The following is a 123,968-nucleotide window of genomic DNA, read 5'->3' as shown; positions in this document are numbered from 1 at the left end:
TGGAACTCAGTCAGACGTAAGGGAGAAATCAGCAAGGCTGCAGCCAAGGTGATGACGGTGGCTAATATCTCAGGTGCAAAGGTTTAAGGTGCCCCCAACTTCTGAATTGCATCCAGGGAGAAGGAGACACGTGGAAAGAAGTCTCTGGAATGCTGACCGGCACAGGCTTCCCTTGGATGCAGATGGAGATTGGAACCGAGATGATCTGGAAGCAAATACATGGGCAGGCGAGCCCCGCTGGGAGGGTGACCCTCTGCCTCGGAGTCCTATCTGTTCACAGATTTCTCATTCGGATTTGGAGTCATCATTCCACAAAGCATGAGACTTAATTACATTTGAAACTGCAGGGGAAAGAGGTTTCTACCCTCTTTCCGTGGATGTTCTGTCTTCCCCGCAGAGGGGTGAACATCAGTCTGGTTGGGATTCCAGGATGCTTCTAAGGACGTCTTTAACCACGAGCAGGGTCTCTGTGTGCACCAGGTGCTGCACGCTTGTGGATCTCGTCCCCTCTCCCTCTCTCACTCACTCTCAGGGGTACAAGGACTAGTAAGTTGAGCTACTGTTGGGCACAACTGTCCTCTGCTTCTTGCCTCCATAGGACATGTGGCCCAGACAAGGCCTGACACAGACGACACGACTTTTCTAGCGTCCCCTGTCTCTGTCCCTGGGCAGCAGGCTGACCCAGGCGACCACCGTGCCGGGTGTTGGCATAAACGTGCCAGCTTTTCCGTGGCTCTGCTTAGGGTCGCTGAGATGAGCACTTGGAATAGAGGCCACCGAGCAGCTAGCCAGTGGGGTAGGGAGATCCACAGGTGGCCCTCGTGGGGCTGACAGTGACACCTGGGGCTGGTCCTGGCCTGGAAGGAGGGAAGGGGCTGCCCCCGTGGGGCCAGGGGGAGCTGGACACGCATCACCTCTGTAAGAGCAGCAGTGGTTCCTGAGGAATCTGGAGGCCTCTGTAAAGAAAGCGAAGTTTCTATGATCCAGAAAAAGCCAGACCCGCCAGGTTAGGATAGGGACAGGACCAGCTTGAGGAGCAGATTTCACTCCTGAAAATCCTCCTGGACTCATTTGAAGGAAACAAGGAAGCGCCTGGGGCACTTTCTGCAACTTCAAGGAACACTGACACCAGGGCCACCGTCACTGTTCCGGAAGTAGCACAAGTGCTCGACCTGGAGGCCTGGAAAGCCGGAGAAGCCACACTGAGGAGGAACCACAGGGCAAAGAAGCCACCAAGGGGATGGGCTCAGTAAGTGTCACCAGGAGCAGATTCTGTTCAGACTTTGAAGGTGGGTCCAAGTCTCCAATCTGGGAGACCCCTGTGGGGACCAGAGGTTTGTCACTGGGAACTCAAGGTGGGGAAGAAGGGGTAGAAGGTCAGGAAGAAGGGGCAGCAGCAGGGGCAGTGGCTGCTGGGGCAAGGGGCTCAACACCCTTGGTACCTCTGTGTATGTAGAAATGGAGGGGGAGCCGGTGCCTGGGACCTATGGCCCTACTCCAATGTCCCTGGAAGGGACATCTATCAGCGGGACTCACCCCTGCCCCTCCCTCCTTTCTGGGGTGACTCTCTGGTGGAAGGGGTGAGTCTGCTCCTTGTTGGGTCTCCCCAGGCTCATCATGCCTGGAGAGGCCAGAGCTCTGTTGGCTTTTCCAAAGTCAAGTGCACAGGGACAGGAGCTTGGGGGGCTGTGGGAGGTTGGGGGTGTGTATGATTGATTGGAGCAGCCTGAGGCTGAATATGTGTGGATAAGCTCAATTTGGGGGTTTGGTTTTAGGGACCCCTTTTTTGCTACACACTAAGCCACCACCCCCAGGGTAGCTTTTATCAGGATGAAAGCTGGTATTTTGAACCCCATCTGCTTCGCTTTTGTATCTATCTGTTGGTTTGGAATGCAGGTGAGGGAAAGGGATGCACTTTGGAGGGGCCCACTAACACCCTAAATTTGGGTCCAGCATATGGGTATACATCTCTTTCCATGAGTTCTTGTCTACCTGTGCCCGGGATGGGTAGAGAGGCTGGGAGTCCTACCCCCTTGCAATTGCATGGTCACGACACGGTTATCACATGTGGGTTCGGTGGGCATTTGGTGACAGTATTACAGTTTTGAGGGACCAGGGTGGGGTGGTGCCCCTTCTCCTTCTAAGCAGAATCTCAGCGACCGGGCAGGCGTTGGTTGCCCTGTGGACTCCTGAAGCTGCAAAGTTGATACAAAGCCAGAGGGATTGCTGGGGGTGGAAATGTGAGGATTTCTATAGGGAAGAGAGTAAATCCTTGGAGGAGGGGCTGGGAAGGAAATGGTTAAGGGGTGAGTGGAGGGAGGGCGAGAACCATTGGGCAATTTGGGAAAATCCATCCGGGCCACTTTCTGGAGGTCTGCACTCCCCTCTAGCGGTCACGCTTGGTATCACAGCCTCCTGAGAACTGGCTTCTGTTGCCGGTTCAGAGAAACTGAAACCGAAAATCCCTCTGGTAACTATCGAAACCCCTGGAAATTAGTCGTAGCAGCTCCATCATTTCTTTCCAAATAAAGGCTAACTAATTTAAGGATGGGATTCTGAGATCATTTTGATATTTGGCAGTTCAAACACACACAAACAAGCTTATAGCCTGGACGGAGAGGTCTAGGGCACATCTGCTTACCATTATTTGGAGGTGAAGGGAAGGGAGCCTGCCTTACCAACAGGAGCTCTTGTTAGAGATTGTTGTGGCTGGGGAGACCTTGGGCATTCCCGGGGCACCTGTGCCCAGGGCTGAGAAAGTCCTGCACAAAGGATAAGGTTGTCCTTCTCAGACCGTCAGCTGTAACAGTCCTGGCCCAGGAGAAACCCAAATAGAGTCTAATGAGCTCTCCCCTGGATCAAGTCCTGTGCTTTTTCCCTGCCTGGGGCATGTGCTTCCTCACATGTACAAGTGCTGTGCCCGTGAAACGGGCTGGCATCCTGGCGGGTCCAGCACTAGTACACAAGGACCACGTGGCTCCGGCCAAGTCCTAAAGTGGCCCCGGGAACACATTGGCGCGGCCCTGAAGTTCCACCAGCCTCTGCTGGGCATCGTATGTCTCACCTTAGAATGAGGTTTGCGGGTGGGTTGCAAAGCTGCACAGTTTTTTCAGGAGCAGGTGGCCGCCAGGGTCTCCTGGTACAATGGTTTATAGGCAAGACCACAATCAGCATAGTCGTACCGATTTCTCAAGACAATGACACTGAAGCTGAAAACATACCTCTCTCATTGGGCTCTGGTCCGTTATCCTGGGGCATAATGGGTATACGGGGAAAGTTCCCGGGAGATCGGATGCCATTTCTGCAGCTTCTTCCACCATTTGAGAATGGCCAGTGTCAGTCTACAAGGTGACACCCTCCCCTCCATAGAGAAAGGAGACCTCTCTGCCCTTTCATCAATATGGGGGCCCCATAGGCATTCCACCAAAAGCCTATGGGATCCCCTCCCCTGAATAATTCTAGGGAGCAGGGGTGGGGGTGAGGGGGGCAGGGAGGGGACTTCAGCCTCCTAAACGTGGAGCCATGGTGAGTGAGGGGCTCACATATATATCCAAGAGCCTGGATTGTGTCCTCACTGCACAGCGTGCTTGAACAGGTTGGGCCTGGAGTTCCCACTTGCCATCAGACAAAGGTACAACGTAGGAAACCAGGGCCCGTCTGTATTTCCTGAACAGACACAAAATAAAGACATCAGCTCCTCCTGTAGGGCACTTCAGGCCACAGGCAGTGACACAAGATTTTGCAAAAACTTCTAAGAGCAGGCATGTGCAAAGGCGTACAGAGTGCATATGCCATGGGCTCTATCACTATTCCCAGGGACCCCGAGGAGAGGTCACCGACACCAGACAAGCCAGGGGCCACGTCATTTAAAACAATTTTCATGTTTATTTATTTTTGAGAGAGACAGACAGAGCATGAGCAGGGGAGGGGCAGAGAGAAGGGGAGACACAGTATCCGAAGCAGGCTCCAGGCTCTGAGCTGTCAGCACAGGGCCCAATGCGGGGCTCGAACCCACGAACCACAAGACAATGACCTGAACCGAAGTCAGCCGCTTAACCGACTGAGCCACCCAGGTGCCCCAGGCCATGTCATTTGATAGCTAAGACTTGTGCTCCTGAGATCTCAAGGCCGGGGTCCTGCCTCTCCCACTCCCCTCCCCCATCCAGACACAGACAGCTGTAGATGGGCCGTTGGAGGTGGCGGGATGGCACGTGGTCCTCCCTACCTCCCCAGCAGCTCTGCCAGAATGCGGTGGAAGATGCAAGACAAGTGTCTCAGCTCCCTGAACGCTCCCCACTCTTGTTTCCAGTAAAGATGTAGGTGAGATTACCACGATGGGGATCGAGAATGCATTGTTGGGTATGAACCAGTGTAGACTCTTTCCATCCCCCACACCATGGGTTCCGGGGGCAAACCTGAGTGAAGATTGGTGGGGGAGAAAAGTCCCAGACTTGATGGCATGTAGGAATCAGTCGTTTCAGGTCAGATGAAAACAATCTCAGGCCTATCGGTCTGAGGAGCAGTACCAGCTGAAGGTTTGATAAGTACCTGATGGATATGGTTCCGCACAACCTCCTGTGTCCAGGCTGGGTCTAGATTTACTAAACGGGCCGCTAACTGGCACCTCTCGCTGGGATCAGAATGTGCTCAGCTCGTCTTAGCAGGCCACTCATGTGGCCAGGCTCAGACTGCACACCCTGCCTCCTCTTTGGGCACAGCTCAGACTAGTTCAGACTGGTTTCACTCAGTCCCGGGCATCAACCAGTGGTTTGGGGAGGTCTAGACACAGAAATTTGGGGTTCCTCTCTGTGACTTTCTCTTTTCCAGCCTTTCCCCCTCACCACCCAGAAAACTTAGTGGCCCTGGGCTTCTTCCCTGGCTTTGCTACCCAGAGGGAAGGTGTGAGCTTTCTACCAAAGTTTTGCCCTCCCCCCCTCCATGCAAGACTGGCCTGGCTACTCTCAGGGCCCCGTGCTAATAAACGGTAAACATCTCGTATTGGCTGTTTCCTCTCGAGTTTCCAATTCGCTCCAAAGTTGGTCTGCTTTGGCTTACTTTTCAGTTTTTTAGATGTTGTCCAGAGCGTCTAGCAGTTTTCTAGAAGAGGCTGGTTGGTTAGGAGCTCTCGTCCTTGGTCCTAAGCAGTAGACCAGCCCTGCCCACCCCCGGGGCCCAGCCCTGCTTCTGGGGACATCAGTGGTTTCAGTGCCCGCTAAGCCCCCTGCTCACCCTAGGGGACAAGATCCTATGCTCAGTACATCGAACAGAAAGCACCCCTCTGTCAGGTAAGGCACAGTCAGATCTATGCAATCGTGCACTTCTGTGCCCGCGGGAACACGAATGCTCACCCACTTAGGGCGGGCTTGTTCACTAAACAAAATGACAGAGCAAACGATGTGCCTGGGAGGACAAACATGGATTATTCTAGAATTTCAGTTGGAGTTAATACTTACAAACCTATACAGATAAGGCCTACAACTTGTTGCCCAGAAGCCCAAGACTCTTTTTCCTTTGTTAAAAGAGGAGACGGAGCCATCTGTATCGAGCCTGGTTTTTGTTTCAAGGTCTTACTTTTATGCAGCCCTGTCTTTCCAAGGAATCGGGTCCACAGCCCGCCCTCTGCCTCCCTCCCGCACAAACTCCCCATGCACAAACTAGGGAAGGAAGAGCCCCCGACTGGGTGTGTGTGAGTGAGCGTTTGGCCTGATAGGAAACCCGGCCAGGTCGTTCGGTCCCCGGGCTCTGATCTCGAGCCTTGTGAAACCTCCCCACACGGTTTTACGCGGAGAGAGCTGGAGAACGCCCTAGAGCTGATGCCCAGAGGAGCTGCCCTGGGAAGCTCAGGCTGAGAGGTCCTTACCAAGAGCCCCAGGTCCTCCTGTAGCTCCCAGGGACACAGGCACACAGCCCTCCCCCTGGAAGGTCACAGCCGAGCTCCCTAGGATCTCGGCAAACAGCCCCCAACTGAGTTCAAGTAAACCAGACTGATGGGATGATAGGCTTAGTGCCCTTCGTTGCCCTTGGCTGTCCTGAGGGTGGGGTGGACACCTTCCCTTCAAGCATGAAGACCAACTCAGCCTTTCTCTGCACAGCACAGGGCAGCGGGAACTCAGTCAACCTGCTCCCTTTGGTTCCGGGACCTCGGCCCTTCTGACTGACCTTGCACTGCCCCATCCACTGTTAGATACCAGGGCCTACCTCGGAGGGTCTGTTGGTCAGGCCTGATTTCCTTGGCCATCCGGCCTGTTCCCCCACCTTCCTAACAGCACCCAGTTTCCTCTGGGGAGACGACCTCTCCCCTTCGTGTGCGGGAGCAGAGGGACTGCTGTTCAATAGCTGGCCCCCGAGCAAGCCGGGCCAGCCAGGAGCTTTGGGGAGTCAGAGTCTCGAGAGAAGTTTGCTAAGGAGTTTAAAAAAAAAAAAAAAGACGGAAAACATTCATTCCATGGTGGCTCCTTGACAAGACGGCTGAGTTGTTCCTGGTGCACAATTCCTGGATCTGCTCTGCTATACTGCCCTGGTTCTGGGCCATTGGTGAGCTCCGCACCCAGCCTTCCCGCCCTTGCGCGAGCCACTGGGCATCTGTTCAAACAGGGTCTTTTTGTCTCACCGAGGTAAAGCCAGTCTCACTGGCAAGGAGCCCCAGCTGACACAAGGACGTTTGTAGGTGACTTACTTACTGTTCTCAGGATCAGGCCATTCCTAGGAGCACAGTAACTATTAACTCATTCATCCTCAAGACCCAGCGAGCTAGGTACTAGCTTCTCCATTTCACACAAGGCGCTAGTGCACAGGGGAGGTAGGTCGCGTGCCCAGGGACGCACCGCCGCTCGTGAGGAGCTCGGATTCCACCTCCTATGCTGGCTTCGTGGTCGGTGTTCTCAAACGCTAAGCTCTGGTAGAAGGGCCAACTGCGACTGAGGCTTGATGAAAAATAACAGCTGGGATAGGGATGACACAGAACTGTATTTACCAACATGTAGCAATGCTCATTATATACTATGAAGTGAAATACATTGATTAGAACACATTTTATTGTCAAGATGGTGTAAGCACTGTTACCCTCCCAGCTTGCACTCTGCTCCTCTGCATTACAAAGCCTAGAATAATCATCAAATTGGCAACCATGGGTATTCTTCTTCCCCGGAGAGGTCTACCAAGCATTGTGCTTCTTAGTGGTAGAAGACGGCTTGGAGCTTTGGAGGGGATATCCTGATATGCCCCTGACCGTTGAACCCCTGAGAGCTTACCTGTATGTCATGTCTCTGAATTCTTAGTAGGGTTTCTCTCTCACCATCTGGGACACATGTGACTCGACAAGGCTTTCGGAACACCCAACACTTCTTGCTGTTCAGGTCCAGTTAGCATACTGTCACTGTGATGGTTAATTTTGTGTCCACTTGACTGGACCATGGGGGTCCCTGATTAAACATTATTTCTGGGTACTTTACTGAGGATGTTTCTGGATAAGATCAGCATTAAAAAAATTTTTTTTTAAGGTTTATTTAGTTTTGAGAGAGAGACAGAGTGTGAGTGAGGGAGGGGCAGAGAGAGGGAGACACAGAATCCGAAACAGGCTCCAGGCTCTGAGCGGTCGCACAGAACCCGACGCGGGCTCGAACTCAATGAACCGTGCCATCATGACCTGAGCTGGAGTCGGACACTTAACCAGCTGAGCTACCCAGGCACCCCGAGACCAGCATTTTAATCAGTGGACTCAGCAACGTAGATTGCCCTCCCTAGCATGGGTGGACACCATCCATGCTGTTAAGGGCCTGGATAGTGGGAGAAAAGGGGAGAAACGGAAATTCATTCTCTTCCTGCCTGCTTAGTTGAGCTTTCCTCTTGGATTTCTGACTCTCTTGGACTGAGATTTACACTCTCTACTCCCCTGGTTCTTGGGCCTTCAGACTTGGGCTAGAATGACACCTCATCTTTACTGGTTCTCTGGCTCACAGATGGCATATCGTGGAGATTGTCTGCATCCATAAGTATGTAAGCCAATTCCGCATAATAAATCCCTGTATATATAAATGTATGGTTCTGTTTCCAAAACTATTGGTTCTGTTTCTCTACAGAGCCCTGATTAATACAGTCAACAATATAGCGGATTGATGTACTGTATTGTGGTGTCAGGATAGACTAGGTTCCTTCAGACTATATTGTAACAGAGGACAGGAGAATTCACACCGTCCTGGGGCAGGACAGTAAATGTGTACACCTGTCCAGTCCATGGGAACATGAACTGCTTCCGATCCTATTTCCTACTAGATATTTTAAAAGCACATTTTCCATATTAACAGTTGCACAGCACATACCATAGGCCATGCTACTCTGCTCTAAAAGAACACGTCTAGCACAGCAGCTAGTTGTTTCTAGTAGCCATGAACCAAGTAGCTTCTGCGGAGACCAGCCCAAATATAGTGGTAATGAGGACCCAATAGCTGCCTCCTTTAAATCTTTGCAGGTGGCACTAATCTCTGTCATTCTCCGGCCCAGGAATATGACATTGCTTTTGACTATTTTCACCATAGGGAATTTCAGTTTCAGGGCCTTCCACTGGGCTTTTCTTAAGACAGGGATTATTATTTCACGGGATGCTTTGTAGGTTAAAGAACCGGTTCATCCAACTTCCATGTGTATCCTGATTATACCCTCAGGAAGTGGGGCGGCTTCATGGATTGAGTGGACCCATTGTGACATGGATATTACCTGACTTCCATACACTTTACTCAACAGGGACCATGATGGTGCTTTACGAGCCTAGAGTAGCATCGAATTCAGATGCTATATTCAACAACCTTTGAAACGCCTATATATTTTCCTTTATGGGACATATGGTTTCTAGAATAAAAGACCGTTGGTCCTTTTGGTGAAGAACTGAAGAAATCACTATGTGTACATTTGCAAAGTTCTTTTTTTATAAAACCTGCCTTCATTTCCCTCAGCATGTTTGGGGTCCAAGAATTGACTCAGGTCTGGAAACTGGGCAAGGGATCTTGACTTTTCATTGAGTCAGCTGAACTCAGTTCTCTGATCATCTATTTTTAATCTCTAATCTTTTTTGAAGGTACACATGAAGCAATATCCTTGTCGGCTGCCCATTTGTCTTGCCTATAAGAACACCACGTCTTGTAAGCTATCTCCAGAGACATCCACGGACCAGGCCCCACGGCTGTCATTCTAACCTTGCTGCGCATTACAGAAGTTGTGTTGTTGTGCTCTGACAGTTAAATGCTACCCCTGATTTTGTTATCCAATCATTTCTGTTGCTGGAATACAGTTCTGTGCAACATTCCCACATCATTCTGACCTACAGAGGACAGCCCCTGCTGAGCATCTCAAGGATGCTGTTGCCCCCTTAGCAGTATGTTCTTTATCACCTTGGTAAGTCAGTGTCTCTGAGGCCTCCTGAGGAACAGTTACCTGTAGGTGGTTTTTCCAGCTGGAGAGAATAAAGCCATGCCAATTTCATTAGGCTTTTGAAGTTCCCTTTTCCATAATCTGCCCTACCAAGCCCGGTATCTCTACTTCTGTTTCATCCAGCGTGTACCCTGGCTTATAGCAAGCCTCTGCGAGCCACCCAGGAGCATATTAGAATCATCACCTCTGGCCCTTGCCAGGCTAATTAAGTTCTGTGGCACGGGAGAGGGTGACTGCATCAACACTTCTCCTCTTTCCAGTTTCCTATTCCCTTTCTTCATTCAGGACCCACTCCCACACACAATCCCCTGGCACCTGCTGGTATATGTTGGCCCAGTCCTCCAGCTGCACTGGAGTAGAACCCTCTCTTCATCTCGCAGGCACACTCAGCATACTCCCAGTTAGGTCATGCTGAGGCTACTCTGCATAGCCTTCATTCAGGCAAGAGGGGGGCTGGTAAGGGTCTGTTTCCAAAGCAGGGGCAGGAGTTCTCTTCTGCAGGCCCTGCGGGCTCAGGGGGATCTGGAGTTCAGAGCTCTTCTGTACATCTACCTAGAGTTTTGGGGCTTCACTCCTTCTTCATTGGTGCCCTAACTTTGGCATAGGAGGCCACCCTGAGCTAGAATTCAGGCTTCTCTGAAATTCCGCCCTTCTGAAAATCAGGGCCAGGCCTTCCTTACTGTCTACTTTCCAGCTGCAGGGATGGGGGTGATTTTGGTTTAGGTGATTAATAGCTTTAAGCCTGTCTTTTACTCTTGTCAACATATTAGTGGCACTTACCAACAGCCTTCAAAACCCCACACTTGTTTCAGTTACTATCTCTCCTTCTGTAAATGTCAGATAATTGTTCCAGCGAATATGCCTCTCCCCCTATAGCCCATCCAGTTTCTTACAGGTGAAAGTTTTGGCAATGGCACAGTTGTAACACCTCAGGCACTGTCAACATTCCACTTGTCACCATCTGACTAGACAGTGATCTAACATCAGAACCCCATCCTCAAGTCCTGCTTGCTAGGACCAATACCTTAAGTTGGGTTCCTTGGGAGCAGAGCCCGAGATAAAGTCTCTTGAGTAAGTGATTTATTATGAGAATTTTCTCAGAAGAAGAGGGGTGAGCGAAGCAGGATAGCATGGTAGGAAAAGCCAAGCATGGATTGGTACCAGCTGGAGACTAGCTCCAGCCTGATCTCGTGGGAAGTGAAGGGATACGGATCACTACAGGTTGGTTCCACCTTGGGGCTGGAAGCCGGCCCCCACGCCCAAGAGGTGTAATCTCCAGGTGAAGTTGGCATTGGCAGAGGATGGTACTTTGGGGAAGAGTGTCATCAGCAGCCAACCTCACAGCAGCTGGGACATGAAAGTTCTGCCCAAAAAGGAGATTTTCCAGGGTGTCAACAGCCTCCACTACACCAGTGAACTCCTCTCATTTGCTTCCTCAATAGAAAACACTTCCTTGAATTTCTTCTCGAACTCTGCCTCCAGTCTAAGTCCCATTAGGCCAAAGTCATTGTACTGAAAAATAAATCATAAAGACAAAAATAACAATACTCATTATCAGTGTTATTAGACACCTTGCAATCAAAAACGTTTAGGACCTTGTTTTAAACACCTAAGTTACATTAACCAGGTGAAGCTTAAAAATTCAAGCAGCCAAGAACAACTTGTTTCCTATGTGCATGATTATTTCTGATTAAATAGACAGAAGTGAGAAATCACTGCCATACTTGGGACTCTGACGTATGTGGTTTGGGTTGTTTATTTCAGTGAGACTTAGGAAAGCCATCTATGTCCTTTGAAACCATCAAAGAGCACAGTCTAAGTACAATGAGCCATCCTGCTTCCCTGAAACTTCTAGTCCTCTCTGGTAACCCCTGTAAACTACACGCTCCATTCACATGCAAGAAGTCTAGAATTGGGGTTTCTAAGAGGTTGAGTTGATCTGGGGAGAGATAAGAAGGGTGATATAACTTTAAGATGCCATTCTCTCCTCCTTGGATTTGGAGCAGGTGGGACTCCACTGCTCTCTATGGGCAGCTGTCACCTTTGAGGAGGGGAATGAGCTCTCAGGGGCCTGGAGTTCTGGTTGCAGAAATACCTTCTGACTCACTACTACTCTGCCGTGGTGAGCTTAAGTCCTGAAATGGAAAAGTCACTCATGTCCAGAGCCCTTTCTTGTGCAGGCTTGTCATAGGGTGAGGGAAATGTAAAATTTTCCAGGCACCAGAAAATGAGGGCAGAGTGAGTCAGTGGAAAGAAAATGAAATGGAGGCAGAGAGAGCGCCTCTTACCTTGTAAGATGCCCTGTGGTTCCGAAAGATGAGGCGCATGTCCTGCACAAACTCCTCTACTCTAGGGTAGCCTTGTTTATTTAGCTTCTTCTTGATTTTGTCCAACCACATGGGTTCCTTTAGGTTTTGAGACACCTCTTTAATCTGGTGGGGGAAAAAATATCAATGGGAGAGTTATTGGCATTGTTCAATGTCTGTCTCCAGTGGATTTCCTGTACTCCAGCAGAGATGCAAGACAAAGAAAATGGCGGCTCATGCTCTCCCTCTCATGGGATTCAGATCACAGATCCCCCCTGTGTGAAAGTCACTGAACGTCACAGTGGCCTGTAATCATAGTTGGTTGCTGTTACTTACATAATAATAGTATGGAATCTTCGAAAAAAAGGAGCTCTCTGAATGGCAATAGACCTTCAAGAGGAGGAACTCACATTTCTGCAAAAGAAGGCGGCTGTGAATTCACAGCAGTGTGGAGACATTGAGCCCATTCACATGCCCAGGCAAAGGCATGACTTAACACTGTCTTCTGGAACTTTCCCCAAACACGTTTGGCTTTCAGAAACAGACATGTAATAGGTGAGTTATATATTCTGCAATCCAGTTCTGGTATGATTTCAGCATGATCAAGACATGGCTTGGAAGAGAAGGCTCCCTCAGGCGCCCTTCCCCTCCCTCTAGACCTGTTGGACTTCTCGGTGTCAGGGAGAAGGAGAAGCCTTGGGCTTTGCACCCAGCTCACCAACTGCTCCTCTGGCTGCATCTGCCTCTCCAGGACCTCAGATTCCCCGTGACACTGCTGCCTTTCCAAAAACTCCATCCTGCAGAAGGTGCAACTCCATGGGTTCCTGAGAGGTCAGGCAAAAGTAAGCAAGGGCAAGGCCCCTGGAAACAGCCGCTGTGTCTACGGCTGCCATTGTCTTCCTTTTAGACATGGTTGATGGACACAGCTAGGAGATGAAGGGAATCCCTCTCAGAGCCTCCAGGACCCCCGTGTGGAGCCTGAACCCATGAGGATGGCAAAAGGGTGCCCATGACCCTTCTCCCATTGAGGGTGGCAATAGGGGGCTCTGTGCATGGAGGGTGGGGTTAGGGTGAGTGGTGGGCCCTCCTTTCCCTATCTGAGCTGCTGGGAGCCCTGCCTGCTTCGTCTGAGTGTCAAAACTGAGCCTTAAGCCCTGGGGCCCAGGCTTCTATCAGCCTGTGGAGCCCATGGTAAAATGCACAAACCAGGCCATGTTTCCTGCCTTTCTGAAAAAGTGCAGAACACAAACAGCTGGTGTTCCCACCTCTATGAACAGGGCTCAGGGGTAGAAAATCTTCCCAAAGGGACAGTAACACTAGGTAGGCAAGGGACACAGCCACCAGCCTCAGCATCCCAGAGGGCAGCAAAGAACAGTATTCCCTCCTGCTGCCAGAGTCTTTAAACAGCTGGATCATGCTGCTGGATGCCATACCTACAGCCCTGCTCCTTCTCTCTGCAGGGGGATTTCCTCCTATGGCAGGAGGAGGGGTTCCTAATCCAAGTGAGGGGACTTCATCTCACAAACCTCTCAGTTTCCACTGGTGGGATGTGACAGTCCTCATGAAAAGATCTTGAACAGGTGTCACAACAGAACAGCTTTCCTCCATCCCGGCACATCTCACACACATCAGAGTTTCCCGGCTAGAAGGAGAATCAATGTCGGCATCCCTAGTGAAACCCCGGCAGGCCACCACTATGGGAATCTAGAACTCACTGCCTTTGTGTGAACCTGCATGAACATATCTATGCTTCTCCCTGAGGTGTGAAGGAGGAGTGGCATGGAGTGTAGACTTCAGAAGAAATCATGGTCTGCAGTGATGCCCAGGATGAGGGGCCTGTGTATCAGACCAGAAAAAATTCTCCCTATAAAACCAGAGATTCTAACACAGGAAGACTAGTAGCAAAACAAGATGATTTTATAGGAATTGGAATGATATTGTTACCTTGCTGATAAAACAAGTTCCTGAAATAAAGTATTAAATGCATTTGCCTATACTGCAATGAAGAAATAGAATCATGGAAGGGCAAAATATTGAGAATGTAATAAGATGGAGTAAGCTCCTTAGTGTGGAAAGTGAAAAAAAGATGAAAAGACACTCATTAACCATTATTGGGTCTTGTTTTTGGCTCATATTGGGTAAACAGGGTTCTAGCTATTTCTTTTGTTTTTTAAAATGACCCTATATGAAGAAGTGCTAGTCCCAATAAATGTCTAACCAAAAACTCCCATTCTGTGTCCCAGGGAATCCTCAAAGACACCTCCATCTGGGGTTGAGCCTGCTCTGGCATGGAGACATGGGGCCATTTTACTTCTCATCAGTGCAGACACTCATAGATTACAATCATCAACCCCGAGGAAGCAATGACCCTCTTTCCAGAAGAACAAGGAAATAACAAATACAACAACGCTTAAGAATCTCCCACATATATACTTTTTAACAGATACAGCTCTTTGTTTCTTAGTCCAGCTGCACATTAAAATCATCTGGGCATTAAAATACTAATGTCCTGGTCCCAACGCCAGAGATACTGGGTGGGCATAGCCATTGGTAGTCTTTAATTATAAAACAGGTGATTTTGTGTATCAGAATCATTTGGGACTTTCAAACAATCCTAATGCCCAAGACGTAGCCCAGACTTATTAAGTCAGAATTTCCTACAGAGTGGAATCCAGGTAATATTATTTTTCAAAGGTCCTCGGGTGACTCAGTATGCAGCCCAAGGTGAGATTTAGCCTGAGCAAAGTCTGGTTATTGGGCATAGGGATATCATAAGTCAATGTTGAGTTGTCTCACAATATCTACCCCTGGAAAGATTATGAACAGGGATGAGGGTCTCCATCCATCCCAAACAAGCCACCCAAACGCTGGACTCGAGAGCTGTTTAGATGATTGAAGACCCTCTCTGTTGGCCTAGGGTCAAAATCAGTGTGGATAAGATCTAAATCTTGTTAGGGGATTGCTTTGGAGGTAAAGTACATACAGAACTATTTGACTATCCCTCCTCTGTTGGATGGCCTGTGTCAGTATTACGACTTATGGAAACCCTCTGTGAGTGCTGCCCCTGGAGTCGTGCAAAGGTGACTCTGCCTCAAATGTCTATTTCATTGCAATGAAAGGAATCAAAGCATGATTTAGCATAGAGAGTGTAGTCACCCACAATCCTGATAGACATTATAGCTGGCAGCCCTGTGGGACCACACTGTGATTGGTTGCATGGTGATGGTTTCAGTCCTAACCAGTTCAGCACCCTGGTGGCCCCCTTGAGACTGGATACATGGTCTCCATAAAGGGCCCACCTGCCTTGCATGCATTTCTCTGCAGGACTCACAACAAAGGTCTACCCCCTGGACTCACCAGCTTGGCCCAGTCTGTTCCTTCTGGCTGATCTCAGCTCTGCTGCACCTTGGAGTGGCTGTTTGGGATTTTCCATCTCCTTCACTATTGCCTTCTTTAAAATGCTGCTATTTTTTCAAATTTGCTCCTTACCCCTAATCTGCAGGTCAGCTCTGGCTCTTTCCACTTCAGCCCAGGTTCTAGAGGCCCCAGGGGACTAGAGCTCTGTCCTCTGAGCTCCCATACTCACTTTCAAAGGGAAATGAGGAAACAGGAAGGTTTTACTAAACAAACGGGAAAAGATGTTTTCATGCAGAGACACCAAGTCCAGAATCATCTCCCTGGTGTGGGTGATACACCTTCTGTTCTCTGCTCATCACACAGCGACATGCCCCAACTGAGTGTGAGCACGCTTTAGTCAAATGCAGCAATGGCACAGATAGTGCACGGAGGGACAAGGCCTGGATTATTCTGGGGTTAGAGGCATAGTACTTACATAAGGGTTAACTAAGGTATTGTTGTGAGACTTTGGTATTATCTGTTGAAAAGAAAGAAAGATTGAATGACAATATTGAATGTGAGGATTGCATCCATCCCTTATTTAACAGCCATTTGTTGAGGAATTAAGCCACAGTCTACCCATTATTTCATACCTGGTTTTATGGACCTAGATATCTACTTGGAGAATAAAAAGTACCAAAATACCACTGTTGGGCCCAATGCAAGTTCAATTTCCTGGATTTCCTACCCAAGGTAGGCCTTTGTGAAGTCATGCAGGGAGTCTGGTCTTGGTTCCCACAGATGGAGTTGGAGAGACTCCACTGGTTCTCCTAATTTGAGGATCTCTCAGGCATTTTTCTCTACCTTAGAAAGTATCATCCCACTGGGAGGAGGTGTAATGAGAGAATCAGGCCGATAACTCATCACTAACAGCCCCCAGTGACCACAGGACCTAGAGTCCTGGAATCCATGGGAACGTCCCAGAGAATCCCACTGCCTTTCATAGTCCTCCTAGAGCACAGCCCTAAAGACGAAATGTGCCCAAGGTCCCCAGTGCTGCAGCTTTTCTTCCAGAAGGTCACCCTCCTCTCTCCTCCTAAAAAGATGTCAGCTGGGTGACTTTTCAGAGGTAATTGACTATCACTCACTAGACTTACAATTCTTTTGCATATTCAGTAGAATGACCTGGCTTTCTTCCCTCTGGAATGCTTTTATCTCCACCCAGGACAGAGTAGTCATAGACAAATGATCCATGGGACAGTGACCTGAGAAGTGGCCATGTCATTGCCCCTTTCTCTGTGTAACCTAAAATTTCCGTCCCCCTCCCCCTTGGTTAATCTTCCATGTTAGAATTTGAGGTTGAAACAATCCTCAAGGTCAGGAATATTATTTCAATCATCTCTAATGGCCATTGGGCATTTAGTATGGGTTTGATGATTATATGTTGAATGACTAAATAAACTGAATATTGCTTAACTTAAGAAAAGAGATTACTATCTCTTAAGAAATATTAGAATATGATATACTGGAGAAATATATTATTTTACAACACAGCAGCTGTCACCAAAGGGTATTAGTGACCCTTGTCAAGAGCCAATAAGCTATCACATGGTTTCAAGAGTAATACTTAAGTTTCCAGAAGCCAAGGGGCTCTATCAGCAAAAGTGGTTCTGAGACTCACAGAGGACTCATGGGAGTAATATTGGATCCTGAGATTTGCCACTTTGGGGAGTTCATGGGGAGACAAAATATACAGGCTTGTTGCTAAATAGTGCTGCACCCATGCATAAGGGTAGAACCTGTTGATAAGAAGTTGCAAGCTCACAGGGGTAATCTAATTGAGTAACTATTTTATGTTATTTTTTAAATTTTATTTTTATTTTACTTTTTAAGTAAGCTCTATGACCAACATGGGGCTTGAACTCACAATCCTGAGATCAAGAGTTGCATGCTCTACCAACTGAGCCAGCCAGACACCCCTAACTAAGTCTTCACACCTGGGGAATGATATAGATGCTGGTCTTTAAAATACCAAAGAGATCAAATAATAGTTTCCCTTTAGGAAATCCAGGGGATTAAATATCCCAAGGACCGAAAGTTCAAACAATCCAGAACATCAGATAATCACGTTCCCAGTGGAAGATGAAGACCCATTGCCCAGCTATGCTTGACCTACCTCAGAAGTCTGTGAAAGTCCCAGATGGCCACTCCTACCTGAAGTATGTAAGAATAACATGTCTCGGGGCGCCTGGGTGGCGCAGTCGGTTAAGCGTCCGACTTCAGCCAGGTCACGATCTCGCGGTCCAGGAGTTCGAGCCCCGCGTCAGGCTCTGGGCTGATGGCTCAGAGCCTGGAGCCTGTTTCCGATTCTGTGTCTCCCTCTCTCTCTGCCCCTCCCCCGTTCATGCTCTGTCTCTCTCTGTCCCAAAAATAAATAAACGTTGAAAAAAAAAAAAAAAGAATAACATGTCTCACCTCCCGCTCCTCACTAAGCTCTTATTCATACCCAATCTTGAAAAACCTTGTCTTGAATCTACACTGCACTTAACCTGTTTATTTGTTGTCTACATAGATTTCTTCCACTGAGAGAGAAGTCATTTTCTCAGATAGAAAGGAGATCTGTAGCTGAAAGGGTAGCATCAAAGTAAAAAATTTTCCAGATTGGTCCCTCCCATATGATACATCAATCTCCCAAAAACTTCCTTCCCAACAGCACTGTCTTCAAAAACGGCAAATAATTTCCCCTGAAAAGAATTGCATATGTATGTGTGTAAATTTAAATGGAAGGTGAAAGGGTATGAAATGGGTCAGAAAAGAAATATGCCTTTTGTTACCTGTCACGTGGAATAATACAGTTTCATATATGTCCCAAAGTAGACTGTCTACCAGAGAGGGGTCGTCTGAATCACCATGAACAAACTTGCTCCATCAGATTTCATTTAAGTTAGACAATAGTAACAATGATTTTTTTAGAATATGGGTTTGAGGGGCACCTGGGTGGTCTAGTCTGTTGAATGTCTGACTCTGGATTTCTACTTAAGTCATGATACCAGGGTCGTGGGATCAAGCCCCACATCAGGCTCCACACTGAGCGTGGAGACTGCTTGAGATTCTCTCCCTCTCTCCTTCTGCCTCTCTCCCCATCTCATGTTGTCTCTCTCTCTGTCTCTCTGTCTCTCTGTCTCTCTAAAAATAAAATAAATAAATAAAAGAGGTGCCTGGTGGCTCAGGTAGTTTAAGCGACCAACTCTTGATTTCAGCTCAGGTCATGATCTCATGGTTCATGGGATTGAGCCCCGCATTGGGCTTCACGCTGACAGCACAGAGCCTGCTTGGGATTCTTTCTCTCCCTCTCTCTCTGCCCCTCCTCTCTCTCTCTTTCTCTCTGTCCAAGTAAGTAAATAAACATTAAAAAAGCAGCAACTCTGAAGTCACATGCTCAAAAAGAAGGGTGGGAAGATGGAGGAAACCTAAGTATAATAAGTCAACTGAGAACAGTATATAATTGTGCATAATAACAGCAGTTATGTGATGAGAACTTATAAAAAGTGACATAATAATCACCTTTCTTTTCCTGAAATATTTTCTTAGAGGATTATGTAGAAATCCTTTCTGAAAGATAAAAAGATCCAAGTATGTGGTTACATGTGATTCTGCTTTGTGAGTCTGGCATTTTCAGCCTCTTCCCATATATTTCTACCTGACTGTCCCACTGTCAACTCAAAGCCAGGGTGGCTAAATGACAAACCATCTCCCTCTCTTCACCTGTACTTCTTCTAGAATTCTATCAATGGTAGAATTTCAAGCAATGGAAATATCATCTTTAGAACTTTTTTTTCTCATGTGCTTTTTCCCCCCAAATTTTAAGAGGTTTTCCTTCACAATCTCTTTGACACCTCCCATTTCCTTTCCATTCCTGCCAATGCCACCCATGCTGAGTCCATTGACCAGAGCAATTCAATCAACACACACTTATCCCATGCGTACTGGATATCAGATACTCTGGACAATCTTGGGAACACAAAGATGGGCAAACCCTAGAGGTGTCTAGAGAGAAAAAGGAAATACATGGAAAGATAATTATGAAACAGTGTAATAATGGTCTAGGTAGTGGGCTCATGGATCCCAGAGAGGGGATGGAAATCACTTCAAGGCACCATTGTTGTCTAAAATACTGCTAAATATGTCATCTCACATCTCAGAAGAATTCACTGATTTTTCATTGTCTATATTATGAATTTAAACTCCTTAGGCTGATATTAAATCCCTCCATAAACAACTCTAATTCATGCATCATGCCTGTCATACACAACCTGTCTACCCCAACCCACAGAGCCACTTTAGTTGTAGTTCTTGTTTTCATGCCATTCTTTCTCTGGAGTAGCCTCTTTCCATTTGTATGACTGTACACTGTCTTATTTCAGTGTATTACATGAAGTTGTCTTCGTGCACCTGAGTCACAGTAACCTCTCCCTCCTCTAAGCTCCAGCCCCTATCCAGGCAAAGCCCCCTTTCTGGCATTTGATGTGGCATTTTACAGAGGTTATGAATGTGGGGCATCTCTTCCTGGGTAAGTGGATAAACTCAGGGGCATCAGGTTTTATCTATAACTCAACAAAAACATGGTGAGCAAATAATGACCATACAACATGGAAAGTCCATCTGCTCCAGTCCCTGGAATACCTCCATCAGCCATCGTAGAGGCCTCCTACCACAGCGCACACTCAGCTTCCAGTTCTTTGATCTTGCGTAGCCTCCTCTGATTTCAAACTCCCTGGGGGTGAACCATTTTCCATCCTCACTCTGTATAGATCTCACCAAGGATCCTCCTGTAAGACCAGGGTAAGTTGATTCTGAGCCCTCTATGTCTTCAGAACTCTGATGATGGGATCCTACCACAATGCATCTGGAGCCACCCAATTTGGGCTCCAGATGTGTAGCAGGAGAGTGTAACCTTCCTTTTCAGCCTTCAGACTCCCAAAATCTAGCCTGTAAGTCCCCTCAAAGGAGATTTCCTGCGTTGGGGCAATATTTTTTAAACCTCGTGCAACAAGGTGATGATTACCATCAAAATCAATCTTTTATAAGTATTTCAAAATCATCTACAAAGGAAAAGCAAGTGAACCTGAAGGGTGAGAGGATCTCAATTTGCTGGGGAAAGAGAACAGACCAGAGTCTCCAACAGCTCTTGGGGGCAATGTGGAAGCAGAACCTCAAGTTGAGACTGAGCTCAGAATGGTACCACCCAATATCTGTAGCCTTTGTTACATTTTTTATCCAATGTAATGGCATTATTGAGCAGATATTTTCCCATCCCCCAAATCATAGATAGCTGATAATAAAAATAATTAGGGAGGCACCTAGGTGGCTCAGTTGGTTGAGCATCTGACTCTTGATCTTTGCTTAGGTCATGATCTCATAATTCATGGGTTTGAGCCCCACATTGGGCTCTGCACTGATGGTGTGGAGCCTGCTTGGATTTCTGTCTCTTGTTCTCTCTGCCCCTCCCCTGCTTGTGCTCTCTCTCTAAATACATAAATACATAAATAAATAAATAAATAAAGTTAAAAAAAATAATTGTGAAGTGTTACCCAGTGGAAAATTAAGCTATGCATAAAAGATAATCATATGAGGGGCGCCTGGGTGGCGCAGTCGGTTAAGCGTCCGACTTCAGCCAGGTCACAATCTCGCCGTCCACGAGTTCGAGCCCCGCGTCGGGCTCTGGGCTGATGGCTCAGAGCCTGGAGCCTGTTTCCGATTCTGTGTCTCCCTCTCTCTCTGCCCCTCGCCCGTTCATGCTCTGTCTCTCTCTGTCCCAAAAATAAATAAACGTTGAAAAAAAAAAAAAGATAATCATATGCTAAACAGTCATTTCTCAGTCATTAGAAAAACACACATCAAAATCACAATGAGATACCACTCCACACCCACTGGGATGGTCGTAATAATAAAAAAGTCAGACACTAACAAGTGGTGACAAGGAAGTAGAAAAATTGGTGCCCTCATACATCGCTGGTGGGAATATAAAATAGTGCAGTCACTGTGGAAGACATTTTGGTGCTTTCTCAATAAATTAAATATAGATTTACCCTATGAACTAGTGGTTGTACTCCTGGTCTAGAACCAAAAGAACTGAAAACACTTGTTGACACAAAACTTTATACATGAATATTCAAAACAGCATTGGTCATAATAGCTAAAGAGTGGAAACAACCCAAAGTGATGAATGAATGATGTGTATGGTGTATTCACACCATGAAATGTATTATTTGGCAAAAAAAAAAAAAGAATACATGCTGTTACACAGATGAACCTTGAAAACATCATGCTAAAGTGAAAGAGCTCAGACAGAAAAGGGCACATGTTAAATAATTCTGTTTATATGAAATACCCAGAATAGGCCAATTTATTAAGCAGAAAATAGATCAGTGGCCGCTTAGGGCTTGACAGTGGGATGAACTGGGAACGTGTACTGACTGCAAATAGATATGACATTTGCTTTAGTCGGGGACAGACACAAATGTTCTGAGATTGGGTTGTGGTGATGGCTGAACAATCCTGGGAAAATGCAAACAAAGTTCAACACTGAATTGTATACTCTGGGTGGGAAACTGTACTATATGGGATTGTATCTCAGTCAAGCTATTTAAGTATTTTACATCAATTACATAAATTAATTCCTCAGAGCTACACTGTGAGGTAGGTTTTGAATTATTATCCCCCTTTTTAGATGAGAAACATTTCATCTAAAGCTCAGAAAGGTCCCACTCTCTACTCAGATAAATCAGGCCCTCCTGGTATAGGTGTGGCTGGGGTTCAGGCTTCCAATTCTAAATTCTGTGCTCTTTTCACCACATCAACACCTCGCCCTGGTGGTGATCATCCAGAAGGGAGAGAGGATATGAAGGTTGAGGTTGAGGGCTTCTTCCTTTTAATGCTGATTTACTTCTTTTTGGTTCTTTGGGCACCCCCATGGACACTTCGATGTGGGAGTGAGCACTTAATATGTATGATTTCTGAAGGTGTAAACAGCATCTTAGGGATCCCTTCCTCTTTCCCTTGAGCCAAACTTCAGCCTCAATACCTCGACCTGTGCAATTGACATGGGTAATTCACATACTGCAAATCAAAGTAGACCTGGAACCCACCTTGTTTCAGTTTCTTCTTATATAACATCCCCTTCACCTCACCACAGGTCACAGGAAGTATTTGAGAGCGAAAATCCACCATACAATCTGTGTGACTTCTTGACCCTGAAAGAGAAGATTTCTTCATTCTACTTCATTGTGCAAATCAATCTTGTTGATTTTGTTCCTATAAAGATATAGAGGTGCTTGGAGAAATCTATTCCACAAATGTCTAGAGTCAAAGTCTTTCTTCTATGTGACATTTTTGATACATAACGACAAAATGTCTACCTTTATCTTACCCCTCAAATGCCACACAAAACAGAATGCTTTTTCAGAGAAATCAGGCTTCAGGAAAACTGCCTTATTCTCAATCATTTCAACCTTGTTGGTTCTTCTATGACATTGAAACACACAACAGCTGCCATGTTCTGAAGGGAGCTGTCCAGCCACACTATTTTACTGCAGTTAGGTAACCGGAGACAAAGCAGACTGCACTAATGTCTTCTTGATTGAGATCTGACTGACTGAGCAGAGAGAGGGTAATGAATGACAAGTTAACCTAATGGAGATGACGTCTGCCTTCTAGTCTTGTTCTCTGCTTTGCTTCATTTCTCTCTCACATCAGCTTTCTCCATAGCTAAAAGAGGAGCTCAGGAAACTCTAGAATAATCTGCACGCTGCATGAGGAAAGGCAGCTGGAGACCTGACACCACAAAATCAGGAGTGAAAAGTCTTCAAATGAACTAACTCAAGGAGGATGTGTAGCTGATGCTGTCCTTCCAGCCAATGTTTTAGAGCCAAGATGGGAGGTGGCGGCCTGTCCACGGTCCAGTTTTGAGCCAGGTAGACTATCAGAACTGCAAGGAACTGAGAGGGTTGGCCTAATTCACTCTCTTGCTTTACAGATGAAGAAACTGAGGCGAAAGAAGTCAAGTGACAGGCCCAAGCCCACACAGTCAAAAGTAGAGAAAGACACAGACTACTACTGACCGCTACTCTTGGCTGGTGTGCAACCTGTGACTCTTGATGTAGCAAGAGAAGGATCAGCTAAATAGTTTGTGGGTTGTATGGCAACAGACAATTTCCAGCTTGGAAGTTGTCAGTTCAGTGGGGACAGCATTCCTGTAGTGGCCCCTGGACCTGCAAGTCCTGGTCACCAAGTTACTTGTTTATGGGATTATCCTCTTTCTCTCCCTGACATAGTTTGAAAATGACTCAAATGGTATACATCTCTCAACAGCTACTAAAGCTGCAAAGTAGTTAGGGAAGTGGGTTTATTGCTAAAATCACAGAGCACAGGAAAATAGCTGTTTAGTTACTGAAGTTATTCCCCTTTTCTTCTTTACCTTTTGGCCGGACTCTTTTCCGTGAGGCTCTGTCACCATGAGTTGAGTAAACAGGAGGTCTGCCTCTCTTTTTCCCTGAGAAAATAGAAAAATATAATCACTGAATGTATTAGTGCTTTCCAAAATTTCCATTTAAATATAACTTCCCCAAAGTCAGTCTAATGGATAAAGAAAAATACACAATCCCTAGTTTTAAGATACCAAGAATTAGATAGGTCATCTTATGTTCATCTTGTATTTTATTTGTCATATCTCACATTAGTAAAACAAACAAGTGAAATCAGCATTTCATTTATATCTCAAGCAACTATGTGTTAAGTACTTAATAGATGCCAATTGTACACCTACTAATTGACTTAGTCTTCTCAACAAACATATGAAATCAAGATGATGATCACTGCCATTAAAGAAACTAAAATATTCAGGGAAAATTGAGACAAAAATTACAAAATTAAATGAAGGCATTTCAGGTTTCTTCTTGCAGAGAAATAGAAATGGAAGTTCTGTGAAGGAAACTCTACGGTGAGCTTCACAGGTGAGACACATGTTACACATCACCTTGAATTAAGTTATTTATACATCTGTGCTGAAAGCAATAGTAAATAGTAAACCAAAGGCTTTGTCCACCTGGGTTTTGGCAAAGATATTAGAATCTAAGAAACTAACCAGAAGAAGGCTAACCTAAGAAGATTGGGTAGAATTGAGTCTTCTAAAATCTTAATTTCAAGCAGTTATTAAGGATTGACCTGGTAGATGTTGCAGCGAGGAATGTTCTTCCTTTTGAAAGTTTTGGCTATGGATATGAATCTCAGTGTTTTCTATCATGCAAATGTGGTTTATTTTCTCAGACAGAAGGATAAATTCCTTTTCTCCTCTCTGTGTTCAATGCCCTATCACCTGGTGGTACTGGGTTAGGTTATTTAGACCCCACAAGGAAATATTTTCTAGACTACCCTGTCCTAAGTGCTGTAAAATGTCAGCAGGTTACAAGCATATTAGACCAGCAAAGTAAAAAGAATCTTTCTTTCAATCAAACCTAAAATGGACCAATTGCTTGGTTAGTAATTCCACCTTCTGGTCTTTAGCCTAAACAACTACTGAGAGGGTTTTCATCTCTTCAAGACCAAAATGGCCCCATGTACAAATATTGATAATTAGACCTTATCACAACATCAAACAAGCTACAGACTTGCAAGTTGGCTCTCTGTTTTAACTTCACCAAGATAATAGCAGTTCAAATGAGGGTCTACAAAGATTTATGAACTCAATCTATAAGAATCTTCTATAAGAAGGTGGAAGACTTAGCCATGGGGTAAGGATAACTACTAAAAAAAAAGGTGGAAATATGGTTCTCAAAAAGGCATATTAATCTCTTTGCCCCATCTTGCTTCCTCTCTCCAGAAAGCGGGGTCACCAGGTGATAGAAGGTCATCGACCCAGGTATGGTTCTCTAAGGGGCCCTCCTCGCCTCCTCTCCACCCAAGATGCCAAAGCAGTTATGGACTCTCTCTGCTGCTCTCCCTCATCCCTTTCCTGAAGGCCCATGCTCACAACCCAGTAAGAAGAGATCCAGACAGCTTATTCTTGCCTCTCCTAACTGCAAGTCAGGCTTGACACTCAAACTCTAATCACAGCCTTGAACAATCCAACAAATAAAAAGTTCTTTCTTGCTCTCTGTCTCTCTCTGGTTACATCTTTCCTGGAACAAGTGGCTTTGTTAGATTTACCTTTCATCAAACCTGTAAGGCCTAATATTTTTAGGGAGAAAAAGGAAATACATTGAAGTCCATTCTAGTCTGCGGAGCTTTTGGCATAAGGAGATTTGGATCTTAAAACCAACTAATTCATAATACAGCAGCACTATTGTGTTTCACTTTGAAAACAGACTGACTAAGCAAGACAGGATGTAACTATTTTTTGTGTTCCCAGTTTGTAATACCCATTTAATAATAAAATCCCCCACCACAAACTCTAATATGGCAGTCAGAATATAATTTAAGGTTATTTTTTTTAATTGTTATGCTTGGTATTAGTTAATCTCTAATAGTAAGTGGGACAGAATTTTAAATTTTTTCCTGCTTTCCCAAAGTTTTAGAAGAAGTTTCAATAGCTGGGAACAATTCACTAAGTGCTAACGGGGGTAACTAACTGTCCCAGTCTACCCAGGACTAAGGGGTATCCAGGATTCAGGATTTTCAGTGGCAAAACTGGGACTCTCCTGGGCAAACCAGGGTGAGTTGATGGTCTTAGTTTCAAGCTATTCACAGAGGCAATGCACCAAACCACCTATGTGACCATACAAAGTATTGGGGGAACAGGTTACCCCAGCTCTGGCTCTTCACTCACATCCAGGCAGCAGAAGAAGGCCTACATTTCTCTCCAAAGAAGTCAAGCAGTGGCACCAGACCACACTGAGAAGCTGGTGAAAGAATCTTGTGGAGGAAAGAGCTAGTGACTGTGTACCCTGCATTCCCAATGTTATCTCAGAGCTGCCTCTGTCACGTGAGACACTTCCATATTCTTATCTCTCTTCTCTCATCCGTCCCCCCTAATCATGGTGGGGCCCAAACCAGCAGCTCTTGACTGGGGGGGGGGCAGAGCCAAGAGAGAATGTGAGAAGAATCTGACCATGCCACTTCTGCACTGCAGGTGCCCCAGACCAACGTTTGCTCAGGCTGAAGGAGGGGAAGCACTTTGACATGGAGAAAACACTGACGTTTTAATGTAGTACAGAAAGGATTCTCAACTAATGGAAAGAGAATTTCACTCTTGGGACAAGGAGAAAGAATGCCATCAGGCATGCCCAAGACAAGAAAAACTCATCCAGAAGGTAGACTTGAAAGAACAGTGAGAAAATGAACTTGCTTTCCATTTGTAATTTACCAAGTCTGGCCATTTTCATAAGCCAATGATGTAAGGTAAAGAAGTTTCCATGAAAAGCAGATAAAACTCAAGAAAAGGATTTTAGGTCCTGGGCAAATAAAAACTATAATATAAATGCAAGCAATTTATAACCTTGGCTCCAAATGGGTTTGTTTGCTTTCTAGATTTCATAGCTTCCAATTTGACTGGTAATGTTGGCTAGTAAAAAATTAAGGAGGATCTATGTTCCTCAAAACCTTAGCAAAATTCGCATTTGCCCCCGAGGCCAAGTGTAAGTGGCACAAACTTTATCTTACCCTTGATCTTGGCAGGTTCTCGCAGATGCATTTTCCCCCTTTTCCCACTGGAGACCAACTGGCCAGGAGTGTTGCTGCTCTCTAGGGGATAAGCAGGGGAAGATACAGAGTTGGACAAAACAGCAGTTGACATGAGAGACCAAAAGCAAGTGAGTGAACACCAGACTCAATTCTGAACCCCCTTTCACTGTTCACTCAGACAAGAAAGCACATTAATGGTAAGGGATCTCAAAGAGAAGTCTAGTACATGCTCCACTTTTAGGAGGACTTATAAATGACATATAAGATTTCATTGTATTTTGGAAAGAAATGGTTTAGAATTTATCTATATACACAGAGACCTAAATGAAAATGTATGATAATTAAATCCAAAAATTTGGTATTCGGAAAATAAGTGTTCTTAAAATGGATGCAACCACTTTTGTTTTTCTTGCCCAACAAAATTGTACACATTCGCCAACAGGGAAACTGTGTAAATTGAGAAGAACATCGGATATAGAGATTGGTGAAAATTAATAACTTTCAGTTGGACTCTGAAATCTTACTCTATGGATCTGGTTCAAAATTGGCCATCATATGGAAAATGAGGTCTAGCTCTCATTGTCTAAAAGAAAAGAGTTCTTTAAACCACTACTGAAACAAAAGATTTCAGGGGTCCAATTAGAAGTAGCACATATAGGGGTGCCTGAGTGACTCAGTTGAGTGTCTGTTGGTTTCAACTTGGGTTGTGATCCTGGGGTACTGGGATCGAGCCCTGCATTGGGTTCCATGTTGAGTGCAGAGCCTGCTTGGGATTCTCTCACTTTCTGTTTCTCTCTCTCTCTCTCCCCCCACCCCACATGTATGCTCTCTTTCTCTCAAATAAAACTACAATAAAATTCAAAAAAGAAGTAATACATATATACTACTGGAAATTTAGAAAATGAAAATTGTATGAAACATCACCATTCTAGAGAGAGCCATAATTAACTTATTGAACAATATTCCCCTAAGCTTTTGTCTTTGTATATTTTACTATTTATTTGCTTTTAAATGTTTATTTATTTTGAGAGAGAGAGAGCATGTGTGCACATGTGTGCACATGAGCAGGGAAATGGCAGAGAGAGAGAGAGAGAGAGAGAGAGAGAGAGAATCCCAAGCAGGCTCTATGCTGGCAGTGCAGAGCCCAATGTAGGCTCTGAACTGAAATCGAGAGCTGGATGCTTAACTGACTGAGCCACCAAGGCTGTCCCTTTACTATTCAAATACTTTTTCATTACAAAATTTGAACGTGTTTAATATTTCCAAAGTAAACACGTGCATTTAAAAACCACAAATAAAAACACACCTCTACTCCAATGACCATATATATGCAACTACTGCTTATATTTTTATTGATGAACATCTACTGATTTTTCCCCTATATCTATGTCTCTCTCCATACAAATAAATATGTACAAATAAGAATTTGTAGACAGATAAAAACACATTTGTATAGTTACATGATTTTGCTTTTTACCACGTGCACACATGCGCACACACCTACACAGTCTGCTTTTGCATTTGTCTTTCTGTGGAACATCTTACCAAGTTAATACAAGTTTCTCGAGCCAGCAGAGAAGCCACATATTGAGGATGGCAGTGTCTCCCTGAATCATTTAGCTCTGGGTGATTACATGTTAGAGAACTAAACGATTTTGTGGAAGCCACTGTGTTTTCAGGCCTCTGTTAATAGTGGCTTAACTTAGGTCCTAAGGACACCACTGCTAGGAAGCAGCTCAAGTGCTTACCTTTTTGGGGTAAGTTTCTCTGAAATTTCCTTTTATGTCTTGTCCAGCAATGGCCTTTCTTTTTTCCTTCGAACAAAAGAGAATAAAGTTCATCATTCAGAGCTGTAAATATAATTCTCAAAGCCATATGTGTTGATAGTTTTCATGTACTTTTACAGGCCACAGAACAGGGCAAAATTCTTAACTACAACCACAACAGTGTGAGGCTGATTGCAGAGTTCTGCTTTATTCTGCACGGACTTGGGAGACTATAGGAGATGACCTTCCTTTGAAAATTAAAAAAAAAAAAAACCCACTAAAATTGGAAAATAAATTCCTGCTGGTGCCTTCACCTGAATGATCATTGTTGTGGGTATATAGCAGTATGTTTCCTCTTCAAGCGTCTTTCTGGTGCATTCAAACGTGCAATAAAGGAGGCACACTCCTCACAGCTGGATCGTGTCACGGATAATCGGCCGTGCTGGGGATTCGGAGGCATTCTCAGCTTTGACGTGGAGACTTAAGCAGTCTCCGTACGTGCAGTTGTGACCCAAATCCTCCCACTTACATGCCATCTAATGCTCGAAGTTCCGGGAGAGTGTAAAGAAACCGCAGCGGGTTATGTGTTGTGTTTTGCATTCTTGTGAATGATGTGAAAATACAGGCGCGTGAGAAGACCATTGGCACTGGGTAAACAGAGCTCGTACCTTGTTACTATTCTGAAATAACAGTAGCCAACTACTAGATTTTTACTGCTAAGGGTGAAGACCCAATCCATGGAGGAGGCCTTCCAACTCCCACTTGAGATTTCCATTCGTAGGTGGGTCAACTCACACTCTGGGACTTAAAGGCAGGAAGGGCCTTGCTCATCCAAGGAAATGGTATGTTCAAGAATTCAGGGGTCTTGCGCCATTGGCACCTCAACTTTTCATGACCCTTTACAGCCCTCTGTAGGGGCTACAGCTGCATGCCAGGCTTGTGACTCCTCCCAGAAACTGCCCAGTTTGTCTCTTGGTGGGGAGAGCCACATCCCAAGGGGCTTTGCCCCTAACTGCTCCCAGCACACTAATCAGGCCTTGAGGCCTTTTGGGCCCATGGGTGGTGCCTCAACACCGTCCATGCCTCAGCTTACAGACCAGTTGACTCTGGCCACACCATGGTGACTCTAGAAACTCACAGGTGTCATGAGAGTGACATGAATCATTTTTAGTCTGGCAATGGTGTGCCCTTATCCAAAAAGCTACTTCCAATACACAGATTGTCTGACTCTATGTCCCTCAGCTTTTCCTGTCCATGCACTTCTGGAAGGCTCTTTGGTCACTGAAGGCAGCTGTCCCCAGAAAGGATCGGCTTCATTCCTGCATCATGATCAGGATCAAAGCAGTGGAGGACTAATGGTGTTAGATAGACCAATTCTGAAAATTCAGGATTCTGTTCTGCCTGTTCCTGGAGACGATGCCTCATAGTTTCCCCTACCAGCCTAGAGGGCACAGCGTTCAGAGAGCCCAGGGGATTCAGATTTAATTCTGATTACATTTTATGCAAATGCCTTTACTCCACTTGTTTCTGGCCATCTGGATAAAAGGTCTGAGTGGGAATAGGAGATGATTTGGAAAGGAAGATGAAGTTCCAGCCACCTGAATGGTACACACAGATTTTGTGGCAGTAAAGGAAGAGCAAAAATCCAGGCATCTGAAGAGGGAAACTGGGAGGCTACAAATTTAGTGGCTTTAAACAACACAAAACTATTATTTCACAGTTATGTCAATTAGAAGCCTGGCAAGAGTCTCTCTGGGCTAAAATCAAGGTTCCAGTAGACCTTCATTCCTTTCTGGAGGCTTTAGAGTAGAATACATTTCCTTGACTTTCCTAGTGTCCAGAGGTCATCCATATTCTTGGCTCCTTTCCTCCATCTTCCTCCTCCTCCAGCCAGCAATGTGACATCTCTCTGTGACTATCTTCCATAGCCACCCTTCTACCCCAACAGCCAGGAATAACCTTCCATGTTTCAAAGCCTATTCCATTATATTGAGTGTACCCAGATAATCCAGAATAATCTCACCTTTCAAGGTCCTTCGCTTAATTATATCTGTAAAATCTCTTTTGCCAGGTCAGATAACAGATTACAAATTTCAGCAATTAAGATATGGACATCTTTAAACAGACATCTTATTGTTATCTCTTATTATTGTAAGTAATAATGATGTTAGCATGAAAAAACTCATTTCTAACGTCAAAAGCAACTAAAATCTTATGCACGCTTACTTCTTTTCCTCTTGAGTTTTCCCGAAGTAGAGTTGTTTCTAAGATCCACAGTATCTAGAATCACAGGTGAGGGTGAGGAAACAGAAATTAGTCAATAAAAGTTACCAATGTTAGGATTACTCAAACTGCAGAAGGTTTGAATTTACAAAGACGTTTGGGTTTATCATTTCTCTCTTCCTTCTAAAGGGACTAAAAACCTACTGACTTTAGAAGGAGTCCAGAATGAGCCTTCCTTTATTTCTCAATAGTAATTGGAAAAACACTCTTAAATACCTATGTACTTCAGTCTACTCAGAGATGTTTGTCTAGGTCTCAAGATTTTTGTGAGGATTAAATAAAATCTTATGTCCAAACACGTATAGGAAATCACTCTGTAAACCAGTGACATGCTAGAGGGCATCCATCAAAAATATATGCTAGGTCAAGAATAGTCTTTCCTCATGACAATTAAGTGGCACGATCAGTTGTCTTTTGAGAGTTTTCTAAGGTTGTGACAAAATGACACTATTATCTACTAGCAGAAGTATGGTTGGCTTTCTTGGGCTCCACAGGAGATTGGCTGTGACAGGGTGGAAATCACTGTATAAATACAAGCCTTTATGATTAAGACTAATGTAGTCAATGAGATACTGCCATCTTTAAGAGCATATTTCCACCACATCATTCATGCATAATCAGCAGGGACCATCCTGTTAAACATGACTCTATAATAATCTCTTGCCTCTCTATTATTGCCAAAGGGGTCAGGTCAAGCAAAGCAGGGAACAAGATACTGGGATGGGCCAGAACACCTGATACCATCCTACTTGGGTCTGTGGTGCCCATAGAGTCATGCCCATCCCACACCCACAGGTGGCTTTACCTATCATGGCACATGCTTCGCTGTCTGCAATGCTTGCTTCTGGACCTCCTGGCACATCTTTTGAGAAGCACATAACACAGGTACACTTCTCATTTCCACGTGCTGGTGGCTCTGCTCCTGGGCCAAAATTGTGATGTATGAAGACTTTTATTTACCCCAGTGATCCCCTTTTCTGTACCTTTCTGGATCTCTACTTCTCTACTTCTTCCTCTGAAACCTTTCATTGGCCCTACCCATCTCTGGCCCTTCCTGTAAGTCTTGCTTTTCCCTTCCTTGTCTTTTTCTCTTTGTCAGCTTCTGTTTCTGGTTTTATTATTCTTTAAGTCATAATTACCTTGTCCATCAGAGGGTAGTAGGCTGGAAGTAAGCTCTTCTAATTCTTCCTCACTATTTATTTGGACAGCTTCTAGTTCACCATATGCTAAAGAGAAGCAAGAAAATTACAGTTTGTGGATCCTGAGACAGTGATTAGGGAAGAGTTCTTGGTGCTTTCATGTTGCACCCTGATATTTTGAGTTAGAATGAGCTGCTTTCTGGGAAAAGACTATTCCTGCTCCAATAATCACAACCAAGAGCTGCCAAAGTCATGTTTTTCCTATCTTTTGTACCTCATTCTGCTTTCTCTACTCTTACATTTCTATCTGTAGCTCTAAGAATAAAATACAAAGATCCTATCCTTCCAGGAAAAAAACCCAACTGTTCTTTGAAAATTGTAAAAAGTAATTACCAGAATGAGTTTTAAACTCATCCCATTTGGCCAATCACTATTTACATCACAAGCCACATTTAAAGCCAGGCAATTAGTGACAGCTTTACACTTCTGAAAATCAGCCAATCATCAACAACAGCCACTCTCCAAAGCCCGTGTCTATGACTAAATGATAACCTAGTTGTAAACTCTCCCTGGTTTTAAAAGCCTGTAGCCCCTGAACTACAGCCTTCCCAAAACTCTAATAAAAGCAATTTTCTTTTTTAAAAAAATGTGTCCTGTAAGTACAGTACCTGCTTCCACCATGTGCCTTGCTCAGCAAACAATAAATCCCTCTTTTAACTTGAGATGTTGTATGATGGTCTATCCCTTCAAAAATGGAGTTCCCGGGGCGCCTGTGTGGCGCAGTCGGTTGAGCGTCCGACTTCAGCCAGGTCACGATCTCGCAGTCCGTGAGTTCCAGCCCCGCGTCAGGCTCTGGGCTGATGGCTCGGAGCCTGGAGCCTGTTTCTGATTCTGTGTCTCCCTCTCTCTCTGCCCCTCCCCCGTTCATGCTCTGTCTCTCTCTGTCCCAAAAATAAATAAAAAATGTTGAAAAAAAAAAAATGGAGTTCCCACCAAGACCATCCTGAAGAGTCTTGTTTAGGGATCTCCTGTGGGACCCGTGGATCAGTAGGTGTAAATCCACAGCCTCTTGTGGCCAACTCAGATGGTCTTCCTCATCAATCCATCTCAACAGTTACTTGAGCTCTGACTTGTTTCACTGAGTTCTTACTTCTGAATTAATTTTATTGTTTAAAGATGTGTATGCAATTAGATGCAAAGTAGTTAGACATTTTGGTTTGGAGGTACAGCAGTTAGCAAATATTCTGGTAATGTTTTTATTCTTCCACTGTTTCACTTACTCTCACTTTTGTCTATTTTTCAAAAGTCTTATCTTATGTGTGTTTGCTCCTGATTTTCTTGTGCTTCTTGAATGTTAGAAGAAAGTGATCCAAAGCAAACAGATGGAGGCATAGACCTGATAAGTCCCCTATCCAAAGCTAATTAACGGATGTGGGTCTATTAGACAGTAGCCAATTTGTGCAAATATATTTGGTCACTCTTGGTCTTGAGTCCCCCACCAAAACCTCTTGTCAATTTTTGAAAGTAAGTCATAATCTGAGGTCAACTATTATCATGTAATCGACCCTATGTCCCCATTGTAGTCTTTGCTCTCTGGATGAACCCAATACCACATTCACCTGCAGGACACCATTTGCATTAATGACTGCATATAGTGTCTTTGTTGCTATTTGTCATAGGTGTATCTTGGCCAAAGCCACAGTCTTCCACTGACAGAACTGTACTTCTTCATTGTACCTGCAGAATGATTCTTGCACTTATCTTAGTAAATGGCAAAATTTCACAAAAGATGACTTTATGTTTCATTGGGAACTTTGGGCATGTCAAGAGTAAACAGTGCATTTGATAGTATTTTTTTAATGTTTATTTATTTATTGAGATAGAGAGAGAGTGCTAGTGGGGGATGAGCAGAGACAGATGGAGAGAATCCCAAGCAGACTCAGCACTGTCAGCACAGAGCCAGATGGGGGGCTTGACTCACGAATCGGGAGATCATGACCTGAGCCAAGATCAAGAGTCTGATGCTTAACTGACTGGGCCACCCAGGCGCCCCTGATAGTATTTCTACAAAAGAGAGAGAGATGACCGAAAGTTCCCATGTCCCAACCACTTACTGCTACTTTCAGACCATCATCTAATAGTTTCTTCCTTTTCTTAAAAGAAAAATCCCTATAAATTTAATAGGTAGAGATATATTCTGCAAATCAAACTACCAGATTAAGTGTACTAAAGAAAGAATAACTTTAGAATTCCTAGAAAATTTTCCTAAGCATTATCAATTTATGGTTTTTTTAATTTTTTTAATGTTTATTTATTTTTGAGAGACAGAGTGTGAGCAGGGGAGGGGCAGAGAGAGAGGGAGACACAGAATCAGAAACAGGCTCCAGGCTCTGAGCTGTCAGCACGGAGCCCAACACAGGGCTTGAACTCACGAACTGTGAGATCATGACCTGAGTCAAAGTCAGAAGCTCAACTGACTGAACCACCCAGGTGCCTCTACACATAATCAGTTTATAATTGATGTGAACATTAGTACATCTACACTATGCATAACTCAAGATTTGCAAGCAATCAGCAAAGTAGGTATATCTCACTTCTCTGTAGTGCCTAATGCAATTACTATAATCTTTTCTGAAGCCATATTCTTTTCTTTAATACATTTATGCTTAGCTTTTTTTGATGTACGATTTGATAACAATAGCTTACATTATTTACTTGGGTAAGTCAATGACTTGTCTGGACAGTTATTTTCCAGAAATGTACTTAAGTCTCATTGTGGTAGGCATAATTCTCAATGTCCCCTTGGCTCCACTTCCCTGATCACAGGAACTGTGAATATCATGAGATATTACCCCTATTATTAGATTATGCTATATGGAGGAGTCGATATTAAGAAAAAGACATTATCAAGACATGAGATCATCAATGCTGGTGAGGATATGGAAATAAGGAAGCTTGGTGCACTGTTGGTAGGACTGTAATGTGGTACAGCCAATATGAAGGACAGTATGAGAGCCTCAAAACATTAAAAGTAGAACCACCATTATCATCCAGCCATTTCACTTCTGGGTATATATCCAAAGGAAACAAAATAACTATGTCAAGGAGATATCTGTGCCCTCATGTTCATTGCATTATTGTTTACAATAACCAAGACATGGAAACAACCTAAGTGTCCATCAACAGATGAATGGATAAAGAAAATCACACACACACACACACACACACACACACACACACAGAGGAATATTATTCAGCCATTAAAAAAGGTGGGGGGGGGGAATCCTGCCATTTGCCCTTCCTTACATGATTCGCTTTCTGGTGGTGAGCTCCAGTCTTCCTGGGGGTCTTCTTCATAATACATCTCTAAACAGTCACTGCTACTGTCTGTTGAATAGAATAAAATCCATTAGCGAATCCAGCATATGACCAATGGAAACCATAGTAGAAAAACTCATCCTGAGAAAAAAGACCACCAAGGAGGCTCAAGTATCTTCCAGGTGGGAATCTCCCTGCCCTTATACCCTCCTGCCTTTGAGTTCACCTGAGCTGGGAGTTGACATAGCTCATGCCACTATCACCAGAGGCTGAGAATGATCACCCATCTCCCTCCCATCCCATACACCTAATTCTCTATTTTTGATCCTTTTCACTTGGCTCTACACATTCCTTCTGTATGGGTAAGTGAAGGGGAACAGTGGAGGTGGGGAGAAGTAAGGGGAGATTTTCCTACTTGCAGACAGAGAAACAAAGATTCAGTGAAATGGGAGTTGAAATTATAATCACCTTCCCCATCATATAGTACTTGGCTGGGCACCTTCTCTGGTGCTTCTTCACTGGTCATTTGAGGAGATTCAGAATCACAGGACCCTGAAGGGAAACAAGGAAAGGAAGCAAGCCAAGATTTTCAGAGCACAGGTGAACTGCCCTTTGGGAAAAGGGACATCTGCTTCAAGGACCCCATCTGAGATCCAACAGAGCCCTGCTCTGCCTCTGTTTCCATCTCCATCACCTAACTCTCCTGCTCTCTGCTTCTCTGTTTCCTTCCCATAGATCTGCCTCCAAATATTTCTGCTTCTGCACTAGGAGAATATTTGTGCATCTTTGATTTTGGGGGCTCCATTCCCCTGACTTCTATCTCTTTACTTTTCCATCATTTTTTCCTCAATAGTGACCTTGATCTTTTCTTTTCTGCTTATTCCTCCTAGCTCTGCTCTTCTAGGTCTCTCTAATCCCTATAGCAGGACCCATTCCTTCTGTCACTGTCTCTCTTGACTTCTTCCCCTCCCTAGTGGCATTCTTTATTAGTGAAGTGGAAGTCTCTCTCTCTGCATTAGGCCTTGTTCTGGTCCCCTTAGGAGCCACAGGTATCCCTTTGGACTCTTATGTGTGTCCACCACATTGACCCTTGCTAGCCTCACACAGCCACTACCTGCAATGAGATGCTCAGGGCACAGGTCTTTGCTCTTCCTCCTACTTGATCTTTGGGGGAAAGAACAAGTATCCTTTGTCTGTGCTTCCATGTCTTATCTCTAAGGAAGAATAGCCACAGTTTCCCTAGCTAAGTCCTAAAGTTTTCTGAGGAAATCTCACTTGCCCAAGTCCTTTGAAAAGAAAAAAGTGCAACATAATCCAAAATCTGATGACAGATATGTGACAAAAACTGTAATTTGGGCTGGAGAGCCCTTGGTCTTTCCTCCTGGAAAGATCTCAGAACCACATTTTTCTGAGGCCTACCCAAGATTATGACAATATAATAATAATATTAAGCACTAGATAAATACATAGTTTTAATTCTTTATAGAAAATAAGGGGTGGGCAGGGGTTAAAATCACAATATTGAGTCTTTTGTATAAATAGACATAAAGAGTATGAAGGAAAAAGATGCTGTCTTCCCAGTATTTATCTACTATAACATTAAGAGGGAATGCATCTATTCCAACAATAAAGGCCATGTTGCTCAGCTCTGAATGCAGCCACCTGATACCCTACAGCCCAGAGCTGACCATCCCTTTCTTACCTGGCCCACATGTTGATGGGGAGCTCAAGACTTCCTGAGGCTCTTCTTCATCACTGATGTCCCAGATGGCATGGCCATGCTCTGCAGGAAGGAATGAAACCCGCCAGCCATTTCAGTACACAACCAGGGGAGATCACGGTGAGAAAACTCATAATGAAGACATGGACACTCAGGTATCTGCTAGGCAGAACTGTCCCCATCCCAAACCATCTGGTCCACCTCTGGGCTCACCTGGCCTGCAGGCTAACTTGATCTTGTCACTATCATCAGAGCCTGAGGACCATCTACCATCTTCCTTTGTGTACATCTAATTCTCTCTTACTTCTTCCCCTTTCCCATTGCCCCTGCTCACTACTTCTGTCTCTGCCCTTGTCTCCTGCTACCAGTGTCTCCACGTGCTTCTCTGTGTTTGGATGTGTTTGTGTCTCTTCTGCTTCCGTCTTTGTCTCTTGTGTCCCTGATACTCATTAGTGTCTTTATGTCACTCATTCTCTTCTTGCTCCCTTCCTTGTGCTGGCCATCATGAGAGGCATCCCTAACATAGTGCAATAGGACCCGATCACGGGATGGGTTATGGAGCAGACTAGGCCAAGACAACACCACCAAACACCCGGAAAAGTTGCTCAAAGGCCCACATATAAAAGAAAGATCAGAATATCACAATCGCTAAAAATATTTACACTATCATTAGCGATGAGGCAGAAGAAATAGGGTGGCGCCCTACAGTGAATGGGAGACACAGGAAATCACAGGAAGGACAACTGATTTAATTCTAAGGCAACAAATCTCACTGTGTTTATATGGGAAAATAATATGATCTGACTGACATCTTGCAAATAACAATCATGCTAAAGTGGAGGAAATGGGTGGGATGGGAGCAAGAGGAAATGGGACATTCATGTTCCCTTGAATGAGGGAGCAAACCCTAGAGAAGGAGTTTCTAGTTTCACAAAAGAAGCTGTTGGTTTCAATTTGGGAAGTGTCAGTTCCTGAAAGTCATCCAGATGGAGAAGATCCTGTGATAAATGCCTTCAGGTACAGATATGGATGACCTTGGGAGTCAGGTGTGCCTAGCAGGCATGCATTTGAGACTCATTCTGGTACCTGAGAGTAGCTGAGACTGACAGGGAGAGGGATATTGCTCTCCCAGTGTGCCGGGCACTACTCTCTTACTAGGGAGATTAAATCTGAAGACTCACTATTGAGATAGACCCCATTTGCTGGAAGATGCTCCTGTCTAGACTCAAACATCAGTGTTACAAGATCCCAGCTTCTTCCCTCCCTATACAGCAATTTTCACTCCTTATTGACTTTTAAATTATTTTGATATAACTCTCTACATAGTTCCTGTTGTGCTTCCGTCCGCATTATTATTATTTTGGTATTTACTTGCCAGATGATTATATAATCTCTCTAATTTTCATCTCCGTATCTCATCTCTTAGTGAGCTTATATCCTTTCCATGTTGCCTTTCGCTTTCTCCTTTTCTATCTCTGTTTCTCTGAGTATTATCTTTCTGGATGCCTGTAAAATTTCCATCATTTTATCTATTTTCCTCAGTCTCACAGATGCTTCCCCCCAAATTGACAAAAGTTCTTCCCTCTTGACATGGACCACAGCACCATATGGCTTTCTCTTAACAGCTCTATCCTAACAGTCTCCCAACAGACCTTCTACAGTGCAAACCTTGCAATCACTCACAAAACTTATTTCCATGTTCCTGGTACTTCCAGAAGTAGGCTGAAAATGATCTCATTGCCTCAGCTGCCAGAGCCTGCTGGTATTTGGATTTTCATGGGCGTTTAATAAAATCACCCAGGTCCTTCTGTTCTGGTACTGTAGCCTACCTTTGCTATATCCTGTCTCCCTTTGTTCTCCAGGCAGGAATATCCTCTCCACTCAAGAGCTCTGCTCACTGTTATCCTTAGTCTCTCTCCCAGTTTTGAAAAAAGCAAAACAGAAAATGGACACAGGGCCATCTGTATGTATGTGAATATGAAGAAGAGAATGGTAGGATGGGCGAAAGGCAAGATTTTTCTTTGTGCTGATTAGAAAATAAAGATTTATTGAGGTGGTTGGGAATTTAAATCAGAATTACCTTCTCCCTCTTCTCCAGGTAGGCTGTGAGAGGCCTGAGAAAATTGAAACTTAAAAGCTTAAGTTACGGGAAACTGAAACCTAACCAAGCTTAACCAGCTTGTTCCGCTTCTGTACAATTGCTTGGCGCGCCCATGTATTCCTGATCAATCATTATTGCCTGGCACATCCGTATATTCTTGATCAACCATTGTTACTTGGCACATCCGTGTACTCCTGATCAGTCATTGTTGCTTGGCACATCCGTGTATTCCTGATCAATCATTGTGATACCCGTACCCCCGGTTGTGGTCTGACCTGAAGGCAGGAACCAATCGAATACTGTTAAGTGTCCAACTTTAAACACCAACCAATCGCAGCTCTGTAACTGTGGAAAATTCCTGATTTCCCCATGACTTGTTTGTACCTGTCTATAAAAGGGGTGTAAAAACCTCTCTCAGGGCCTCTTGGCGTCACCGGCAACGGGGGCGCAGAGGTCCAGGTTCGAACCTGCAATAAATGACCCTTGCTGCTTAGCTTTGACTCTGGACTCTGGTGGTTCGTTTTGGGGGTCTCTTAGACTCTGGGCATTTCAGCTGGGCATCTCCTCTGGTTTTCTTTCATTAGTCATTTGCAGAGCTCTAGAATCATAGGCCACTGTGGAGAAACAGGGACATGATGGACCATGGAGGGCAATGGGAGCAAACCTCAGCATGTCCGTGCCCACCAGGATGGGACAGTGAGCGCCTGCTCCATGCCACCCCTGGGAGGCTGTCTTGTTCTACTTTCTGCCATCTTGTTGCACTTCCTCTGTCCACTTCTCAGGGTCCTACCTGCATTTCTGTTACCTAGTAGTGTATCTCTTCCATTGTCTGGACTTCTCCCCCATCTCTTGTTTTTCGCTCTTGTTTTTGTTTTTGTCTTTCAGTAATAATGCATCTCTTTTCTCCTATTACCCTTTTGAGCTTTCTTACTCTATATGTCTTCAAGTCCAAGTGGTTGAGTCCATTCCCACGCTTTCTCTCCCCACCAATGTTAGTTTTTTCCTTAATGAAGGTAATGAGGGTCTTATGTTGGACCCAGTTTCACTCCTTTGGGGCTCACCTGTTAGGGCTCCTGGGGCTTCCTCTTCATGTTCCCTTTGTGCCCCCACCCTGACTTCCAGGTGGTTTCCCTATCACTGTCACCCTCAGTGGCACACCCACTCCTGCCCACTCTTCCTTTTCTGTTTTGCCCTTGCAAAAACAACCAGTGTGCCTTTCTGTGCTTTCTTTCCTTGTCCACAAAACAGAGGTTACAACAGTTTGCCTGCCTGTGTCATAAGGTTTTACAAAGGTAAAAGGAAGCCTCACACAGCCCAGTACTGTGACAGAGACTGTCAGAAACCTTGCACACTTTGTCTCCCACACTTTGTTTTCTCTCTCATTTTCACCCTTCCTGCATGTGTCTGCCTCTTGCATTTCTACTTCTGTATCTCACTCCTGGGATGTCTTGGCATTCCTCTTTGTCTTGGTTTGTTTCTTTCCCCAAGTCTATTCCCACCTCCCTTTTTTCTCTTCATGCCTTCCTGATGCTGTGCTTTATGTCTTCTCCCCATCTCTCATCTTGTTGCTTTCTAAGGATCAGAAAAGCCCTCTCTGAGACAGTATCTAATTTCCACATGATTTCACCAAATTAGTGAACAAGAAAACTGTCCAGAATAGTTCCGGTGTCCAAACACAGGGCCAAACATGTGCCAAAGCTCAGATGAGCAAGCGTTATCAGAAAATTAAAATCACTGAAAAAGCATTATGCAAATTTTTGAAGTAATTGCAGGGCAGGAGGAGTCATGGGAAGGAAAATTGACTTAATCTTTCTGACAACAAGAAGTTATTGGCTTAATGTAAGAAAGTAGGATAAATCAACCTGCATTTTCAGAGTCCTCTGGTTCACCTGGAGAGATTGGGTGTGATGGGAATATGACTGGGGCAAAGATTTGAGACTAAAGGCTGTTGCTCTGTCTCCAGAGAGAAGAGACATCTGACCGGAGCATTTGTGTTGGGTGTGGAGAGGAATGGATGGGCAAGAGACAAGTTTGAGGTAGAGCTGACTAACCTGGATGACTGATAGGCTGTGTGAGTTGAGGGAAGGGGATCAGTCACTGATGATCCCTAAGTTTCTGTCTGAAGAATGAAACAATGGTATTCCGTACTGAGATAGGGAACACTGGAAAAGAAGCAGATCTGGTGTCAAGAGAGAGGGCACGTGCAATTGTGGGTGTCTTGTATTGAGGTTCTTTGTAAAACTTCCAAATGGAGATGTCCTTCAGACATCATAAGACAAGCCTGGGCAAGACATAGGTGTTTGGGGATCATACGTTGTAGATGGGAGCAGACAAGGCTTCCTAGGGGGAGGTTCACTCTCTCTGAGAATATTACAGGTGCCATACTGGTAACTAGGGACATCATAACCTCAAAACACATTGCTAACAAGTTCCACCCCTAGTTCCAGACTTGTTTCTGATCAGCTACTCTTCTCTCAATTCCTACAATGTCCCAAACTGTCTTCTATATCCCTTGTAAACAGTATTCACCTCTGCTGAATTTTCACTCATCTCCTGTAGCTTTTTCTCAATATATAATTTCTATGCCCCTCCTCACCTTTCTATTTCTTAGTGTTCCCTCCTGCCTCTGCATCTTTCTGTCTTAACATCATGTTCTCTACCTGTTTAAGATTATTGAGCTTCTCTCCTTTCTTCCATGGTGCTCATTTCCCTGCTTCTATCTGTTCTCTCTAGTTATTTTTTTTTAATTTTTTTTTCAACGTTTATTTATTTTTGGGACAGAGAGAGACAGAGCATGAACGGGGGAGGGGCAGAGAGAGAGGGAGACACAGAATCGGAAACAGGCTCCAGGCTCTGAGCCATCAGCCCAGAGCCCGACGCGACGCGGGGCTCGAACTCACGGACCGCGAGATCGTGACCTGGCTGAAGTCGGACGCTTAACCGACTGCGCCACCCAGGCGCCCCTGTTCTCTCTAGTTATTAACTCTGTTTCTAATTTTTCAACCTAAGAATTGAAATTGAAAACTTAAATTTCAGACTTTCTGCATATTTTGTCCACGTCATATTCCTTCTCCCACATTATCAATGTTCTGGACTGTGGCCATTGGCAAACAAGCAGAGATCCTTAATTTTGCCAGGTCCATTTCAAAACTCTTTCACATGAGTTCTCTGTATTGCAATTATACTCATTATGCCCATGTTCCTGGCACAACCTCAGGGAAAATAGGTTGAAAATGATCTCCCCTCACGATAGCACATTCCAGCTTAGTTATATTTATACTTCATGTCTATTTAGGTAGAATTGTCAATCACCCTGGTCTGTCTTCATTTCACGATTCCATCTATATTTTTCACTCTCCGTCTCTTTGTCTATGTTCTACACCCAAGGAAACAGCAACCAATCTGAGATCATTCTTCATTGCTTGTATCTCTCAAAGGAAGCAACCAGAAGCTGGCCATAGTCTATGTTTATGTGAGTGTGGATGGATGGATGGGTGGATGGATGGATGGATGGATGGATGAACAGGGAAGGGGATGAAAGAATAGGTGTTCCTCTGTATTGACAGGAAAATAAAGTTTTGCTTAGACAATAACTTATCTAAATCCTAATTACCTTCTTCATCATAAGGTAGTAATCTGGGCATTTCTTCTGATTCTCCTCCTTCATCCCTTTGTAGAGCCACAAGTTCACAGGACGCTGAAGAGAGAAACAGGAACATGATAGACAGTTGGCCTGGACTCTGCCTGACATGGCCAATGCTTAGAGAGCATCGGAGCTCTGATGCTCAGAGTGCAGGAGAATGGCTCCTCATGAAGAAAACTATGTATGTACCGACCGAACTTGCTCTGCCTTTTTTTTAACACCTTGTTAGGCTCCTTCTCCTTCTCTATCCTTCCCTCTTCTCCCTCTAACTCTGTCCCCACATGTTGCTGCACCATGAAGCAATGGATCTCTTTGACTATCATTTGCTCTCCCTGACTTCTGCCAACTGTTTGCATTTCTGTCCTTTTGTTCCTCCGTGATGTTCTGTATCTCTTTGCTCCAATATCTCCTTATTTATTCCCTTAACTCACTTCCTCTATCTCTGCTATACATAGTTTTCATTAATCATACACAATGCCTAGGAAGTAAGTTTAAGATTATCTCTCCCCTCCCAAATCCCAACCTGGAAGTATTTAGATTCCATGCACATTTAGATTAAATTGGGCCCACTTAGACAACTTCATTAGTGCCCCCAGTCTGCATTTTTATTATTCTATACGTATTATTGTTATATTATATTATTATTCTACCTATATTTATCTATATCCATATATATCCCCCTTACCTCTCACACACCTGAGAAAAAAAACTGGGGCAGTAAAAGTGTGTATTTGTGTTTGGGAGAAGGAAAGGAAGTGTCCCTTGCATACAGACTGACAAACAAATTTAATGAAGTAATTGGCCATTTAAGTCATAATTACCTCCCCCATCACCTGGTAGCAGTTTGGGAATCTCTTCAAAATGGCCACCATTTGTCCACTGGAGAGTGCCATGCTCATAGGAAACTGAAGGGAAACACAGAAATGACCAACCACATATGATGATGAGGGAACAGATCTTAGCACACTGAATTCTGGTGTCAGGGCTCAGGTGAGCTTCTCCTTGGGAAAATAAAACCTCACCTAAGACGATCCACAGCCCTGGTCTGCCTCTTCTTCTGTTATCCTTCACATACCTTCTTTCTGCTTCTTGTCATTCAGTCACCACACACTATTGCTTCTATACCATGGATTGGCCATCTCCGTGAATCCCTAGACTGCCCTTTTGGTCTTTTTTCTTCTTCATGGCTCTTCATTGCTCTCTGTAAGTTTCTTTTGTGGCTCAGTTTTTCTTTTAATATCTCTTGCATCCCACATGGTAAGCCTCAATCCTACCAGCCCCTTCTCTTTTTCCCTGCTCCTATCACTGAAATATATTTGTTGGATGAGGATCTTCTTGCACTGGGTCCTGATCCACTCACCTGGGTAGCTGAACATCTCCTGCGTTCTCTGGTGCGAACTCTGCACTGGTGATGCTGGCCACCCTGACCCTCTGCCAGCCCCACATGACCATCACCACGGTCCCTCCACTTGCGTAACAAATTTGACCTGGTAAAAGACCCTCACACACTGCAGTGCTTCTATTTATTTATCTATAAAATAGGAAGAAGCAACAGTGTGTCTAAATGCACAAGTTTGTGGAGGTGAAATGACACGTTGTTTGCCAAATTTCTTTGAAAAATCACAGTAACATAATAAAAACTATTTGTCAAAAATTATAATTTAGAGTTGAGAGCAGTTGATCTGAAGGACCATGTTTCTCCTGGGGTTTTCTCTAAACTTAGGCACAAAATACTGTTATCAATAAACAGAATAATACATAGTTTTTATTCTCTAGAGAAGCTAAATGCTCAGTTGCTATCAATTCAAGCCTCTACTATGAATAGGTATGAAAGAAATTGCCCTTTCTTCAGCATATTTTTCCTAGAATGTGCACTTGGAAACATTTATGTGACTCATGGGATTCTAGAACACACTGGATCTTTTGACTGTGGCATGTGCTCAGAGTAAAACACAGCAGGAAACACCAGCTCAAAATCCAGCCCCCTGACACCCTGCAGCCCAGCACTGGCAACCCCCTGCCCCCACCTTGCTCACTGGGCCCACATCTTGATGGGGAGCTCAAGGCTTCCTATGGCTTTTCTTCATCACTGGTCTTCCAACAGTGATGTGGCGTAGACTCTGGGTCTAAAGTTCTCTCTTGTCCAGCAAGAGAGTGGGACGCAGGATTAAAAGCTAGAGATGGCTAATGTCCAGGAAAAGACAAGAGCCCCGAATAAGGGTCCTTGCCCTGTTTTTATTAGAATCAGAAGGCTTACAAACATGGTGATGGACGTGCACAAAGAGACTATGAATCTGTGAACATTAACTTGAGGATGTGAGGGAAGTGGGGTCTTGAAGATATTTAGGGTTAGGGGTTTGGGTTAATACAAAACAAAATCTGGGTGCCAGGCAATTGGGTGGAAGGTTGTTTATAGGTGACATGAGGCACCACTTCTGTTTATCTTAGCTAGCCTAGGGGATGAAACAGGTAGGACACATGACTTCAGGGTTGACAAGTCACCTTTCTTTTGTTAATCATCTCTGCTCTGGGCAACTTCACCCTGCAGCGCAAAGCAACAATCTATACCCCAATTTACCTGTTTACCTAACTTGATCTTTCCTGTGAAAGCGGTTTTCTGCTATAGTACTAAATTGGGGGTGCTTCCAACCTGAATACCTAATCTTGTTTATTTCATATACCTATGTTCTATGTTGAAGCCTTTGTCCCTCCCTCTCTATACTGGGGCTTCTGCCCCACCTTCTCTATACTTATTCACCTAATCTTGTTTACCCAAACTTGGGTGTGAGCATCCTATGACTTTATAATTCTTTATGCCTTGTTAACCCATTGGTGTAAGCCTAGGGGATTCCTAAGCTTATTCCCAACAGCTTTGTTGTCCTCAGCAGAAAGGAATGAAATCTCACAGACATCTCAATTTATGACCAAAGAGAACTCACAGCAAGAAAATAACAAAAACCAAGTATGTTCCACTCCACAAAACAACAGCCCAGACCTGAGGTTGCCTTCCCTTCAGTAGTTTTCCCTGGAAACAGAGAATAATTCACTCATCATGGGAAAATCTTCCATTTCTTACACATCGTTCTTTTTCTACTTCTCTTTTCCATGTGATTCTGTCAATCTTACCAATCTCTGCCTCTGTTCTGCTGCCATCTCTTGGAGCTTCTCTTTCTCTCATTGTGCTGCTCTCTCGTTCTCTGTTTCTGCGAATTTTTCCCTTGTTTTCTCTGAAACTTCTATTCCTTTTCTACCCTTTGTCTCTTGGTTGCTCCTCTTGGTAGTCTAGCTTTCTCTAAAGAAAATCTTCCCTAGGGTGGTATGTTTTAAATAGGATTTACCCAGAGTGGAGAAGGGTAAATAGAGGACAGCAGAACATAAAGACCATCCTAAGTAAGGCATATGAAAAGGCTTAGATATGAAAGAAATATTTAACATTTAAAATTATTAGGGAAGAAAGTTTATTCTATCTTGAAGTAGTAATGTAGGAGGCAGGTGATGAGGATGGAGAAACAGGCAGGTGGCTCACTGTAGGTGACCTTGGGCCCCATTGAAAGAAACATTTATTTAATCCTTGGGGTATTTAAAAGTAAGAAATACTTCTTATTATTCCTTAGAAGGAAAGTAATACAATTTAATTTTTATTTTCAAATGCCCCATTTAGTTGAAGTGCAAATAATACGTTAAATGGGCATAAGTTTGGAGGAAGGAGGTAGGCAGAAGTCTGCCTCTGAGAACAACAACAGTGACAGAGACATAGATTAGAGACTCTGCCCTGGGAATGTGATAGATGGACAGTGGACAGGTGGGAGATATTCTGAAGAAGAAATGACCATGTTGGAGCAGTAACAGGCATGTCATTGAGGGCAAGAGGAGTCTGGGGCAAACTGCTAGGTTTCCAACTTGAAAAAACACGGGTCAGCAGTGATCTATCATGAGGGAAAGAATGCTGAGGAATTGGCTCTAGCTTGAACAATGAAGAGCAAACAATGCTTTCAGTTCTAGAAGTGCCAAGTTTCAGGTTCTTGAGCGAATATCAGTGTAGGGATCTATCATGCCCCTGGTCTTCAGGTCCACAGATAAATGAGCTCTGAAGATAAGCTAGGGTGGAGGTTTGGTCTTGGGAATCACTGGAATGTTCAGGGAGAGGCTTATTGCAGTGTGACATTTTGTAAGTGTCACTTTGATAATTAGGGACAGTTTCATCTGGAAACTCGCAGCTAATGTTGTCAGCCCTTGTGTCCAAAGGTATTTCTATCCAGTGCTCTGGCCTCAAACCTGCAGCATCCCAACCTGTTCCTCTTCCCCCTTATCCTCTGTTTACGTTTCACCTAGTTTCCATCCACTCTCTTTCTCTGCATAAGTGCCTTTGCTTTTCCCTGGCTTTCTCCACTTCCTAGTACTTACTTTCCTCTCCATATTTCTCTTTCCTTATGTTTTCTCTCACTTTTTACCTCTGATCCTTGAGCCATATTTCAGTTTCTCTCTTTTCTACTATGTCTCTGCTTCCTCCCTGTCATTGCTGTTTCTTCCACTTTACCTTGACCTTCAGTCTATCTGTGCACTGGCATCCTCCAGGCTCCCCACTCTTGCCATCTCAACCACTCCACTCTAGGACTTTGACTACAGTATGGGGTCTACTCGACTGGCCAGCCCCAGGGGGGAGTTTTCCCACGTGGACTGGACATGGCATGCTACCTCCAAATTCCTCTCAGTTGGTCTCTTGAAGTTAACTGAAAATTATCCCCCTTCCCCACCCTGGAGTTTATGTTCGTTTTGGAAAATTGGATCTCTTTATGTAATTTGTTTTCTATTACCCCTAGCTACCTTTTCCACTTTCTCTTTCTATAATCTCCATCACCAAATACTGTATCTACTGAGGAGCTTAGATTTCTCTGCCCATAGTCTCTGTCACATCTGTGGGCAGGTAAGGGCCAGTAGAAGCAGACACTAGAAGAGACCTGGGGTAGGAGACAAAATGCAGCCTTTGCTCCCATGAAGACAAGAAAATAAAGATTTAATACCAAATTGTAACATGAATAATAGTTACCTTGTCCCACGTATGACAGTAAGTTGAGTCTCTCTTCTGGCACACTGAAATTATTCATTCGGAGAAGTGAATGTTCACAGAACTCTGAAGAAGAGGACAAGAAAATGGCAGAATTTAGACAGTGACCGGAGAAGAGACCTCTGTGTGCTCAAGCTGAACTCTGATATTCAAGCTCCAAGGACCCCACCTGGGACTCAACAAAATCTTGCTTGCCTCTTTTTCATGCAGATGCACCTAACTTAAGTAAGTGTAAAAGAGCTGTGTAACCAACACCACAGTCAACATCGGGAACATTTCCACCATGCCAGAGAGTTCCCTTATGCTGATTTCAAGTCAGTTTCCACCCACTGTAAGCAGCCATTGTTCTGATTTTTATCACCGTTAAGAAGAACTTCCTTTCTGGAACTGTACTTATCTGTCCTGATGCTCATATAAAAAGGGTTACACAGTATGTATGCTTGTGACTGGCTTCTTTTGCTCAATGTACATTGGACTCATGAACAACATGGGTCTGAACTCCGTGGGTCCACTTGTATTTTCTTTCTTACGAATTGTAAATAAATTTTTTCTCTAGCTTACTTTATTATAAGAATACAGTATAGAATGCTTATAACATAAAAATGTGTGTTAATAGACCACTTATTTAGTGGAAAGGCATCCAGTCGACAGTAGCCTATTAGTAATTAAGTTTCTGAAGAGTCAAAAGTTATATGTGGATTTTCAACTGTGCAGGGGGTTGGAGCCCCTGCCCCCTGAGATGTTAAGGAGTCAACTATAATGTTTTAGGGATTCATCCAGGTTGTTTCATATACTAGTAGCTCATTCCTTTTTTTTAAGAAAAATGTTTATTTATTTTTGAGAGAGACAAGAGACAGAGTGTAAGCAGGGGAGGGGCAGAGAGAGAGAGGGAGAGACACAGAATCTGAAGCAGGTTCCAGGCTCTGAGCTGTCAGCACAGAGCCCAAAGTGAGGCTTGAACTCATGGACTGCAAGATCATGACCTAAGCTGACGTCGGATGCTTAACCGACTGAGCCACCCAGGTGCCCCTAGTTCATTTCTTTTTATTGCTAAATAGTATTCCACTCTGTAAATGTATCATAGTTAGTTTATTTATGGATGTTTCCATATTTTAGCTAGTAGGAATAAAGCTACTATAGGCATCCTTGTACAAATCTGTGTGTGAACATAAGTTTTCATTTCTCATGAGTAAGATACCTAGGAGTCAAATGACTGAGTCACAGGTTAGATTTAACTTTATAAGGGACTGACAAATAGTTTTCCAACGTGATCATATCGCCTTACATTCCTACCAAAAATATACATATGGAGTTCTAATCACTCCGCTCTCTCACCAACGTGTTGTCAGTCTTTTTCATTTCAGCAATTTTAGGGAGTAAATGGTAACTTGTGTGTTCAAATTTGCATTTCCCTGATGATTAATGACATTGAACACTTTGTTTATATACTTACTGGCCATTTTCTATTGTTTGTAGTGAAGTTATCAGGTCAAATCTTCTGTCCATTTTTTGAATTAGTAGGTGTCTTATTATTTGTTCATAGGACTTCTTTATTCTGGGTACAATCTTTTGTCAGGTGTGTGTATTGCAAATACTTTCTCCCTCTCTCTGACTTGCTTCTGCCTTTTCTTAATGGTGTCATTAGAAAAGCACAAGTTTTTAATTTTGACGAAGTCTAGTTTGCCAAGTTTTTCTTTTGTAATCCATGTGTTTTGTGTTCTATATAATTCATTTTTGCCTACCGTAAGCTTGCAAAGGTACTTTCCTGTTTTTTCCTCTAGAAGTTTTATAGTTTTAGCCTTAACTTGTAAATTTGTGATCCAAGGTGAATTACTTTTTGTGGGTGGTGTGAAGTAGGAGTGGAGGTTTCTTTTTTTCCATGGAACATCTCTAGATTTTCTCTTTTAGCTCTCTCTGCCTATGCTATTCCAGCATCCTACCCTCCCTGTCTCTCTGTGGTCTTTTCTTTCTTTGCTTTGCCACAGGAACCAGACACCCTTTTTTGGTAAATAAATGTCTCTTTGCCTCAGGCTCTGGTCTATGCCTCTGACCCACGCATGGCTCCTTGGAGCCTTCTTTCTAAACTATGAGCACATGCCACAGCTTGTACCTCTGCCTGTATGTGCCATAGTTCACAGTCACCCGGGAAAATATTGGACTGCCAGTCAACCTTACCTGTTTGTTCAAATTCTTGGGCACATTTATTTTCCATTTCCTCAGTTCTTATGGTGTCGTTTGGGTCATGAGATGAATCTCCTTCCATTATGTTCATCTGTTGTCCATCACTGAGCTGCTCTGGGATTCCAGCTACAAGCAGGGCATCACCAAGATGACATCAGGAATGTTCAAGAATTTGTTTCCCTCCCCTCCATGATGAGCCTCTTTTACTCTTTTCTAACAACTATCACTGACCCTTCTACCATCCCATTCTCATTCCTACTAGCCTCAGTAGATGAATCTCTGGAATTATTTTTGACATGCTTTGTACTTTTTAATGTACTTTTTAGGCTTTTAGCAATTTTATTTCATTCAAAAGAATAACTGTATGTGGGGAAATAGGTTCTACTTACATAAATGGGTTAGAAAAAAACTTAGGGCGGAAAGCCACCACCACGGGGCAAAAACGCCTGAGGTTAGCTAGAGAGATATTGTAATGGGATCACAAGTACTTTCCATCTGATGCCAATACACTATTGTACTTTGATCACAAACTCCCCTTGCCTCCCAAACCCTTTGCTTCTTACATAGACAAGTTAACAATTACTGTCTGATTGTTTTCTCCTTGTTCATGTGTGTAACGTCTTGTTTTCTTCTCGTTCACCACGTGGATAATATCTTGTGAGCTCAATAAATACGGAGACAAAACCTCTGCTCTGGGGTCTTGTCTCCTCCCAGACATTAGCCTCTCTTGTATTCAATTCTGCATCTGCTCTCTTGTTGGACAAGCGAGAACTGCAGACCCATAGTTTGTGACAACTGTGATTATTAAAATAGATACAAGTTTTATATAAATGAATTAATACGTTGAAAAAATATATACTGAAATAGAAATACTAATGAAAGGATATATATTAATGGTATTCTATAAGTCTGGTTATAGTCTGTGGTTTTTCTTACATTGATCATTTGCAAGGGGGGAAAATCAACATTTAACAAATAAATAATTCTTTGTAGGCACTTGGCTTGAGGATAGAGACCTTTTCTTGGTCTTAAACACTGTTTCACTTACTGCTACTCTAGTCTGAGAAATAACTTTCTCTTCAGTGGGCATCTGAGGAGAAAAGTCTTCAAATTTGGAGCATTGTTAAATGTCCAGGTGTTGGAATCAGAAACACATTATAATAAAAGTAGTAAGCATATAACAATTGCTTTGTGCCACAAATTATTATAGGTGCTTCATATCAATTAAATCATTAAATTCTCCAACAACCTTATTTTAGAATAGATTTATATACACACAGATTTATAGCTCCAATTTATACATTGGAACACAGAAATTAAGTAACTCGCCCAAGTAAGCAAGAGGTAGAGCCAGAGGTGAAGCCCAGCAGCAAAGCCTCAGCATGTTTGCCCTTGGCTGGCACGTAGGAGAGGGTTCGAGTCCTAGATCAGTCAGGTGAACTTGCACAAATCACTAACCATCCTCATGCCTCAGCTTCTTCTGGAAAATGGGAATAACAAAACCCTATGATAGGGTTGTTATGAGGAGTACTTGTAAAGGGAAAACAGAGTTATAGTAACTTAGCAAGAAATCATAATTTTCAGTATTAATGGTGTATATGTTATAATTTAACAATTAATTATTGTTAAGAATAGGAACAAAAGAATGATTGAAAAGGTGGAAACAGTGGCTATTGTTTACAAAAGTACATAGTTCAGGGACACCTGGGTGGCTCAGTTGGTTAAGTGTCTGACTTTGGCTCAGGTCATGATTTCATGATTCATGAGTTCAAGCCCCACATTGGGCTCTCTGTTGTCAGTGAACAGCCTACTTCAGATCCTCTGTCTTTTTCTCTCTCTGCTACCCCCTGCTCTCTCAATCTCAATCAAAAATAAACAAACATTAAAAAAAATTTTAAGTATATAGTTCATATGTGAGAGATATTTTGCCTCATGGGAAGGGCTGACCTTATGCCTAGCGGTCTGAGAAAGGTCTGTATCACTACTGTTGTCACTGTTAAAGTGATTACTGCCTTTAATTCTCTTTTCCCCTTTACACTATTTTCCATTTTCCTCTCTTTTCTACACAGTACCACTCCTTCCATGTTCTCTTCTGCACATAATTACAACCCTCCCTCTCCCTCTTTTCTTTTATTAGCAGAAGCATTTATAGCAGTTCCTTCTTGCCTTTCTCTTTGGACCTGTTACCTGGTGGCAAACCTTACCACTTCCCAGATCTACTGAATGTCTAACTCACAGTTAACCACTGTCAGCTCCTCCCCTTAATTCTGCCTCATGGTCACAGTAAGACCTGCTCTTGTGCGTTCCCGTTCCATATTCTGAGTGGTCTTATCTGCCTGGCAAAATTTTTGGATTCCACCCCTGGTGGGTTAGTTGGGATCCCATATCGCCATCAGTGGTCTGGCTCCCCATCTCTTTCTGTGCCCCTCCCCACGGTGCACTGTCCACCCAGAATCTCGGCCCCCTGATCTCTGCTCGCCTTTCTGCTCAGCAGATGAAAGAACAAGTCTCTATTGAGTCACAAGTACCTAGCTTATGGTGTACTTGGAAGTGGAGCATCTCCTTTGTCTCTTCTTCATCAATGGCTTCATAATGGAAGTTGTCATAAATCACTGGGAAGAGTAAGGAAAGGCAGTTAGAGCCCTCCGGTGGTGACCAGGTGCTTCCTCTCACAACTACACACCTGGCACAGCCCTGACTCTGGCAGTTCAGCAGGAGCCTCCCAGCCCTCAGGGAACCCTGGGCTTCAGTGGGTCTCACAGGACCAGAGACTGATGCTGCTCCTGGAATCCTACATCTGCTCTACATCAAGATGTGCCTCACAGAACTTAAAGGATGGATGATGGAAAAGTTGTAAATAGTTTAGACTGACCAGAGACGAATGAAAGCTCATTAAAAATAAATAATATATATGGACTGTGTTTTGTAAGTTCTACGTGCAACTAGGAAGAGAGAAGAAGCAGAGGCATTTCAGCCAGAGAAAAGTAGTTTATAGAGAAATAGACCTATATAAAAAAAGAAAGCCCCAGCATCTTTTAAGGATGGAGGTTTTAAAGAAAAGAAACAACAAAGCAAAGAAATGAGAGAAGAAAGAGAGAGAGAAAGAGAGAAATAAAGAGACAGAGAGAGAGAAAGAGAAAGAAGGAAAGAAAGAAAGAAAGAAAGAAAGAAAGAAAGAAAGAAAGAAAGAATAAATGAAGGAAAGGGAAGGGAAGAAGGGAGGGAGGAAGGGGATCTTAGATCAGGGAAGGAAGATGAGCTGGTTACAAAGAAACACAACAGTGAAGAGGAGCTAGCATTTTCCTGGGGTGGGATGGGTGGGGAGAGATACAGGTAACAACGAGACACTCTGTAAGGCACGAACAAGAAGTGCATATTGTTTGAAAGGCACAACAGAAAGTGAATATCACAGCTGTACCAGTGACCCAGAAAGTGATCACACGACATGCAGAAAACCAGCTCAGGGCACCCCCGCTTCACAGCTGCATTTCAAGGTACCTCAGCAAAGACAGATGGAAAAGGAAGACTGACAAAACATGAGGGAAAAAGTCCAAGAAATAGAGAAAGATGCTGGCCAAGAAAGACAGCTGTCCAGAACACACCTCCTGGAGGCAATACCCACTGCAGGGTCGGGGCAGTAGGGTGGGGGTGAAGGTAGAAAGGTTTTATTGGAACAACAGATGCTTCTGCCATCCCCAGGACATGTTGACTCCTTGTCCAGGCAAACTTCCTGGGTCACCTACTGGTACAGCTGCCATATTCTTGTCTGAAGGAGGACATGGGGGCAAATGCTGTGTGAGTCAGAGGTCTTGGGAACACAGAGGGCGGCCCAAGCACAGGTGTTTCTCTGCACATTGTACAGCCCTCCTACCAGTTTCTTGGCTTTGGGCTACTGACCTGCAGATCCCTTGAACACCAGGGTCTAGGAGATGCCAGTAGTGACCTCCCTGGGGGCAGGTGGACAGTGCTGCCGTGAGCCTCAGCACAGGGAGCCCCAAAAGCTAGCACACGTGATGTGGGTGCTGAGGCCCAGGGAAGGGGATCCCCACAGTGCATGGAGAGGATTTGAGCCCCTGTGATGTGAGTAGTAACAGTAACTGCCATTCCTTCATAACCATGATCTGGGGCCATCCTGGTTACACGTATAACGCTAACCTCAAATTTATGACCAGGTATTTGACTTCCTTTATTCCTTTTTCTGACTTGGATACACCATAGCATGGAAATACGATCGCTTTTATTTTCAACAAGATACGTTTTTCACAAATCAGCACATCCCATTCTTTATATTGACTTCTTTTACTTTTTCTCTGCTTAAAAATCCTTCACTACCTCTTTATTTCCCAAATAATAAACTTCAAATCTCTTGGCACTGGGCGTTGGACCCTCAAAAATCCCCAACCAACTTCCCTTCTCAGAATTAGCTTCCAAACATTCCCTCCCAGGCGGTATTTTCAGCCACACCATCCTGTCAGTCCACTGTTTTGCTCATGCTCAGTGGCTTTCACAAGCTTCCCCTCCCCAAGCCTTGGGTATTTCCTGGGCTTCTCTTGTGACATCTCCACTGTTTGTCTGGAGAAGTCAGTTGGCACACAACTGCACCAAATGACAAATTTTCTAAGACAAAGAAAATCTCTTAATCTTTGAACATGTCTACAAGTAACAGAGATGCTTCCTCCTTTCTTACAAAAGCATATACTTCATGCCTTGCCCCCCCCACTCCCCAAAAAAAGTAGAGATTCAAATCCTATGTTTCAGCAAATTCAGGTCCTGGCTGAGCAATTATTGTGGGGTTACTTGGTTAACATCTGTCACCCCCACTAATTGTAAGTTTCATGAGGACACGGGTCATGTGTATTTTCTTCACCACTGTACTCTCTGTGTCTGGCATGTAGCAGTCACTCAAGAAAAGCAATCATCAGGGGGATTACTTGAATGGCTCTTTTTGATTGAGTATACACTGCCAAGGGCACTATAAGAGACTGACCGTTGGGAACAATGCTTATCTGAGGAGTAAAGAAGGCCAGGGTACAGATGCCCATCTAAATGGCTGGTAGACACAGGTAGGCATCTGTCCTACATACAAAGAAAAGCCCTGAGAGGGGACAACACCAGTGTTGGGTTGTAGGAAGATGACTATGTTCTTGACTGTCAAGAGTCTGGTTGCACTGGCCGATGGTCAGATTGCCAACTGGCTCTGTTCGCATTTTGTTTCTCAGGCACCTGGGAGCTGTTTGGGACAGTTCAATTCCAGTTAGTACAGGTCTCACCATGTGGGGATCTGGGTCTTTAGCTAACAAGGTAACATTTATAGTTGCCTGTGTTATCAGAGTAGCTGCGTAAAGAGGGGGTCCTGTGGACAAGCAGAGCCAGCAGGCTCTGGCCAGGCTGGGATTGGTATCATTGAGGGGGCAATGGGTTGCACTCAACATCTGGTCCAGGTGGGGATCTAAAGCAACTGGTCTGCCCGATTCAAGTGTAGGTAGAGGCCAATAGGTTGGGTCAGAGGTGACCCAACAGTCATGGGGGATATCAGGGCAGGTCGGATCAGGCAGCCCCCAGTAGCGTCTCATTTTTAATTTTCCCATCCAGTAAGTTCTCCTGTTTCTGTTACAGGGAGTAATCCTCCTGGCATCATAACATCTTCCTGGCATGTGGGGGTAAACAGTGGCACAGGGGCATGGTGGTAGTATTATCTCATCCTTTAGGCCCGGAGAAGCAAGAGGGGGAGTAGGAACAGGGGTAGGAGCAACGGGGGAGGGAATACGAGCAGAGGGAGGGAGAGCAGGGTAACAGTCAGGGCAATCTGGGCCTGTAACATAAGGCTGTCCCTCCTGGAGGCAAAAGACAGCAGAAGATGCTTTGACACATCCCTCCAGTCAGGGAGGAAAGTTCCAAGAGGGGCAGTAGTAAGTGGAACAAGAACACGGTTGGTAAGATGAAAAGATCCCTTTTGAGAATGTTAGGAACGGGAATATACACAATGGGGATAGGAGACAAGGCTGATTCAGCATCAGTGGGAGTGATTCCACCCTGGGGATACAAAGGCAGAAAACAAACATACAGAGAAGGACATCAATCACAACTCAGATCATATACATATACATACGTACACACACATATATACATACATATACATCTAAGGAGAATAAGGCATCCTGACACTAGTAAGTAGAGGAAGGCTAACAAGGTTTGTGACTGAAGTGCCAATCTGAGGGACTAACTTGGGTAAGCCCCACAGCAAAGAGTATAACAACCAGTATGGAAAGAGAAATAGGTAGGGAATGACAATGAAATTCGAGAGACAACGATTTGCTGTAGTTCATTTAACTCGCTTGGTGATTTCCTCAAGCTTCTGGTTACAGAAAGTTCTCAGGTGTTGGCTGCTGGCTGCTGATTATCCGCTGTCTTCTTAAGAATGATCTGTAGAGGATTGTTCTGATTAGCATTCAAGGTGGTTGTCAGGTGACAGATGGACTGCCTTTACTCAAGAATGGTGGATCCAGGCGGTTAGTCCTACAACCTTGATGGCTGTGGGCATGGTTAGCACAACTAAATAGGGTCCCTTCCAGGTAGGTTTGACTGGTCTCCTTTTCCAATCTTTTATCCAAACCTGATCCCAGGTTTGCGAGGGTGCCCAGTTACTCCTAGGGAAATGGGTAATCCTGTCTGTCACCCATCTATGTATCTCAAATATAGTTTTCCTTAATCCTTGTACTTGTTTTTGTATTTCTAAATTCCCTAGCTCTGTCAGGTCGCCCTTGAATTTGACTAGTGAAGGGGGCTTTCCATATAGGATCTCGAATAGGGAGAATCCTGTTTTTGTCCGGGGTATACAACGTGCTAGGAAAAGAGCTAGGGGTAGTATATCTGGTCAGGGCAAGTTAATTTCCTGACATAGTTTTGCCATGATTTACTTAAACTGTGATTTAAGGGTCCAGTTCAGATGGCCCACTTTCCCTGAACTCTGGAGCCAGTAGGCTGCATGTAAGTTCCATTGGATACCTAGGGTTTGGGTTACTTGTTGCACCACCTGGGCCACGAAAGCTGGGACATTGTCTGAGCCTATGGTTAATGACATTCCATGGAATTTGTATCCTCCACTGGGTCTTATTTTGGTAAAGTCTACCTCCAAATCTTCGAAGGGCGCCTGACCATAGTGTCGGATTCCCGTGGGCCCAGTAGGGGCTTGTTTGGTGTTATTTTGAGTGCTGAAGAGGAAGCATTGAGAGATCGAGGCACAGAGGGATGGGAGCTGAGCAAGTACATCGTAATAAGCTTTCAAGGGCAGTTTTTCCCAGGTGGGTGAGCTCACGCTGTTGGAGAACCACTTGGTGGGCTAGCTGCTCTGGTATAGACTCTTTGATCTGGAAGTATCCACCATCCTTCTTTTGTCTGGCTTCCTTTTTCCTGTTGTGCCCGTTTTGTTTCTTGGATTGTGTGCCTTGGGGAAGTTGGCAGTTCCTGGACCAGCATGATTTTTGAGGTCATTGTCTTTCTGCTGCTTATTTAGCTGCGGCATCTGCCCATCGGTTACCTTCTGACACTGAGTCCTTTCCTCTTTGGTGTCCCTTGCAGTAGATGACTACTACCTCCCTTGGTTCCCAGACTGCTCTTAATAGTTTTAGGATTCTTTCCTGATTTTTTATTTCTCTTCCTCTTGCTACCAAAAGTCCTCTCTCCTTGTATAGTGCCCCATGTATGTGTAGAGTGGTGAAGGCACAGAGTGAGTCAGTGTATATGTTGGTCATTTGTCTTTACTGAGTTCTAGTGCTCTCATTAGGGCCCACAGTTCTGATGTTTGGGCTGACCATTATTGTGGAAGGACCTTTGCTTCTGTGAACCCAAAATCAGAGACGACTGCATAGCCAGCATATTTTTTGCCTTCGCTCATGAAGCTGCTGCTGTCCGTGTATAGGATGAGGTCAGAATTTCATAAGGGCCTGTCTGATAGGTCGGGTTGACTAGAATGGTCCTCATCAAGTACCTCTAGGCAATCATGCTCTGGGGAGCCCCGCTGCTGCAGGCCAGGAAGTGGCAAGATTTAGGGTTTTTATGGCTTCCAATCTTACTCATGGGTTTTCACATAGTAGTCCCTGATATTGTGTCATCCAAACCAGTGTTTCCCCTGGCATCCGTCAGGGTAATAACTGAATGGGGAACCTCAATGTTTAGGTTTTGCCCCAATGTGAGTTTGTCTGCTTCCTTGATTGAAAGTGTGGTGGCTGCCAGTGCCCTCAAACAGGTGGCCATCCCGCTGCAACTGAGTCAATCTGTTTTGAAAGGTATGTCACTGGTCTCTGCCAGGTTCCAGTTCCTGGGTTAGAACCCCCAGGGCCACCCGCATCGTTTTCATGCATGAACAGGTTGAAATCTTGTGATACATCTGGGAGTCCCAAGGCTGGTGCCTCTGTGAATTTCATTTTTATGTCTGTGAACACCTTTTCTTGATTAGGGCCCCAGAAAAGGGATCCCCTTTCTTCCCCCTTTAGTGTCTCGTATAGAGGTCTGGCCAACTCTGAGAACCCTGGCATCCATATCCGACAGAATCCTGCTGCTCCCAGAAACTCTCAGACCTGCCAGCAGGTAGTGGGAACTGGAATGGCACAGACTGCCTGTTTCCTTTTGGCTCCCAGCATCCATTTGCCTTGGGTAAGTTTGAAGCCCAAATATTTAACTTCCTGTTGGCAAATCTGTGCCTTTTTCATTGACATCCAGCATCCCACCTCTGGTAGTGGCTTGAGTAGGGCCATGGTTCCCTCCCAGCATTGGGTCTGCGTGGGACTGGCTAGCAAGAAATCATCCACATATTGGAGGAGGACACATACTAGGTCCTGTCCTGGAAACCTGGCTAAGTCAGATGCCAGGCCCCACTGAGCAAGGTTGGTGGATTTTTGAATCCTTGAGGCAGTCTGGTCCAAGCGAATTGTTCCTTTGTTTCTGTGGCAGGGTTTTCCCACTCAAAGACAAATAGGGGTTGCCTATTAGGCTCTAGCTGGAGACAGAAGAAGGTGTCCTTTAAGTCTCAACCTGTGAACTATCCTTCCTCAGAGGGTTTGAGTCCTGGTAGAGTGTATGGGTTAGGAAACACTGAATGTAGCATTATGACTGCTTCATTAATGGCTCTTGGGTCCTGTACAGGGTGGTAATCATTTGTCCCAGGCTTTTTCACAGGCATCAGGGGAGTATTCCGTGGGGACTGGCATCCTTTTAGAAATCTCCATTTGAGTAGCCTGTTTAAGTGTGTCTGGGTCCCCAGGTGTGCCTCCCATGGGGCCATATATTGGCATATTTTGACAGATTGGGTCCCAGGCTTTAGGTCAATTAATATTGGGGGGTGGTTTTTTGCCAGACCAGGGAGGTTCTCTTCTGCCCCAACTGAAGGGAACTCAGCTTCTACCTCGGGGGCCATGGTTGGCTCACTGGGAGGAGAAATACGTAACCTCCATTCTTCTTCCTATGATATCGTCAAGGATAAAATCGTGGGTTGGGCCTTTTCATTTAGGCACAGTTGTGTCTTTTCATCTGAAGTGAAAGTATTTCTGCTCCCAGCTTGGCTAGGAGATCTCTACCTAACAGTGAGACCAGGCAGTTGGGTAAATACAAGAATTCATGCACTACTTGGTGACCCCTCAGCCAGCATTGTCAGGACCACAAAATGGCCTTCGGGTTTGCATCCCAGTGGCTCCTACGATGGTGACTTCTCAAGCCGACAGAGGTGCCACCTTGTGTGTCATCACAGAGTGTTCAACCCCAGTGTCAACCATGAAGTCTCTTTTCTGGCCCCCTACCTTCATTCTCACCATGGGTTCATGGGGGCCCAGTTGGATAGAGCCTGGTCTCTCCTAATCAGAGTCCATTCCTGCCTGTCTGATCAGGTCAGCCTTGGGTGGTTCTGGTTGGTAGCAGCTGAGTGGAGTGGAAGTTTTTGGTTTTCCCTTTTGGCAACTGGGGCATTCATTTTTCCAGTGTCCAAATTCTTTGTAGCAGGCACATTGATCCCATCCCAGTGGCACCCTTCTTTTTTGTTCTTGAATCCCTCGTGGTTTCTGTGGGGTCCATTCCAGATGCGGTGGTCTTCCCAAGGCTGTGGCCGGGAGAACTGCCTTTTGTTTCGTTCTTCAGTCTGCCTCCTTGCTGGCAGCTCAGTCCCAATTTACAAAAACTTTGTTGGCGATTTCCATCAGTTCAGTCGCATTCTTTTCCAGCAAATTCTTCCAACTTTTGGAGCTTCTGTCTAATGTCACTTTGGGCCTGTCCCACAAAGGCAGCATTGACCATGCACTGGCTTTCGGGGGCTTCTGGGTCGAACGAAGTATAAACTCTGAAGGCTTCACATAATCTTTCCTAGAAGTAAGCTGGCTCTCTTCTGGCTTTTGTAGGACCTCAGATACTTTTGCCATGTTGGTGGGCTTTTTGGCCCCTGCTTTTACTCCTTGGAGGGAGGAGAGTCGGTGTCTTTCTAATCTGGCCCTTCCGGCTTCTGTGTTTGGGTCCCAGCAGGGATACTCTTTGGGCATAGCCTCCCGTGCCCAAGCTTCAACTTCTAGTTGTCCATCTGGTGACTGAGTCTGGAGCCATTTTTTTTTTCCTTTGGTGACGGTTCATCGGTGCTCTTCCATGTTGAAAAGAGTGAACAGAAGCTGCTTACAGTCAACCCAGGCAGGGCAGTGAATCTGGAATCTGGATTCTAGATCTCTCATCACCTACAGCTTTTCAGAGCAGGGCAGCCTGTGGTGTTTCCAATCGAGGAGGTCAGTAGTGGAGAACGGTTGGTAGCAGAAAACTGATGCCCCCTCTTGTAGGGTCCCATTGAAGCCTACTTTCTGGGGACCCCTAGTTACCTGCAATGGCATCTTCTTGCTGTTGGGGGCCTTGGACCTTGAGTCGAGGACCTAAGGTATCTGCCTACCGGTTCAGATGTCCCTGTTGGGGCAGATTGGCCACTGGCAGAGGCGAAACCGACAGGGGTGAACTTTCAGGCACTTGAGGCTCCCCTCCCTCAATTGATGGGGTCCTGGGGGCATATGGTGGTTGAAAGGAAGGACTTCTGAATTTTCTTGGAGGATGGGGCGGTGGGGTTTTTTTGCTGTGAGGTCTTCTTTCCAGCCTGCGCCACTAAAACCTTACATTGTCACTTACTATTAATGCAGAACTGGACCCAAAGAAGCTTGACTTGGGCTATTTCCAGCCATTGGTCAATGTATGGGAATTGATCTGGATGGCTGGGGTCCCCAGTAATTACCTTATAAACAGTTTGGACCGTGGGAACCTCTAGGGTGCCCTCAGGGGGCCAGCCTACACAGAACGTAGACCATTCTAATTCGCAGAGGGTGCATAATTTCCCATGGGTCAGTTTGACCCATAGTCACCTGAAAATCTCTTTTTAAAATTCTTTTTTAAATTTTTTTTTAATGTTTATTTATTTTTGAGAGACAGAGCATGAGCAGGGAGGGGCAGACTGTGAGAGAGAGAGACACAGAATCTGAAGCAGCCTCTAAGCTCTGAACTGTAAGCACAGAGCCCGATGCGGGGCTCGAACTCACAAGCCATGAGATCATGACCTGAGCTGAAGTCAGATGCTTAACCGACTGAGCCCTCCTGAGGTCCCCTCCCTGTTTAAAATTCTTAATCATACATTCCAAAACAGTTGATTTTGAGGAATTTTCCCCATCTTGGTATCCTAGATGGGTCCCTCCCAATGAACAGTGTCGCAGGACCAACGGGGAAGAGGTCGGTTCATCTGCCTGGCCACGCCCCTCATGGGGATTGAATGCCTCTTAGCATTGGCAGGGGTATAAACCCCTGACTCAGATCAGGCCTCTGCAGACCTGATTCTGCCTTGAGCCGTATGAGACCATCACAGAATCGCAGAGTAGGACCCACTCAGGCTCCATGGAGCATGGGCACTCACACTCAGACAGATCGCAGACTTCCACCCAGGACTTCCCTGTTCTATTCAGTGACTACGTTGCCCGGGAGGTGATTAAGCTCCCCTTCTGCCTCAGGGGTGGGCCTGGATTCCGGTCTGAAGTCCCCGGGGACACTTACTGTTCCAATGTCCTGGGACAGGTCTTTTCTGTTCCCCCTGGAGTCCAGTGCAGTAGTGGCCGGTACTGCTGGGCCCGGCGATGGTGGGGGTCCGGTGAAATCAATGTCGGTGCGCCTTCCTTTCCGTGGCGGGGGCCGCAATGAGTGGCCTCTCCGCTGCTCACTGACAACGGTGGCTCAAGGGGTCAGCGTGGCTGTCGTCTTCCTGGCCAACGCACCAAAAGTGTTACAGCAATACTTGGCACACAGGAAGAGACAAGCAACACGCGCTCGGGGAATCAGAAAGGACTGTTTATTTTGCACTGGCGCTGGCCCGGCAGAGTCACCTCCAAAGGCTGAGCCCCCGAGCCCCGGTGCTGGCCTTCTTTTATGCTGGGCTAGATTCCAGGTACTTGGAAACTTTCTATCAGCTGCACAGGTAGGTGGGATTGCAGGGACTCAAGGGAAAAAGGGGGGACACTATGGGGACAGTGGCTGATGGAAGAGGTAAGCAAGATTACAGAAGCAAAGAGCATGCAAACGGGGTATCCAGCCTGGGACATTTGGCTGGCCTTCTTTATCTGTTCTCACAGGCTTTCCTTCTCATTTGAAGGGTGTTGGGGGATGAGATGATCATTTCAACTGGATGGCTCTGAGCAAGCAGGCCCTCCATAATGTGGGTGGGCCTCATACAATCAGTTGAAGGCCCACCTAGAGCAAAAAGACTGACCTCTCCCTGTAGGAAGGAATTCACAAATAGACTGCTTTCAGATGGGAACTGCACCATCCACTCTGCTGGGGCTCCAGTCTGCTGGCCCACAGGGCAGATTTGGAATTGCCAGCGTGTATATTCACGTGAGCTCATTCCTTACAATAAATCTCTGTTACACACACACACACACACACACACACACACACATTTTGTCTTTTCTGTTTCTCTGGAGAACCCTAATACAGATTGTTTGTTTTAAAAAGTTTACAGACAAAAAAAATAAAAAGCCAACGAAGAGAATATCACAGAACCTACCACCGAAGAGCAAGTTTTTTTCTAAACAAGGTATGCCTGTATTTGCCTTTTTTCCATGTATTATTTATTTAAATGTGTCCACATTGATATTTTTAAGTCAAACCAGGGCATTTTAATTGCTGTGCAGTAATATTTTACATAAATAGAGACAATATTTGCCTAACAATCCTTTACTGGTAAATGTTTAGGTCTATTCCAATTTTTTTGCTATTATGAGTAGTATTTTGGTAAACACCCTTGGTTATAGCTCCTTATGTGCATGTAACAAGAATTTTTTAGCATTCGTACCTAGAAGAGAATTGCCCAGTACTGGGGTACGATACCTTCCAACTTCTAGGTTGCTAACTTCTCTTTCAAAATGATTTGTCAGTTTACAGTCCTGCCAGGATTTCACAAGACTTTTTCCTCGATACCTTTGTAGACCCCAAGTATTGTCATACTTCAAAATGTCAGCCAATACGGGTGTAAAGCCAACTTAACTTTGTTTTGTCTATGTTAGGAAGTATTTTCTGCAGTTAAAAGAATGCATGTAGTGCATACGATCTGGCATCAAAGCAGGAAAGGTCTCTTGACCTCTGCCCCAGGGTTCTTTCCCTTTATCCTATTCTGTCTGGTGTGTTTCTTGAGATTCCACCATATATTATATAGCTAAAATCACAGACTTAGATGAAACCGCGCAAATCACGCTATTCTGCTACATAATGTTATGTAAGCAAAACACTAGTTGAATAGTCTCTGCCTAGCAAAAGCCTACTCTTTTTCAAGAACAGCTTGGTTATCACCTCTGAAAACTCCTCCTCACAGTCTCCTGCCTAACGTGTTCTGTTGTCTGTTTGCCTCTATCAGACGGAGCCAGGTCATTCTTGGTGAGTCCAGATTGTTCACTGACCCCACCGTGTGGTACTATAAACAGGGAAGGTAAGGTCTAGTTTTGAAAAAGCGCGTTCAATTCGCCCATTTCATAACGAACCTTCACAAAGTCAGGTGCAGGCTCTGGATGCAGGTTACTTGCTAACAAATCCTGGTTTGCTACTTGCTCTAACCTCGGCCAACTTTCTGAGATTCCGTTGCCAGAACGGAAGTAAAAACAGTATCTATTTACAGGATTTGGGGAAGCTTGAATAAGATGTGTGGTGCTGAGTGTGGAGAGAGCAGTGGGACAGCAAGTCTTCTTAGCTACCGACAACCGGAAGAAATCTCAAGGAAGGTGGAAGAGAGGCAGAGTTCTCCATCCCACAGGGGCAGGAATGAGTGACATTTCACATAATAAAATTAGCTCAAAGACACCCACCCCTATGGTCCAGTTTCAATTAACAACAGTCACAGGAATATGTGTTTTTCTCGTGTTGAATATAGAGACTTGTGTGCATATTCAAAACAAGGACTCATCGTTCTGTATCTAAACTTGCCTGCGTCCGTGTTATCCGTACACGGAGACCTGTAAGGCCCCTGCATTTCAAACATGATGGCCGTGGCTGGGAAAACCAATTTTTTTTAATGTTTTTCTTTAAGTTTACTTATTTATTTTTGAGAGAGACAGAGACAGATCGAGAGGGGGAGGGGCAGAGAGAGACAGAGAGAGAGAGAGACAGGGAGACAGAGAGAATTCCAAGCAGGCTCAGCACTGCCAGGGAATGCAGAGGCCCATGTGGGGTTCGAACCCGCAAAACCCCGTGAGATCATGACTGGAGCCGAAGGGGAGGCTTCACCGTCTGAGCCACCCAGGTGACCCATAATGTTGAAACTCAAAAAGCTTTGTAATTCTGATTCTTACTTGAAAAATGGTTCCCTTTGCCGATGATATCTTGGGAGTCTTCTTGGTAATTCTAAAAGGTGTAAACACTTGGGAGATGGTTTATTCCCATTATAAGAGGGTCATTGGGACCTCCCATTATAAGGATGCATTGGAATAGAATGAAACCCATTCCTTCACTGAATTCCTTTAAAAAAGCCCCTGGGGGCTCAGTCAGTTAAGCAGTTTAGCTGCAGACTCCTGATTGTGGCTCAGGTCATGATCTCAAGATCTTGCGAACTGAACATCTCTCTCCCTCTCCCTCTGGCCTTCCCTGATTCTCTCCGTCCCCTCTCTCTCCAAAACAAAAACAAAAACAAAACAACAACTTCTGGTTAAAGATAGTTGCCGGGGGACAAGTGTTGCGCTCCCCTCAGACTAGAGGGTTCCCTAAAATGAGAGTAACGGAAGAAGTATAAGGGAAGAGAATTAGATGAGAAAATGGAACCAAAGTCCGAAAGAGAAAAAGAGGTGTGAGCCTCACTGCTGTTGCTTTCAGAAGACAATCCCAGAGGGTGTCCTGCAGCCCTGAGAACAGTGGGCCTGGAACGGAGATGCCAGCAGGAACCAGCAGGATTGCTTGAAAGGCAAAACACTAAAGGATCTGCCCCCAGCTCCTTTCTGACCCACATCCAGGCAAGACACTAGAGGCTCCTTTCTTTAAAAAAAAAAAAAAAAAAAAAAAAAAAAAATTTTTTTAATGTTTTATTTATTCTTGAGGGAGAGAGAGACAGAGCATGAGCGGGGAAGGGGCAGAGAGAGAGGGAGACACAGAATCCGAAGCAGGCTCCAGGCTCTGAGCCATCAGCCCAGAGCCCGACGTAGGGCTTGAACTCATGAACCATGAGATCATGACCTGAGCCGAAGTTGGATGCTCAACCGACTGAGCCACCCAGGCGCCCCTAGAGGCTCCTTCTTAAAAATGTAGATGCCCCCGGAGAAAGAGGCCTTCACCCTCAGGCATCTGGGATTCCCACAGCCGAACCCGCAGGTTTTCAAGCCTGTCTCCTTAAACACACTTCCAAGCTAGCTCTTCAGTGCCTGGCCCTCAGGTAGGAACAAACAATAGGCCACACACACTGGTGCAAACCTCCCTCAGGAGGGAATAGAACCAAGGTGAGCAAAGAACGAAAATTACCCCCGCGTAAATAGAAATAGTGCCGGGAGCAGGAGAGAGTTTCCAAAAAACAAGCAGTGTCTTTCGAATGGGAGAAGATATTGCGCCCAGGATGCCATGAAGAGAAGATCAGAAAATAAGACGGTGGGCCTGGAAATTTAAAATGAGAGCTAAAATAAAAGGAAAAAAAAAAAAGCTAGCTAAAATGGTTGTAAAATCAGAGAATTTCCCCAGAACATAGCTGCTAAAAACCCTGAAGGGCAGGGGTGGGGAACACCTAAATCTGAAATTTTAAATGTCAGTTATGCAAATCTATAGATTCAGAGGTAAAAGGAAATGACTAAAAATATACGCTCTTCGTGTGTGGGGACAAGATACTCGCCAAGGTGCCCTGTGGCGAACCACAGCACGACGCACGCTGGAAGCTAATGTAACACCGTGTGTCAACTCCAAATAAAAAACGAATAGCCGCGTAAGAGCTCAGAAAATATTGTACTCCTGCACCATCTCTGGTGGTCACCCAACGTTCGGTTACCGTGGCTGTCACTGACAGCCACTCAGCAGCCACACTGTCCCAAGCGAGGGTTCTCTGAAGCAGAGGCGAGTGACCCGCTAAGATCTCAGAATTGCGTGTTCCGGTAGAATAATCTGGTCTGTTCTTACCGATGCAGTCTCTCGAGGACAAATTATTCGATGATGTGCTACAGTAAGAGAACCAAGAGGGGCGCCTGGGTGGCTCAGTCGGTTAAGCGTCCGACTTCGGCTCGGGTCATGACCTCGCGGGTTTTGAGTTCGAGCCCCGCGTCGGGCTCTGCGCGGGCAGCTCGGAAACTGGAGCCTGCTTCAGATTCTGGGTCTCCCTCTCTCTCTGCCCCTCCCCTGCTCATGCTCTGTCTCTCTCTGTCTCAAAAATAAATAAAACATTTAAAAAAGAGAGAGAGAACCAAGATATCAACACCAGCAAAGTTTTGTTATAAAAGAAACGGAAGGCACTCAAACCACTTAAATTACTGATGTCTAAAAACCGCAAAGTTTCCTTGAAAACAGAAGCACATCTCAAAAATTACTTTAAGTTTATATATATATATATATATATTTTTTTTTTTTTTTTGAGAGAGAGAGAGCGTGCACAGGGGAGGGGCTGAGAGAGGGAAAGAGAGAGACTCCCAAGCAGGCTCCGTGCTGTCAGCACAGAGCCCAACATGGGGCTCGATCTCATGAACCGTGAGATCGTGACCTGAGTTGAAATCAAGAGACGGACGCTTAACTGACTGAGCCACCCAGGTGCCCCTTAAAAATTATTTTAAAATAGTGATTTTGAAAGTATGGTCCAGGGACCCCTGGGATTGTGTAAGACCCTTTCACGTATGACCAAGGTGAAAACTGTTTTCATAATAGTACTAAAATGTTATTTACCCTTTTTCTCTCTCATTCTGTCACACATGTACAGTAGAATCTCCCAGAGGATACACATTCTGTGAGATCACAACGGGTTGAAAGCAGAAGCAGACAGAATCCCACCATCTTCTACTGAGCCAGTTATTAAAGAGATTTGCAAAAATATAAAGCCTTGCTACTCTTCTTACTAATTTACTTTATTTTAGAAAACACAGTTACTTCTCATAAAACATTTCATTTATGTTAGCAGGTAATGAGTTCATTATTATTTTTTTCAGGAACAAATACATATTTAAGTGTTCAAAGTTTCCATTCCTAATATGGTACATATCGATCGATGTAATTTACAAGAACAAAGATTAGCTTTTTGGGGTTCTCAATAATTTCCTATTCTAAATTGATTTAAGAGGTAGCTGTTTGTTCAAAGTAATAGTAGCAACATGTGATTAGAACGTATGGATAAGTGAAATGACTGACAGCAATGTTCATAAGGACGGGAGGGAGGAGTGTGTGACATTCCATTATAGGATGCATGTGTCACTCACAAAGCCATAGAGTATAACTTGAAGAAATGGATATGAAAAAAATAAATGGTACCAAGCAAAGTCGAAATAAGTAAGTAAATAAATAAATAGCAATATGAATAGCAGCAAATATATATTACAACCTCTAGGGAAACCACTACGAACATTTTTAAAAGAAGCGTGATTCATATGCTAGGAGAAAAAGAGCAAATGGGGTAATAAAGTGTTCAGCTGAAACCGTAAAAGGAAGAAACAAAAGGGAAGAAAAAGTAGAAACGAGGACAAGTACAATGAGTAGCAACAGTTGCAACTTGGTAGATATTAAAAAAATTTTTTTTTCAACGTTTATTTATTTTTGGGACAGAGAGAGACAGAGCATGAACGGGGGAGGGGCAGAGAGAGAGGGAGACACAGAATCGGAAACAGGCTCCAGGCTCCGAGCCATCAGCCCAGAGCCCGACGCGGGGCTCGAACTCACGGACCGCGAGATCGTGACCTGGCTGAAGTCGGACGCTTAACCGACTGCGCCACCCAGGCGCCCCGCAATTTGGTAGATATTCATCTAACTACATGAATACTCTAAATGTGAATGGCCTCGATGCAACAATTAAAAGACAGAAATCCATAGAGCGATAAAAACCGAAAAGGAAAAAAAACACAATTGTATGCTGTCTATGAGAAAGCCACCTTAAGCAGAAAAACACAAGACAGATTCAAAGTAAAGGGGTGGAGAAAGATATGTTGTCAACAGCATTATCAAAGGAAAAGTTGTAGTCGCTACATTAATTTCAGACAAAGCAGACTTGAGAACAAGGAAAATAGTCGGGTGAATAGGAACATTATATAGTGAAGGGGTCAATTTCTCTAGGAAGACACAGCAATTCTCAATGCGCAAGTAACAAAGTGGCATCAAAGTACAGGACACAAAAACTGATCGACCTACAAGGAGAAACAGACAAATCCACTCCTATTGTTGGAGTCGCCAATACCCCTATTTTAGTAACTGACAGATCAAGCAGGCAGAAACTCGGTAAGAATATAGTCAACCTGAACAGTATCATTAATCAATCTGGTTTCACTGACATTTATGGAATATTCCATTCAACAACAACAAAATGCACATTGCCCTCAAGCTCACATGGAATATTTACCGAAACGTGCCATATTCTGGGCTGTAAAACACACCCTAACACATTTAAAAGGATAGAAATCATTTAAAAATATGTTCTCAGACCACAATGAAATAAAAGTAGAAATAACAGCTGGGAAATCCTCCAAATACTTGGAATCGAAGAACACACTTCTAGGGCTAAAGAAGAAATCTCAAGAGAAATTGTAAAATATTTTGAGCTAGATGGAAATGAAAACACAGCTTATTAAAATTTGTGGGACATAGCAAAAGCAGTGCTTAGACAGAAATGTATAGCACTGAATTTACACATTAGACAAGAAAGATCTAAATGAATAATCTAACCTCCCACCTGTGGAAACTACAGAAAAATAGAGAAATTGAAACCTAATGCAAGCAAAATAAATCAATAAATAAACAACAAAAATGAGAGTGGAAATCAGTGAAACTGAAAACAAGAAAACAGCTAAGAAAATCAATGAAGTCAAAAGCTGATTTTTTTTAGAAAAATCAATAAAATCGACAAACCTCTAACAAGGCTAGCAAAGGAAGGAGAGAAGACAGAAATTAGTAGTATCAGACATGAAAGAGGGGTTCATCACTATTAGTCCCACGGACAGGACAAAGATAGCAGACAAACAACACCAGGGAAAACTCTAGGGCGAAGAATTTGATAGAAGGTGAAACAGACAAATTTCTTATGGGACACGAAACACCGAAGTTCACACAAGGAGAGACAGTCATCTGAATGGGCCTATATCTATTAAAAGAATTGAATCAATAATTAAAAGACCTCCAAAGAAGAAAGCATCGGGCCCAGAGCATATCACTAATGAATCCTACAAGATGTTTAAAGAAAAAATGACGCCCGTTCCCTACAATATCTTCCAGAAATCAGAAAAAGAGGCAGCGCCTACCAACTCATTCTCTGAGGAGAGCGTCACTTCTTTTTCCTACCCGGAGGCCGAGCGCTGGCTGGTTTCAAGCTTGTTCATCTCCCGTCTCTCGGGAACAGGTGGAGGAGAGGCTGTGGGCTGGGTGCTGGTACTGGGTGCTGAGGACCTACCTGTCAGTTCTGCAGCTGCTGATAGCAATGCTGATGCCTTCTTGGGGCCCTGGCCACCTCCAGAGTCTGGGGTAGAGGGGTTTCCACACACCTTTACCTTGCTTTAAGAATGCATTGATGTATTTGCCTTGTATTTTAAAAGACAAATTCCCTCCTAGTCAACTGCATAACATCCCAGCACAGACAGAGCAACGCCTCACTCCCCACTCGGTTGCATTTGTCAATGTTGGGTCTGCTTTCACTTCCCCTAACTCATCCGTGTTCAGATGCCACGCACAGATGCACTCTGGGACAAACTGGCCCCCAGCTACCCAGAACTCAGAAGTTGGACAGCACTCGTTCAATTTCAATGTTAATTTTTCTAAAAGGAACTGTTCTGGGCAGAGCTGTCTTTTGCGGTGTGGGGGAGGGGTAGAGGAGGCATGGGGGAAACGAAAGTGTTTGTAGAAGGTGATATGAGTCAGCCTCAAGTTTGCCCAGGGAGCCAATCCTCTGCGATTTAAGAAATCTGATTTCCTCATTATTTCTTTATGTGCAATCTCATTCTGTCATATACCCGTGGAATGAGGCCGGAAAGACAGAAGTAACATGGGTAGATGCCGACCTTCCTGGAGATGGGGACCCAGGACAGGAGGTAAGGGCTAACCCGCAATTGAGCTGGCGGCCTCCACCTGCCATTTTCTACTGCCAGCCCCACGGGGCCATGGCACTGGCCTGGGATCAACCTTGAGCAGACATTGACTGCCTTTGTGCCTTCCCGGAGCTCTGAGGACCTCCGATCAATCCAACTGATGGATGTCTCGTGTGTGGCACCCAAAGAGTAAAGGCTAAATTGCTGAACAGGGTGAAATGGCTGCACCAATGCTGGATGCCCCTCCACCCAGTCTCTGTGGCAGTTCTCAGCCCCAGGGAGGAGGAAGAGGGCCAGCTCGGGGTCCGTGGCAGATGGGCCACTGTTCATCCAAAGGCAAGAGAGCACAAAGGTCTATTTCATTCAAATGGATCCAGGTTGTTTTGGAGTAAGGGGGCAAAGCATGTGTAGGCAGGAAGTGAACGCCATGTTGCACCTGCCTCTCTGCCAAGGTGCATGTTTGTACCTGCCTCTCTGCCCTTAAGGTGGTCGTGAGAAGGAAGGAAAGCCGGACATTCCAGATCATCTCTCAGGCCGGTGGACCGGCCGGGCACAGTACTCAGCCTGGACTGGACATGGGGCTAGAGAGAGGCAAAATGCTCTTCATTATAAGGCAGGGAAGATGTTCCTCAAGTTTCTGGAAAGCAGTCAGAAGCCAGAGAAAACTCCGCACTCCTGCAACCAGAGGGAAGTGCCAGGTTTGTGCAGAGAAGCCTGGTGTGTGAATTTGCTCAAGTTTCTTGAATAAATGGGCCCTTTACAGATGCAGCCTCGGTCAAGGGAATTAAAAGCAAAAATGAACTATTGGGACCTCATGAAGATAAAAAGCTTCTGCACAGCAAAGGAAACAATCAACAAAACTAAAAGGCAACCAATGGAATGGGAAAAGATATTTGCAAATGACATATCGGACAAAGGGCTAGTATCCAAAATCTATAAAGAGCTCACCAAACTCCACACCCGAAAAGCAAATAATCCAGTGAAGAAATGAGCAGAAGACATGAATAGACGCTTCTCTAAAGAAAACATCCAGGTGGCCAACAGGCACATGAAAAGATGCTCAACGTCGCTCCTCATCAGGGAAATACAAATCAAAACCACACTGAGATATCACCTCACGCCAGTCAGAGTGGCTAAAACGAACAAATCAGGAGACTACAGATGCTGGAGAGGATGTGGAGAAACAGGAACCCTCTTGCACTGTTGGTGGGAATGCAAACTGGTGCAGCCGCTCTGGAAAACAGTGTGGAGGTTCCTCAAAAAATTAAAAATAGATCTACCCTATGACCCAGCAATAGCACTGCTAGGAATTTATCCAAGGGGTACAGGAGTGCTGATGCATAGGGGCACTTGTACCCCAATGTTTAGAGCAGCACTCTCAACAATAGCCAAATTATGGAAAGAGCCTAAATGTCCATCAACTGATGAATGGATAAAGAAATTGTGGTTTATATACACAATGGAGTACTACGTGGCCATGAGAAAGAATGAAATATGGCCCTTTGTAGCAACGTGGATGGAACTGGAGAGTGTGATGCTAAGTGAAATAAGCCATACAGAGAAAGACAGATACCATATGTTTTCACTCTTATGTGGATCCTGAGAAACTTAACAGAAGACCATGGGGGAGGGGAAGGAAAAAAAAAAGAGGTTAGAGAGGGAGAGAGCCAAAGCATAAGAGACTCTTAAAAACTGAGAACAGGGGTGCCTGGGTGGCTCAGTCGGTTGAGCGTCCGACTTCAGCTCAGGTCACGATCTCACGGTTCGTGAGTTCGAGCCCCGCATCAGGCTCTGGGCTGATGGCTCAGAGCCTGGAGCCTGCTTCCGATTCTGTGTCTCCCTCTCTCTCTGCCCCTCCCCCATTCATGCTCTGTCTGTCTCTGTCTCTGTCTCAAAAATAAATAAACATTAAAAAAAAATTAAAAAAAAAAACAAAACTGAGAACAAACTAAGGGTTGATGGGGGTGGGAGGGAGGTGGGTGATGGGCATGGAGGAGGGCACCTTTTGGGATGAGCACTGGGTGTTGCATGGAAACCAATTTGACAATAAATTTCATATATATATAAAAAAATGCAGCCTCGGTGATTAGAAAAAACTGAGCTTCAGCTAGTCATTGAAATCTCAAGGACAGAGACAGGCTTCCCGTGGGATGGGGAAAGGGTTTGGAACTGACATTACCTAGACCTTAAAGGACAATGTGATTTGTGGGGTTTTTTTAATGTTTATTTATTTTTGAGAGAGAGAGAGAGAGAGAGAGTGTGTGTGTGTGTGTGTGTGTGAGAGAGAGAGAGAGAGAGAGCAGGGGTGGGGCAGAGAGAGAGGGAGACACAGAATCCGAAGCAGGCTCCAGGCTCTGAGCTGTCAGCACAGAGCCCGACGCGGGGCTCGAACTCACAAACCGTGAGATCATGGCCTGAGCCGAAGTCAGATGCTTAACAGACTGAGCCCCCCAGGCGCCCCGCTACCAAGTGCGTTTGTACATTATGTCCGTATGTAATTTTTTCACCAATAGCGGCCCTCATTCTGTAAAGGATTTGAAGCAACTTACAAAAACACACTATAGCAGCATAAAGTTGGAAGAAAAAGAAATGGGAGCAAAGCACAAATAGAAAAAGCAAAACCGAACACTAGAAATGCAGGTAGGACAGATAAATGGGAGCCGGGGCATGTGCAGTTTCCAGGACCTTAGTCAGAGCAGTGTGGCCAAAGCAGGCGAGGCCTGGGGAGCCAGAGGCAAAGCAGGATGTTTCCAAAGTATGTTCCGCTGAATCCTGCTTCTTCTGACTCACTCTAGATGTGCTAGAAATTTGCACAGACATGTTTGCAAAGTATAGAGGGCCAGGGATTTCTACCTTTCTGCCCACTTCTGTTCTTTCTTGCCTCCAAAGAAGTGAACATGAATCTGGCTGGGACAGATTCCAGATTCCAGGATACCGCCGAGGACATCTTTTCCAGCGGGTGGGGTGTGTGTGCCTACCAGGTGCTGCACACGCACGGGACTGCCTGCCACCAGTCCCTGCCCGTCCTCCCCATCTCCCTCCCTCGCTTTGTGGGGCAAAGTGGCTGTGGGGCACGGCTGTCCTCTGCTCTTGGCCTCCCAGGGGGCACAGTGGCCCAGACAAGGCTGGACACAGACTACAAGAGCCCGCTCTGGTGTCTCCTCCCTCTCCTCTCCCTGCCCTTAAGCAGCAGGCAGGCCCAGGCCACCACTCAGCTGGGCAATGACATTAATGTGCCAGCTTCCTTTGCTTATAAGCACAAGGTCTTTGGCATTCCTCAGGGGTGCTTCTGTTAAGTTCACAAGAAAGCCCTAGTCTGTAATATCATGCATCAGCCCAGATAACAACAGGCTGCAGTTTTAGCTTGCATTTCCCACTGTCTTGTTTTTTCTCTATCCTCGCTAGAGAATCAATCTCTCTGGGATAACGTATCCTGGACCGAGACCATCTATGCCGATCAGACAATCCCTGGTTCCTAACACAGGGGTAGAGTTGTTTTCTTTTTCTTCCATACGACCCGTGGGATAAGAAGATTCTGGCCTCCCTCCTTTCTCTGTTTTCCCACCCAGATTTAGGCCAAGTAGGTGGTAATCTCTGAAGCGAAGTCAATGCTTTCTTTTTACTGGAAAAACTCCTCGCCATTTTGCTAAGTGTGCTAAGATCTCACACTTGGAATCAGGGAGTGACTCGTAGAGTCCTGAGCACAATCCAGTGCTAGAAGTTACTCTGCTACCTTGCCCCTGCTTGCCAAAGTCTACCAAACCCCCATCTTTGAACGCTAATAGGCTGTCCACTACTTTTATGTTCAGGTAGGTCACATAACCAATCTCAGATTGATCCTATTTCTGTGAAGTTTCTTCGCTGGCAACTCATTCTCTGATACCAACTTATAAGCAGCTGGAGTTTTGGGGTATGAGTAATCAAAACTGATAATGGCTAACTCGGACAGAAAGTCAATTTCTTAGAAGTGTATCAAGTAACTCCCAGAATTTATAAGAAGGCCGAAGACTGGGATAAGAAAATAAGCAGTCTGGGCAGTAAGATCCCCAGCCCAGGTCATTCCATGGACCTCAAGTACATAGTGTGGGGGCATTGATCTGGTAAGTGTTTTCTTTCCATCCTGGTTAGAAAAGGAGGATCGGAAAGAGTTTTAGTTCCTGCATGACAGATAAGAACATTCGTGTACAGTTTTGTCTTGGGCGTTATATTAACTCACCTGCCCCTTGTCATAAGATAGTCCAAAGACATCTGGGTCACCCGGATATCCCATAGAACATCACACTTATCAGTTACGTTGGTGACATCATGGTGATCGGACAGGATGAACAAGAGTCGGCCAGCACACCTGCTAAAGAGGAATCAATTACCGACCCTCAGCAACAGAGGTGAATGCCAACAGCATTATGATGACCCAGAGAAGTCACACGTCAAAATTCACATACTGCATGTTTTCATTTATGTAAAACTTTGATACAGGCAAAACGAATCTGTACTAACAGCAAGTGCATCAGTGGTTGCCTGATGACGAGGTTGGGGAGGAGGCTATCTATCTGCAAAGGGCACGAAGGAACTTTCTGGAATGACGGAAATGGCCTGCGTCATGATTGTAATTACAATTACATTTGTTAAAACTCAACCACTGGGGCGCCTGGGTGGCGCAGTCGGTTAAGCGTCCGACTTCAGCCAGGTCACGATCTCACGGTCCGTGAGTTCGAGCCCCGCGTCAGGCTCTGGGCTGATGGCTCGGAGCCTGGAGCCTGTTTCCGATTCTGTGTCTCCCTCTCTCTCTGCCCCTCCCCCGTTCATGCTCTCTCTCTGTCCCAAAAATAAATAAACGTTGAAAAAAAAAATTTAAATAAAAAAAAAAAAACTCAACCACTTAAATTGTAATTACAATTACATTTGTTAAAACTCAACCACTTGAGATGAATGCATTTTATACCCCAATAAAATTGAGCTCAAAAAGAATTGTACACGATTTTAGTAAATTCTCAGAATATATGTCACTGAATATAGTAGCTGCAGTTTTCCCATTATTACCATTTTCCCAAGCAGGTGTCCCTTAGACAGAAACACCTTTTATCTTATTTACATCTTTTTCTAGGCTAATCATCTGGCATTACGTTTCCACTCCTTTGCCTTTGCCTAATCTATCTCTGGGCAGGCTAAAGGAGGACATCCTTGTTTCCAGGCTGGGATGGCCATGAAGGGGTTTCCCGGGTAAGTGGAGGGTTTCGGGTAAATGACGTGTAACAAGGGCACAGTGGACTGAACTCCTCTCCCTGGTCCTGTCCTGGCATTTCGCGGTGCTGCTTGCTACCTTCCTGTGGCTCCCGAGCCTCTGTCATCCTTACAGGAGTGACCTACCAGCACCAGGGCTGAGCCTATTGACCTAGAATGTGCTCGTGTGGGATATGCTGTGCTGGTGCCTCTGTAGCAAGCGGGTGAACCTAGGTTTCGAGGCTTCTTAGATGCCAGAACCATTTTTCCCACCTTTTCTCTGAGGAGCTTTTGGGTGTCCTGGTAAGGGGAGCCCATGGGTTGAATCCATTTGAGAACTATTGATTCCAACGAAGTTAAACAGATTTCTATGTTATAGGGTCGCTCACAGACATTATGTGCCAATGTGCATAAGGCATCTTTATTTTTTTTTTCAATGTTTATTTTTGAGAGAGAAAGACAGAGTGCGAGCGGAGGAGAGGAAGAGAGAGAAGGAGACACAGAATCTGAAGCAGGCGCCAGGCTCTGAGCTGTCCGCACAGAACCCGATGTGGGGCTTGAACCCACAAACTGAAATCATGACCCGAGCCAAAGTTGGACACTTAATGGACGGAGCCTCCCAGGCGTCCCTGCACATAAAGCATCTTTAAGGGTGTGTGTGGAGGGCGTATCCCATCTTCCTTGAAGTGGCTGTTCTAGAGTCTTCTCCCGGCCCTGGCTCTGCCTTAGACCTGACTTCCTCACGCTCCTGGCGCCCAAATGCCTGCCTGCCCCCCGGCCATTTTCCTGCCCAGAGGAATGATTTTCCTCTATATGATTTCAGTTTATATTCAGGTTCCCTTTTGTCTCGACTTTCTTAGGCAATAATTTTATCCTGACAAATCATAGGCATTTCTGGGTCACCTCCCCTCCCCGTCTGGGTTTTGTTTGTTTCTTAAAGTTCGATGATTTCTAGTAAATTCATTCAGTTGTGTTACCAGCACCCCGATTCAGTGTGGGAACATTTTCATCTCCCAAAAGTACAGGAGGGGGAAATAGCCTGCGGGAATAGAAGTGAGTAGGGAAGCACTCAGATAGTGGATCCCCAGCTCCTGTCCGTGGATCCTGGGGCTGGGGCCTGATGCCTCCTCCCCTCTGGACACCCCTCGTCAGGCTACCCCATGACGGGACCCCCCACCCCCTCCCCTAAATGCCCCGGGAACCTCACAAGTGTCCGGACGGAGATGGAGGGAGGCGGCAGGCACTGCCTCCAGCTTCCTGCACGATCAGCTCCAAATACTTTCACTTTTCTTTCCTCCGGAAGCCTGGCCCCCCACTGCATGTGGCAAAGCACAGACTTCCTGCTTCACCCACTGGTGTCCCCCTGCTGTTCTCTCCGCCTTCCAGGAGCCATCCCTGCCCCAGCCCCTGACCAGGGAAGGGGCAGGAGCAGGTGGCAAACCCAGCCTCCAGGTGGGTTTTTGTCTCGGCTTCTTTATTCTTCATTTGGGGTGATCAGGCTCTGATAGCTGATTTCCTGACAGCAGCTACAGAGTGGAACTCAGCTATTTTAAACTGTGAGACTCTCTCCTTGTAAAATATTGTCTTCCAAAGATAGAGAGGTATGTGGGGTTTAACCAGAGACCATGAAAAAGGGGGACAGACGTGGGAGTCGGGGGCGGGGGGAGCGGAAACACAGCTCGACTCCTTTTGCCCTAAATTCTAGCCCGTTGTTGTGGATGAAAGGGAGATTTGCTCTCTACCCTCCTCTGTGCTCTGTTGATTCTGCACTCAGCCCCAAATGGGCAGCTTATTTATTATCCACAGTGCAAGTGACTAGATGTGGTTGGTGGGGAAAAAAAAATGAGGAGGAAACCCTTCATTTCTTCCCTAGTGTTTCATGAGATTTTTATATATTTTCCTTAAGCACATTTATGATTGTTTCCTTGAAGCGCATTCCTAGAGGTGGAATCTGGGACTCAAGGGAATCCATATTCTAGGGCGTTTGACCCTGATTGCTAACTTCGCCTCCAGAACATTTGGATCTGTTTACGTTTGCACCAGGAGCATCTGTGGTTATTGCGATTAGTCTTTATGTTGGGCAATCTGATAGGCAAATGCTATTAAATCGTCTTCTTTTGTACTGTTCCAGCTACGAGAGAATTGCCATGCTTTTCATATGTTTATTGCACATTTGACTTAATTGCCTAGTTAAGCCTTTTGCTTTTTTTCCCCATATGGATGTTTGTCTTTTGCTTATTCATTTTTAAGACTCGTTCCCATAATAAAAATCTGAACACTCCCATATGAGACCCTATATCATGCACTAGCTTTAGTGGGGCTTTATTCAGACAAACTCTGCTTTGCCACCTCGGGCTATTTACTTAACCTCTCTGTGCCTTGCTCTCACTCTTGAGAACCATAATAGTTGAAGAATAAGGAAGCTGGTGGATCTTATGTTCTGAATGCTGTTGTATAATCATCCTAAACGTAACCTCAGGGTCACTTCCTCTCGTTACCATGTGACCATTCTGGATTTCTGGGGCTCTGTGCTTACCTTTGCAATTTTCTTCCCCACATCATGGATTCTGTCCGCATCCTGGTTGCTAGATTTCTCTTCCACCTGTTCTCAATCTCCAGTATTTCTCCGTGATTATAGACCCCCTGCGGCATCTTTTCTTTTCCAGCACTATTGTGGATTACTTTACTCTTACAATATGTTTTGTTTTTTTTCCTTCTGTCAAATGTAAATGATGTGGGGATGAGGAGAGAGCAGGGCTGCTCAATCTACCACTGGGATTAATCCTGGAAACAGTCATTAGTTACCGTTCAGTTTTCTATTATACACAAAAGGAAGTAGGAAAAACAGGATCTCTATTTCATTTTAAAAAAAAAAATCTGGGGCGCCTGGGTGGCGCAGTCGGTTAAGCGTCCGACTTCAGCCAGGTCACAATCTCGCGGTCCGGGAGTTCGAGCCCCGCGTCGGGCTCTGGGCTGATGGCTCGGAGCCTGGAGCCTGTTTCCGATTCTGTGTCTCCCTCTCTCTCTGCCCCTCCCCCGTTCATGCTCTGTCTCTGTCCCAAAAATAAATTAAAAAACGTTGAAAAAAAAAGTAAAAAAAAAAAAAAAGTAAAAAAAAAAAAAGTAAAAAAAAAAAATCTCTGGGTGATTGAGTTTTTCTGTTTACACTTCTATTCCCTTGACAAGTTGTCAGGAATTCATCTGTAGGTTTTCTGCCTCTAATAATTATTGATATTTTCTCATGACCTATCAATGGCTAATTTTTATCAATGTCGCATGGGATGGGAAAGGCACATGTCTGTTCTGCGATATGTAATTGATACGTATAATAAATCAGCTAAGTTGCCTTTTACTAATCACGTCTTATACCTCCTTCGTGTCTATTTATGTTTGGCCTATTTGTGTGTTGAAGGTTGTAGGTGGTTTACTCAAGTTTCCAAATATTATCGGGTTTCTATCTTTCTACACATCATTGGGTGGTCCCTCTTACATGAGATTTGCTAGTGTCTGTCGTAAGGTGCGGTCCAGACAACCTTAACTCTGTTCAGTGTAGCCACAGACCATATTACTTATGACCATAAACCTAGAAGCAGAACATCGGAATGTGTTCACCTCTATCACTTCCAAGTTGTGTGATTTAGGGCAAGTTCATAACACATCTCTATGTCACCATGTCCTTCACAATACAATGGGTGAAATCATAGAAACCATCTTGCAAGGGTTTTGTGACGATCAAATAGGTTACTGCATGTGAAACCTTTATAACAAAGTCCAGCACATAGGAAATACTCAATAAATATTAGTGACTTTTATAGTTTTTAATTTTTTTAATTTTTTTAGTTTATTTTTGAGAGAGAGAGCAGGGGAGGGGCAGAGAGAGAGAGAGAGAGAGAGAGAGAGAGAATCCCAAGCAGGCTCCACACAGTCAGCGCAGAGCTCAATGTGGGGCTCAAACTCACAAATTGCGAGATCATGACCTGAGCCAAAATCAAGAGTTGGACACTTAACTGACTGAGCCACCCAGCTGCTCCTATTAGCTATTTTTAATATCTGTCTCATATTTACCAATACCCCTTTGAGATTTCAGCAACCTATTGTTGGTCAATTTCAGCCTCCGTTGTCCTTGGACGTTGTCATTGCCTCTTACACCTGTAAGCCTTTGAGGAAGACTGCTACAGGATGACTTTGGGACCAGGATGGTGATCTGAAAATGCCCACTGAGCACAAACGGCACCTCCCCGAGTTCCCAGAGTCTTTCCTCTCTTCTCGTCCCTCTTCCGTAGGATGTTCACCATAACCAGAGCCTTAGAAAAGACTCTACGCCAGCACTTTATATACCAGAAGCTGGAGATTGCCTATGCCATACACAAGCCATTTCCCTTCCTCGAAGGCCTCCGAGACAACTCCTTCATCACTGAGACGATGTACAGGGTGAGTCGTGCTGACTGCTTTTCCGTGGCAGCCCAGCCCCCCCCCCCCCCACCAACAGTTACTGAAGTTTCAAACCACAAACCCTTAGAGCTTGGAAGGTCTAGTCCAAAATGTTCATTCTCGGGGAAACATGGGGTTACAAGGGCAGCCATACAAACGACTTCGCCCCACGTGCCTTAAAATGAGAGAAATTTATTCTCTCACAGCTTGGGAAGCCAGAAGTACAAAATCAAGGTGTTGGCCGTGTTGGTTCCTTCTGGAGGCTCCAAGAGAGAGCCTGTTCCCTGACTCTCCTACCTTCTGGTGGCACCAGAAATCCTTGTAGAAACTTCACTTCCAATCTCTGTTTCCATCTCTACATCAATCTCTCCATCAGCTCTTCTTTCCCTCATCTTTTCTTTTTCTCTTCTCTTCGAAGGACACTTGTTATTGTGTGTTAGAGCCCCCCTAATCCAGGATGATCTCTTCTCAAATCCTAACTTAATTACATCCGCAAAGACCCCTTTTCCAAATAAGGTCACATTCACAGGTTTCAAGTGGACCCATCTTACTGGAGGGTGGCACCATTCAACCCACCAAGGGTACCCTCCCAATTCTTAAGAGCTTGTTGTACGCAGTCCTTTCAGACTTGAAGCAAAGCAGGCATTGGAAGATATGGCTATATGGACAAAAATGGCATTCTTTTCATGATTTTTGTTTTTTATGCATTTCCTGAGCCCTAAGCCCAAGAAAGGGCAGCAGTGGTTGAGTGTTCTTCTCCCAGGCTTGGCCTGGTTGGCTCCAACCCTTCTTCGGGTCATAGCCCAGATGTCACTCCTCAGAGAGGATTCCTTAACCCACTCATCTAATTGATTTCCCATAGAAATCTATGCTTTCCCTTCATAACACTTCTCTCAAAAGCAACGGGGCATTTCTTTAATTTGTGTTTATTATTGAATGCTCATCTCCTCCACCCGACAGCGTCCCTTCCCTCACTATGGGTAGCACCACGCTGGTCTTATCCACTGCTATATACCCAAGGACAACCCTAGTAGGTGCTCAGTAAGTGTTGTGCAATCAATTCTCCTGCCGTGTTTCTCCTTTTGGCCAACTTCTCAGGAAGAGGAGTTCTCTGGATGATTTCCTTGTTGGCTAGAACCCATTCAGGCCATCTCAAGTCAAAGAGAGAGAGAGTAAGAGAGAGACAGAGAGAGAGACAGAGAGATCAAACAGAGGCTAACAAGCGATCAACAGAATTGCCACTTGTGACCAACTAATTGGTCCTTTGCTACAGAGTTCTGCCCAGAGCCTGAGAGACATAGTTACATAGTAGGAGCCTTTGACCACCTTCCCTTCCCTCAAATTTCTCTCTGCCCTCAAATATACCTAAAATAAGGTTCACAAAGCAGACTTATTTTAAAGACGGCTAAGCTATTTATTCCTACGACCAACCATCCAAAAATGGGTGAAGTTCTGGAAGTAAATATGTGTAACTGTGACTTCTCTGCCTTCGAGTCTATCTATACGTTTGTGTTAAATTCCTTGTCAGAAGAATGAAATACTATTCTTACACTGTAGCAAACCACAAACGTAAAAGAAACTTCCATTCCATTTTATGACTGTTCATCACCATCCTTGATGCCATTTTTTAAGGAATCCATGGAAGCCTACAGAAGTCAGGTCCCTGTACCCAGACTGGTGTACAATATCCTCAGCCACCTGGAGAAGATGTTCAACCTGTCATTTCTGCCGATGCTGTTCAGCCGAATTAACCTGCGTGAATACCCCGACCTGACGAGGATCCTCAAGAGCTTCAGAAGTGGTATGAGTCTTTCCGAATATCTCTCGGGCTGTAGGAGCAGGGACCAGAAGTTGCTTTGCTCCAAGCGTGGGTTGGCTTTCAGCCCCGGGGGCGGTGCCCCTCAACTGGCCGGTTCTCTGGGGAGGTAAGAAGCGGACTCTCTCGCAGTGCGGCAGGAAGAGCCGTCTCTGGCCCCACTTCTCTAAGATGAATTTCTAGAAGACACAAACATTTCTGTCTTACCTGTTCTACGAAGTGGGGGAAAGCTGTACCGTTTAGCACCCTGGACAGTCTCTAGGGAAGGAAAAAGGTGACTGAAATGCAGTTACAGAGACTCAGTCTGGCAGAAGGATAAGGAGGGCCAGAGGGGAAGGGAAATGAATAGGGATGGATAATAAGTATCTCTCTCTCTCTTTTTTTTTTTTTTGAGTACTTACTATGTACCAGGCATCGTCCCAAGCACTGTAGAGGGTTATCTCACATCATCTTTATTTTTTTTTTAACATTTATTTAGTTTTGAGACAGAGAGAGACAGAGCATGAGTGGGGGAGGGTCAGAAAGAGAGGGAGACACAGAATCTGAAACAGGCTCCAGGCTCCGAGCCGTCAGCCCAGAGCCCGACGCGGGGCTCGAACTCACCGACCGTGAGATCATGACCTGAGCCAAAGTCGGAGGCCCAACCGACCGAGCCACCCAGGCGCCCCTCTCACATCCTCTTTAAAACAACCCTGTGATGTCATTATCAGCCCCACCTGACAGGTGAAGAAAGTAGAGCTCAGAATAACCTTCCCCAGGTTACTTGCCTGTGAAGAGCAGAGCGGGCGTCCTACTGGGTCTCCTCACTCTGGGGCCTGAGCTGTCAATCCTTCTTCCCAACGAGGCGGAAGGCGCCGCCTAAAGCTGGAGGAGAGGGGAGAGGGAGCTGGAGGCAGAGGGTATGAGAAGGAAAGGGAACGTGGAAGCACGCTGTGAACGAGAAAGAGCTGGACAAATACAGAGCAGGAGAAAGAGCGAGGACAGAGCTGGGAAGAAAGAAGCCAGGGCAGGAGGAACAGGTGACACCATCGTTTTGGGCTTGCGGATAAACACTTTGGCCAAGGCGCACGATTCGCTTCCCCTCTGCACTGGGGGCTTACTATGCAGCTCACACTGCACTGGGACCTTACTGTGAGTGGGGTCAGCGCTGTTGACAGCAAGAGGTTCCTCCCCAGGAGAAATGACTCCTTGAGCTAAAGGGGCGGCAGGGCGCAGGTGCACGCGGGCCGGTGCTCCCGGCGGCAGCCAGGCAACGCGGGGAGGCCTGGGTTCTCAGAGGCCACGCTAAGTCAGTCCGAGGGCCAGAGGCACCACACACCGCTGTGCTCCCCGACCCGGCCGAGCTCGAGCGTCTTTCTGGATCTGTAGCCCTAGGCTCGTGTTCTGAGCCCCTCTCCAGAAACCCAGCTTGCTTTCCTTTTTCTGTTCACTGGTCGAGACGACTTAACTTCTGAAATAAATGATGGAGAAGAATCGTAAGAGAAACCTGGCCACGGGAGGCATAGCGTGCAGAAAGGCGAGGGCCTGGGGTGTTGAGGATGGGGAGGAAGTTTGCTGTGGCCCATCCCAGGGTCCAAGGCAGGGAGGCACAGCAGCACAATCTGCACAAATGAGCAGAAACCAGAGTAGACAGAATGCACCTTGTGAAGGAATCTCTATTTTATCTTCTTTGCTACAGGGAGGTGTGATGTGTTTACTTATTAAAACAGGGACACGTATTCGAATTGTACCATTGTACAAGATAGTCTAAATTCCGAAACCAAAATTAAAGAAAAACTTAAGAAGATTAAGTCCCTGAGGACTAAGTCAACTTCATGTGTGAAACGACTTTGGTCTTAGCCCAGAGATTGGATGCAGTTATATTTGAACTGAATGCCCCAAATCAGTAGCACAGAGTAGAAATGGGCCACGAGTGGATGATGCTGGTGATAAATCAGTTCTCCACACCTAGGGGAGAATGAACCAACCACCCCATGCCCCTGACCCTTTGGAAGTCATGTGTGAAGAAATTCCCTTCCCCAAATAATTCATTTATTTTATTTTATTTTTAATGTTCTTTTTTTTTTTTTTTTTGAGGGAGAGAGCATGAGCAGGGAAGGGGCAGAGATGGGGGACGGGGGGGACAGAGTATCCAAAACAGGCTCTGTGCTGACAGCAGAGAGCCCGATGAAGGGCTCAAACTCACAAACCGCGAGATCATGACCTGAGCCGAAATCAGAAGCTCAACCTACTGAGCCACCCAGGCGCCCCTCCCTTCCCCCAAATAATTCGGAGTCCCCGGGGTGTTGATGTGTGCTCCTTCACCAATCCCAGTTGTCATTTCCTACGGAGGATGGAACAGAGCCGGGCTTACCCTCCTTGAAGTCCCAGCCAACTCAGCCGAAGGGAGCTCCCTCCAGACCCTGCTGCCGTTGCCCCCACCCCAACACCGATCACAGAGCCTCTCGCCCCGTGAGCCCAGTGTCAGTGAGCCCAGCGCATCCACCCAGCACAGCACTGAGATCCAGACTGAATCATCCGGCCCTCCTGGCCCTGCCGTGGCCCTCCCCAGAGCCACCCAGGAAGGAAGGATCACTCCAGGTGAGAAGCAGACCTTGTCCAACACCTGTGTATCCCCAGCAGTCGTGTCTAGGACTCCAAGGGTACCTGCAGTCGTGTCTAGGACTCCAAGGTCTCACCCTTTTGTTAACCTGGTCCATCCCATGTGCCCACCTGCCACACACAGCCCTTCCCGGCACTTCCAGGGGCCTGGGTAAAGTCAGGAGCCTGAACACCGGCTTCCCACCCTTGGAACAGCCCCACCCTCTGCCCTTGGGCCCTGATGCTTCTGGCCTGGGTGTTTTTAATCTCCTCCCTGACACTCTGTCCCCATGCCCTGTAATGATTTTTTCTTCCTCTCTTCAATGACCGATGACAACTTAACATCCTGCATAAATGCTGAAGAAGACTCACAAGAGGGACCTGGCACTCCGCCTGCCTCTGTGCAAGGTAATGTTGCTTGGGACTGATTTAGTTCAATTCGAGGCGGGCATGAGGGGCAATCATGCACCTGTCGACCCAGGGGCTTGTGGCAGGAGCCCAGGGAAAAAGAACTGAGTGTGACAAAAGAAAAAGAAAACAAAGGACTGATGCTCCAACTCAGCACTGGAATCCTTGTCAGGGGTGCCTCCACGACCAGTCTGATGCTGTGATGCCCAACTGAAAAGTGTTCTTAAATGACATGTAACGTGTGCAGTACACCCCTCTGTGACCCTTTCTCAATTGCTCAGGCTCTGGTTACAGGGGCCTTTCAGTTTCAACCACGTCCATTTTTATATGGCTTGGATTCTAAGAGTAATGTTATTGAAATTATTGGAAAAGATGATAAAACATTTAAAGACCTGACGGACCTGATTTAGCTTCCAAAATTGTTTCTAATCTCCCCAGCCATCATCATGAAGGACTCTGATAACATTAAATATAACCATGGAGTACTATCGGGTGTTGTCAAAAATGGTATCGTGGATTCTGAGTTCTCCAATACTGAGAATAAAGGGCTCTATTTGGTTCAAATGTTTCCTTCACTCCTCTAACACCTAACATCCAAATAAGGTTAACATAATCATGAAGCCAATAGCAATGGAAGACTCCATCTGCTAGATGAGCGAAAGAAAGCCGTAATTAAATTATTCAATTCGTAGGTAGTGAGTCACTATATGATACACCTGAAACTAATATATGCTAACCACACAAGAATTAAAATTTTTTTTAATAATAAAACAGAAAACAAATTAGTAAGTAGCTAGTTGATTGTTGACTCCCCCCTCTTTCCCACCCTTACTGGGCATTGGTGTTCCATTGGCCCCGCCACGTTTACTGGTTGGAATAGACTGTTTTTGTTCCTCCTCCCTCTGGTCCCTGTTTGCTGGTCCTGGGATCTGAAATTCATCTTCTTTCTCTGTTCAGTGTGCGGTAACAACCCGAGGCCCCAAATAAAAGATAAGGAAATGCTCAAGAGATGCCCCACCCTCCCTCAGGCCCCATGCCAGGAAATGTTGATGCGGACAACTATAGCTTGCCTTACCTCTCATGTCTACCAAGAGGAGGGGTCATTTGGATCTTCTCAAGACAGGGCTCTCCTTGCCGCTCTTGACCACCATCTTGGCCCAGCTTCCAGCTGCACACCCAGCCCTCAGGAGCTTGGATGGGCAGGAGATCCTGGGGAAGACAAGGGAGATGAGTCTGGAAAAGGTAGACTTGGAGGAGGGGCACCATAGACGAGCGAGCCCAGTAGCACCCACAGGACCTAGACTACAAACATCACTAGGAGGTCTACTAAGGGAGAAAATTCATCTGCGTGAGGGCTGTGGCAGGACCCCTGGGGACAGGACAGGGGACTGAGCCAGAGCCAGACTGTGTGAGTCAGCCACACTCTGAGGTGCTCAAAGACATTGTGTGGCCCTGACACAGATGGCCCAGATGCGGACGGTTCTTTTTCTGAGCCCTCATCTTGACTGTGGAGAATGTTCACCTTCAACCCTCATCATTTCTATATTGTTTAGATTTTTAAGAGTTGATCAAAATAATTTGAAAGTCAACAAACTATTTAGGATGTCTAATGACTGCTTGCCATCTGCCTCAGATGCCTATCCTAAGGAGCCCAAAATTTGAGACAGATCTCATTGAACCGTGTAAACAAGAAGAAGGTGGCAGTCTTACTTGAGATTTGTTATGGCTTCAAACCCTGCGGTCTTCTTAGTGCAGCAAAAACAAGAACTTCGCATTTATTTACTATTAACAGGTGCTGGCAAATAGAGACTAGCTCCTGCTTTCTTGTACACAGAAATATAGAAGGCACTTAGCCTCTTTCACTATTTTTCAAGGTGAAGTAATGATAAGGAGAGAGGTTCAAAAATATCCATTCACAAATCTTAAGGACTAGCATGTATTTTTTATATGGCAAAGACATTCCCCTTCACTGAAGCCAGTGACCTTGACCAGAATTCAAGATCAGCACTCTCAATGCTCGCAGCCTTATCCCCTGCATGAGGGTTACTGAGGGCCCCTTATTCTTCTCTTCTGTCGAGTAAGGGGAGTCCCTCAAAACAGGTCAAACTGAGCCCTCCTCTGAGGGTGGGGATATCACTGGTATAGCCACACTGGTAAGTGTAACCACAAACCGATCAAATCAAGGCAGGGCAGACTTTTCCTTCTGCCTGTTCCAAGCTCTGAATCGAATTCTGTTTCCTTTGATAGAGATAAGAGATGTCTCTCCTGAACCAAATGACCCCAAAGAGTTCCAGGGGGCATCCATCACACTTCCCAACAAGAAAGGTAAGGGAGGGTTACCGCTCTCCTGTCGACCCCAGGAGCATGACTGTGGAGTGACTTTCTGTTTTTCTGATCGTCTTTTGTCAGAAGCACCCACCATGTGATTGGAGTCACGATGCTCATTACAGTTTGTTTCTGTAGCTCCCATTCGCTGCATCTTCCTTGAAGGCCTTCATTGAGAGCGTAGGGAAACCGGACGGCACTGGGGGCCATTGAAATACATATCCATTGCAATCGCCTGCTCTGAAACAGTCAAGGTCTCCTTTACCCACAACTTCTTGGAGGGTTAGTCACACCTCCTCTTTAACTGAAAGTTGGTTCCCCGAGAGGGCACTGCTTTCTCGTAAGACAAGGCTGCCTATTATCTGCTCTTGCTCACCTCATGGTGGGAGACAGGGTGGATGTCCACTGCTTGCTACATACTGCCCCTGACTAGCCCTTTGCTCCTCTGCCCTCCATGTGAATGAAATACTCCCTCCGTCTTAATCACGGTCATCCTTAACTTGTCCCTATTTCCCCAGCAGACCTCTAAGGCTACCTTAGAATTTTTCTGTCAGTTCAAGTCCTGCTATCATCCTGGACACCTTGAAGGTGTCCCATCCAACAGACCCATCCAATACTCTGGTCCCTCAGAACTTTCCTCTGCTCTTTTCCAGTGACTTTTTTCTGCACCGATTCTTGGCCTCCTGGACCCAAAGACAACCATGGGTCCTCTCATCGTTGAGGCCTGGCTCCACCTCCCAATAATTAATTTCAGAATTCTTTTTTTTTTTTTTTTGACATCTAATCCTTGAAGTCTGCTCCTTCTACAGCTATGGTTCAACCTCCAAACTCTCCTCTCCAGCCCAATCTTAAACAATTAACTCAAAAGTATCCCTGCCTGATTTCTCCCTTACCACTTGTTCCCTCTGGAGCTGTTCTTCAGCCTCACTTGGATGACCAGTCCATTGGCTTTTCCCTTTTCTGGTTCATCATATGCCTCTCTTCATGCCCCTTCATACCAGGTGAGAGGCCACGATCCATTGCTTCAGTAACTTATTGCTGGTATCTTAATCAACCTTGCCTCTCTGCCTTTTCCTAGAACCCTCTGGAGGGTCTTGGAGGTACCCATTATCTGCTTTCTGCACACTGGGTATGAAGGCAGGCACTTCGCTATGGGGAAAACCACACAGCAGGGCAGAGCTCATGTGTTGTGCCTTCACGAGCCCAGGGTAGATGATCCTTCTACACTGCCCGACAATTTCACTTCCTGCAATGATCCTTTCCAACCCTGAGCTTTTTTTTTTTCAACCTGCTGGCCCCCCTCACCACCTCCTTTTCTTCTTTTTTTAAAATCTTTATTTTATTTTATTTTATTTTAACGTTTATTTATTTTTGAGACAGAGGGAGACAGAGCATGAACGGGGGAGGGTCAGAGAGAGGGAGACACAGAATCTGAAACAGGCTCCAGGCTCTGAGCGGTCAGCACAGAGCCTGACGCGGGGCTCGAGCTCACGGACCGTGAGATCATGACCTGAGCCGAGGTCGGCCGCTTAACCGACTGAGCCACCCAGGCGCCCCTCCCGCCTCCTTTTCTTAACAGACTACTTTTCCTCTTACTACACCAAAAGGTATTGGATGGGAATACCCTCACTTCCTGCTACCAGCCTGCATTTGCCCCCTCCTCTCCACTTCCCTCTTTCTCTCTAAGGCAATCCTTCTGCCTCACCTGACCGTGTCCATGACCCCTCTCTCCTCTGAGAATTCAGCATCTCCCTGTCACGGGATCTGCATTCAGTCACTGCCCAAGCCTATCACAGCTCATCAAAGGAGCTTCCTCTTGATCCTCAGCTCACTTCACCGGCTTCCATAGCTCACTCTTCCATTTCATAGCTAGAAACGAGCTACCTAAACTCATTGTCCCAATCTCTTCATGTCTCTCTCTCCTCTGCCACTTTAGAATATCTTCTCCATCATTACTCCATGAGGCAGCATCACATAAGGCCACCAATGACCTGCTCGCCACTATTGTTTGAAGACCAAAAGTGAGCGCTGAAAATTGTTGACCTTTGAGGTTGGCAGATCTATGTTTGCAGCCAGGAGAAGATCATCTGTACCCTTTCTCTTTAGGCAAGAAAAGAAAAAGAAGTATCTGGTCAACTCCAAAGAAGAGACGCCAGAAAAAAAGCCTCTCAAAAGGTAAGACGAGAGAACAAGAAGAGGTGGGAGGCAGCAGACAGCTCGTGCTTGTAGGTTAAGGTGTGGGAAGTTGAATTTCATTCTAAACGAGATGGGGAACCATCGAAGAGATCCGATCAGTGAAGTGACATGATCCCACTTTACATTTGACAAGAACAGTTTTGGTTCAGCGTAAAGGATGAATTGGAAACAGAAGAGAATGGAGGCGGGACAACCCTTGGAAAGGGGAGGACGCCATGCAGGCTGACAGAACTCTGCATTCAGATCTGGCAGTGGAGATAAGGGCCAGTTCAAGAACAGCTTGGAAAGAGAGTTGATAGAACTTGAAAAATTAGGAGCTGGGGAGGAGAGAGAAACCAAGTCTTCCTCTTCAGCTTCTGGCTTGAATGGCTGGGCGAATGGTGGTGTACATTGCTAAGGGGAGAGGCAAATAATTTGGGAGGAAATCTTAGAATTTTCCATTTTTGACCTGTTCGCCTCAAGATTTGTGCTAGCTGTCTATGCTCTAGCTCTATGCTTTGTCCAAAACTGTGAAGGGTCTGAGATGGTACCCCACTTGCATAGGGCCGTTCTTTGTGTATACGACCATGCAGGAACCCCAGGCACCTGGATCAGGGGAAAGAATTCCTCACTGACATCACAACCAGCTCAACATCCAGAGTCACACTGCATTATCTACCCCCAAATGCAGACCCACAGGCAGTGAGAAGAGAGCTGTTGGAATCCTTCTGAGAGGCAGATGATATCCCATAGACAAAGGATAGAGAATGATGGGTTTTCTGTTTATAGACAGGACAAGGAAGCCATCTTCCTCCTCTCCTGAAAGGAGGGAAAAACAAAATACAAACAAACAAGAAAAAAACTTTGCTGCTTTGAGATAAGATTAAACTGATCCTCTGTCCTCACCCTCATCTTTTGGAATTGAAATGCCTCTTTCTAAGAGGCAGAGACACCCCAAGTGTCTTCAGCCTTTATTACAGATGATCCACATTCTGGGCTTCATCCCTTTTGATGTGTAAATACCAATGGAGAGAGGGCTCCAGTAATCCTGGTACTTTGGGACTTAGCTTAGGAAGCTAGCCCTGCTGTAGGCATTTGGCAATCTCAGGAGAGGGGAAGACTTATTATCCTTTTGGATCAAACAGCAGTTTACCAGCTACAGATCTCATTCTCATGGTGTATGAAAAGCAAAATGTTCCTAGGGATGTGAAAGCAAGCATTCCCTGTCTTAATTCTGTATACATTTTCATGCCTCAGGAGTCTAGGGCTTTTCACAGAAGTACTGAGAAATCAAGGGAGCTTCATTTCCCCCACAATAGGGAGAGGGGAAAGTGGGTGATGGGCATTGAGGAGGGCACTTATCGGGATGAACACTGGGTGTTGTATGGAAACCAAATTAACAATAAATTATATTCTATAGAAAAATAGAAAAAAAATTTCCCCCACAATATGCAAATCTGGCACTCAATAAAAAAATCAGATCCAAAGATATAAATGTGAGTCCTCGGCAAAATAAAAGTATCCAGATCCGTGGGAAAGAGAACCCTAACCCTTACACCCTTCCTTCTGTCATCGTCATTGTAAATCCTCTCTGTCCTAGCCTCACACTCGACCACGCAGCCCCTCGATTCTTTGATACCTTGCACTTTTCCCCTTGGAGGCAACTGGGGAAACTTGGATCCCTCCTGATCCACAAACAGGTCCTCGGGAATCTGGAGAAGTACGTTATAGCACTCCTTGTGTGCCAAAACAGGCTACCTGGCCATCTTTACTCGGATGTGGGCACCTCCAGGAAGAAGGTGTCAGACATGGCCCAGGAAAGAAAGCCCTCTGCTCTGGGAGTCTGGTTAATTTCAACAGGTTGCACAGGGCTGAGGGCAGATGGTGAGTCTAAGGGAGAAAGAAAGGTGTGCACAAGAAAGATACAATTGCAGAGAACTAGCAGGAGAAAAATGAGGTACAGGGGTACAGAGATCTCAAAGGGGCTGGGGGCATGGGAGGGGGAGGAGGAGCTTCCCAGTGAAAGGGCACCCCAGTGCCTTCACTGGAGGGCACCCCAGTGAAAACTATTCACAAATCACTATTTGGCCCAGGGAGAGCCTCACCTGAACACACAATCCAAAAAAAGCTCCAACTGATGGATCAGGCGACTGAAAGGAAGGACGATTCAACCAGCAACTCAGAGGTCATAACAAGGGCCCAAAAGGCAAGGACTGGATGTACACAAACCTCTGGACCACAGGGTAAGGCTGGCTACCGAATCTGCTATAAATGCTCCATGTGGGAGGGTCTTTCTCGGGACGGACATGGGGTTGGGTGGATGTGTGAAGGAAACGGTAGAAGAAGGGAGCGATGCAGACAAGACGGCAAGGAACTTCTGGGCTGGGAGTGGTTGTGGGTAGAAGCCAGCGTGCTCCCAGCCCACAGGTCACCTCTACATGGACTCACGTGACCACTTCCCAGTGTCTACTGTTTACATTTCCATTAGGAGAGCCACCACAACTCCGCTGAGTCTGGGGGCTCCCGTCTTGATTCAAGCTGCCCCCATACAAAAAGTGGCACCACTCCTCAAAGTGCACACACTCCCAGGAGTGTTTCTTAATGGCTTCTTTATGGAAGTGAAGTGGCTTAGTCAAAGAGTCTACATGTTTAAGATTAGTACATACCAGGGCACCTGGATGGTTCAGTTCGGTTAAGTGTCGGACTCTTGGTTTCAGGTTAGGTCATGATCTCACAGTTGGTGGGTTTGAGCCCCATGTCAGGCTCTGTGCTGTCAGTGTGGGATCTGCTTGGGATTCTCTCTCTTCCTCTCTCTCTGCCCCTTCCTCTCTCTCTCTCTCCCCCCCTCTCTCTCTCCCAAAATAAATAAATAAATTTAAAATAAAATAAAGCACATACTGATGATCAAATTATTGCCAGTTTAGACTCCCATTAACATCATACAGATGCCATTTTCCCTACACCTTCACCAAAACTGGAAACAATTAAGAGTCTTCTGTGTTGACAGATTAAAAGCAAAGAATGATATTCCACCCATGTTTTCCTTTGGATTTCTTTGCACCATGCCTGTGGTTAAATATGCTGTGGTAGATTGTATTACTACTCACTGGTATCTCGGAAGGTTATACACTCTTGCCCTGTGGACTCCAGAATGGCCATGTCACTTGACTTGGCCAAAGAAATGTGGACAGAAGTGTGAGGGTCGCTTCAAAGCCAAAGCTCTAAGAGCCTGTGTATCATCTTTATTTCTGCCACGGGACCAACAATGTTCTAGACACAAGTTGCTTTGTCCCCAGGATCCGTGTGTGTCAATAACGTGGAACCTCATCTAACTTGTGATGAGTGAGTAGCACAAGGGAGAAGTAAAACTGGGTTGTTTTCAACCAACACTTGGCAAACTTTTTCGAAAAGGGGCCAGATAAGAGCTTTGCTGGCCCTACAATCTCTATGGCAACTACTCAACACTGCCATTGTAGTATGAAAGCAGCCAGAGACAAATATGTAAACAAATGCACCTGTCTGTGTTCCAATAAATCTTTATTTACAAACACAAGCATTGGACTTATTTGGTCTTCATGCTATTATTTGCTGATACCTATAATTAACCACTGAAATTTGGGAGAGTCATAATTTATCATAACACCACCTAGCCTCTTTCTACTAAGATAGCTGTTTGTCAAATAATTTTTTATTAGAAGTTTTTCCTTTGAGGTTCACTTGTTCGTATTTGCCCATTTTCGTATAGGACTATTCGTCTTTCCGTTTGATCGATTATGGAAATCTACTGTTTGTTATCTCATTGAAATGTTTCTGCTTTTGTTTTTATTTTGTAACTCACTTGAGAAATTTTTGGTTGTGGAGAATTTTTTTGTAAATTTGGGTAGACAAATCCGTTTGTCTTTTCCAAGATGGTTTATGCCAGAGTTTCTCGACCTTGACCCTTACTAGCATTTGGGACTGAATAATTCTTTGTCATGAGTGCTGTCCTGTGTCTCACGAGATACTGGGCAACATCCCAGCCATTAGATGCCAGTAGCGTCTTCCTCCCAGTCATGAGAAACAAAAAGATTTCCCAACATTGTCAAATATCCCCTGGGGGACCAAATCAACCAGCATTGAGAACCATTGTTTTATGCCCTATATTTCTTCCTTAAAAAGTCCTTTCTATGTGATATTTATAAGTTTATATCCTTTATCTACTTCTAGTGTTTGTATTAAATCCATATGTACACATTATTATATTGATTATTATATGTTAATATATATTACCTTATGAAAACATGGTTTCTGTAATGTTTTTAGCCTTCCTATCTATCTATTAACATGAACTTGCTATTCCTCCATGATCAATGCTATAATGTTCCTTTCATAAGACCCACGTCTTGGGGAGCCTGGCTGGCTCAGTCGGTTAAGCATCCGACTTCGGCTCAATTCATGATCTCGCGGATTGTGAGTTCGAGCCCCCCGTCGGGCTCTGTGCTGACGGCTCGGAGCCTGGAGCCTGCTTCGGATTCTGTGTCTCCTTCTCTCTCTGCCCCTCCCCCGCTTGTGCTCTGTCTCTCTCTGTCTCTCAAAAATAAATAAATGTAAAAAAAAAATTTTTTTTTCAAAGACACATCTATCTTGTCTCTCCAAAGTGATAGAAAGACAGAAGAAATTACTTGAAAATAGTTGATATATAAAGCATATAAATCTATGTTTCCAATTGTAAATGACATTAATTTTTTTTTTTAGAAAAGAAAAGGAACAACGATGTCAGTTCAAGTTCAACCAGAAGGTGTCAGAAAAATATTCCCCCAAAGGGTAAGTAAGCCAGAGACAGGGACTGGCCGTCAGACATCACTGGCGCCCTGGCCACCTGCCGATTGTTTGTGTCCTCTCTTCCTCCTCTTTCCCTCCCATCTTCGTCCTCCTCCTCCTCTTCCCCCTCCTCCTTTTCTGTGAGCATTCATTTCTCTTCTGCCTTGATAACATTTCTTCAGCACTGTCCCCTCTCACTCTCCCTTCCCTCTTTAGGCTCCGGCGACATTGGCATTCCTCCTCCCCGCCGTGAATTTATCATTGAAGTAGAACAGAGGCTACTTGAGGTAGGGTCCGCAGACTGGTGCCATCCACAAGTCTGTTGGTTGCAAGTCTGCAAACATAAAGAGCTTATAAACCAACCGTGACACTGAGCACCCCGTTTTCACAGCAGGACCTCCTCAGCGGAGATGCCTTATTTCTATTGGATCAAGCTCCTGTCTTGTCACGCGCCGGCACATTGAGTAGCACTGGTGTGATGCTTAAGAAAGATGCACGTACCGTAAATGTACAGCCTGAGGAATTAACACAAAGGCAAAGCCCACATGTACTTAGCGCCTAGGTTAAGAAACAGAACATAGCCCACACCCATAATCCCATCCCCACCTACACCCCGAGGGTCACCACCAGCCTGATTTCTCAAAGCATAGGCTCTTTGACACTGGATGCTTCGCCCTCCTTTCCTGCCCAGGGCTTCCTCGGTGTGCCCCCCTCACCCACCCGTTCCCCGAAGCTGACCCCCCTTGTTCTTCTTCCCTTTGCTACACATCCCCAGGCCTCACCTTGAACTAAGCGTTCTCTGTCCCAGCAGGCAAGGGCAGGTTTTCCTGACCCGCCTTCGTGGAACCCAGCGTTTTTTTTTTTCTTCACGGCACTTGTCACAACTAAAATTAACTGTGTACATCCTGTTCACTGTGTGAAAGTCTGATGAGGTCAGTAAGTGGTCGGTCTTGCTCTTTGCTCTGTGCCCAGTGTTCCCGTGCCTCACACAGTGTATACTTAAATAACTGTGCAATCAATACCTTATCTGTTCTTCTTCATGAAGTGTGACTACCAATATGAGAGATTCCATGTACTCAGAGAATGCACTTGTGCGCATTAGAAAAAGTGCCCTTTCCTCAATATGCTTTACCCACATCTGTCGGAGCTGACTCCTAAAACCAGGTCCTTTGCTGCCCTCTGACAGAAGGTCCTCGTAGAAAGTATCCAGCTCTGGGGCGCCTGGGTGGCTCAGTCGGTTGGGCGGCCGACTTCGGCTCAGGTCATGATCTCGCAGTCCGTGAGTTCGAGCCCCGCGTCGGGCTCTGTGCTGACAGCTCAGAGCCTGGAGCCTGTTTCGGATTCTGTGTCTCCCTCTCTCTGACCCTGCCCCGTTCATGCTCTGTCTCTCTCTGTCTCAAAAATGAATAAACGTTAAAAAAAAATAAAACATAAAGAAAGTATCCAGCTCTGAGTATGAATCAGAGCCCTCCTTAGAGGTGGGACCCTTGCTCAGTGCACAACCCACCCAACCATACGCAGAGGCCCTGATAACAACAGAAGTGTACCCACTTTACAATTGGCAAAGCACTTTGTCCTGCGTTTTGCCATTTAGCCATCATATAAGTATCGTTCAGCTCACTTTACGGATTCAATTAGAGCATAAAAGACTTGCATGAACTAAGATCAACCTAGGTGTCCTAAGTGCAAGTTTTTTGTTCTTTGCACTGAAAAAAAGAAAATACTCCCCGGTGTCTGTAGGAAACACGAGTAGGAAGCACGAATCTAAGCAGATGCTGAGAGCTGTCTGTCAGCGTCAGCTTCTTCTGTCTCTTTAGCACTTCTGCCCTGGCCGTGCCTTCTGATTTAACGCCGGCTGTCTCTGTGTTGTTATCGACATACAGTAGGGAGTCCTGTTGAGGCATTTCTGACAGTATGAAAGGAACTGGGGGGGGGGGGGGGGTGGTCCAGCAGGTCTGGATTCCACTGCCAGTCCCACCTTGTACCGTGTGGGGATGTCCGGGAATTCCGTCTCCACCTTTGAGCCTGAGTCCCCCATCTATAAAGTGGGGATCACCATCATTGCCTTCCCTTTGATAAGTTGTTGTGAAAATAAACTACACGGTGTGTGTGTGTGGCCTTTACTATTGCCTTGATGATCAGCCACCCCATCTCCCCACGAACCCTTCGCGTTCAGATCAGGGAGCTCCAGACCTCTCCCCAGGCCATGTCTGTCCATGCATGATTTTCACCACGTGCCTTCACCCTGTGTTCTGAAAGGATTCCTGAAGTTTGTTCCCATTCTGCTTTTCTTGCCTCTGTTAGGCTTTCTTCTCGTTTCCTGCACCCTGCTTTCCATTTCCAGGAACTCTCTTTATTAATGGCTTACCTTCATAGCAGGCTCCTCATTGTTTGCTCACGCTTACGAATGGTGATCTAACAGATGTGGGAGAGCGCCAAGGAGGCCTTCCCCTCAGGGTTCCATCCTTAAAAAGCCTGTTTCCAAGACGGAGCAGGTGAGACGAAGCTAAATGCAGGACTACCGGAACAGATCAGAAAGCTGTCCCTCCATAGGCGCAGGGTAGTGGCTTTGGAGCTACCCAGGACAGAAGGTCCTGGCTGACTTGGGAAGCTGCCTGAACCAGGTAAAGGAGGGAGTTCTGCCTGTGCCCGCAACCCTGCACCCTGGCTGGCTGCCCAGAACTCCCAGTGCCGCCCACTGCTCCTGCATCTGCTTGCGAGCCTGTCTGGGACATCTGTTTTGGGACCTATACTTATCATAGGGAATGAGTTCCGTGAGACAGACAACTATGCAAGGTCCCCGATGCCCTGCTAATCCCCCTCGGGGTTTGCGGCAGTGGTCCAAAGTTACCTGTGCCTCTGCCTTGTCTCCCAAGTTAGGAATCCGCCATGGCTGGTCTTCGGTTCAACCTTGACAATAATATGCACTTACATACCCTTGCTAGGAAATTGCACAGCCCAGATCGTAAGCCCCGCCAGTCTGGCTCCTGAGGCTGAGCTGTCATCCCCTGGGCCCTATTTATTTAAGTGGGCAGAGTCCGGAGACAGTGGTGGAGCCAGCCAGTCCACGCAAGAATGCTGGCTGGCTTTTGAAACTAAGTTCTTCCCACCCCCTTCACTCCTATCCAGCCCCTGCCCCTCCAAGACTGGACATCCTTCAGCATTCCGTCCAAGGGAGCCATCTGGTCACTTCTCAGGGATCTCTGCTTTCTCGTCTGCCTCTAGTTCATATCCTTCCAAAGTAACTAACGGTTTCTTCACCGTTAGCATCGATGCCGCTTGTTTCTTTTTCCGGGGAGGCTCTTGCCTTTTCATACATTTCCTTTGGCTCTTGCAATAAGTGTTTGAAGCAAGGGAGAAAGTTGGACTGGCTGTTCTCCTAGCCTCATTCTGCACGTAACATCCTGTGTAACTCAACACAAGCCGTGGGCAGCGCCTTCTCCTCGCCCCCGGAGACGGCTCCCGCAGTCTATCTGGAATGAATTCGCCCACAGTGCGGCTGTGGTAAAAAGCGGCAGGAGTGGCTGGTATTTATTTTAAACTCTTTTCCAACTGCTTCTCTCCTGAATCAATACCCCCACATCCCTGCTCAACGTTTCACCGTTGCCAAATCTCTCCATGTGCAATTTGCAGATTAGGCTAGAGTTCTTGGCGGTGAGGGGGGGGTGGGGGTGGGGTGGGGGGTTCTCTTTTGACTCATGGAGGAAGGAACAGAAAAGCAATAAAATGAAAAAGGACGGGAGAAAATGAAGACTGACACTAATCTCTCGGTGCTGAGCGCCTCACTTACCCCGCCTTGGTGTCAATCAGGTGATAAGATTATAAACAAAGACCTTTCTTCCAGCTACCCGAGCACCAGGAAATATTCTGGGCCGGCAACTTCTATCCGGGTAGAGGGATAAACAGGTTGCTTATGGAATAGAGGAGCGGTGGGTGATAGCCAATTAGCTTACGAATTAAAACCCAGCACAGGAGCCCTATCTGCTTTACTGAACATTTTGTTTGATGCAGTGTTGGGGGCGATGGCTTTGTTGATCAGAAACTACTCTGTACACGTGGCTAATCTGCCACTCAAAATGGAGGAAGTGCTGCCAGTTAGCCAGAGGCTGTTCCCCAGTGCCATTTACGTGATTATTGTTACTATTACTGTCGTTAGAGTTCGGGGCAAGGGGAAGGCCGGAACGAGAGAAAACGAAGACTGAGTGAAACTATACTCTTCTACTTTCCCTTCTGCTTCCAGAAAAACCCGAAGACGACCCCGTGGATTTTCACTCTCCTAAACTTCCCGTGACGTGTGGTGAAGCTAAAGGGATTTTATATAAGGAGAGACTGAAACGAGGTGGGTTTCCCGATCTTCTGCTCTTTGGAACGCCCGGAGCCACTAGAAGAGAGGAAAATACCCGTGCGTCTCCTTGTCCAGGAGATAAACCCTGCAAGCTAGGCTGCAGCGAAGGAAGTGCCTTGTTAACAAGGAATTTTCGCTTCTCCGCGTCGTGGTGAACCCGGCTGCCAGGCCACTCCACCACCGTGGACCCAGTGGCCATACTTGCCGCATGCAGATGTCGCACAAAATGCAAACCCTCTCCCGCTCCCACAGGGCTTAGGGCTTCCTTCAGCCTGAGAGAGGAGGAATCCAGGCTCCCCTGCTATCCTCCCTCCCTGCAGAGAGTCTCTCTGGACCCAGGCAGGCGGAACAACCCCAGTTAGGAGTTTGGAGGTCTAGGGTGAATTCACAGAGCATGAGATTGGGTCCAGGAATGGGCCGTCTTTATCCTCCAGGATCCTCAGAGAAGTGCATTCAGAACGAGGAGGGAATTTGGTTCACCCCGAAAGAATTTGAAATCGAAGGAAAACGGGCAACTTCAAGGAAATGGAAACAGAGTGTGCATTGCAGAGGAAAGACCTTAGAAGAGCTGCTGAAGGTATTATGACAGGGGACGGATGGGTGACGGGTTTAATTCTTGCAGGATGAGCGCAATTTCAATTACAGAAATGTGAAGGAATTTCCATTAGGATTGACAAAGAGCTCAATTTTTTATAGAGAAAAGTTATGGGTGATAAAATTAGAAAGGTTGGTGCTGACCGTGGAGAACTTTAAATGTGAGCAGAGGGCTGTGAGGTCAGGAGAGGCTTAAGAAGCTTAGCCCGGGGGTACTGGGTGGGGTAAACCAGGGGAAGCCAGATTGAGACCCAGATCTCTGAGAGCTTCCCTGGGCCCTCCGCCCAGTAAAGGCCTCCTCCAGACCCAGCTTATCTGGACCCCCGGGTGACGCGTTTCTAGACCATCCTGTCCATGGGCAGTGTCTCCTCTGCACTTCCCTGGCTCACACTCAATCCTCTGAGCCACAAACAAGGCTACTAATCTCTGTGATCCCAGACCCCAACACCAGGCCTCAAAAAACACCCAAAAAGAATATCACTGGGATGAAATCACAAGGATTTTACCTACCAAGGAAGAAATGGAGAGGAGAATGTGGGTGGGAAAGGAACTGGGAAGGAAGGACTAATGGGTCTTGGGTTTGAGTAACAGGAAAAAAATGAGTTTATCAAGTGACGTTCAGAAGAAGAGCCGATTGGAGGTTGGAGCTAATGGTGTTGCTTTCAGACACCTTGGGTTTGAGACCTGGTAGGACGTCCAGGTATAAATATTCACTAGGAAGTGGGAACTTTGATATGGACGAAAGAAGAGCTTCCCGGATAACCTCGTTCATTGACCCCTTCTCTCTTTCAGAAAGGACTTTTGTTCTGTCCCCCAAGAATAAATGTCAAGAGAAAGGTAAATAGCAGGTGAATTTCTACCACATTTTCAGTCGCCATGTTGCACACTCTCTGCATCCAAAGGCTCACCTTCGAGTCCTCAAGGTCCCCGGCCCTGGGTCACCTTTACTTTTAGTCATTGCATCTTCACGACAATGGCATTGGCACGCTGGTACATGTATGTACCCCTTTTGTTTTCATAATTTGGGAGGGGGACACAAAAACTCTTTAAAATAAAGATTAGAACAAAAACTGATGATGTACATGTGTTTTAGAAAAAGAACCGGGTGTTTGGATGATGACAAACCAAAGGTGTCAGAAATAGAATGTTCTAGTTTGAGAAGTAAATGTGGTATGGAGATAGACAAAAACGGTCTGTGAAAAGAACAAGGAGACCATCCTTGATTGAACACAAAGAATTCCTCAGTTCAACGGCTCCTTATCAGTGGCCCCAAAATGGAATCGCATTTGAATTGAGCTTTGCCTCTGCATAGCATCCCTCCAGGTGAAAAGGGCAGGCATCCATTGTCTGTACCAGCTGCTCCTTCTCGTCCTTCTTTGCTTGCTTAAATATGTCCTCAAGACACAAATCTCACCCATGAACTTCCCATAAGATACGAACCTTCAGCAGAGGCAATGGTGCCTCTCCCACCGTGCCCTGAAGGGCTGGCCTGACCCTTAGCTGGATTCATTGAAAAGACAAGGTGTCCTCCCAATGCTGTTTATTGTATGAAACATCTTTTCCATGCTGATTTGCAATATCTTGATATGTACAGGGAGGCTCCTTGTAATAGCCAAAAATTAGGGAAGAATCCTGCCCATGGACAGGATGGTCTGGAAATGCATCACCCAGGGGTCCAGATAAGCTGGATCTGGAGGCGGCCTCTACTGGGTGGAGGGTGCAGGGAATGCCCTTCAGTCAATGGAAAACCACCCAAGGGTTCTAAAGTCCAGAAAGCTTCTGGACGCTTAAACTGGTAGTAATACATATGGAAGGAGCCCAGTTTTGTTTATGTGACTATGGAGGTCTATGATTGCAAATATCTGAGTGAATTGGTTATTTGGGGATAGGATTATAGGGAATATTTGCCTTCCATATTACACATTTATGTACAGGTAGAATTTTCCTAATGACCATTTATTACTTTTGTCAACAGCAAAAAAGAAAAAAAACACAATAAAGATATTTTTAATCCAGAGCTTTAATTAATGGCCCCAATATTCTAGTTGCTGCTCACTCATGATACCACATGTCAGTACATTATAGCCAGAAGCACACTTGGCCCGACCTTTCAGTCCCACCTAGGAGAAGCCACATTGGGGTAACGAGACTCAGTTTAGTTCTGACTACAAATGGGCTAATGCGGGCCCTTTCTTCAGCAACGTTGTCTCATACATCACTGTCACTCTGCCATATACCCGTTCTCTGTTGGTGTCTATCTTTGTATATGTGTACCATCAAGAGACCTGATGCCGACGCTCCAAACGTGTGTTTTGGGGTTTCCCTGCAGGACGCTGCTTCCATGACCCAAGGCAAAATGGGCACAGGCTGAGTGCTTGTGAGAACCTCCATCTCTAGAAGGGCTCAGGATGCAGACAGAAGTTGTTACTCCAATGGCATACGGTGGGAACTGAGAACAGCTTTTTGCTTTATCTTGGACAGATTCTAGAGCCTTTGACTTAAGGGATTCTCATTCAAAGTGGGTCAATTTGCAAGTAAGCCTAAATGGGCATACGTAAAATCTGTAAATGAGGAATGTGTTACCTTGAATCCAAAGGCCTAAAAGATGTTGGGCAAGAGTTGCGGGCATTGAGAGGGTCAATAATCGTTTCTTGACTGTGTCAGGGACAGAACAGCCTTCAAACGATCAAATGATGCCCAGAAATTTGCTGAGCTGATGGGGCCCTGTGCTATGTGTGCACAATGGCCTATCCCTCTCTGGGAGCTCCTTTGTGGGTCATTGTATGTTCTGAATGAGTGTGTCAAATGAGAAGGATGTCATCGGGGTAGTGTCAGACTTGCGCTCCTGGGGCAAGTCGGACGCAGTTAAGATCTTGCCTGCAGAGGGTGTGTGTGATGATAAAGCTGTCGAGACACTGCAGGGAGCAAGGAGGGCTGTATCCCCACAGCTGCAAGGCAGCTGAGATGCTGTTGGAATAGGCACCGAACAGAACTTACTGGCCAAATATGGGACAGCAAAACACTTGCCAGGTGGATGGTGCCAGTCATTTCAATAATATTGTGTGTAGGGAACTTAATGGGTGGAGCTCCTTTTGAGTAATTATAGCCCACTGAATTTAAGCAAGTTACCCTCTACCCTCGTAGGGAGTTTCCAAAGGTAAACTAGAGGGAAAACAGTTACACCTCACACCTCACTTTAACCATCAAAATTGCTGCCTCCTGGTCATAATACCCACTGCCCTGAAATATCCTGTAGTGAACGTGCATGCTCTTGCCCGACGACTAACGAAATAAGATAAAATTAAGCTTTTGACACTTAACAATCAGCCTTACAAAAAGGAGCCCACGGACCGTTCCCCTCTGTTAAGACAGTGAATGGAATCCAGTATCAATTTCAAGGCTCAAAGCTTATCATACGAGATGCAGGAGTGATTATTTCTACTCTTCCACTATCTGCCCAGTTTGGTCTGTTCTTGAACTTGAAAAGAATGAGCGGTCCCTCATGGTAGATGACTGCAACCTCAGGGCCATGGCCCAGCAGACCCAACACAACTCAAAGAGTAAGCCAGTTCGAAGAACCAGTTAGCCAACCAGAGCAAGAGACGACAGACCCCTGGTCACCAAGACTCCCTGCCTGTTGAGCCGATGTCTCGTGGTTACGTGCAGCGAGGTGGGATCGACTGGGTTCAGATATCGAAAGTGAAGATGCAACACTCACACATTTCATACCTAGCGAGTATGAAATGATTTATCACTCACATACTGAGGCTTCCTACGGAGGGCCGGGCAGGTTGCCAAGCTGGTCTGAAAATGCCTGAGTGGCGAGAGGGAATAGCTCCAGGTTTTACCATGGCTATGAGTGGGGCCAAGGTGAGAATTCCCTTGCTGGCGCAGAGCTTGTCTGGTTTGAACTTCTCTCTGAGGCCAGGAGGGGGAGCGCATGAGCCTCCTTATCGACTTGCCGACTTGCCGAGAGGTGGTGAAAGGGGTAAGAGAGAGGGGTGGGACTTGAAGCTGTCAGCAGTGGAGCAGAAAAGCCAGAGTCAGAAGGTGACCGTGCAGGTGTACGTCCTTTCTCTCGTTCGCTGTCATACCATGTGTGTTGGAAACTATCCTACTCCAGAGCCTAGGGAAGGGGGTGTTTTGTGCTGGTCACAGACTGTCCATAACCAATGTGGTTAGACGGGCCGTTGTGGTTCTTAATATAATCGCAAGGTGCCTTCCAGCAATAACCATCAGGAAACTGAAAAAAAAATTTTATTACTTTTTATTACTTACGGGACATGGAAATTACAGAGCACACCTGGGGCCATACAGTGAGGTGGCCAAGAGATTGATGGAGAGAGAGAGAGATAGAAGGAGAGAGAGAGAGAGAGAAAGAGCACAGGCGAAGGTGGGGGCCTAGGGCTTTGCAGGCTCACTCTTTATTGGTGCATTTAAAACATAACAGCTGGAATTTAAAGTGTGAGAAGAGAAAGAAAAAAAAAAAAACAAGCGATCCAAATGGTCAGTTCTTGAAACCAACCAAGATCTCTAACACAAAGGAGCCTCTGTGGGGACAGGCAGCCTGGCTCTTTATCTAGTTGTGTGGCTGGCAATGCATTTACTCCAGAAATAAGGAGATAGCTGTCTTTGATGGGGTGCTAGAACAATCCAGGCTTCGGTCAGGCACTTGCATTACAAAAAAAGGAGAAAAGAAAAAAGCTGTCAGGACTCACACCACAGAGGGACTGGGGCTCTGGATCCAACCAAGGTCTCAACTGGGAGGAGGGGGGAGGTCTGGGCTGTGGGAAGCTGGCATCTGCATCCCGGGCCTAGGCAGGTCGGGTGTCCAGTCAGAGGGCACTCCAGGGACAAAGAAAGGCAGACTGGTGAGTTTGGGATGGGAAGGCCAGAAAGTTCACCTGAACTTCAAGGTTGGCAGGGAGCCCTCTTTATGGAGTCCTGGGGCCCTCCGAAGTAGAAGAATTTGCTCCGGAAGCCTCCCCAGCTAAGACCGTGATGAATTTCATCCCCAAATCAAAGGGAATTTTTACTCTGACTGAGTGGCTAGTTTTGAGAATGGGCAAGACATTTCCATCCTTCCCGCCCTCACCCAGGTCCTTGTGCTTGTGTTGTGGACAGTTGAGGGTAGTGGCAGGATTTCTCTCCTTAGCTGTAACTGATCCCCAGCCTCCTCCATCCTCTGCTCCAGCTCCTAATGATCTATTTCCTGCCTTTTCACCTCCCAGAGGCACAGACAGAAAGGTGCCTCTTCCTGACGCCTACCTTCAGTGCAGAGAAAACATTCCCCTTGTGTGTAAAGCCCTACTGTCCATCTTGCAGGGTCAGGAGAACAGGGGCTCCTGCCTGTAGGTCTTTATCCAGCAGTAAAGATCACCTGGAGAATTTACTGGATCACATTCTAAGGCCATGAGAAAGACAGTGATTTCTGAGGCCCACAAAACAACCCATTTGTACAGCAGCCATCTGTCTTTGTGTTTCCATCAAGAACTGTTCTGGGTCTGCCCAGCACGCTTACCTGGGACGGCACACGGTGGACGGGAACAGCTCTGAACCCTGGCACGGGCGGCCCAAATACTAAGTTGTGTTGACTTCGCAGAAAAAAAAAAAGCATCTTGCCTTCCCAGGCTTGTAAAAAGAGGAAGTTGCCTAAAGCTGTGTTTCCTCAAATGTCATGTACTTCCAAAGTGCCTGGGGTCCTGTTAAAACAGATTCCAATTCAGCGGGTCTGCCTCTCTCACCGCCTCCCAGGTAACGGTGATGCCCTTGGTCCTCAGACCACGCTCTGTGCAGAAAGGGCTTAAATGACCTTCCAGTCCCTTCCGGCTCTGACAATGTGCGGTTCAAGGGGCAACTTGAGGATTCTTGCCGTCTGCTTTTCTGCGATCGATCGGTCGGAAAGGCCAGGCTGGTGCTCCATCGGCGCTCTCTCGGAGCACCGTGGTCAGCTGGAGACATCCACTCTGGAACACACAAGGACGGCGTGTTCCAAGGCCCCTCGGTGTCGGTGTGCTGTGGGTCTCACTGATGCCATCCCTGCTGCATTATCTCCGCTTCCAGGGGGAAACCTCCAAGGAATGTGAGGTGTGCTATAGAGGGGGACCACGGCTCTGCTGTGTCCCTTGTCCGAGAGCCTTTCGTGAGGACTCACATCCCGCCTGCAGAGGCTGAGAGGTTAGCGAGACCCAGCCCCGCCTTCCGCACGCCCACTCTGCCCGCTTCTGCTCTGGTCGCCCATCTCCGGGCAGAAAAGCCGGATGTGTAAGCATTGTGGCTCGGGGGTGGCCCAGAGCAGCTGGATGGGGCGGCAGCCTATGTTCCGTCTGATCTCGGTGTCTGGCATCTGGCTCTCGGAGTCTGCGACCGAGCCTCCTTGACTCCACAATGCCACTGCCCGTGGGAGGTGCCCTTTCCTGGTTTTGCAACCCTGCCTCCTGTCCCAGGGGCTTGGGAATGGGAACCGTCAGTTGTTTGTGATCTGCAACTGTTCAGAAAGGTAGGAAACGTGGCCTGGTCCGTGCATGTTACCGTGGGCTCAACAGGCTGTTAGAGGCCTTGGTCCCCAAGGGTTAAGGCCCAGATTCGACCCTTGGGCGCTGCACGCAGGACTCCCAGCAGCTCAGACAGGGAAAGGAGGACCCACCACTCACCCTGACCCTGCCCTCCACGCACGGAGCCCCCTGTTGCCACCCTCGATGGGAGGATGGTCATGGACTCGGGCCCCACGTGGGGGTCCTGGAGACTCTGGGAGGGGAGTCCCCTTCATCTCCCAGCTGTATCCATCAGCCATGTCTAAAAGGAGAACAATGGCAGCAGTAGGGACAGCGGCTGTTTCCAGGGGCCTTGCCCCCCGCTCACTTCTGCCTGTCCTCCCAGGAGCCCGCGGAGTTGCACCTTCTGCAGGATGGAGTCTTCGGGAAGGCAGCCGTGTTGCGGGAAACCTGAGGTCCTGGAGAGGCTGCTACAGCCTGAGGAGCAGTTGGTGAGCTGGGTGCGAACTCCACCTTCCCCCTGACAGCGAGAAGTCCGACGGGACGAGGGAGAGGGGAAGGGCGCCCGAGGGAGCTTTTGGCGTCTCTCTTCTGAGGATGGAGATTCGGTGCCTGAACATAGTTCGACGCACACCTCGGTCCTTTGGCAAACGTGGTTGGACGGCTGGCTGGGTCCGCCTGGGCACAGGCCCAGCTTCACTTTCTCCGAGCTGCATTTCACTGTAAAAGGTCTCTTCACATTTTACAGAAATGTGGGTTCCTCCTCTGGAAGGCCTACTGTCACCCACAAAGCTCCTTTTTTGCAGAAACCCCGCATAATATAAGTCATGTTTTATGATTCTCGTCCTCCGGGCATCTCTCTTATGTACAACTCTTTCTGGAATTTTGGAGTGTGACTCCTGCAGGCACCCCGGCTTGCAGAGAGCGGGTTTGGCTGCAGACTGTGGAGAGGGACTCCCTGGGTCCCACTCCACCCGCCGCGTCCTGGTTCTGGGACACCGGGCGACTTGCTCCGCCTCCCATGTACCTCAGTTTCATCCTCTCTTAGGTGGAAACGTCTTTCTTACAGACAGCACAGGGTTTAGAGCGCCGTCTCAGGGGACTTCGAGTCCAGCTCTACCACTGGTTAGCCTTGAAATCCTGGGTAGGCGGCTGAACTTCTCCATCCCCTGGAAATGGGGGTAATGACAGCCCCTGCATCATTGGGCTGTTGTAGGATCATGAGTTAATATCGTGGCAGTGCCTAGAACGGTGCCTGGCATAGACACGGCAGATGCTAATACCATTACCACCCTGGACATGAAGGCTTGTTACATTTCAGGATCCATTATATTACTGGATCCATTCCAGTAACAATGGCTGTGCTAATATCACCCCTTTGGTGGCTTTGTCCCTGTATTTGCGATTATGGAGACCCCTTTAAGGAAGCCATGTGGTTGGACCTGGTTAAGGAAAGGTTGACTGAGAAAGTGTATACGGTGCCGTGCTTTGTGCGGGACGTGCGCCTGATCTTTCACAACCATAAAGTGTTTTACAAGGTAAAGGGCGTCTCCTCTTTCTTTTGCACTTCCTTTCCAATTTTCCCTAATTTCCGGCACAGCAGAACTCTGCAAGAGTTGTACGGACCTTGTCCCAGAGAGAGGTCAAAAAGAGTAGGATTGCAGAAGAAAACAGCCTGTAAATTCCAGCGGTGGTGAGGACGATGTCCGAGGGGATAGCAAGCAGGACAGGGAAGAATCCTTGTAAACGGCACCTGAAAAAGCTCCATCCTCCGCTCGAGGACAGACAAGAGAGTCCCACCGAGGACAATCCATTTCATCCTGCCTCCTCGTTCAAACAGAGAGGAAAGGTAGTTAACGGTTACAGTGTTCTGCACGCCTCAGAAATACAGAAATCAATGAATGAACTAAACTTGATGAAATAACTTAAATTCCCAGAATGCTCATACTAGGATTGTTCTACTCCTAAATTTCCCAGTGGCCCCAAACATCCAGACTTGTCTCAGCTGGTGGTGGCTTCATCCTTTGTCAGTAGGGAGAGACAACTAGTTGTGCTATTGTGCAAGCCGACGCGTTCTTAACTTTACTTTGCTGAGTTTATCCTGATTTTTCCTATCATTTGTGCAGATATTTCTTGGGAAGTACCTAAGGAAGATTTCTACCTCCACCCAGCCTCCTTCCCCTTCTTCCCATGGCACAAGATGGCCTGTTCCCAAACCACAAACTGTAAACTGATGTCTGTGCAGGGAGCTGGAGGGAGAAAGAGTCTACCCATGGAGCCCCTCCATGCCTGGCCCAGTCTTAGCCTCGGAGAACGGAACGCTCATCTTTCCTTCCGAGAGTGGGGCTGTCAAGAAATGCTTTATCTTTATCTATTTTACACCAAGTTGAGGCTTTGCTGTGATCAAAATCGGCTCTCCAGCCCTGACCATTTGTCAGTTCCAAGTTAGGAACTGGGCAGAGGCTCATCCATTTCAATATTATGGCAGCAGCATTTCCCCCCCCAAACTACACACACACACACACACACACACACACACACACTGCCTGGCTGATGGGGAAGCACAGCATTCAGGACAGGGAGGGCGGGGCTCCAAAAAATGCAAGAGATTTGATGGTCCTGATTCTTTGTCCCTAGACACCTGTTAGTTTGCCTTTTTTTTTTTTTTTTTTGTCTTTCAGGCTTCTGACTTTGGTGAGATAGGATTGGACTTGGAGGCAGAATTTGAAAAGGACCTCAAAGAGATGTTTATTTTTTGCAAAGCCAATGAGAACAGCTTCCAGACTCTTTGACCCTGTTCTAGAAAAACTAAGGCACCCCAACTTCAGGATCCAGATGATGTGACCCTGGCCATCTTTAGACAGCCAGTGAGTCTAGAATGTTATTGGCTGCCCTCTTGACTCAAACGCAGAGCCTTGTACCATCATCACACCTGTCTTTTCTTTCTACACCTAAAAGTGTGTGTGTGTGTGTGTGTGTGTGTGTGTGAAATACACCTCTCATCCCCATCTAAGGCCTCTTCCTTCTCAATATTTACATCTCTCTTCTCCCACAGTATATATACTCATCTGTTCAACTAAAACAATACTACAACAATAGCTTCAGAATTTCTACCCTCACATCACTATGAAAAAGAAACTAAACTGAATTCTAAAGTTGTATGCAATTGATTTTTGTATATATATATATATGTGTGTGTGTGTGTGTGTGTGTGTGTGTGTGTATTTCAATATCATTGCAGAGAGTGTTTTTCAGAATTTTTGTTCCTATACTTATGAAAGAGGTTGATCCTCACACTTCCATGTCCTGTCATAATCAGATGTAGGGCTACCCCAGCTGGGTACGATAATCCCTAACATCTTCTACCTTTTTATATGCTCGGGAATAGTTTATAATGTTTTCAAAGAATCAGCTCATAAAATTATATAGCCCATCATTCTTTTGAGAAGTAATATTGACCATGATCTCTGCTTTTTCATGGTCATTCAACTATTCAGGTATTCTCTTGCTTTTGAATCAAGGTCCACTTTTATAGTTTTCTATGAAGGCATTCATGCATGTGTTGTTTGTAGTTAGCCTTATTTCTGCCATATCATTTTATTCCTTCTCTTTGGAATACTTTCCCATGATTTTTGTCAACATTTTCTTTGTCTTCACCTTCTACTCTGGAAGGCATCTGTAACAGTTTTTAATTCTCCCAATATTTACCCGCAAGTTTTGTGAATGTATTTTTAACTTATTTTTTAAATGTCAGAGCCAAGGGGCACCTGGGTGGCTCAGTGAGCTGAGCATCTGACTCTTGATTTCTGCTCAGGTCATGATCCTAGGGTGGTGGGATCAAGCCCCATGTTGCACTCTGCACTGACACTGAAGGGCCTGCTTGGGATTCTCTCTCTCTTCCCCCCTCCCCCTACTTCTAAAAATAAATAAATAAATAAACTTAAAAAAATAAAAAATAGGGGTACTTGGGTGGCTCAGTCAGTTGGGCATCTGACTTCAGCTCAGGTCATGATCTCACGGTTCATGAATTCAAGCCCCGCATCAGGCTCTGTGTTGACAGCTCGGAGCCTGGAGCCTGCTTTGAGTTCTGTGTCTCCCTCTCTCTCTGCCCCTCCCTTGCTCACTCTCGTGTCTCTGTCTCTGTCTCTGTATCTCTCTCTCTCTCTCAAAAATAGGTAAAAAATAAAATAAATACAATAAAAAATAAAATAAAATATCTTTAATGAGCCACATATTTAGGCCAAAGTGTTTTTCACCTTTTGTACCTCTCAGTCCCCTTATTCCAGTCTATTCACTGTTTTACGACGTAGCTCTTTATGATAATTAGTAAATGTTCACTTTTACTCTATATTAATTATTTTAATTTTATTCAATTATATACGTCATTACTTTGTTATTTTTACATTGCATAAATCATTTGTTATGTCAAATATACACCAGAATTGAAAAGCAAACGTTAAAAATGTGTGTAATACAATCACCCATGTTCGTGAGAGCAATATCAATGGTGTGAATTAAAGTCTTTTTTTGCCGTGACTTTGCCTTGCTTCTTTTTCGGCTCCTTCTTCCCATCAGTGAAGTATATGTTTAACTAACTTTAAAAGAAGGAGCACCTGGGTGGCTCAGTCGGTTGCGCGTCTGACTTCAGCTCAGGTCATGATCTCATGGTTCATGAGTTTGAAATTTAGCATCGAGCTCTGGGCTGACGGCTCAGAGCCAAGAGCCTGCTTCAGATTCTGTGTCTCCTCTCTGCCCACCCCCCTCCACTCACACTCTGTCTCTCTCTCTCTCAAAAATAAATAAAACTTGGGGCGCCTGGGTGGCGCAGTCGGTTAAGCGTCCGACTTCAGCCAGGTCACGATCTCGCGGTCCGTGAGTTCGAGCCCCGCGTCAGGCTCTGGGCTGATGGCTCAGAGCCTGGAGCCTGTTTCCGATTCTGTGTCTCCCTCTCTCTCTGCCCCTCCCCCGTTCATGCTCTGTCTCTCTCTGTCCCAAAAATAAATAAACATTGAAAAAAAAAATTTTTTTTAAATAAATAAATAAATAAATAAATAAAACTTAAAAAAATTTTTTTAAGGAATTTTAAAAGAAGAGTTTCCGGGTGGCATGTTTTCTGAATCTGCACAGCTCTGAATGTCTTCTTTTGTTTTCCTAAATTCACTACTGGGGTACAACATGTATTTTATCACAACTTCTCACCTTCGAAATCGATTTAGACTTTGGCCCACTGTGGGCATTTTATCCTACAACGGTGAAGCCTGCATTCAGCCAGAATTCCATTTCTTTGTCGGTATGTGGACACATATCCAGTTTCCCCTTTCCCTCTATCGCTATATATTTTTGACAGGATACGATTCAATGTAATATTCTTATCATTGATCTTGCCTAGCACACCGAGCCCTTACAATATACATCCCTGCTTCCTTTTTTTTTAGCAGCCGCATTAAATCTTTCTGATCCTTTTGTTCTGGGCTCTCTTTCAAGAACATCTATTATCCGTATGCTAGCTATCCATTCTCTGTCCTCCTTACTTATCATTTTAAAAAAAGAAAAAATAAATTCTGGGAAGCACTCTTCTTCTGAGGTCATTTGTCTAAGCCTTAAACATACTAACTTAAAACAACTGCAAGTCTGCGGTCAATCTTTGTGAACTAATGATTTTTTTTTATCATTTGAATAATGCTAAGCTCTATCTGTTGACCAAGTAAACTTTCCCTACCACAATGCTTTTCTTCTCTGAAGACAAAAGTAAAAAGCTTTCTGCAACTACTAAGTTGTCCTGATCTGTGTTTTTGATTTTTTTTTTTTCACTCTTACTTAGTGCCAGTGGAGAAGTGTTATGGACTAAATTGTGTCCTCCCACCAAATTCTTATATTGAGGCCCTAACCCCCACGGTGACGTACTTGAACACAGGGCTTGGAAGAGGGTGTTAATGGTTGGATGAGGTCACAAGCGTAGGCCTGAATAAGATTAGTGCCCTTACAAAAAGAGGAAGAGGCCCCAGAGATCACCCTACATGCACACAAGAAGGGCATGTGAGGAGAGGAGGAAGGAGGAGGCCCCACTCCAAGCCAGGAGCAAAATCTCACCAGGAATGGAGTCCGCTGGCACCTCCATCTGGGACCTCCAACCTCCAGGCCCGTGAGAAATAAATGCCTATTGTCCAAGGTGCCCAGGCTGTGGGGCTGTGTTGTGGCAGCCAGAGCTGACTGATACAAGCGGTGAGGGCCACCTTCGGAGCCCAATGTCCTCCTCCAAGAGGCACTCTGTGGGGAGTGTGTTGGCGTTCCCATTTCAGCACCTGGTGTCGCAGACTAATAAACAGACAATGAACAGAGATTCCCCAGTGTTTCCACAGCAGTGTGAACTACCACATGGACTGACTTCACCTACGATCCAGGAAAGGGTGGAGGCAGTTTGAACCCTGACTTCAGAAAAGCTTGTAATGAAATAGAATTCCTTTTATTATGTGGGAAGAGGACAAACATGATCACAAAGACTGCCACTCCTGATGCCATTCTGGGAGGGAAGGGTGGGTCCTAGATATGGTCATCCCTTCGGTACAGATTTCTCCTCCTAGCACATTCTTGGTGTCTCGTGACAAAAGATCCCCCCACTCCAGTGGCTTACCAGTGGCTTACCAGTGGCTCACCAGTGGCCAGGACTGCTGGGTACTAAATGATCTCACATCCAGTGGTGGCTGTGTGGCTCAATTGGTTGGGCTGAGCATCTGACTCTTGACTTTGGCTCAGGTCATGATCTTGCTGTTCATGGGATCAAGCCCTGTGTTGGGCTGTGTGCTGATAGCATGGAGCTTGCTTGGGATTCTCTCCCTCTCTCTCTCTCTCTCTCTCTCTCTCTCTCTGCCTTTCTCCTACTTATGCGCTCACTCTCTCTCTCTCTCTCAAAATAAATAAATAAACAAAAAAAGAAAATAAACAATCTCACATCCATTGTGACCCTCATCCATTCTGGCACAGGCAAGCTGAATCTCTCTCTCTCTCTCTCTCTCCCCTATCACAGCTCTGGCTTACTCTATACCAGGAAAAAGAAACCCAACAACACTACAAGAGTCATTTGTTTCTTTCAAATGTTTGTTTCTTTCAAATTTGTTTCTTTCAAAGTTTCAACCACTGTCAGTATAGTTGCCATGACAACCAAGACCCCGTCTCTGGAAGCATCTCTCCCTTTGGCTCCCTCTTGTTGCCATACTGCTCCCCTGGTTTTCACTATTTCTACCTGTAACAGTGGGATTTGGTTTATTCTCCTGCATTCAGCTGTCCCTCATCCTCTCCCCAGTGCCCTTCCCTTGAGTCCCCCACCCCCACCCCAGGCCCACCCTGTGTCAGCACCGATGTCCTTAGACATTAAAAACTCTGGGTTCTCCTGGCTGGTGCATGGTGAGCATGCAGCTCTCCATCTCAGGGTTGTAAGTTCAAGCCCCATGTGGGGTGTAGAGATTATTTAAAAGTAAAATCTTGAGGGCCACCTGGGTGTCTCAGTCAGGTAAGCGTCCGACTCTTGGTTTTGGCTCAGGTCATGATCTCATAGTACGTGAGTCTGAACCCCGCATTGGGCTCTGTGCTTGTAGCTCAGAGCCTGGTTGGGATTCTCTCTCTCTCTCTCTCCCTCTCTCTGCCCCTCCCCTGCTTGCTCTCCCTGTCTTTCAAAATAAATAAATACCCTTAAAAATTTTTTTAAATAAATGAATAATAAAATCCTGAAACAAACAAAAATTCTTAATGAAACCAGCAGATGCCTGCACACACGTCAATCGCCTCCTCCCGGGGACCCCTTCTAGCTCTGCCCCCAGGCTGTTTCTCCCTTCCTGGTGCAGCTCAGTTCCATTCCACACACACACACAAACACACACACCCGCTTCCCCTGGCCAGGGCTTGCTCAGAGCTTAGGTCTTCCCCCGCCCAAGAGTGACAGAGGAACTGTGTCTAAGAATATGTTCCCCCCTCCAGCTGATACCAGAAATTCAACCTCGGAAAACGCATTCTTAGGAGCTGGGAAGGCATGGTCTCCCGGTCAAGTACACCTGCTCTCGGGGGACATAGACTTAATGGGCAATCAGCATCTGGGCTGAGTACCTTTCTCAAGATTCTCTCTGAGCTTCGGGAGAGCCAGGCCCTGCAAACAGGCTCACATCCTGCAGGTGGCTTGGACCTCTGCCTCCAGCTGACCTGGTCGGTCCAGCTGTGAGACTTGACCTCTCTCCTTCCCTCCCCTGAGCCCTGAGGAGCCTGACTGCTTCTTTCCTCCCAAAGATGCTCCCATGCCATCCCATAGAGCTCCTCTCCTCCTGAAATTGGGTGTATAGGCTACGGGATTCCAGGCTCTCCCTTCTGCCATCATCCCTGGAAAAAAGAAGAGCACAGACCCTATTCATTTCAACAGCCGTACCATGTGAAGCAACCCATGAGATCATAAAATCCAAGAAGCTACCGTCTTACTCACTCTTCCCCTGGTCTCAAGCAGGCCACTCGCATCTCCAGAGCCATCTAGTAGAGGGAATGCCACTCAAAGAAGACCCTCCCAGCATAGGATTCCTACGGGCAAGGTGCCACCAGGTGTGTCCCTCGGACAAGACCAGAGATGAGATGCATTGGCACTGGGGACAGCTTTGCTCCATGACCAGCCATTGGCATCTGATTAGAGAGAGAGCCAGGCCACCCTGTGGCACCTACAAATGCCAACACAGCCTGAATTTCCCCAGGCAGAGGCCAGAGGGCAGATTTGGCTGTTTCCATATCTGAACCATGCCTGATTTACATGCGTAGCCTGTGCCTGGTAAACCATCTCAGTTTCCAGTTCCTCAGACCTGGACCCTTTGGCCCTAGGTCTGAACTCCTTGGAAAGTTCGGGCAGAGCTGATACAAAGAAGATCATTTCCTATTATCCCAGGACAGGCTCTGAACCCAGTTCTGAGAGTGGCAGGCACTCTGGACTTCTGCGGTGACTGAGGATTTCCTTACTGTAACAAAGGCGAGGTCCCATCTGTGCTTTATCACAAACTTAAAACCTCACGGTGAATGTAGTGTAACAACAAGGTGCATTGGGAACTTGGGCTGGAAAGGGGGCTGTGCAGTTCAGGGGCTGGGGTCTGCGGGGAGGCCCAGCCTGGAGGTGGCCAGCCGCCTCTTCCGGCTGGATTCTGGAATCTTCCATTTGCAAGACTGAAAGGGTCCGTGCACCACCCCTTCAGAATCACCAGGAAGCCTGTTAATATGCAGATTCCAGGGCCCCTGGCCCTGAATGGGAGTCTCTGGGACTGATGCCCAGAAAGTGGCATTTTTAACAAGCTTAACAGGTTTTTGAGGTGACCCTTTTTTGCCACAATGAAGTCTGACTGACATCCGTTACCCTTTGATAAGACTCAGCTTTTATCTTCTGACACAAGAACAGATGTAGCTAATGCCTTGGAGCCTGCAACTTAATAGCAAGAGCTTCCCGGCCCTGCAGGGCGAGTTAGCACACATTTGTGCTTTGCTGGATTTCCTGGTTGTTTTGTTTGGGGGCGTGGGGGTGTTTAGCTTTAAGGTTTCCTAGTTTATTTAAGCATTTACTCAAATAGAACCAGCTTCCAGAAACAATAATAAGAAAAGAATGAAGGGAAAACTAAACCAGGAGGAGAAAGCAATGGGTGCTGGGGGGAGGGAGAGGGCTGGGAAGAAAGGCAGCAGGGTGGGTCCCCTGGGGGCGGTGGGGGTGGGAAGAAGATGAGAGAGGAAAGGTTGTCACCTCACAACTGTCAACAGGACTTCAGAGAGAGAGTGGAGACATCTTTGACATGCTTTGCTGCAGGTCAATCTTGAGAGACTGGAGACACCCACATTTGTTATGAAGCTTTGCTTGGATGTTGTCCAGTATCACATTTGAATGTAAAACCACCCCGAGGTGGCTGGCGGGCACCCTCGTTGGATTTGGGCTGTAGACAGTTGCGAAGAACAAGGAATCCAGAATAGTGACAGGTCCAGGGTAGAAAGGCTTTACTACAATGGCTGCAGGGGAAGCAGGAAGTGAAGGCAGGAAGGGCCCTGAGCCGAGGACCAGAGGCCCCAAGGAGGCACTGAAGCATCTTGAAAGAAGCCCCACGGTCACCCACCATCTAGGGTCCAGGGGAGGTGAAGACAGGAAGTAGGGGAGGCGGGGGAGGGGTGCCCCTAGTACAACTACCCCCTTCCCTCTTAGTGATTCAATGACCAAATTCCCAGTGTCTAGGCTTTTCAGGGAGTGCGGGGGGCGGGAGAAGGACTGCTATTTTCAAGGCAGGACGGGCAGAGAGTATGTATGGGGGCCAGGGGGGTCCACTCTAGGCTCTAACTTCTGTCCTAAAATACCTAAAATCGAAACACACCTTACACTGAAGACTTGCTTTGCTTCTGACCCCTGCTCCTAATCCCCGGGAAAGATTCAGAGTCCCATTTAGCTGGCAGAGCCCATCAATGGTCCACGGAGCTGAGGTCCCATTGCTCTGCATGCCTCAGCCCGGACACAGCACAGATGACCAGCTTCCGTCAGGCTGACCAGAATCCACCATCCGACTAAGGCCAAGCGGGGGGATCCCCAAAGAAAATAGTGACCCCAGGGGTGCCTGGGTGGCTCAGTCGGTTGGGCGTCCGACTTCGGCTCAGGTCATGATCTCACAGTTCGTGGGTTCGAGCCCCGCGTCGGGCTCTGTGCTGACAGCTTGGAGCCTGCTTCGGATTCTGTGTCTCCCTCTCTCTCTGCCCCTCCTCCTCTCTCTCTCTCTCTCTCTCTCTCTCTCCCTCTCTTTCAAAAATAAATAAACATTAAAAAAAATTTTTTTAAAGAAAATAGTGACCCCAGCCCCAGCCCAGGGAGACTCTATGCCTAGGGAGACAAACCTGGGGACAGAGGGAAGCTGTGAGGACAGAATTCCTGAGACCTGGCTGCCCCTTGTTCTTCATTTCCCCAAGTAGTTTTTTTGTGGGAAACCTTCTTTAAAAGGCGGGGCAATGTTTTCTCAAAGATATTCATGGCAAGACACCATTCCCACCTCACTTCCCCACTCCACCCCTCCCCCAGCTCCCTGGGGTGGAAATTCCTGATCTAGCCCACGGTCCAGCCCCCGGTGACATTCCAGATGAGAGGCAGGAAGTCAGCAAACATCCACAGACCATGATTGGGCCCACGATTTTCGGGCTGTGTCATGAGGTGGCATAAATGCAGAATGGGCCACATGTCCTCACCTCCACTGGAAAACCATCATTGCCCAGGTTTTGCGTTAGCTTCCCTGGTGTCCCCACTTCCACCTTGCCAACCCCCATCCCAACCACACCAATTCCTCTCCCCTTTGCTGGGTCCTCTGCCCCTCACTCACCCCCCTCACTGTTCCTGGACACCAGGGGCTCCTGCTCAAAGCCTTTCCTGCAGCATTTCCCTGGGCCTGGAAGGTTCCTGCCCCTACAAGCACCTATGGTTCACTCTCTCATACTTAAGTCTTTTGCTCAAATCTCTCCTTCTTGGGGATGTTTACCCTGTCTTGCCCCTACCCCTGCAACCCTGCCCTCACCTGGCCCTCTCACTCCCTCTTACCTGCTTCCTTTGTTTCTCTGCTCTCAGGGAAATGCCTGTCTTACCCTACAGAAGTAAGAAAGGAAAACCAGGGGTCTTTTTATGGCTTCCTTCAATTGTAGAGAATTGTAGAGCACCCCTGAGCCCACGAAGCCATGGATTCCATGGCCATCTGTAACACTGAGCGTGTTTAGAAGGTGAGAAGGGGAATGGGGTTCCATATGCCTCAACTCCTAAAAATTCCCAGAGAAAAATATTTTTTGTAAATGCCAGAAATATGATTGGACTGCTCATGAAATCAGCTGACATGAATCATGATTCTGTTTGTTCTGAAACCATAAAAATCACAACTTTTCATCATGATAGAAATTAAAAAAAAAAACTAACGTGTGCAGCAAATAGCTCTAGAACAATCGGCTATCCATATGTAAAAAATTAAAAAGAAAACAAAAGAAAATCAACCTCATAATCTCATACCACATCCAACAATCAAATGGATCATAGGGGCACCTGGGTGGTTCAGTAGGTCAAGCGTCCGACTCTTGATTTCAGCTCAGGTCACCATCTCACAGTTCATGAGATTGAGCCCTGCATTGGGCTCTGCCCTGACATCGTGGAGCTTGCTTGGTATTGTCTTTCTTTCCGTCTCTCTCTGTCCTCCACTGCTGATGTTCTCACCCTCTCTCTCAAAATAAATAAATAAACTTAAAAAAAATGGATCATAGACCAAATTGTAACAGGTAACACAATAAGCTTCTAGAAGAAATATGAGAGAGAATATTTTGAGACTGTGGTCAGCAGGATGACTTCCCAAAGATGTCCATTCCCCAATCCCCTAGAACCTGAGGATATGTTAAGTTCTATGGCAGAGGGACTTTGCAGATGTAATTAAAGTTACAGACTTTAAAGTATGGAGAGTATCCAAGTGAGCCTAATCTAATCATGTGATCCCTTAAAAGCAGAGAACTTTCTCCAGCTACAGCAGAAGAGAAAATTAGAGATTCCAACTATAGAAGGATTCCCCGTACTCTTACTGGCTCTGAGAGTTAGGTCCCCAAGTGCGAGCATCAGAGAGAAGCCTTTGGGAGCTAAGGGCAGCCCCGGCTGACACTGACAAGGAAATGGAGATCCCAGTCCTGTGACCTCAAGGAAATGGGGCCTACCAACAACCTGAATGAACTTGGATTCTTCCAAGGAAGTGGATTCTTCTTGAGCCTCTCAGCAAGAGCTCAGCCAACCAACACCTAGATTTTGGCCTTTTGAAACCCAGAGCAGAGAAACTGGCCAAGGAAACCACACTTCTGACCTATAGAACTGTGAAATAACAAATTTGGTTTGTCTTAATCCCACTCAACTTGTAGTAATTTGCTACAGCAGTAATAGAAAACTAATAGAGACCTTGGGTTAGACAAAGATTTTAGATAGGACATTAAAAAAAAAAACATGACCTGTAAGAGAAAAAAAAAAATGTATGAATTGAACTTGATCAAAATGAAAACCTACTGTTCTTTAGAAGAGACTTTTAGGAAAATAACAACAACAAACAACCAAGCCAAGACCAAAAGAAAATTTTTACAAAACACGTATCTGCTGAAGGACTCGAATCCAGAATATACAAAAAAATCTTACAACTTGGTAATTAAAAAGACACAACGGCCAATTTTTCTTTCCAGTGGGGAGGGCAGAAGATTTGAGCAGATGCTTTGTCAAAGAAGAAACATAAATGGCAAATTAAGCACACAGAAAGATGCTCAACATCACTGGCCATCAGGGAAATGCAGATTAAAGCCCCAGTGAGATAGCATTATATACCCATCCACATGGCTAAAATTAAAAAGACTGACAATACCAAGAGGAGACAAGGATGCAGAACAACTAGGAATCACACGTATGGCTATTGGGAATGCAAAATGGTACAGCCACGTTGGAAAACAGTCTTGGTAGTTTTTGTAAAATTAAACCTATGATTATCATTTCCTCCAGTAATCCCCCCGTAGGTATTGAAATGAAAACATAGGTCCACATCGGGGCGCCTGGGTGGCTCAGTCGGTTAAGCATCCAACTTCTGCTCAGGTCACGGTCTCGCGGTCCGTGAGTTCGAGCCCCGCGTCAGGCTCTGGGCTGATGGCTCAGAACCTAGAGCCTGCTTCCGATTCTGTGTCTCCCTCTCTCTCTGCCCCTCCCCCATTCTCTCTCTCTCTCTCTCTCTCTTTCTCAAAAAATGAATAAATGTTAAAAAAATCGAAAACATAGGTCCACATAAAGACCTGTACATAGATGTTCGTAGCAACTTTATTTGTAAGGGCCAAAAACTAAATTGGGAAGTAACCCAAATGTCCATCAACAGGTGGACTGGTCAAGAAATTGTGGTTCATTCCTGCAATAAATGTACATAGTCTGCAATAAACACTACTCAGCAATAAATAACCAAGTATTCACGCAACAACACGGATGATCTCAAGAGCATTATATTTGCTGAAGAAAGCCTGACTCATAAGGCTGGTGCATTAGTCTTCCAGAGTTGCCGTGATAAAATCTCAGAGACCGGGTGACTGAGACCACGGAAATGCATTTATTTTCTCACAGTTCTAGAAGCCAGAAGTCCAAGATCAAAGAGTCAGCAAGGTTGGTTTCTGGGGAGAGCTCTCTTCCTGGCTTGCTCACAGCTACCTTCTGGCTGTGTCCCTACATGGCCTTTTCCTCGGTGTGTGTGTGTGTGTGTGTGTGTGTGTGGAGAGAGAGATTTCTACTGTTGCTTCTTATAAGGACAGCAAACACTGGATTCGGGTCCACTCAAATGACTTCATTTAACCTTAATTATCTTGTGAGAGGCCCTATCTCCAAATATAGTCATATTCTAAGGTCCGTGGGATTAGGATTTCAATATATGAATTTGGGGAAAAAACACAATTCAGTCCATAATAGCTGGTAATGGTATAATTTCATTTATCTGATGCCAATTGTATGACCTTCTAGAGAAGGAAAAAGGAGAGGAACAAAACACAAATTGGTAGTTGCTCTGGGCTGGGGGCCAGGGTTAGAGGAGGGAATTGACTGCCAGGGGGCCAAAAGGAACTTCCTGGGGTGAAGAAACTGTTCTCTGTCTTTTTTTTTTAAGTTTATTTATTTGGACAGAGACAGAGAGCAAGGGGGAAGGGGCAGAGACCGAGGGAGACAGGATCTGAAGTTGGCCCTGCGCTGAGAGCAGAGAGCCCGATGCAGGGCTCCGACTCACAAACTGCCAACTGTCAGATGCTAAACCAACTGAGCCACCCAGGCGCCCCCAGAAACTGTTCTCTGTCTTGAGGGTGTTGGTGTCACGTAGCTCTCTACTTCTGTCAAGACTCACGGAACGTACATCCAAAAGGGGTGAATTTTACTGTAAGTAAATTATGCCTCCATAAGCCTGACTTCAAAAAACTCACACAATCAAGCAGTCGGATCCCTCCCTCCCCCCAAAGTCAGACCCCACACTTTGGTCCCGCTTGGTCCACAGGGTCCCCAAGATTTGATCATTCTTGTTACTTGCGCTTTTGACAGTAACAGATGTGTTTTCTAGACTTTTTCCGCCAAGACGTCTGTAGTGGAGGACCCATTTACAGGTGCAGTTACCGGGAAGAAGGCTCTGTGACTTTATGATCCCTACGACTCCGGATAAGGATTTAGAATTAATCCAGACTATATTTCATGGCCCGCGTAGGCGAGTCTTAAACACAAACAACAACAACAAAAACAAACAAAAAACCCAAAAAACAAGAAACAAAAAAACAAAAAACAAAAAACACCACCTTTATTTCATCTTAGATCTTTAGTTTTCCTATATTTTACCAGAAACCAGTGGCTGAATTCTCTAAAGTAAGGACACGTCAGCTGCCATTCTCAGAAGTGCTGACAACAGAGACCACAAAACAAATAAACACTCATCCCAGACCTCTCTGGCAGCAGTTACTAACCTTCTTGGTGTGGAGACGAGCATTTCTCAGCAAGATTGGGAACAGCACGCGCCTAAGGCGCTCCTGCCGCGGCTTGCTGTTCCAGGTCTCCCACACGGCTGAGTGCAATTCAGAAAACGCCCTAGGATTGAAGACTCCTCAATCCTAATGCTCTACCTGGATACCCAAGCAACCGCAAGAAGTCACAGCCCGCTGGATTATGGTTAGCTGGCCAATTGCCAAGAGTGGAGTGAATAGATGGAAGAAAGAACTGATGAGTCAGACTGTTAATCATAATTAGCCTTTCAAAGACTTTTCCAGAGAATTCTTTCACTTTGGGTCATTTATGCTATCATATATCATTGAGTCTAGGACACCACAGATTGTAAGGAAGGGGAAAAAATTGCAAATTAAACTGTGTCACCCTGATTTCTTATTTCTTAGGGACTGCATTGTGTACTTATTCAAGAAGCTTTTAAACTTCAGACTTTTTTTTTTTTAGCCCATATCACCCATGAGCCAATAAAAATATGTATGCAAAGAAAATTGGTTAGTTAGGGTGTTTCTCAAACCTATTCAGTCCAATTTTCTTGAGTCGCATTTCAAATCAAAGTCGTCAAATTCTGTGTTTTGCCAGACTATCGTCTGCTAGGCCAAGGTTAGCAAACTCTGCAAAAGGCCAGAAGATAGCAAATAATTTGGGCCTTGGAGGCCATACACCAACTCAACACTGCTGTGACGCACAAACGGCCATCGGTGATACTTAAATGAATGAGCACGGATGTGGTCCAAAAAAATCTTTATGGACACAGGAATTTGAACTTCATATAATTTTCACATGTCATGAAATATTCTTCATCTTCGGGTTTTTTTTCAACTATTTAAAAATATAAAAACCATTCTTTTAAAAATTTTTTTAATGTTTTTATTTATTTTTGAGGGGCAGAGACAGAGCACAAGCAGGGGAGGGGCAGAGAGAGAGGGAGACACAGAATCCAAAGCAGGCTCCAGGCTCTGAGCTGTCCGCACAGAGCCCGACACAGGGCTCGAACCGGTGAACCACGAGATCATAACCTAAGCTGAAGTCAGATGCTTAACCGGCTGAGCTACCCAGGTGCCCCCAAAACCATTCTTATTTACTGGCTATCCAATAGTAGACAGTAGACTAGATTTGGTCTATGGGCCATAGTTTGCCAACCCCTGCTCCATAGTGAAGGGAGCATCGGGAGCGCTGGTAATGCAGTCTATCTTTTTTTTTTTTCATTAATGTTTATTTATTTATTTTTGAGAGAGAGAGAGAGAGCACAAGAGGGAGAGTGGTGGAAAGAGTAGATTATACAGAATCTGAAGGAGGCTCCACGCTCCAAGCTTCAGCACAGAGCCCGAACACAGGACTCAAACCCACAAAGTATGAGATCATGACCTGATCCAAAGTCAGACGCTCAACCGACTGATCCACCAGGTGCCCCCAGTCTATCTTTTTAAATCATGAACTCTAGTCTCCAGGATTGTCCTTAAACAACCCATTTTGCAAATTTGGATGCTGGGGAAGGAACACTGGTCAGGATAGATGGGGTTATGATGCAGTAACTCCAAAATCTCAGTGGTTCAAAACAACAAAGGTTTATTTCTCATTCATGCAAGGTCCTTCAAAATGTCAGGGCTCCTTTCTAGGGCAGCTGTCCCCCATGCAATGACTCAGCTTTATTCCTCCATATCAACACATGTCCCCTCGATATTGGCAAGGGACAAGAATGTGGAAAATCACACACCAGCTCTTAAAGGTTTCCCTCCAGAAGTGACATATTTCACTTTTCATTGGCAAAACCAGTCACGTCGCATGATGGCTTTTAAATACATCTACAAATTCATGGACACTGCCACCTCCAAAAGGTAGAGTCTAATTTCCCTTCCCTTGCAGGTGACTAGAGTAGGCGTCTTGATGCTGACCTGGGGAACGTTGTAGAGGCTGTGCTGTGTGACTTTCGAGGCTAGGTATCTTATCCCATTTGGGCTGCGAGAACAAGTTAGCCCAGGCTGGGAGCCTTCAAAACAACATAAATCGATTGCCCACAGATCTGGAGGCTGGACATCTGAGATCTAAGTGCCAACATGGTTGGATGAGGGCCCTCTCCCAGGTCACAGTCTTCTCACTGTGTCCTCACATGGCAGAAGTGGGAAGGGAGCTCCCTGGGGTCTCTTTCATAAGGGCACTAATCCCATTCATGAGGGTTCCCCCATCATGTCCTAAGCACCTGCCAAGGTTCTACCTCCAAAGACAACATTGAGGGTTAGGTTTCAACATAGGAATTTTAAGGAGACATAACATTCGGTCTAGAGCAAATGATTGAGCGATATTTCTGAACTTAAAAAAAAATGTTAATGCAACATAAACTATAGGTATAATGATATCACTGGGGTCAATCTGACCTTAAGTCATTGAAGTATACCAGATCCAACTGCCCAAGAATGGTCCTGTCACTTTACATGTACATGGAAAGAAATATAAATTTCTCTACTTCTTTCACTCTTTTTTTTAAGGTGGTTAAAAGACGCATAACATTAAATTTACCATCTGAACCATTTTTAAGTATACAGTTTGGTAATGTGAAGTATAGTCACCTTATGGTGA

General features: G+C 45.7%; 2 protein-coding genes across 15 annotated transcripts; one reads left to right on the top strand and one right to left on the bottom strand.

Moving 5' to 3' along the window:
* Nucleotides 1-10,481: 10,481 nt before the first annotated feature.
* LOC122481879 (nuclear body protein SP140-like) lies at nt 10,482-77,211 on the bottom strand. 14 transcript variants are annotated; one of them, XM_043578113.1, is made up of 28 exons: nt 77,099-77,211; nt 74,888-75,019; nt 62,009-62,213; nt 52,486-52,569; nt 49,952-50,083; nt 47,759-47,842; nt 43,533-43,616; nt 42,682-42,765; nt 39,625-39,682; nt 39,048-39,073; nt 36,950-37,030; nt 35,716-35,799; nt 35,236-35,316; nt 31,930-32,016; nt 31,596-31,712; nt 30,734-30,787; nt 28,490-28,555; nt 26,721-26,801; nt 23,542-23,616; nt 22,214-22,318; nt 19,749-19,894; nt 18,630-18,677; nt 15,562-15,603; nt 13,256-13,371; nt 12,448-12,553; nt 12,066-12,143; nt 11,712-11,855; nt 10,482-10,935 (listed from the first exon to the last, which is right to left on the bottom strand). In XM_043578113.1, coding segments are annotated over exons 3-28 (2,172 nt in total). In that variant the 5' UTR covers nt 62,010-62,213; nt 74,888-75,019; nt 77,099-77,211; the 3' UTR covers nt 10,482-10,827. The 14 variants fall into 14 exon arrangements, with proteins under 14 accessions (XP_043434048.1, XP_043434047.1, XP_043434049.1 ...); XM_043578112.1 differs by having other exon boundaries at nt 74,888-75,016; nt 77,099-77,200; XM_043578114.1 differs by having other exon boundaries at nt 62,009-62,209; nt 74,888-75,016; nt 77,099-77,200.
* Nucleotides 77,195-109,015, top strand: LOC122481881 (sp110 nuclear body protein-like). Its single transcript, XM_043578127.1, is given in 18 exon segments — nt 77,195-77,343; nt 80,003-80,322; nt 81,955-82,123; nt 84,452-84,718; nt 85,082-85,126; nt 87,374-87,451; nt 89,558-89,626; nt 91,720-91,869; nt 94,361-94,429; nt 98,667-98,765; nt 99,206-99,348; nt 100,158-100,202; nt 105,429-105,514; nt 105,516-105,542; nt 106,245-106,350; nt 106,608-106,683; nt 107,261-107,397; nt 108,541-109,015. Coding segments are annotated over 17 exon segments (1,824 nt in total). The 5' UTR covers nt 77,195-77,343; nt 80,003-80,175; the 3' UTR covers nt 108,652-109,015.
* The last annotated feature ends 14,953 nt before the right edge of the window (nt 109,016-123,968 follow it).

Source organism: Prionailurus bengalensis, chromosome C1 (assembly GCF_016509475.1).
Source record: "Prionailurus bengalensis isolate Pbe53 chromosome C1, Fcat_Pben_1.1_paternal_pri, whole genome shotgun sequence".
Classification (NCBI taxonomy): Eukaryota; Metazoa; Chordata; class Mammalia; order Carnivora; family Felidae; genus Prionailurus; species Prionailurus bengalensis.
This window is presented reverse-complemented; position numbering and strand designations above follow the sequence as displayed.

Excerpts from the sequence above, each read along its gene's own strand:
- LOC122481879 (XM_043578113.1), bottom strand. Across the intron at positions 32,017-35,235 it reads ACCACCAGAAAGCGAATCAT|CATATGGTGAACTAGAAGCT; the intron begins GTAAGGAAGGGC and ends GCTTCTCTTTAG. Across the intron at positions 30,788-31,595 it reads CGAAGCATGTGCCATGATAG|ATACTGTGGATCTTAGAAAC; the intron begins GTAAAGCCACCT and ends CTGTGATTCTAG.